Source organism: Phoenix dactylifera, chromosome 11, assembly GCF_009389715.1.
Source record: "Phoenix dactylifera cultivar Barhee BC4 chromosome 11, palm_55x_up_171113_PBpolish2nd_filt_p, whole genome shotgun sequence".
NCBI classification, from domain to species: Eukaryota; Viridiplantae; Streptophyta; class Magnoliopsida; order Arecales; family Arecaceae; genus Phoenix; species Phoenix dactylifera.
Genome location: NC_052402.1, coordinates 7,812,228 through 7,934,419, shown reverse-complemented (window position 1 = coordinate 7,934,419; position 122,192 = coordinate 7,812,228). Strand labels below are relative to the sequence as shown.

The window sequence follows — 122,192 nt, the reverse complement described above, 5'->3', positions numbered from 1 at the left end:
AAGGAAGATCGGTATTCATCTATAGATTTTTTCAGCTGAATTGATTCTTTTGTGGGCTTAAAAGCAATAGATCAAGATTGCAGAGCGGTTAAACTAAGCAACCTATCGTGCCCGATCGCAAGCAATCAAACTCAATTGGAGGATCGATCGCTGTGTCCTTCATCTAGTCCATCACCTAGCAAAAGATTGCCTTACTTAACTTTGAATTGTACATCAACTGCATCATTTGTGGTTCTCGAAGTTATTGCACTTGGATGATACATTTCTTCTATAGTCACATTTACTATATGAATTATTACTTCTCTGTGATAATTGGTTATCTTGGGCTACAACTTCTTAGAAATTGCACTTCTTACGGTTGGAGGCCATAGATATTAACTAAACTGTGCTTGTATCATGTTTATGCCAAGGTATGATAATGCTAGGTCAACTGATTATAGGCCAATCAGTCTACCCGATAGTACATTTTTATAGTTGTTCCTGAGATTCTAGAGAATAGTCTATCTCCTGTCCTTCTCTTCTCAGTGATAAATGTGAATCTGCTTTTGATGAAGAGAAGAGTACATCTTCAATAGATGCCCTCTTTTCAAGTCAAACATAAAGGAGTGGGAGGTATTCAATGCAGCCTAGGTTTTGAAAAGAACCATCTAATTGAGCTATAAATTACTAATTGTGTTTCAGTTCAAGCAGGGTTTTACCAGAGGATGGATAGATTGGATTCAGTTTTTAATCGCCTATAAAATATCCGTGGTCCGTCATAGCAGGATCCAACGAGAATGAATTAATAAAAGATGTCGAAGTAGCGAAAACAATTTTCTCATCTTCTCATCCTTTAATGGACATAATTGAATCCTTGCTCATGTAGCCGAAGGTAACCTGGTTAGAAGTTTGGGATATAATTTTGTGGTGGGAGAAAACTAAGATGTACACGATACAAACAATGTTCATTGCTTCTGCAAAAAAAAAAAAAAAGAAAAAAAGAACCCTATTCAAGTGATAATTAATCTTAAGTTTATCTTATGCAACATCAACTCATATGCTGCCCTCAGGTTCTTAATAAGGTGAACAATACAACGAGCTTTTTGGTTGAGATGCAATTTCTTCATTTATGAATCCCTATGTTTAGCCACCTAGATCGAAGGTTGTGTGCAAGTTCAAGGGGGAAGAAATCTAGCAGAGATGAAACTTAAAGAATTTAAGCAAGCTCAGCTAGTTAAATAGGGTTGATACTCATTATCCAACTTTAACTCCTTGAAATAGAACAAATTATAGGATCTTAAAAAAAAAAATTCATCACCTTAAAGAAACATTTTCAATTTATATGCTCCATAGCTAAAGAAGTAACATTAAAGGCCTTAATCCCGTTTGCTTGGGTACCTGTTTTTCTCTAGGCAATACGAAGGATATCGACTTTTGGAAGGAAAAATGGCTTGATGATATCCCCCCTTTGACAAACTTTGTTCCTAGTTTGTTTTCCTCCAACTCCAACCTAGACCAAGAGTGTGAGGATCCGTGCGGGCGTGTGTTTAGTCCTACATTAGTTTTTCGCTGGGTAGATCTTGGGTATTTATACAGGATCAAGGAACCCAAATAGTAACTTCTGGCTAGACATTTTGGGTGAGATCCTGAGTTGTTACAAATGGTATCAGAGCGGACCTGGCCCATAATCTATGTGGACTAGGGGACACTGCAGCACGGATCCATTGGGGCTAACCATGAGTCGATCGTGGTGTTTGTGATTATATTTGAATGGATTTGAATCCTTAGCCTGACGAAGACGTCAGGGCTTGAACGGGAGGAGTATGTGAGGATCCGTGCGGGCGTGTGTTTAGTCCCACATTAGTTATTCGCTGGGTAGATCTTGGGTATTTATACAGGATCAAGGAACCCAAATAGTAACTTCCGGCTAGCCATTTTGGGTGAGATCCTGAGTTGTTACAAAGAGTTGTTGATATGTTAGACTCCTCCATTAGTTTTGGAATCCAAGTCTCTTAATCAACCTCCCCTAGCACCGGCCTGTGACCATGATGCTTGAGGATCTAATTGCATGAAGTCAGGGTGTGCAGGTAGAAGCAAAAGTATTTTCCCAATAGAGTTGTGGAAGCAATAGTTTAGAGATGCTTATGAGTAAATGACAATCTAGAGTGCATACTGCTAGGATAAACCTGATAGGATTCAAACAAAGACTCTCTCCTATCCCTGGAAGGACACAAGAGTTATCTAGTAAGCAAGAATATAATAAATTATTTTTATATTTATAATATTTTAGATGCAAGGGAAAACAGAATAAACAAGCTAGGATAAGTACAAACCAAGATTTAAATAAGATAACTAGTTGGACTCTCACTAATGGAATCTTTCGATCCGGCCAGAGTTGCACTAATTGTCATTTGGATTTCCTCCAACATCCCAGCTTTGTGTAGGGTTTTCAGAGTTGCACTGGAAAAAAAAAAAAGAAAGAGACCTTGGAGGCATACGTAGTTGCAATAGAATTGCGCTATAATGTAGGTAAAGTCACACCATTAAAGAACATTTACAAGAGTTTCAAAGCTTTAATTTTGTTCACTACTTCATGCACAAAAGGCTATCTAAGTTATTTATAGTGTTCTAAGGTATATAATAAAATAGGACTTGTGGGCATCCTTAGAATTTGACTCCATTAGTACAAACTATAATAAAAACTAGACTTACTCATGAAGTGGGGCAAAAACATGACTTCTGAGACATCTGATAGTAACATAACTGCCGTCCAAATCCATCTGACATTATAGAGATATCGTTAGTCAACTCTTGACCTATACAAACTCAAAAAGGAGAGGTTTTGATATAATGGAAGGGTTTATGATATTAGATTACTATCTAATTGTGTGGATTATATCGTCATTATATATAGACTACCTGACACCACCAGAACAACTTTTCATCTTTCAGCCATAATTTTCGTCTGACCTTTGATTGACAAATTCAAGCTATATTGGAAAGCTTACTCAATAATGGATCTGATGGTAGCTTCATCTCAAATATCTGTCCTATTTTTGATGAATTTGAAATTGAAGATACCTCGATACAACCTGAAAATATTTTTGCCAAGATTCATGCTATTACAATACCAAAGTCTCTTGAGCCCCTAAAGAGCCATAGTTGGTGGCCGAGAATCACCATATGATGGTACTTGGCGCACAAGTGCTCAAAAACTTAAATATTTGAAACATTATGATGAATTAAAGATATCGTTAATTTCAAAAATTACTAAAAATAACATAAAATTTTGTGATGAAACTACTTTCATAACAATGATTAGTCAAATTTTGGGTGAACTCCTAGGTTTCCAATGTAAATGGCATTGCATCAATCAAAGATTAGTCAAATAATTTATAGGTAAAATTGTCACAACCTAGGAGTTCACCCAAAAAAACTAGTGAAAAGATATTATTTGAATTTCTTGATTCTGTATAAATATCCAAGATTTATTCAGTCATAGTCGATATAAGGCTAAACACATGCCTTCATTTTTACATGCTTTTCCTGTTTAAGCTCTGGTATTCTTGCTAAGTTAAGGATCTAAATCTATTTAAATCTAATCACAATCACCATAATCACTACCACCAAAGGACTTCTGACTCCAAGTCTATGTAGAGCTCAGCTGATGGCACCTAGGCTACCCTTAGTTAAATCAACCTAAGTTATTGCCACATGGATTTTTGCATCTTGAAGCACCCTTGTAACGAAAGAATAGTAATAAAAGATATATTGTGGATATTTTCATGTTTGAGTTGAGTACTGCCGGTGGAAGGCCTTGGAACACTATACATACCCTGTATTCTCTCTTCTTTTACATCATAGTAAATTGAATAAAGTTTTTAATGCTCTCTTTTATGGATGTCCATGGCAACATGATTTTGTTTCATTCTAGTGCGACTTCATAGCAACTTTCAAATCACTTTGAAGGTTCTTCTACTAGTGCAATACCCTATACAAAGCAAATGCAATATTGATAGAGATATAGGAAGCTCGAGTTATGGCTGAAGCGACTCTAGTTGAATCAAAGGATTCGGTTGGTAAGACTCCAACTAGTTATCCAAGCTTAAATTACCTTCTTGTTATCTTATTTAAATCTTGCCTCTAGTTATTCTAGTTTAGATAGCTTTCTAGTACTTTGTTTTCTTGCTTTGATGTTAGTTTCTAGATCAAGCTTTCTAGTTTAGATTAGATTTCTACTCTTCTTTTCATCTTTATTTGCTTCCATAGTTATTATAAAATTCAAAAATTATTATTTTATTATTTATTATTTATTACTGTTATATTAGAAAATTCTATTTTCTCTTGGAGTTGGAGAGGTTGCATTGATTTCCCTAGCCGACATAGGACTACCCTAATAAACTCAGCCTCGATTTTGTCTAAACCATATGAAATCTTGGTTAATTTACTTGATTTTATTTATATTATTTATATTATTTTATACAACAATTTCTAGGTTATGTCATGATTAGCATAATCATGACTTTGTTTAGTGTACATCTTTGTTTCTCTCCATGAAGAGAGAAATAACTAAACCAAAAGATATGCCAAAGTTAATTTGGACTCTCACTGGTAATCTAGAGCTTTAGCCCAAAAAAATATGCACCATGACAGCAGAACTCTGACACACTTTATTATTTTAAAGTTCAAGCTGCAAACTTTTGATTGCATTGGACCAGATCTTTCACTATTTACAAAGTCACACCAAATGGAAGACTTGAAATAGCTGACAGGTGGCAATAAGCTTTAGTTGTGAGGGAATCAAAGCATCCATGGGATGTGCCAATATGTTCGCCTAGATTACCTAAATCTAAAGAGAAAACAATCCAGTTGGTCTCCTACATTTGGCTGCCCCTTCCTTCTTTAATGCTCTTTTTTCTTATCATCCAAATTTGTTTGTGTTGTGGCCTGCTACCCTCCAACAAAGGAGCATGCAAAAGATCCATTCGTTTTCTGATCGCCTGCGGTCTAGAGTGTCACATCCTGGTCCCCCAAAGCAAAGAAGCACAAGGCACCAAACCAGTTGGCCTCTGTGACCATTAAAAACAACAACAACAACAACAAAAAAAAAAAAAAAATGCTACTACTTGAAATGGTAAACGTGCCTCCCTTCAAATTAATCTTTGCTTGGCTTACATGTTGCATGAAAGTGTATGTCAAGAATACCTTCTTTTTGAATCTATTTCCTGTTAATTGTTTCAGGCTCTACTTAGGTGTGACACCTTGATCATAGGCAAGCTACAAGTAGGATTACAAGTCTGAAAGCAGTTCAGACTCATTGCTTGTTAAATGGTCTGTTAATGTCCTTCCATCAAAGGATAAACTAAGACATAAATAAGCTGATTTTTTTTTAAAAAAAAGTTTGAGTCATTAAAAACAAGAGAGAGAGAGAGAGAGAGATTAAGTGCAGAATCAACTAGCTAGCCTATGCTTGAATAATCTCATAACATGAGCGAGCCAACCGAAACATCCTACACTTTTATCTTCTTTCATTTGTAGCTTAGTTGTAATGTTTAGCCTCTTTTTATCCTTGGTGTACGTTCTATCAGCTAGGTCACATTGTATGATTGAAGCAAACAAACTCACCTAAGTCCCTCAATTAGCGAGTTTGGTTCGTAGCATTTTAATATCTAAAAATTTAAGCATTGCTGAATGGAATCCACATTCATATGCATTGATTAGCAATTTGAAGCCTAGCAAGACTGAATGGAATCCATGTATAGCAGAATCATGGCATGCCTATCAAATCATATGCACCATTCCACGACACATATTCAACCACCTATACCATTCCACAGTATACATATGACAATAAAGTCTTAGTCAGATCTTAACATCTTGGGCACTCAAGGTCATTGTCCCGATTTTTCCATGGAATGGAATATGCCACTATTCTACCCTATCCCGACATTTAGGACATGGAAAGTCCGACGACATGCCAAATTGATAGCTACGACAATGATGAGACACTCCTGTTCCGACACTAAGGATGGTACCCACGTGATATCCAATCTAGATCTGAAACCATGCTCTTGAATTAATGCGCTCGACAATCCAATACAAGCATTTCAATGCACGTATTCTTCCATTGAGTTTCGAGTTATGCATGGGACATACATAACATTTGGTCTCTCGATCATGGTCCCAAAGTAATTCATAGTAGTTCACAGCCTACAAGTGTGGGGCTTTCAGATCCTGGTGTCCCCTCAGTGAAACATTTTTAAGTGCCAAGAGGCCCAAGGGTGCGGTACGAACTTTGTTTGGAAGCTGGCAAATCGTACTCCCTCGGAACGGTCATTTAAGAACAGCGTCGTAGAGGGTGGTCTCTTTATGCACTCATTTGGTATCGGTGACGGTGGTCTCCACTGAAAGTTGCACGGAAATTTTTTTGACGCGGTAGAACTCACACCAGACAATAATATGAGCCACCATAGTACCAAAAAAAATATATATATATATATACGGGAGTACAAAGATGGTCTGCCTACGTGCCAGAAATTTGGAACATATTTGGCTCGTAAAAAAAAAAAAAAAAACCTTCTGATAAAAATATTTTTTTTAAATACTGATTTTTGAGTAATATAATATTTAAAAAATTATATATTTGATTAATTATGAAAAAATGGCATATTTTATAATGGCTTATATTTAGTTGAGTTTCTACTTTTCTGTAGATATTATATAAAATATGCATTATGCTCTTTATAAAGAAAAAGATCTAATCTTACTATATTTAAAAGCTTAAGAATATATTTTTTTTGAAAAAAAAAATTTAATTTTCAATTGGAGGAATTAGATTTTTTCATACACTGCGAAATGTAGGAATCTTATTTTTATGAGAAAGTTATTTTTCTATCTCTCTTATTTGAAAGCTTTAATTAAATATGAGATATTTTCTTTTTTAGTTGACTATACTTTTTTTCCAATGGTTCAAACTTGCACATTAATGACCAAATCGGCCAAATCTTTGTAGTTAGGAAATTAGGACCACCCGATCAACATTTGGTACTTGCTAAATGTGTGAAACACATTGACATATTTAACACTCATAGGCACTAATTCAACATTCAAGATTCAAAGTTACATTGTCTTTTGCAATTTTACTGAGAGGAAGAATGGGTGATATTTAAATCTCATCTTCTCGAGCCCTCATGCCTCCATAGCGGATAAGGTGTCTGTTGGAATCAACAACATCACCCATGTGGGAAGGGGGGGGGGGGGGGGGGGGGGGGTTGATATGAGCAGAAGGAGATGAGAGCTCCTCCCAATATCTTCCATGTGAGGATCCGTACGGGCGTGTTTTTAGTCCCACATCGGTTATTCGCTAGGTAGATCTTGGATAATTATACAGAATCAAGAAATCCAAATAATACCTTCCGACTAGCTATTTTGGGTGAGGTCCTAGGTTGTGACAAATGATATCTGAGAGGACCCGACCCATAACCTATGTGGATTATGGGACACTACAGCACAGATCCATTGGGGCTAACCACGAGGCGATCATGGTATTTGTGAGTAGATTTGAATGAATTTGAACCCTTAGTCTAACGAGGACATCAGGGTTTGAACGGGGGGAGTATGTGAGGACTCGTACGGGCGTGTGTTTAGTCCCACATCGGTAATTCGCTGGATAGATCTTGGGTACTTTTACAGGATTAAAAAATCCAAATAATACTTTTCGGCTAGCCATTTTGGTTGAGGTCCTGGGTTGTGACACCCCATGCCCCGACCGATGATCCCCCCTAGGCCCTCCTCCCCAACTAGGCTCAGGCGTCCATCGCCCCACGACCTGAGCGCCTAGATGCTCTGTGCTGCCATGCATATACTGCCACTTCCTCTTCTCCCCACTCATGGTCCCCACCTCCTCCCCAGTGATGCTCCAGCTTTTGCTACCCCACCACTGAGTGCTAAGATGCTCCAACCCACCACCCACCTCCACTTCCCCTCCTCCCCAATACCCACCCTCGATATCCACCTCCTTGTCGATCAATTCTCCTTCGCCATATATAAGGTCAAGGGCTTCAGCATCCGGCCGCCAAGCTTTGATTACCGTCACTCCAAATCGTCCACCCTACCACTCACAGTAGCTTCCCTTTCTCTGCAACAAAGCCCTCCTTCCCCACATCTGCCCTTGATCCCTACCTCCTTTTCGGCCAATTATTCTTCGCCATATCTAGGGTCGAAGACCCTAACCTTTCTCTAACCAAGCTTCAATTACCGACAATGACCCACCTCACCCCAATTTAGCTCCAACCTTCCTCGATCCCTACCTCCTCGATCAACTGGACCCGCATTCATCTCAAAATGCTTTGAACTTTATCATCATTTTTCTGCATAGATCTCGAAGCAATCAGTTGGTGCTCCAACAGCGTATCATCTTTTTTTAATATCTTTCTCCTTTTTTTTATTTTTTTATTACCATCTCATTGTTTTTTTCTTTTACTTATCCGCCGATCTCATCCGATTTTATTTCTCACCATGGTGTTTTTTGAAATTATTTGCTTGAGACTATATATATTATTTTCTTAATGTCACGTCTAAATTACAGATGTTTTTACGAATAGAGATGTCACAAAGTATTTTAGTTTTTTTCTCACTTCGTGTCAAGAATTATATACATGGACTGCTTGGGAAAAATTTAAAAGTTTCTGGCCAATAGGGTTTTCCAAACAATTTTGAAAGGTGTCTCTGTAAATTCTTTCTTGTTTCTTGTTTCTTGCTTCTTGTTTCTTTTTTTTTTTGGAGGTTTGCTTGAAAAGGAGTGCAACGCTGCAGCAGATTTGAGTGTTATTATGTACGTCCCTCGTGGGAATCAATCATGGGATACCATTCTGCCAAGAGCAGGCATATCCTTTAACAATGGAGGTCAAACTGCTGGGGCTTGAGAATATAATAGAGAAAAAAAGAGAGCAGTGTGATTTGGTAGGCTGGTTGCAGCCGGGGTCGGCATACCTTACATCTGATCGTTGTTGTTGGGGCAGAATTATGGACAGCCTGAAATGATATCTCATATGCAAGGCACGTTTTCGGTACCGATAGGATGTGCCTTGAGGAAGACTTTTTCATGGTGATTAACTGAGTTCAGAGAATGAACAGGAATGGGGTTGACCATCCACTGCTTTGTGAGATCCGCAGATTAGCATAGGAGTTTACCTCCTTTCAGGTAGCGCATGTGTTTCGGAAGACGAACAGAGCAGCGGACTGGGTCGCCTTATTTGTAGTCCGGCACTTTGGAGAGTTTATTTGGACGGCATTGATAGTTCTACTTTTTTTTTGTATTTTTTATTTTTTTTAATTTGGTAGGATGTATTCACGTTAGAACCGTATGAAATGCTGTTTTTATCCAAAAAAAAAAAAAAAAAAAAATTGTGATCGATGTGGAGAGTGAGAAGAGAGAGAGAGAGAGAGAGATTTCCTGAACTCACGTGAGACATAGATGTCGTCACATGACCTGGCCTGATGGTGTAAGAAGTAATAAATATTAAATAGATCCGTTGTCATGGGAGAAGTGAAATCCATAACAACAAAGTACAACATGGACTCGTAATTAAACCATTGCCATCTTGTGACCAATAAAAATCCAACCCAAGGAACATTTGGGAGAGTGTAATGTTCCGTGGATTCTGCCCATACCTTTGACCCCCTCCCTCCATCAAATGTTGCCAACTTTCCTGCTGGCTCCAAAGAAAACATCCTTACCACTTCCCAAGCCACCCATGAATGTGAGTTCGTTCCCCAAGGATGGTCCTCATGGGAGTCCACCGTAGAAGGAATTATATCCTACATAGTGTGCACACACGAAGGTGCACGTTATCAATCATAACTATTCATTTCTATAGCAGTGCACCGAGCTGAACGCACCTTATAAAAACAAGCAGCTATGATTAATGGTGTGCACAACCATATGGTGCATGCTGTGTAGGATATAATTTCTTCTACTATATAAGGCTCTTAAGATTCAAAATTTGTTATCATTAAGGTTCGCCGTCTGGATACCAAATCTCGTACCAACGCCACGCTAGCACAGTATCGGTACCAACCGATATGGTATGATATGCCCTATATCGACCGGTACAACATACCTTGATTAGCATCATGATCATAGCCCAAGTCTAGGTCTAGCATGACAAGTATATAAGCCAAGTCAGATTCAAGCATAAGATTTTAGTATCAATCCAGCTAGTAGGCTTGATTTAGAATATAATTTGATTGGTATGTATAATTTTTGCAGCTGATGCTCAACATTTGAGACTACTAGTAAGTAACGTCTACCTAATTTATACTCCTAATGCCCAAGTGAATTATAGGGGAAAAAATGTTTTAGTTTTGGACCTAAAAGTAGATTAACAATGCGCCAAACTAGGTCTACTCGAATCACTTGGAACGCCAGGGTTGCTTTGAAAGCTTGCGTCGATTTAGAATATAAATTCCTAAATTCATATGGGATACAGCCATATATTTGCTTGGGTTGGGTGGGTACCACATCACAACTAGTTCTTTGTAAAATTATGTTCTATTATGTCCTTCTACTTAGGAAAATCTTGGAGAGAATTTCTGATACCCAAGATGTTTCTTGGAAGCATCCTATGCTTTAGATAAAGCCATCACTTTTGTGATTTGGAGGACCCTTTTGAGGCTTTCTATTGAACCCTTCTGATACGTAGAAATGGAGGGACTTGTTTTCAGTGTTTCCACTTTCTTTCCCCTAAGTGCACTTTCCCTGTTTCACGTCTCCCAAAACATCAAGGCCTTTTCTTAAGGCCACAAAGATGCTCCATCTTTTCCAGCTCCCAAATAAAACAAGCCTAAAAATGGACCAGGACTAAACATTTAACTTATCACTAGCATTGCAAATGGCCTATGGTTGAAAATGGCTCAGGTTTGGATTAGGTAGGGGATAGCTCAATTCAAATCCAACATTTCAAATTTCCACCCAAAGCAATCGAGCAGCTCAATGGGTCGATGAAACGAGATTTGGAACCCAAAAGGTTGAGCCAACCTAGCATTTGACTTTAATATACGGTCGAGTTAGGTGCATTGGAAGATGCCCTAATCGTTATCGATATCTTGCAGTGTATGTTGATGTCGTTTAGACATGAAATTAGTTAGAAAAGTCTTTTATATTAATAAGTAATTTAATCAAATTTTAGATGTGTTGATGAATTCTAGTCCCTTTGTTCTCAAAAAAATTCTATAACAGTCTCAGTGCGGCTCAAAAGTTCTTCTAGGTAAGTTTGGAAGAAAAGAGCATCTCATTGAATATAGATCGGCACAGATGGAGATATAAGAAGCCTGAGTAAAAATTGGTGCATCTCTAGTTGTATTGAGGAAATCGATTTGTGAGATTCTAGCAAGTTGTCATAGTTTAGAATTTATTTTTCTTGCATCCAAAAAATAATAAAAATATTTTTTTACTTAATTAATTAGAAAACAAAATTCCTCTAGTTCTTAATCTGAAATTTTCTCTTTCACTTTCTAGAGTGAAGGTTGATGTTCCCACTGCCCATTTACTTGGCGGGCCAATTGGCCTATCATGGATGTTAGGTTGGGTTAAATCTAGTGTACATGATTTTGTGCTAGTTGCTTTTAGAAACATGGTTAAAAAGTTTTATTTGAATGGTTGATGCTCTAATCTTATCAAGATAGAAAGGGCCTAAAAGTCTTAAAAAATGATTAGATCCCTTTTTTCTACCATGATAGGGAATTGTTGAATTACTTATAAGACCAGTACTTTTTTTTTTTGGCGCTAAAATGGATGATTTATGCCGTCTTAGTACGGATAAATAAAAAAGTCAAGGAACAGCAAATCACAGAGTGCTCTGGCAACTCCTTCTCCCCCCATCTAGAGGACTTCTTCAGAGTGATCAGCCACATACGAGGCCACCCAATACACGGCTCCGTTAGCATCTCTATAAACATACATGACCTGAAATGCCACGTCGCTACTAACCATAGCCCGGATGAATCGAAGCAAGGAGTGGCACCCATCCACGCCGCTAGTACCTCCTGGATCCAGCCAATCACCATAGCCGATTCACTCTCAAGCATGACTGCTCTAGCCTGCAACATGCACCGAGCATGCCCCCAAACTGTTAAAATAGTGAGCCCTGATGAACTTCTATTAAATTTCATGTTTGCTTGTTTTCTCCAAAAAAAAAAAAAAGCCAAAATTTCTTTGAAAGGGGTATGTATTATTACCAAATCTAGGATTATAAGGAGAGAGAGGTATCCACTGTTTTCCTTGCTTGTAGGCGATCGCTATCATTTTGGCCGTGCCTAAACAAAATGGACACAGTAGCGTCCGTCGCCTCTCTTTACTCTCCTTGTCCAACCTTTGATTGAAAGCAAAAGAATTCAAACGGAGTGCCGTGTCAATGCATCCATCCAACATTCCAAAACCTACAAGGGCAACATTATCATGACATTGCGAGGAATCAGAGATAATTCTAAGTTGCACAGACTTTGCTAATGGATGCAAGTCCTTGGCTTCTAGCATTATCGTACCTTAAAGGTATTTACTATAAGGACATAAGCTTGTGGCTTTAGAACATAATTGGGCATGGCATGATAAGATCTAGTGGATTCGAAATACCGAAAAAAGTGTGCTACATTGTAATGCTCTGAAAATTGAAAGGCAAAGCCAATCGAGACGAGCACAAACGTTCTTAAGGGACCAAATAAAAGGAGGCTACAAATGTTCCATATTCATTCAACTGTTTGTGATGGTGGCCGACCATCGGCCGGCCGATGGCCATGATAGGCCTACCGACATATGTATGGTCCCTTCACTCAATTGGATTTGGTACTAATGGCAATATGGATTAGTTGTTTGAGTAACAATATGGCGTGGAGTGCATTGTCTCCTTTTCAATCAAAATATGGCTTCATGAGCTAACATTTATAATTATACGGACTTGGTCTAGTATAACTAGTTTAATCCAGGAAGGAGGTAGCTGGAATAGTGTTATTCCAGACACGGTCAGGGCTTGTTTTAGATTGTACCAAGCAAGCATGTGCCTGGAAGCTGGGGTAGGCATGGTATCTTACCAAAAGTCCAAACTTAATGTTGAGCCCGGAAGAGCAAGAGAAGGGTATACGAATTTCAGGAAGGTCCGAAGAATGTGAGCACGGAACATCTGGATGATGATAAAGGATGGAGTGATCTTTTAGGCCAAGCATGTATTTAGAGAGGCCAACGGAGCTGCCGACTGAATGACTGCTTATGCGGCTAACTATTCAGAGTATATCTTATGTGAGCTTGTGTTTTATAATTTTATTCGGTATATTCGTATATGCATTATATGATGATTCTGTTAAATATATAAATAAATATGTTGTAAGGGAAATGTTCTCAAAAAATTGTTGTATGAAAAATTGAAAAAAAAAGAGAAAAAAAAAGAAAAAGAGAGGGTGGAGAGGAGTGGATATTAATATGGCAGATGGTGGTCGGCTCACGTGTTCTTTTGGCACCCAGGTCATTTAATGGCGATGACTTGTATCATTCATCCCTTCATTGCGCTTTGTTTCCATTCCCATGACCCATACCTTTCACATGCCCAGGTCCTCTCCGAAAGTAAAATTAAAAGGCCAAGACGAGATACAAGGGCTCGTTTGGTTTGCAAAATAGAAGAAAAAAAAAAAATTGATTAGAATTTTTACAATAAAAAATAATATTTTTATAAAAATAAGATTTATATTTTATGAGATTCTTTTTTTTCTTTCAAAACTATCATTAAACAATCATTTCTTTTTAGATTACAATAAATATTTCACATAATATTTTAAAAAATAGATGTCTAACTATTCTCTAATATATTTAAAATGAGTTCTTAGCGTATGTTTGATCAAATTCTCTGATATGTTTCGTTTGTAAGAAAAATTAAAATCAGAATTAAAAAATCAATTAAATAAACAGTAATTTTACAAAATCAATTAAGCAAGTAGTTATTTTTAGAAAATTAATTTTTTAAGTAAATTCAGTGGAATAGGATTTGAATACTAAGAGAAAAGTCGGATTGAGAAATCACTCATTTTAATTTCCGTGTTTGATATTCCGAACCAAACATAATCTTAGTTAATATGGCAATTGATGATGAAATTTTATATTTTAATGGTGTCCTAAGGAGGCTAGGCATGATGAAATTTTATATTTTAATGATGTCCTAAGGTGGCTAGGCAATTAATGGGAGAGATGTATTGCCTAAAAATTACACGAGGGCTGTGCTCCAACTAAAACCAAAAGCAGGTTACATGGGGAAGAGATTGTCCCATAAATGAGTTCCAGTCCAGCCGTACTTAATTTGGTCTTCCATTGTTATGTCATTGCCTAGTTATTTGGATTTGTTACCAAGCTTTTTTTTTTGTGCATTTCTCCTAGGAGAGTGAGTTGTGTTGTACGACTCTTAGAACAATAAAAGAAAGCTACATTGTAGTTGCATCTCAATGGAACATTATTAGGTAAAGTTTTGTTAATTTAAAGCTAAGAACATTCATGTAATTTGGATAAAACCAATTGTATGGTTAAAGTAACATACCCAATCAACTAACAAAATTATCCTCTTGCTCCCTCCCCATTGATGTCACCATGGGCAATAATTATGAAGATTAAATTTTAATTATGTACATCAATCCTCTATAAATGTATATATATATGTATGTAGGTATATATGCCGGTATTTATGCATCCACTCGTAAGTTGAGAAAAATTATGTTATTTTAATTTTAAGTTAGGGCAACTTTTTTCCTTGAAACTAGTTAAGGAAAATGATTAAATTGCCTTTACTTTTGATTCTAATTTAGAAGGTAACATCTTTAGTTGTATATTTGATCCTCTCAAAATAACACTAGTATTTATTCTATTTAGTTGGATGTTTGAGGACTTACTGGAAAATGATAAATCAAAAATATATTAGAGCAGATGATAATGTGGATTGCGCTTAAATGTCTACTAGTATATGGCATGTGCAATGCATGCGTATTTTTAATTTTTAAATAGTAGGATTTATCTAAATATATAAATGCTAGAGCAAAGATTTTAACCTTCTCCCTCATGCTTAACAACCACATGCTCTTTTTTTTTTTTTTTTTTTTTTGATAAGGCAGACAGATCATATAAGCTTAGTATGAATACATCTAAGAAAATTAGAAAATAAAATATTGTGAAGCATGATCAGGACAACTCCATTCATCTCACAGTAGGTGTCTCTAACTACAAAAGATGTGCACTCCCTCAAGCTCCTCCAAACGAACAACTATATGCTCTAATGAATGCAAGATGAGAATAAGAATGGGATGATAAAGAAATGCAGGGCTAGGAAACATGGATGATTAGACACCCTCATGCAAGGTCACATTTAAAGAACTTGGATTATGTAGTGAAGATGTACTTGAACAGAGTTCAAACTGCCTTTTGACTTGTAAATTAGTTTCTCCCTTTCCAAATGCAAGGCCCACAATTCTCTCCTAGACATCGGACCTCCCACCGCAGAAATCCCATCCAAAAACTCCTCCAAGTCCTTCTCCTCGATCCCCTTGCATTTCATCCTCTGCCCGTCACTCCGGTGCGTCCCCACTTCCACCGCACCGGAGTGACGGGCAGAGGATGAAATGCAAGGGGACCGAGGAGAAGGACTTGGAGGAGTTTTTGGATGGGATTTCTGCGGTGGGAGGTCCGATGTCTAGGAGAGAATTGTGGACCTTGCATGCCTCTGCTCATCAGATAGTGATACTTAATTAGTATCACTAATTAAGTAGTGATAATTAGTTAATCACTTTAAAAGCAAGCACGTGATGGAAAATCTTCCTTCATTAGTTGATACTTCAAGGGGGTAACTAAAAAGGGGTAAAGTGCATAAAGAAGAGATTATAAAAAGAATAATCAAGTCTTTTCGATGTACTTCTGTGTTAGTTGTCAAGGAATTCTGTGATCGAATGCCCTCCATTCACAAAAAATCAGCTGCTCATCTTTACACCCACATTCTATATTCATGTGCATTTACTTGGTGCGAATAAATATTTCCCATGTCATGATAGCCATTAATTGCTTTACCAATGCAACAACACAATCCTAGCTCATATGTCTGACTTAATTTTTGTAATCTTTTAATGTAGCACATTTCTACACTACAATCTAAATATAGGTTCTATAAGTGCAAGCAATTTGTGAGTTTGTAAAATGTTCTAGTATAATCAATCAGTCCTTTAGATCCTTTAGTCGAGGCCGATTTTATTTTCTTCGGAGTTCTGATGGAAATGATACCTTATGAGTTGAATTCAAGATCTCTTTCTAGCATATGCATTGAGAAGAGAGAGATGGCAACTGCCAGATCCAAGTTCCATTAGCTTGACCTAGTGACTTTTACTCATTTAAATTTTCAAATCAAAACCAGCAATATTTCCCAATGCATAAAGAGGAAAGAATTAGAAAGAAGTTAATTGCTCTACAGCCCAAAATTTTTGGTTGCCACTTAAAAATCAAGGTCTATTCAACAAAAATTTACTTCCTGGTCCCCTGTTTTTGTAGCCATTTACCTTTTCGTAGACTATGTAGAAAACAAGGAATAACCATGTAAAAATTAAATACAAGTGAAAAAAAAGTGACGGTGTATGAAATTCACAGAAACATGCATAATTATACATCAGCAATAGAATGTAAACAAAATATGACTTCGAACTAATCATCCAGTGGCATCAAGATTACCAAAAATTGGGAGATCGGTCATCTTGGCAGTAAGACGATGAAATCTTGGTTTATTTTTGTCGAGTCAAAAGATGAGTTATTTTCAGAAAACCAAGATCTTAGTCAGTATTATTGAAATTGAGTTATTAGAATATTGGTAGATTAAGTCAAACCATGGTTGTCTACCATTTTATAGCATTCATTTCAGCATTTAGTTGTTAAAAATATATAAAAATGTGCGAAGAAAAGGTCAGGAAATCTCGACCAATATGATGATATCTTATCAGCTGATATCTATCACGATAAATCCAGATTTCAACTGGAGGGTCTTGATACTGGATATAAATCAAGATTTCAAGTGGAATGAGAACTTAGAATTACAGTCAAAACAAGGACTAGGAAATAATTTTAAAGAGAAAAAGAATCTGTTCTCAAAGAAAGAAGAACCTTTTGTAACATTTTTCTCCCTTTTTTGTTCCCTTGGTGTTTAATGAGGCAACCCTTCTGTCCTGGCAAAAGAAGGCATGGAGAGATGGAAGTTGAGAAGCATTTATGTGGGAAGAGCATTTGTCCAATGACCACTTCATTTAGAACAGGGGAGGAGGAAGATGAGCAAGGAATATCTCATTCTCAATCTCCAACAAACTCCACATCCCTTTAAACCAATTACCAAGTGACATGGGTCACAAGTGACAAGATCTTGCTCCCACCCACTGAGTGACCATCTTGTGAAATTTTTCGACACAAGTTGACAAGATAAACCAAAATAAAAGGAGAAATAACCTACAGTAAAATAACGTAGCCCAAGATAAACCTCATACCAAGACAGGCCTAAGAAGAGGACGGGCATTAAAGGGTGGTCAGATTTCAACAGTATTTTTTTTTTTTGTGCTCCCAAGTGTTATTACTCTTTGTCAGAGAACTGAACCCAAGACACAGAGAACAATAAAAAAAAAAGTAAATATTAATTCTGGGACAGTGAGAGGAAAAGTATGCCTCGAAATGATTTTGTAATCCATTGCTCTATGATTGCGTTCTTGTTGTGTTCTCTTTCCTCTTTGGTTATTTTTTTCTGACACAAAAGAAGTCATGATAGCCTTATGATGGGCAGAACCTCCAATGCCCCCATTTCTTTCGTTCTCCTCTCCCTCTCTCCCCCTCTCCCTCGCTCTCTTTTTTTAAATTTGCTTCCTCTTGGAAGGGATGACCAAGTGGGGCCCATGGACACAGGACTTCTTACTTCCCTGTGCTTTCACATCCCAGAGTACCCTTTTTTTTTTTTTCTTTCTTTTTTTCTTTTGCGTCTCTGTTGGCTCAAGAGTGGTCACCCATAAGGCCATAAATGACCAAGCTCATAGAGCTAATATTCTAGGCCTGGTGTTTTCTATGACTTCTTGTATACTATTGCAGCTGCCCGGGTCCAGAGTACTAACACTCAGGCCAGACCTGGTCAGCCCGGCATTTGCAGTGGAAGGGGGGAATGAGAAGCTTTTTACTGTGACAAATGCTTGCTTTACCAGCTTTTTCTTTTCATTACTGGTTAGAAAGTGAATGCCACACCTAAAAGTTTATGAACAGATTTCAGTTTAAATTAGATCAATTATTATTGTCATTTTTATTGCTATTTGTTGCTAGTAGGAATTCATAACGTACTCCCATTTGTAATAATTCAGTCTCTTAGCCCAGGATTCCAATTTATGATATACATAGGTAGGCAAAGATTGATAATAGCAAAGACAAATTGATTCTATTTTTACTATCATTTGCCTCGTGGCTAAGCTCGATGAAAATTGGGTGAAGTAATATAGAAACCTCGCATAGATGTTTAGCTCGCTCGTTGAGATACTTACTGGCTAACATCTTGCATGAAAGTCTATAAATGTTGCGAGACCATATAACATATTGATAAACAATTTTCTCGAAAAATAGGTTTCTAATGAAACAATCAAATTGGTAAGCAGACATATATCTAAGCTAACAGAAAGATTATTTCTCTTCTTCAGTTCAGGGATGAAAAATAGTTGGTTGATGGGTATGTTTTTTTGTCTTGACACAGAAGAACATAGACATAACCAGCAGCCTTAACCCAACTATTTGGGGTTTGATGTGAAACAATCAAATCAGAAAAAGATGATGGAGATTACACTGAGCAGATTGTATTCATTTTTCGAAATGGATGGTAAAGTAACTCTAGTAGCTTGCACTCTAATGGTTAAGAATGTAGATGAAATGCCTAGGATTCATGCAGACATTATTGTCAGCTTTCATGAAGTTCTTTAATATGGCTGACATTCTTCACATTTTACTTACATTTTATTTTGGGGAAAAAATAGATATATTAGCTTCTCGAATCAAAATTCCAGAAGCTTATTAATGTTGTTTGCAGGCAAGGGGTCAAGGAACAAATTTTATCTACTCAAGATTTAAGGATTGGAAGATACCTAAAGAAATGATGATGAGAAAAAAAGGAAGTCTTGAAGCTAAAGTGTTCATGAAGAGATCTGGTGACATCAGACAGGATAAAAGGAAATGTATATCAAATGATCCATATCATTTCAAGCACAAGATTAGTGTCAGAAGAAACACCACCAGACATGTGGTCATCCCATGGTTAGCAGGTCATCCAAAACACTCGAAACCGCGTTAATATTAAAGGTAAAACCAAAGTAAATGGAACAAATACATGCAGAAGAAACTACTTACAAAACAAAAGATGTACAAGTAAAAGCTTCACTAGACCCAATTTAAAGCAACATTATTGAGCAAGAGCAAGATTTGTATCAGAACAAACAAAATCATGTCGACCGAACAACATCTAATACAAGATAAACTTATTAGAGAAAACATGTAAGGAAAAAGGCTCATCAACCCCATCTAAAGCAGCATTATTGACCACCCCTCAATTTACAAGGTTCACCATCATGATGGACAATAACGTTAAGATGAAGGGTTACTTGGATGCTTTCTCGTGGAACAGCACTGATGAGGTCATTGTCCACTCTGCCGGGTATATAAAAGTTCAGAAGAAAGAAAAGAGAGCTAGCACCATCTCCATGAATGGGATGGCAAACCTCTTCATCTCACCTCCCATGGTAGCAGACTTAGAAGCTCATCATACTCTGCCTCTGCAATCCACATCTGCCACAGATAAGAACTCATCATAAGTTATTCGCACCAAAAAACATGATACAAGAAACCCAAATATATATTAAGCATTCATGTTTCCCAGATCATTCACACAAATATAATGATCAATGAAATGATTTGTGTTATGTCATTGATGTAATAACCCAGGACCTCACCCAAAATAGCTAGCCGAAAGGTATTATTTAGGTTCCTTGATCCTGTATAAGTACCCAAGATCTACCCAGCGAATAACCGATGTAAGACTAAACACACACCTGCACGGGTCCTTACAATTGATATGGCGCATGGGAATTCAAAATGTATATGTTTCGAGTGCGTTGGTACCTGCTGAAAAGTGCTGAGGGATGCCAAGATGGAGCCTCCGGTCCAAACACTCTACTTCCTTTCTGGGGGAGCCACCACTTTAATCTTCATGCTGCTTGTGCTAGTGCAGTGATCTCCTTGCTCATCCTGTCAGCAATGCCTGGGAACATGGTGGATCCACCACTCAAAAACAATGTTGCCATACAAATCCTTCCTTATATCCACGTAGCACTTCATGATGGAATTGTAGGTAATCTCAAGTAACAAATAGTAATTCTCTGTTATCACATGAACAAAATCGAACTAATTACATTCAAAATTCAGAAAAATTCAAGCTATTAGTCATTATAGCTGTTTCATAAGACAATCGAAACTCATCTACTGCAAAAGTATATATATATATATATATATATATATATATATATATATATATATATATATATATATATATATATATATATATATATATATATATATATATAATCATCGAGAACACGATCTATTTATTTTACAGAAAACAGGGTCAGTGTGTGAGACAGTTAAAAAGGTTTAAGGTGAACGAACCCCTTACATCAAAGAAGAAAAAAGAAATGACAGATACACATTTTACATAAAGTAAAGAGGAAAAAAAAAAAAAAAAGATAATCATGAAATGGCTCCAATGAAGCAATTACTGGTGTCAAAAGTATGCTAAATTGCCACTATCTGAAATTATCAATAATGCCAATCCATGTCATAATTCACCTAGATCCTCCCAATTTGCTTATTGGACTTATTCATAGTCTGGAGTCAACATGGAGTACATACAATCTAGTATTTCATCTGCTGTTTCTGTCATACAAATGAAAACATTGTGCAGTAAGTCAAGAAAGTGAACCATCAGAGAGACTGATACAGACAGGTAGTGGACTTGCTCACCTGCTGTGCGACCTCCAGCATAAAGAGACAGAATAGCCTGGTTGGCTACCATACATAGCTGGAGTGTTGAAGGTCCAAACATGATTTGGTTTGGGTCACCTTCTCATGATTGGCCTTGGGGTTAAGAGGTGCCTGTTCTTCTGGGGCCACACGAAGCTCATTGTAGAAAGTATGATGCCAGATCTTCTCCATGCCATCCCAATTACTGACAATGCCATGCTCAGTAGGGTATTTCAGAGTTAAAAATACCACGCTTGGATTGGGCTTCATCCCCAACGTATGCATCTTTCTGGCCCATGCCAACCATCACACCGGTGCGACGTGGACGGCCCACAATGCTAGGGAAAACAACCCTTGGAACATCATCTCCAGCAAATCCAGCCTTGAAAGTAATCAAAAAATAAGTTGGAATTCTTTAATACCTTTATGCACCCAAACTACATATTGGAAAGAGAAAAAAAGAAAGTGCCATGGAGTCCTAACATTACAATGTGTAAAACATCAAGCTTCAATGTTAGTATTAAATATTTGGTAGTTCGCATTAGAAAAAGTTCTACATCATGAAGGATTCATCAAGTCCTGCATGGATTTAGGAAAATAGATACATACATGGGAATAGTTGAGGAAGAATAATATAAAAAAAATCCAGAATGTGTACCTTAACCATTCCAGTGCCATTGTCACATACAAGAGGCTGAAAATCCTCGGCATCTGCCACCTTTTATCTCTGAGGAAAGAAAGGTACCAGTTTAAGATCCAGAGAATTCAGCAAATGAAAGAAGGAAAATGCAATAAATTGATTTGATCCAAACAGATAATGCTTGTTGAGTCAATCCTTTTGCAAGGTCATGGTTTCTTAAAATATTGGTCTATTAAAGTCAGAAGAAGGAAAAAAGTTTCCAAACAAGATATCATACTTTTTAACAGCAGATTCAATAGTGGATGTAGGAGAATAGGCGTTGCGCCTTTATATCAATTCAGGAATAACTTATCTCTAGCAATCTATGAATGCTAATTTACACTGCATGCCCATTTATATTACTAGACTTTCCAGTTTACTCCAATAGACCCAAGTCAACACGATGACTCGACATGACATGCATGACATCTGCTTGGTTCCAATAGGAGATATTTAAAGGGACTAGAAAGACCAAAAACACCAGCACAAACACTCTTACAGAAGTCCTTGTAATATAGATTACCATTTAGATTTCCTCATATCCTTTTACCTTCCAGTATTTCATATTTTAAAGATTTAATTTAGTCCAAACTTCCCCAGTTATAGCATTCAGTTCAACATGAGAATATGGACTACCTATTTTATCATCTCTTCCCCAAACACTAATTAATTCATAATCATACTATGAGTCACATTCTGTTTTGCAAATTTTACATTTTTAATTATCCACTATTTACGTACCATGCTTCTATCATTGTCTTCCCCACATAATAAAGCCACAGACAATGGTGACATCCTTAGCTGGCTCCTTTTTCCATTTGATATCTTGCTTGCTCCTAACAAAAGCATCTATCTTGTCATTATATCTGGCATCTTGCTGCTTCAGCTATCAAACAGAACATTTTATGAAACATTTTTTTTCCTCGGTGAAAAAATAACCTTTGTCAACTTTGTTCCATCAGGTATCCAAACCATTGCTCTTAGAAAATCTTCTGACTACTGATCAACCTGGTGTTTAACTAACCTCCAATGAAACTTATCGACATGCTAAATTTAAACTAATATCAGTAAGATATGCCTACCGATATGGGTGTCTGCATGGTCGGACAAATACATGGAGATATAAAACAAAAATGAGCATTATCATGTGAAATATATTCCATTCATGAAGCCCTACATCTCTGCATCTCCACAGCAACATGCACTGCACATGCCATATTCTAGTCAGCATTATAAAATTAAGCAGAGCATCGTTAAACAGAAACCATAAGTAGCATATTCTCATTAAAAAATAACAATAATAATTTTACAAGTAAAATTCAAAATAAGTTTCAGGCCCTTATGCCCCTCATTTGAAGTGCTTCTCTTTCCCTCTTCCTCTTCTAAATAAATGCAAAATGAGAGAAGGGAGATTATAGTTAAGATCAAAACAAATATAGTTAACATATTCCCAAACTCAGAGATCACAGTTACCACAAAACAGCAAATCAACTATAAGTCGATATAGTTCAAACTTCAAACTTCACTGTAAATTTGAATTTGATTATTTTTACTCGTATTGCAGCAACTGTACATTATTTCGCCTAGGAAATCTGGACTGAGATGCTACAATGCAACAAGCAATTAGAAAACACATTTGTGCTGTACTTAAGGATCACGGCTTCCAAGTGACAAGCAATCTGAGATCACCTAAAGTGAGTGAGTTTGGATATATACATGGATGTGAGCCAAAATTATCGAAACAATCGCACACTCCACAGCATAATCTGCCTTCTTTGAACTTTGACGTCTCCCAGCTTTTTATGCTGATATAATTTCTCTTATCTATAAATGGCCAGAACAACATTGAAATCAAGCTCCACATATCATCTTGGCATTAAACAGGAAAGAAATGATGGTGAAGCCCTACAGCTATGAAACCATAGGAAACACTTTGGATTGATGCGGGGAGAGGCGAGGTGAAGAAGATGATGTCCCTGTTCCACTGTTGGCTTGAATCACCCAAACAAAGAAGAACAGGGGTTTGGGCTCTTAACAGAGCTTTGCAAAGTTTCTGTTTTTTTTTTTTTTAATTCATGGGAAAACAATGAAGAAGAAGGAGGATGGCGGCTCCTTTCCCCTCTTTTATATGACTCACGACACACCCTAAATCCCTAATCAAGTCCTAATCAAAATAGACTCAAAGAAAACTAAACCCAAACCAACAAGACTCCTAATCCCAACTTGAACCAAACCCAAGACAAACTTAATTAAGCAATACACAAAGACTCCACACTTGATTCAACCAAATCATAATTCTAAAACAAAAAGAACTCCTAATCATGGCTCCACGGCTGGGTTTCATTATGGTCCTGCATCAGTCCCCTCCACTTGAACACAACTCGTCCTCGAGTTCTCATCTGGATATAACCGCTCTTCCGGGTTATGGTATTCATAGATATCAGCGACATTAAAAGTCTTTGAAATTTCCATGTCATCTGGCAGGTCCACAACGTAAGCATTGTTATTGATCTTTTTCAAGATTCTGTATGGGCCATACTTTCTTGGCTTCCATTTGCTGTAAGTTCCCACGGGAAACCTTTCTTTGCGCAGGAAAACCATCACCATGTCGCCTTCTCGAAATTCTTTGTGCCTTCGATGCTTATCTGTCGTTGATTTGTATTTAGCATTTGTGTCCTCGAGGCGCTTCTTCACCTCCAACTGTATAGCTTGAACCTCCTCTGCCAAATGTTCTGCAGCCACGCTCTTTCCCAAAATTTTCGGTAGGCGCGCCAGATCCAATGCGTGCTTTGGTGCCTTTGAATAGACAATGGAGAAAGGCGACCTTCCGGTTCCACTATGGATAGCATTGTTGTAGGCAAACTCTGCTTGGGCCAAGGCATAATCCCAATGTTTCGGGGTACTCCCACAAATACAACGGATCAAATTACCCAGTGTCCTGTTAACCACTTCTGTCTGTCCATCAGTCTGAGGATGCGCAGTGCTACTGAAATTTAATGAAGTGTCAAACATCCTCCAAAGAGTAAGCCAGAAGTGACTCAAAAATTTGGAATCCCGATCTGATGTTATAGATTGTGGTACTCCATGCAATCGAACAATCTCTCGAAAGAACAACCTTGCAATGTGGGATGCATCTGATGTCTTCTTGCAAGGGATGAAATGCGCCATCTTGGAGAACCTGTCCACCACCACGAAGACTGAATCTACACCCCTTTGTGTTCGGGGAAGTCCCAACACAAAATCCATCGACAGATCCTCCCAAATAGCATTTGGCACAGGTAGAGGCATATATAATCCAGTGTTTTGCGACTGTCCCTTCGCTGTCTGGCAAGTATAGCACCTTTGAATAAATTTTCCAACATCTCTTCTCAGCTGCGGCCAATGATACCTTTCCGTGAGACTGGCAATGGTCTTGTCCCGACCCATATGCCCACTAAGACCGCCACCATGAAGGTCTCTAATCAGCTTCTCTCGCAATGAGGATCTGGGAATACATAAGGAATTGCCGCGAAATAGATAGCCATCCTGAATGTTGAAGTCTCCAGTTGCTTGATGACTTGTACACTTTGCCCATACATCTTTGAAATCCTCATCTTCTGCATACAACTCTTTCAAATATTCAAACCCCACGACCTCTGCCTGCATGGTAGTCAATAAAGCATTGCGTCGACTCAAAGCATCTGCCACCCGATTCTGCTGCCCGGACCGATGCTTCAACACAAAGGAAAATTTCTGCAAGAAGCTTACCCAACGAACATGCATTCGGTTCAAATTGTTCTGATTATTGATGTACTTCAAGGCTTGATGGTCGCTGTACAGAACAAATTCTTTTTGAATAAGGTAATGCTCCCAATGCTTCAACGCCCGGATGATGGCATAGAACTCTAGCTCGTAGGTTGTCCATTTTTGCCGTGCTTCACTAAGTTTTTCACTGAAGTACTCCACGGGCCGTCCTTCTTGGGTCAAAACAGCCCCTATGCCGACCACAGAAGCATCACACTCCACTTCAAATAGCTTCTCAAAACTCGGTAATGCTAGTACTGGTGCAGAGGTTAGCTTTTCTTTTATCAGTTCAAAACTTGCTTGTTGCTGCTCCTTCCATTGAAATTGGCCCTTCTTCATGCATTCGGTGATGGGAGCGACGATGGTACTGAAGTTCCGAATGAAACGCCGATAGAATGTCGCTAACCCATGAAAGCTGCGGACTTGGCTAACATTTGTAGGAATCGGCCACTCCCGTATTGCCTTTACCTTCTCTTCATCAACCTGTATGCCATCAGCCCCAACAACAAATCCCAGGAACACCAAGCGTTTTGTAACAAAATGACACTTCTTAAGATTAACAAACAACTGATTCTCCCGTAAAGCAAGCAAAACTGCTCTCAAGTGCTCCTTATGCTCAATTTCATTGCGACTATAGATCAAAATATCATCAAAGTAGACGACGACGAACTTTCCAATAAATGATTTTAGTACCTGATTCATTATTCTCATGAAGGTGCTCGGTGCATTGGATAGGCCAAAAGGCATGACCATCCACTCATATAACCCATCCTTCGTCTTGAACGCCGTCTTCCACTCATCACCAGGGCGAATCCGGATTTGATGGTAGCCGCTTCGTAAGTCAATTTTGGAGAAGACCTTGGCTCCTTCTAACATGTCGAGCATATCATTCAAACGGGGTATGGGAAACCGGTATTTTACTGTTATCCTGTTGATCGCACGGCTATCCACACACATACGCCAACTCCCATCCTTCTTCGGCGTCAAAAGTGCAGGCACCGCGCACGGACTCATGCTCTCCCGGATCAGCCCCTTCTTGATCAAATCTTCAACTTGTTGCTGCAGAATTTTGCTCTCCTTGGGACTCATGCGGTAATGAGGCAGATTGGGAAGACTTGCACCAGGCACCAAATCAATATGGTGCTGAATATCTCGCATGGGAGGCAGTCCATTTGGTAACTCTGCAGGAGTGATGTCTTTGAACTCTGTCAACAATTCTTTGAACTCCTCGGGCACCTGCTGCAGGATAGGCATCTCCGTCCCCTTAACAATCAACACCATAACCTCTTCAGCCCCCTTGAGTTCCGCCATGAACTGCGCACCAGAAACTGCAAGGAAAGACTTCCCCTCCACTTGAGAAGTTTTGGGGGTAGGCTTCTCTTTCATGGGCACCAACAGAATTTTCCTACCCTGCCATCGGAACAAGTATGTGTTGTCTCGGCCCCTGAATGTAACATCTGTGTCATGCTGCCATGGACGCCCGAGTAGAACATGACATGCATCCATATCCACCACATCGCATACCACTTCATCCTTGTAGTACCTCCCGATGGACAAGGGCACCCTGCATACATTTTCTACCCTCGTTTCAGCTCCTTTCTTAATCCATCCAATCTTATAAGGAGACGGGTGCTTTTCTGTCTTCAATCCCATCGCACGGACCAACGCGGAGGAAACAATGTTTTCGCTACTGCCGCTGTCAATAATCACGTTGCACACAGTTTTGTTGATAATGCAGCAAGTTTTGAAGATGCTGTGGCGTTGCGATTCTTCTTCATTCTTCGGGGCAAATAAAATTCGCTGAACTACAAAGGAAGCCAGAACTCCCTGATCTGGCGCCGTCACCTCGACGTCTTCATCGTCGGTCTGCCCCTCTTCATGATCCTCCTCCTCCTGCGGCACTTCTTCTTCATCCTCAGCTTCGACTACGTGGACTGGCCGTCGCTTCGGACACTCGTTAGACCGATGCCCAACCTCCTGACATCTGTAACATTTTATAGGCATGGGTTTCTCGTAGGGGTTGCCACTACCTTTTGGGGCCGCCTGCTGCCTGCTGAAATTTTCGGCTCCTCTCGATGTGGATATCGGTGGTGGTTGACTCGAGGTGGCCGCCCCTTCAACAGTCTTCTGCTTTGCCATGGTGGAGCGCGAGGATAATGCTCTAGTCATGGGCTGAAATTGGTGTGCCTTTCGTGTCGCCTGCGCCTCTAGTTTTAAGGCCAAACTTGTAGCTTCCGTCAGACTCCACACCGGATATAAATCCACCTGATCTCGGATGGCTGGCTTCAACCCACCAATGTACCTTGCCACTTGCTGATTTTCTGTTTCTGACAAGTTGTTGCGGGCATTGAGGCGGTTGAATTCATCAGTGTATTCGGTCACCGTCCGGGGGCCCTGTCGGCAGTTCTGGTACTGATGGTAGAGCGCCTGCTCGTAGTCAGGCGGGAGAAAACGGCCACGCAAATGTTGCTTCATCTTGCGCCAGGTGGTGATCTGCATCTTCCTTTGCCGTAGGCGGTTATGTTGCAGTTGATCCCACCATGCAGATGCTCCACCCTTTAATTTATACGCGACCAACTTCACTTTCTTCTGATCTGGGATCTCCATATAATCAAAAAATTTTTCTACTTCGGCCAACCAGTCCAAAAATCCCTCAATGTGGAGATTGCCGTTGAATGCAGGGAGGTCTACTTTCAATCTGAAATCAGGGGAGCCCCTGTCACGAGCGCCACAAGGGAACCTATTTCTCATGGGTTCCATATGTCTTCCTCCTGCATAGGCCCTGTTCATCCGTGGATATGGCTCCTGCACTTCGTCAGCGATTGCATCTTCATCAGGGGGCCAAGCGTCAAAAGCCAAATCTCCACGGTTAAGTCCTCGGTCGAATCCATCACGCCTGCGGCCCATATGACCTTGATTTCCCCAGGGTCGTTGTCCACGGAACTCATTAGCTTCGCTGAAGACGCCGTCCCCAACCTGGATTCGCCGGTGGTCGAACGCCTCCGGCCGATTCCTCCTTGGACGCTGCCCCCCGCCGCCGTCGTTAGCCGCTCCTCCGTCGGGAAAGCATCGCTCGAAGGGTCCTCCGGCCCGTTCGCCCCCAACAGAGCCGAAGTCACCTGGATGCAGTCGCGGTCCACCAAACGCCCCGTGGACCGCTTCCTCTTCTTCCTCGTCGGACGTCTCCGGAAGAACCCGTTGCCGACGTCGGTGGGGTGGATCCCGTGCCGGCATCGGTGGACCGTGAGGGAGATCCTCACGGGCTTGCAGTCGCTCCCGGTTGATGTCGACGCGCATGCTTTGAAGGGCTTGTTGGATGTCACGGACGGCTCCTTCCAAGCCGCGGATGGCCGCCCACAACGCCGGCATCCCACGATCATCATCACCGGGAGGAGCACTCGCCGCACCGCCATCTGCCATCGAACCAGGGAAATCCTCGCTCTGATACCAAATGATGCGGGGAGAGGCGAGGTGAAGAAGATGATGTCCCTGTTCCACTGTTGGCTTGAATCACCCAAACAAAGAAGAACAGGGGTTTGGGCTCTTAACAGAGCTTTGCAAAGTTTCTGTTTTTTTTTTTTTTAATTCATGGGAAAACAATGAAGAAGAAGGAGGATGGCGGCTCCTTTCCCCTCTTTTATATGACTCACGACACACCCTAAATCCCTAATCAAGTCCTAATCAAAATAGACTCAAAGAAAACTAAACCCAAACCAACAAGACTCCTAATCCCAACTTGAACCAAACCCAAGACAAACTTAATTAAGCAATACACAAAGACTCCACACTTGATTCAACCAAATCATAATTCTAAAACAAAAAGAACTCCTAATCATGGCTCCACGGCTGGGTTTCATTATGGTCCTGCATCATGGATGCTGATCGATCACATTGTGATTGCATAACGCATTACCACCTGCCCCCCCAAGAAACTTGTTTCCCTTATTTACTTAGATTACGCAAGAGTGACACACATATAGAACTATCAAATGATGTAAAAGAATTTATTTATCAATGCAATCATATGAGTGCATAAGTTGTTAACCCATCATGGCAGGCATTGCTAGTAAACCTTCAGATACCAAAATTAGTCAATATAATAATTTTTTTTCTGTGACAGGTGTGGGGGCCGGTCATTTGGCTTTCCATGACAGTTTCACTATCTTGGGGATCATCCTACAACTTTCACATATAACAATCTCTGTTTCTTTCTCTCTTTTTTTTTGGAAGTCATGTATTTAAGTAAAAAAAATGCAAATATTTGATGAAAAAAAAGGACAAGGATCAGGATCCCATTGCTAGCCAAAATAAAGATTCTACACTAAATCAAATAGAAATCAGCGTTTGCTCTGAGATACAATCAGAAAACAATCAGTTCATATCAATCAATTATGAGAAAAAAAATTCCAACAATAAACTGAAAAGATCCAGGAACAGAAAAAAAATCGCGGTCTGAATCACGATATGCGAAAGGAAAAACGCAATGCAAGGGGATCCGAGTTTACCCAAAGGCCGGTGGCAAGAGGAAGATGGAGAGGAGGAGGAGGAGGAGGAGGAGAGGGCGATCGATCTGGGAGGGAGCGAAACACTAGATCTCTCTTTGAGTTTTCTTGTCTCCGGATTATCTTTAACGTTTCGAGGTGGTGATACGATGAAAGCGTTTAAACAGGGAAAAGGTGGCGTGGGACCTTTCTCGGCGCCCCGCCGAGATTAGGAGTAGGCGCCCGCGAGACCTGTCCGGTCCATTTATAACCCACCGGTTCGGCCGGCTCAGCTGGTGCTGGGACCAGGCCTGGATATTGGCCTCGTACTCAAATTGTGGAACCACATATGTAAGGATATGTGCGGACATGTATTTAGTTTCATATCGATTATTCATTTAGAAGATTTTGGATACTTATATAGGAATAAGGAACCTAAAAAAAATCTTCCGGCTGGCATTTTTGGGTAAGATCCTAGGTTGTTACAAATGGTATCAAAGCAAACCCAGCACATAATGTATGCGGACTAGAAGACTGCAGCACATATTCATTTAGGGCTGACCACAGGCCGACTGTGGTGCTTGTAATTAGATTTGAATAGATTTGAACTTTTAGTCCAACGAGGATGTCGAGGCTTAAACGGAAGGAATATGTAATCACCCATGCGAGCGTATGTTTAGTTTTACATCGGTTATTTGCTGGATAAATCTTGAGTACTTATATAGGAGTAAGGAACTCAAATAATACCTTTCAACTAGCCATTTTGGGCGAGGTCAAAATAAACAGTATGCATACCGGAAGTCTATATCATATTTTCTTTTACCAACATTTTATCAAAAAACAGTTTTACACTTCTCTTAATTCATATTGATGTAGTAAAACATTATTGGAAGTTGTTTTCATAAATTTTTTTTTTTTTTTGTCCAATCACAATAGGTGACATATAAATACATGGGCAAGGTATTATTTATTTTATTCGGTTAAGAAGTACGTTAGAAAAAACTCTAAAGAAAAAATCATAAGAGAGACTTCAACGGCTGCCATCAAGTGAAGGAAAAAAAAAAATACAAGTGATTCGTGTCGATATAGTTGCTTTTTAAGAAAATATCCTAGTATATGTTTCAGGTCAAAGGTGCAAGTATATTGTCTTTTCTTTGAGTAGCAGCATATCCATAAATAGTTTCATATATTCTTTTTAGCAACAATTTTTATAACTAGGATAATAAATGATACCTGACAGTTTGACAAATTAATCTAACTTAATATCCGGGAACCTGATCGAATAATTTCTGATAGTTTGTTGGGCTGGTATTGGATGTGAGATATTCAAACCGGTAATCTGATTGGTAGTCTCATGATAATTACATGCATAAATATGAAAAAAAAATGCCACGTGTGTCATTATATGCACTTCAAACTGGCATTGATCATTGGTTGCTATTAGGTGAAATTACTTGAAATAAAAATAAATGATATTGCAATTGTGAACATGTTAGTTACTGAAAATATAGAACCATAGGTATAAAGTTGTTTAGGAAAATATCTCAAAGATGTCAAAAAATATTGACATAATGTAAAATTATTATTTGTTATAGAGTTATTGGACGTTCATTAAGCATTTCGATCCAAACCAAATCCAATAAAGAAAAACCGAAACAAATATGCTTCAAAAAGTAAATCCAGAACCAAATCCAAATTCAATTGTTTTTAGTGAGTTTGGATTTGGATTTTGCTTGATCTCAAGCCCATTTATGCCTCTAATTATATTGGCCTTTATAATTGTTATAACTTTTGTTATAAAACTTTGCATTAGTTAGGCCGAGGCTAATCACGCAAGACCTAGCTATAACCTCGCGTGGCCAATTATGTTGCAGGCATCGAGCAAATTGCTATTGATAGCTTGAATTGCCACCGACTTTCTACTTGATGAATTATTCCAGGCACCATTTTGATTTACTATCTCATACAGCTTATTTAAGAAAATTCAGTATCATCTTATATTGGTTGGTTGGTCTTTTTGTGAGTCAAAAAGTGATACATTTGGCTTTCCTGAATTTTGGCTGTCCCTCCCATAGTTATTCATAGAAGGAATTGATTAAAAAAAAAAAATGGCTGCAAAATCTGCTTGTATATTTACTAAGCAGCAGACTGAAAATATTCTGCATCAACTTTTAAATATTTTAAAACTAATTTTTATATACTCTTAATTTAACCAAGGAATTTGATACAATCCTTGGGATAATGTATTTACACTGAGAGAGAGATGCTGTAAGTTTAGAGAAAAATCAAAAATGAGATAGCCGACCATACCTGGATTGCCCAGATTTAAATTTCCATTTTAGACATCTTACCTGCATAGCAACTAAAGCCTAAGAGGCATCCTCTAAAATTTTCATATACTATATGATTAAACTTTGCTGCTCCTTTCATATTAGCAGGTTTTGCATTTTAGCCTGAGTGCCAAACATAGCTTGATCATAGAATCCGACCAACGAAGCTCATAGCAATCTTGTGGTGGTGGCAGAATGCTGATTTTTCTAGTAGCATCATTGATCCGAGAGGAAAACAAAAATCATCTCATAGAGTGCCACTGATATTACCATATACATCTCCATCACCGATGCTGTCAAACTGGGAAGCTGGAAAATTAACAAGTAAACTTCGAAAAATATGTATCAAACCTGTTTTTTTGCTGAGTGAAGTTCCTGAAAAATATGCAGAGTAAGTTTGACAGCAATCACAGCAAAAATGAAATGGGAAAAAAAAAAATCATTCCTGATATTTCAGTCAACTGAGATGCCACAAAAATTAAAAAGAACCCGTACTAATTATAGAAGTGAACAAAGGTGAATTACTAGTTCAGCAACTTGTTTGCCGCTCTTTGCATTTGCCCCAAACTCATGCAGTTCCTCAGATTATCCCTTCATGCTAGTACTTAGAGAACAGAATTTGGCACTCCATCCTTTTCCTACCTTCTTAGCACTAACAGCCTGATGTTCTTCCTTACTTCCACCAACACCAGCACCAACAGTCAAGCTGCCATTGCACTCCATTCTTGGTCCTACTCCATCTGTTATTTTCTTAGGAGAAGCACTGCTATTACAGTTCGGTTTCTCCACCTCATTCTCATTCTCAGGTGCCAAACAAGCGAGCAGAGGAGTGCTAGTTTCTGTGTGAATTGGCACTACTGAGAGCTGGTGTGATGATGGGGGAGGCTGGTCTGAGCCAGGTGGGGGGAGAAAGACTCCGGTACCAGGAATAGGGAATCGAGGAGAAGTGTGCATTTGAGGTGCAGCCACTGTCCATCCAGCAGATGCAGGAGGCAGTGGCGCAGGGTAGGGGACAGCTGCAGGGGGCACTGGAGCAGGCGCGATAAACAGCTGCTGTATTCCATTGGAAGGCAAGTGTTGGTGACAGATGGCAGGGGCCGGTAGGACACCACTAGTGGGGTTCACTCCGTAATGCTTAGGGGGCCTACCTGATGATGTGACCCAATGTGAGGGTGGAGGTGCACCGGAGGAAGGGAAGTGCATACCTTCAGATGGAAAGGTCTTCTTTGGCTGCGATTTTCCAAAGGTTAGAAGGACACGCTGCTTGCAGAGGGAGGGAATGGCATGCTTGGCTAGATCTGCGCTTTTGCCTTGCATCACCAGGAGGGATCTATAGTTGGAGAGAGAGAGAGAGAGAGCAGATGAGTTTAAAAAATCGTGGAAGGATTATTATTTTACACCTAGAAGCGAGATCACAAGCATGATGGGACAAAATTGAAAGTGTTGTATGTCTATTCCAGTTGCTGCACAGAAACGGATTCCTTTTTCCTTTTTATAATCTACAGTGTATAATAAACCAACATTTAATTCAAGATTCATTCTACTCATGAAGATGTAATACATGATAATGCTTTACCTCGAAACTTGTATTTTTCGACAAATGAATAATTTAACAAGACTGTTGCATAATTTAGGTTTCGAATTTATATGCAAATTAAGATTCACAGGACTCTCCTAGTACATGCTTATAATTGCTATCCATGATTGTTCGCAAACTAGGCATAGCCACCGACAAATATTTCGATCGGAAAGCTATGGATTACAAATTACTAGATGATTAGCACTGGATAGATTGAGAGATGAAGATAAACCTTTAACACACTAAAAGTTCATAGAAAATTAACCAGCTTGGATATGGGTTCATAGTTTCTGTCTGGCCTAAATACCCTAAGACTTGCATTTAGGATAATAAAAGGCCAAGTTTTGTTAACATCCTAAGAATATCATCAAGGACTCATCAGCTTACATTAGTTTTCAAATTTATCTTTTTTAAGAGAACAATGACATAATCAGCACCATTTCATTGAGAAAATGAAATCATATGTTTTCAAGTTTATCCTTAGAATCTAAGTATATTGCAGCAAGCATGTGAGTTAGCACAGCAATGCCATCTTGAGTATCTTCCCTTCCTGTGAGTAACTGAGAGCGAAACCAAGCCAAATTAAGGTTACAAGTTACACAATAATCATCAAACTTTACTTTATGTGTTCTCTCTCATATCAAATTTTGTACATTAAAATGTTCTCAACTTGGCACTAATTCACTACAAAATTAGTGATGAATTCCGAAGTTAACTTCAGACAACAGGGTCTTGCCATTAAAGATCATAAACTACCTGGTTGATAGGGAGGCTGACCAAATTGGTTGCACAGCTTATGCTCATGTAATCGAGGAGCAACCATTCAAGATTCCTCTACAAAAGAAAGAGTCTAAACATATATAAAAAGGCAAGGTTTAATAAGGGGAGCTGCATTTATCCATCTGGGACAAATCATAAGCTGAAGCAAATCAGAGCACAACCCCCAATCAAGCAGAAAAACCAATTTAATTTGATATTTTCTGGTTGTACCCATTGCAAACTCTGCTCCACAGAAAATGCAGAAACTGGGATTACAAATTTAGGCATATGGTGATTGGTTAGAAGCAACCTAACCATGGACTCCTATGGGCCAAGGCTTCAACGGGTCTTCCAGTGGCAGTGTTGCCAATTCTTTGACAAGCGAGCCAAAGTCTATATAAATGCATGAGACAATTCTGATTTTTGTAAACTGAAAAATGATCTCCCATCATGTCCTTCTCAATTTCTAAACAATTTGAATGTTACAGAGACCCATTTTATGCGAGCACTTGTTAAGTCTTTGGGACTGGTAATATGACAAAAGCAGCAGTATTTAGGCATCAAAATCAAATTAGCAGCATATCCATACATCATGCACTTCAAATTCCTAAGGTGATCCAAACTACTATAATTCCGATGTTCATTGAAGATGTCTACTCCAAACAGATCAAAAGAAAATTATGGAAAAATATGCAAATATTGGAACCAGAGTAAGAAATATACCCTGCTGAGAGAGAAAGCTTAAGAGAACCTCTGTAATCCCCACGGTCTCCTCCAACTACTTGTCCAAAGACAATGTCACATTCTGTCAAGAATAAACTACAAACAGGCCTGCCATACCAAGGTGGCCACATGTGAGGGTGTGAATGATCGCCCTGTGAAAAAGTGCACAACTCAGGCTAGTTCACTACATTACAAGCCACATCTATAGTGCTTCAGTCACCTCATTAAAGAAATCGATAATGCAATAATCAGGCTTGACGGTCAAAACTTTCAGTACAATGCAATCAAGAATATCTTGCAGCAAGCTAGGAACTGCTTCCACCTTCCAGTCTGTAAGTACAGGTCCACCAATCTTTATGATCAAACCACGGAAAAAATATGTAATAAAAGATTCAGCAGTTAAAGTTTTGCTGTTCTAGGAGGAACTTGCCTCTAGAAGTCCCAGCAGAATTTTCATCCTCTAGAGATCCTTCAATAATGGGTAAGCCCAGTTGAATCATTTCCCTTCCATGCCCTTTCACAGGTCTCTTCGAAACCACAAATGTCTGCCCTGCTTTCATCAGTTCCAAGAATATTATAAATTGACAGCATCAAGGGATAATTTTATTTGAAGTCACTATAACCATCATTTGCCATAACAAAACCAGAACCGATACTTAAAATTGAATAAATATAACCTATGAAGCCAAATATTTTTTACTATGAACAAAAAGCAACAGCAATTCATTTGCATAGAGTAAAAGAAAGAATAATCGAAGAGTTATCGTCCATGTGAAAGATCACAAGACTGCTCAAAGCACAAGTAATCGAACTATTTAGATATTTCGCTGGCCATCATGATATTGCTATTGATCTCTTGCCAGCACATTTGCTTAACTGCTACCTATATATTCAATTTTCTGCAAGTGTGACTCACTTATTATATAGTATCTCTTTTTTCTTTTCCTGGTGATGTCTTTATGTCATCTCTAATCACCATTCTACTTAATATACTCTCTCTAAACATCTGATACACTTAATTCACAAAATCTGATATATTTTCTATGATTCATTTATCCGGCCTCCGCTTCCCAAGTGACACAGGATCTAGCAAAGGATCTAACAAAGGATTGTTCACCTTTGCATCATGCAATGTTGCATAGGCTCAGAAGGCTTACAAACATAGTTAAGGATCACAGATACTCCCTTATGCCAACTAAACCAAGATTACCCAAATGCTACCACCGAAGTTGATCATAACAGTGCATTTGGATTGTAGGCTTTACCACCCATCACCAGCACTACAAACAATAATCTCATTGTAATTTTCTAGGAAGCTCATCACAGAATACCAAGACCATGAAAAAATATATATAGAGTCAATGCTTCAGAATCTGAGTGGGAAACCTCAATTGTTGACCATTGCATATGAGCATAGTGCAACAAAGGTTAAATACCACGTACAATGTTACATGGTTAACAATTGTAATTTAAATCAATTCGATTTCAGGTATAACTCCAAACCAACCCAATCCAACCCGTGCACACCCCTACATCAAATTGATATTAATAATTGCATTGTCTGACTGAAAAGAATAGAGTAGACTTAAAATTTTCTCAACAAGTATCAAGTTGATTAATTCTGCATTGGGCTTGCGTAATTTAGCATAATTCTAATTTGTATTAATTTATGAGTTAGATTCTGTGATATGGGAATATTAAGTGTTTAAAATTTACATGAAATGTCACATTTTGTTGGAGTGCAAAGAGCATATCTACTTTTCTAGGGAAAGAAATTACATGCAGTCCATGTCAAAGCTATTGGTAAAGTTTCCATGCCAATGCATGTCGACAATCAGTACAATATGACGAAGTATATTTATCTTGTTGGCCTATACTAAGGCAGTCAAGAAATCGCATAACGCACATGCAGAACGCAAGCCATACATGAAGTTGGTATATGTTAAAATTGAAAATAATATATTATTATATAAAATAAAAAATAGTAGTATATTAATGTACATGTATCTGGCCTGCCCAAAACCCACAACCAGCTTAATATTTAACCTAAATGCATCCTTCTTGCATTAGCCACATATGTGGTCACACAATACGAAGACGGTCATATATGCAGCAATAAAATGCTAGAAGCCCACATATACAGTCAGTCTCAAGTGGGCCATACATCTGGCAGCATGGTACCAAGCAAACTACCCTTTCAATGCATATGCAACCCAACTGCACACGGTCGTTGCATATAGGAAATGCGGTGCAATCAGGGGATCGTTTCTGCATATTTGGTGCATATGTGGCCGCATGCACCACATTTTAAAACAAAGCCCCTGATTATTTATTCTTTCCCCCATCAACAGATTAATAAGTGGGTATGCATAGAATTAATACATGCCCTTCCAAAAACTAAGTTCATACTCAAGGTTAGATGTCATGTATCACGAAGACTAACATAATCATTTTTACATTCATGCTTACAGCCAAAAGAGTAATGTTTGTTTCACTCAAGCAAAAGTAAGTTGACATTGTTCAACTTGCCTTGAAACTCTCCCCGATGACCAGCAGCTCTCAAGTCATTTGCCAATGAACCAAGTTTTGTAATATCCATGTGGTCAAATAACTCTTCATAAAGCTTGAGTCCTTCAACAACATTGACCTATGAAAGTAAGACAATGGTCTTAAATAGCAGGGAAAGAATAACATTGATGATAACTTGAGAAGCTAATCAACATATTTCCTCCTATTAGCTTACCATTTTTCCATCGTACATTTCATTACTAACAAAAACTTTGGGGTTGGCAATAGGTTGCTGTTTCTCATCTTGATTTGGCATTGTACCTTCACCACTCCAGAGAAGCATGCTGTTGCAATTCTCTGGTGAAAAAAAGGGTACTGCTAAACAATTTCTTCATCGAATTCTAATGCTACAAGTTGACAGTGGAATAGTTCATGACATTTCAGGTCCAAAAAAACTTCCAGTGGCAAACAGGAAGAAATGAGTAAGGGGCACAAGCTGTTGCTTCACGTGCAACTATAAGAATAGAAGGAAACATTTACATCACAGCCTAATCTGTATACATGTATATTTTTGCTATATAAACAACAGCCAAGCGTCTGCTCATGTTGAGGTTTATGATCAAACATGGGATATGCATGGGTTAATGAACATGCAGAACTGTGTGATATAGAGTAATACAGTTGCTGGAATAGACCATGGGAGCAGTTTGGAAGGAAGTTTCTAGAAAAACTGATTAGATATGAAAGGATACTTCAAAGAAAGGCTCTATCTCTCTCTGATCACCTATAACAGCTAAGGAGCAACTGAAGCTGAACATCTTCTTGGACAGGTCCAAGCATTATAGGAGTAGGAGATTGTTCTGAGTGCAGAGGTTAAAGATGCGACCTGCCTGGAATATGGCAGATGTACTGGTGTACCCACTCATTTTTTCTCCAGTGTAATCAAATAACTTGGTATTCCTTTGGATATTAATCAGTGTTTATTGGTGCTGTGTTTTCTTTGTTTCTTACTTTCTTATACTATTTTTTCCTTTGCTTTCAGTACAAATTTAAGTCTTCAAGTCACAAGGCAGCAGCCTCTATCGCCTGATCTACCAGGACAACTAGATAAACTCAATTTAAAATATAAACTATCAACTAGTCATTTATGTTTCCCAGGAAAAAATCCATGTCCTTGGATGCAATTATTATGAAGTTGCCAAAACTAAGAGACAGTGCTGGAGCAGGTATTGGGTGTAAGGGTGGGCAAGCAGACATTTTAAAACTCTTGAAATAAGGAAATGCTTAGGAAGCATGCACAGTTTCAAGTTTTCAGAGAGTTTCCAGACTGGATGCATTGCCCTAACTAGAAGTCTCCTGCAACTAAGTTGTGAACTGCATCACTCATACCTTTAGTCTGCAAAGTCTGGCAATCATTAGGGACTGCAGGCGCCAACTTAACACACTCATCTCCAAGCGACTTTTCTCCATCTTTCTTTTGGCAATCTGTCATGGAACTACAATTCTTTTCCAACCCTGCATGCAATGTAATAGCAAGTAAACAAGTAAATTCCAATACTTCCAGTCTCTTAGGTATTTTGCTCCATTTATATCAAATGAAAATAACTGGAAAGCTCAGAAAAACATAAAAAATAGAAAGAACTCGATTGTCACAAACAACCAATATTATCAAAACAATATTTCCACGTAATTGAGTTAATTCCCAGCTGCTTTATTTTCAAACACTTGAAGTCATTTAACATTACCAAGGATGTAATGGATATTGCTACATAATTGATGAACTGAAAAATCCCCGTGTGCTCTTGATTTATTTAGTGACAAATACACACTACAAACTTTAAGTCACATATACATGTATCGATACAGTGTCTCTGCTTTCATATTTTCCTTCAATAGTATGATGTCAATGAAACAAACATAATCACTACTGATGCGAACAGTTTTTTACAGCATTTGCTTTCATACCTGAATTAATGTTGAAATAACTGAAAATATATACTAAAATCTAAGACTCAACCAGATAACACTAAAAATATAACATTTTGTTAATGCATAACCGATACCAGAATAGCTACTCTTACGATCTTACCCTCCTCCGCTGCAACTACAGAGCAATTGCCGTCTGGAAGTTGGGCTTCGCCCTTTCGCCTGTCATCTTCTTCTTTTCCTAACTTATCCTCCCCCTCTTTTCCTAACTTATCCTCCCCCTTCCCCTCTGCGTCCAAACCAGCAGATGAAGCTGAGCTGCTGCGATTCTCCCTCGCGCTCTCAAACTTGTGTCTGTAACCAAACGCAGGCTTCCTGAATTCTTTCCCCGCCACCTTCGGCTGGGCAAAGCGCCTCTGCTGCTTCCTCCAGGCGACCTGCTGCAGACTGTACGCGACCTCGGCGACCGAGAAGTACTGCTGAAGGTGGAGGACTGGGTTCCAGCTGCAGCGCCGCTGCTGGATGAACCCAACCACGGCATCGTACTCCCCAGGTTCGCCGATGACCCGAAGGTGATGTATCAGCGAGTCGATAATGGCGTTGGACGCCGCGAACTCCGCCCGTATCCACGAGATGAATCCATCCCGCTCATCCGGGAACCACAGCCGCTGGTGCGGCTGCAGGTCGCTGCCGCCACCGCCGCCGCCGACCGGAAACTGCATCTTCTCGGAAATCATAGCATTGCCCGATTGCCCTGCCATAACAACTCCCACTACCCCGATCCCATTCCCAGATTGGATAAAAATAGAATGAGCTTAGAATCCGGCAAACAAGAAAACGTGAAATTCTTAAGCAATGATCGAACGACCGTCATAAATCGGAATTCGTGATCGAAAAGATATCAGCTAGTGGCAATGCAGGTAAAATTTTGGCCTCTAAAATCGATCCAACCATCCTTTAAAATAAACAAGAGAAGAAACGCAGAATCAGACCTTGAGAACTGGCAATGAGTCTTGGAGATCGGATTGAAACGATTGAACGCGAGATTTTTTGACAAAAAGAAGTAGAAATCCTTGGAAAGGAGGGAGAAATCTACGTATAGAGAATGGAATTTGATCGATACGGAGGAGAATTCGGCAGATCTGGATCGATTGAAGAAGAGATCGTCGTCGGAGGAGGAGGAGGAATCGAAGGGAGAGAGGTGAGGGAGATCGGAATGGCGGAGAAGGGGAAGGAGACGGGATCTAGGGTTTGGGTAGGAGGGACTGTGAGGGGGGAGGAGGGAGATGGCTTGGGGAGCACGCGTCCCCCTCGCTGCCGCAGCTCCTGCTTCCGCTGCTGCTTTAATGAGAGAGAAGGTTGGGGTGGTGGAATCGGAATCGTTTCCCGGACTACGGTCTAAAGTAACGGCTGTCATAACGGGATGGGAAGTCACCGTCATATTCTTTCTAAATGCATGGCACGTAAAAGCCACCGTCATATATATATATATATATATATATATATATATATATATATATATATATATTATATATATATATATATATATATATATATATATATATATATATATATATATATATATATGGATTTTTTATATATATTCTTTTTAAAAATTTAAATTTACGTGAATACTTTTTTAAAATTTATATTTATTTTTTTTCCTCATAAAATGCTGTTTTTGCACGAATGCCCCAAATAAAACGGTTCTTCTAACATTATTAATAAAAGCTATATTTATTTTAATTAAAAACAAAATAAATTTTTGAAATTACTTTTTTGTCCTCCATCATGATCGTCTTATAAATGTTTCTTTTTACACACTTGCCGATTAAGAGTATTTTAGTTATTTTAATTTAAAACCATTAATTTTTTTAATAACATTGGATGGCGTGGGTATATGTGCAAAAACAAAGATAAAAAAAAGATAAAACAGCAAAACAAGTGTTTTAAAGGGTACGTGCAAATATAAATTTTAGAAGAATATTACAAAGTTTGATATTTAGGAGAATATTCATGTAAAAAATCCCATATATATATATATATATATATATATATATATATATATATATATATATATATATATATATATATATATATATATCCATACATCACACTTTATTTTTTTTTACGAATTTCTCCCACTTTTATCCTTGAATATATTAAAATTACACTGTGGTATTTGTATAGCCTGTTCTACTCGTATTCTTTTGAGTCCATCCAACGATTGGATCATGTGATGGGAGGCCATGCATGATATGTGGTCTTCTTCTTATTATCAGGCATGATTCTAATTATACAAAAAAAAATTGTAACATGCGATATAAAGAAGACTAAATCACGTGGATATTAATATTCATGTGCAAATATAATGTTCACTTCAATAGATCGAAATAAGAATATCAATAAAAATCATAATGAAAAAAAAAATTGACTGTTAGATCTCGCATTAACCTATATTATAGATATATTAGGAACTAAGAATTAGGATTAGCGGAAATTTTTGGATCGAAAATAGCAGTTTCGGTCAATAAGAACTTTCTGTTATACCACACGAGGATGAAGAATTAATTTCCTCTATATATATCACTTGTAGTTTAATAATATAAAAGTCATTGTATGGATGGAAAAATAATTTTATCTAAATTTATTATATGTACTTGATAATAAAATATATAGATATTGATAAGAAATAAAATAATTTACTCTAGGAATCTTTATCACTAGATTTCAAAAGAAACATTTTTTGATAAAAACTATTAATTTTGTTATAATTACAAAAAAAATATCCTTCATTTTGATCCCTTGGAAGGATGATATCAAATAAAATCTAATTCCAATCAAAACTCATTTAAAGACGAGATTGGGGATATAATGGCTCTTGCTTCCGTTATAACAACCAATAAATACAATCATGTAGTTATAATGAGAGGAGTATTAATGCTTGTGAACGAAGATTAGCAAGAGATCCAATACTTACTTTCATGCGGAATTCTATATCTTAATTTTTGGACAAAAGTTGTACGAGTTTGTATGATCCGTCGTACATTTTCGAAACGGACGGTGGATCCTGAGCTTGCATATATATTCTTATTTGCGCAGTTGCTTCGGGTTTTCAAGCGACAGGCTGCGGCCCAACGGTCAGCGCTTTCGCACGTGGACGCGAACACTTGGTGAGATTCACAAGGGTTTCCCACGTGAGAAATGGAGAGTTGATACATGGAAAGACTTTGTGGTGACACTGGCCGTTAGTTTCTTGTAGTTAGAATCTGACCGTTAGATCGGGCCAGCCTACGAGTCCAAAATGTTTTGAATGTTGCTGTGAGGCGGAAAGGATTAGCACTTGGACGGGTAGATGGTAGTGCGTATACTTTGTAGTTTGTGCCATATTTTTAAATAATCTCTGCTTGACTCCAATTATTGTTCATGGACAATTTTTTTGTGGAGTTCATGGAGTTCTCCTCCTCTGGTGGTTTTACTTACAATCTGATTGAGTTCGCCTCTTGTTGTGGTTTAACTCACGACACATATTTGGTTCAAAGACATTTTGTTTATTCTCATGTTTTTAGATGCCAAGTCTTGTTGCAATTTTTGATATGTTGGAGATTTATAAGTTTTTAGATGAATTTCTGATGATTTGAGTTACTTTGGAGCTAGGGCGGAACGTGAGCCGGCGGCAGAAAATATCAAATTTTAAAAAATTTCGATCTGAAACTCGATTAGAAATAAATATAGTTTAGGCTCAAAGCTCGATCCTTAGTAAGCTCTATTTGGAACAAATAGGAGCATGAGAAAAAAACAAATTTGGAGAGAGTCATTCTTTAGGCTGCTGAGATTATCATGGCCACTACGGCGACTTCATCTGAGACCCCCACTTTACTGATATAGTGTCCAGGACAGTCCTTGCCTCTCGAGAGCTCACATCCCTCGACCATCTTAAGGTAAACTTCGATGGTTATGTTACTGGCGATGGAAACAGAGCAGGTGGGGATTTTGTGATCAAGAGTCACGACTCACGAATGATTGCTGCGGAAGGGCAAAGCATCGATGGGCTGATAGTTATAGGGGTGGAGCTCAAGACAGCATGAAAAGGCATCACCTACGTGAGACGGAGGCTGAGTACGGAGCGCATCATCTTTGAAGGGGACTCGTACGAGAGGAGGGGTGGGGGGGAGGATGGGAGCCCTTTACTCTGCGACATTCGTCGGATGATGGGAAACTGCAGTGCCTTTCATGCAATGCATGTGCATCAGGAGATGAACAGAGCCGCAGACTAAGTCGTCTCCTATACTGCACAGCACTCCAGAGAGATCCTCCAAACACACCATAGGGTCTCTCCTTTACTGTTTTGTCAGGTTCTCGCTCTTGATTCTGCTGGCTACACCTATACTATAGTAGGGTGAGCAGTCGTACCAAAAAAGAAAAAGAAATTTGTTTTGCTCCCAATATGGGGTAGATATAGTAATTATTATTTGTTAATTATATTTATAAAAGGATTTTATTGGAATTGGTACTACATACTTTTATATGAATACAATTAAAGCTGAGTGCTAGACATGCATCTTTTTTTTTCTTTAAGCTTGTAGAAAAAGGATCCTTTTGTCATTTGATGATGATATCATGTTCATATTAAAGAGACAGACACACATAAGGTTTGAACTAAGTAGAAGAGTTATAAAATAATGTTATATGGATTTTTTTTTCCATTAGTTTTCTAATAATGTTGGAATTGAATGGCAAAATCAACGGAACACCATATTCACTCTTCTAGTAAACAAAATAGACCATGGAACAGAAAGTATCTACTACCACATCTCCCATCTTAGAAACCACATGCATGATGGGCTTAATCCTTTAGCAAAATTCAATAGTAAGGGATGGAACCATTATAGATTTTATAGTGTGAAATAGTTATAGACAACACATTACATACGTGTGTGATGTGATACTCACACAAAGCAATGTATTATTGCAATATAGAACACAATATATGTGCTAGCTTGGTAGGAAGAGCATGGGAAGGGTATGTGATCTAAGAATGTCTACATAAGAGGTAGCTAAGATGTAATTTTAAGAGGTTTGACGAGGTAAACTTAAAATACATGTGTTCATTGATGAAAGGAGATAATGAAAGGGATCATTGCTGCAATGTTCGAGTATATGCAAAAAATGGGGTTGTGCTAGTGAGAACATAGGTCATTATGTCTATGGTAATTTTTGTTATATTAAAAGAAGGATCTTGAGAAATTTGAGGATTATTTCGAGATTTGCCTACAGCTTTTATTCGATATTGCTGCAATTTATATGTATTTCACATCTACATTATTGTGAAAGTTTTTGCATTCTTCATTTCAATCTTTACTTTCAATGTCATGCATAAATTGATAGCACATTGTTTCAAAGTTTGTAGATTTTATGCTTGCTGATGTACTTAACCTGCTTCCGGTAACCATAAAACCAAAAGAAATTCGTGCATCTAATTTTTTTTTTTTTTTTTTTTGCTATAACGGATGATTCATACTGCTCTAGATAGTAGCAGTACTCGATGCAATTAAAATATTATTTTCTTTTATTGGTTCGTGCCTACCTTTGGTGTTAAATAAACTGCCCTATTTGTCTGGTCTTCTCCATGTGGAGTCATCAAAGCTTCTTCTTACCCAACCTAAGGCTATCCACGCACTTGCTGCACTCTATAATGTGCACTTAAGAACATGTGGAGGCAACTAGAACTAATTTGATATATATTTGAGAAGGTAGTGCTAATTGTTAATAGAAAGGAGTGATCTTGAAGGCAAATATATATATATATATATATATATACTGTAGGTGTGATACATGCCATCCCTCTCTTTATAGAGTATGAAACATTAAAGCAGCCTATGTAGTCCTTTCTAATTGAGCTACCAAAAATATATCTATCTTCTTCACACGGAGAAAATGAAGTGCATATTAATTGCTTGTATAAAAGCTTTCAGGAATAAAATTAAGAAAAGAAATAATGCCTAGGCCCAATGCATTGTCAATCCTGTACTTATTATAAAAGCAGACAACAAATTAAGAATCCTATCAGACTATAAAGCTGGAAATTGGAAAAATAGAAAAAGAATAAAGCAATTGGCTAATTTTATATGGGAATCTGTAATTAGTTCGGTTTCCTTCACACAAAAGAATGATAGATCTTTTTTTTTGTGACATTAGCTATTGAATCATATCTCGCATAGATCTCAAAGCACTCCAAAATTATATAGCAGCTATTGCACGATCCAACGGCACATATCACAAAAAATGGTGAATCATTGTTTCATGCAAAAGATACGACCCGAAGCTAGTCCTTTTGCTCGTCTTTAATGGGTGTAGCTTGCCATCGATTGCGAGCGCAACCTAGGCACGATAGTGATATCGTGCACAACGCACATGATGCACACCTCTCGGGTCTGTTTCAAATTGTATCTTTTATGGGAAAGAATGACTCTTCTTTCTCACCTATTGAATCGTGCTCTGCATAGATTTCGAAAGCATTCCAAATTTTTCGTACATTTGTCTGCATAGATCTTGAAGCAATCACTACACAATTCAATAACAGGAGATCCGCCCAAAAGAAAGTGAATCCTTCTAACCTTGTCTCCTACATGTCTACATGCATGGAGATGAGGACGATGTGCAGTGTAGGAACTTGGCATCACCATGCTCGTCATTAGTGGCTACACACTTCCAGTATTAAAATACCGAAGAATTTTATTTTGTTATATAACGGTCCCACCAATATCATTATTGATAATTATGAGGGTCAAAACAATGGTTGTTAATTTACACTAGCTAACCTCATTTCTTGAACCCTCCAAGATTTCTCTCTCTAGTTATAATCCATAAACATAGATCCTCTGCAGTGCGCGAACCATATAGTGGAGACTGTGATGACCACCTTTAGAATGCGGGCGGCCATCAAATAAGACAGTCTACGATCACATATTGTATCATACATATCGTCTGTTTGTTCGATAGCCATCCATCTTCTGATGACAGCTATTAAAAGCTGCACAGCAATCTGTGGTGCGCCACAAATAATTCTAGTTGTATAAACTTATGGGCACTGCATCCTCAACCCTTATGGATGTGCCTCACTATGCAGTAGATATCCACTCCTCTCAAAGATAGTTCATCTTATATAAATATAATTGTATTTGAATCTGTGTCCTCTCTTTTCTTTTCTTTTTTTTTCTCGCTTTGCTCCTACTTCACTCTTCCTTTGTTATCTTCCTCTTTCTCTTTCTGCTTTTCTTTCTTCATTCTCTCTAATAAATTTGGGTGCGCTGAGGCCTTCCTCCTTTATCAGAAACTAATAGTTGACCCAGTTTGAAATTAATTTCATACACATTGTATTAGTTCAAGCTTAATTGATTTAGCTTTGAATAAAGCTTGATTCGAGCTTTTCGCAAGCCGATCTCAAGCTACTCAATCCGGACGGTCCAAATTTGGATATGCCGTAAAATTTTGATATTTTATATTTTTTAAAATTATCAATAATGATTTTATAATATGGGGTGTTATCTGTACCGTAAAATCTTGAAAAATACCTTTTGATCATGAAATTGAATATTATTGTTTAAGTAAGTTTTTTCAATTCATGTTCTTATCCCCTTATCTTCAACTTTTTCGTTTTTAAACTTTCTATTTTGGACTAGCAAATATCTTCTAAGAAAATGACAATTTTAAAATATAAATTTCCAATTCAAGAAAAAACAAAATCATGATATTTTAAAATAAAATCTATAAATGCAATCTAAAATACACAAAAAAATACCAAGAATATTTTCTTGCCAATACAATCCAAAAGGTAAACTAGAAAATTTATGCAAATATACATCGATTTTCTATTCTTTTTAAAGTTTCCCAATAATTTAATTTTTATAAAGGTCTTCAAATAAAACAAAATCAAATGAGTAATGCTACAAGGAGATGATCATGTGCATCTAAAAGTTTATCTTTCCATTTGGTGCAGAGGGATTGATATCATAAGCCGGAGTTGGTGTGAATCGTTAGGGGGTTGTTTGCAAGTCAAGTATCAATCCTCAAAAAAAGATCTTTTGCCATGTGGAAATTGGAATGGAGATTTTAGGAGTTAAAAAATAAAAATGGAAACTAATAGGGATATTTATGAAAATAAAACTGTTTCCACGTTTAGAACGAAACCCTCCGCAGTCGCCGGTCCAAATTCCAGGAAAGTCTCAAATAATATCTCCCATTTGACACCCGCAGACCCACGGCACCCATTGGTCGCCAACCGGGTCCCACCGTAATTCCGCCATGACATCGCTTCCCTTCACCGCCACCCAGCGTGGGGTGCAAAACTGGGTCAATCGTTTTCATGTTTTCTCAATCAAGGCGGGCCCCACCAGTTCTCTCTCGTTAAGCCTCGATAGTTTCCCTTCCTTCGACTAAATCCTCTCGCCTCTTTCCTGCGATGGAGAAGAAGGCCCGTTTTCCCTGCCACCGGCACCTCCTCGTTCTCGTCGTCACCGCCGTCCTCTTCTCCGCCGCGGACCTGGCGGCGGCCCAGCTTGCCGCCGGCGACGCGGCCGCAATGAGGACCCTCGCTAAGTCCCTCGATCCAGCCAGCAAGCTTGGCTGGTTGGACTCCTCCGACCCCTGCGATCACTGGGTCGGCGTCCGTTGCTCCGGAGACCGCGTCGTCGCCATCCAAGTCGGCAACCGAGGCCTCTCCGGCGTCCTCCCGCCGGACATCCGCAACCTCACCGCCCTCACCCGCCTCGAGCTCATGAGCAACCGCCTCTCCGGTCCCATCCCCTCCCTCACCGGCCTCGCGACCCTCGAGACCCTCTTCCTCGCCAACAACAACTTCTCCTCCATCCCCGGAGACTTCTTCTCCGGCCTCTACTCCCTTACCAACGTCTACCTCGACAACAACCCTTTCGCCGGCTGGAGCATCCCACCGTCCCTCCGCGACGCCTCCGGCCTCCTCAACTTCTCCGCCAACATTGCCAACCTCACCGGCACCATCCCGGACTTCCTCGCCGACGGCTTCCCCAGTTTCTACCACCTCGCCCTCGCCTACAATTACCTCGAAGGCCCGCTCCCCTCCGCCTTCTCCGGCTTCTCGCTGAGCTCCCTCTGGCTCAACAACCAGAAGGGAAGCCGCCGTCTCTCCGGCAGCATCGACGTCATCCGGAACATGACCAACCTCAAGCGGCTCCAGCTGCAATCCAATTCCTTCTCCGGCCCGATACCCGACCTCTCCCGCCTCGAAAACCTTCATGACTTGAATCTTCGCGATAACAAGCTAACCGGCCCCGTGCCGAGCTCGCTGACTTCGCTCAAGTCTCTTGAGAACGTTATATTGACCAATAATCTCCTGCAGGGGCCGGTGCCCGTGTTCCCGAAGACAATGAAGAAGGTGGACCTCGACCCACGTACAGAGAGATTCTGCGTTGACGAAGTCGGCGTCGACTGCGATCCCCGGGTGAATGTGCTGCTCTCCATTGCCGAGTCCTTTGGCTATCCTATTTACCTTGCCGACAATTGGAGAGGGAATGATCCCTGCCAAGGTTTCACGGGGATTACGTGCGATCCCAGTGGCAACATCACCCTCGTCGTCTTGCAGAACTTGGGCCTCAACGGTACCATCTCGCAGGGCTTCCAGTTGCTGCCTAAGCTGCAGAAGCTGCTTCTCTCTGGTAATAATCTCACTGGCACTATCCCATCAGAGCTTACTAATCTGAAGTATCTCCAGGTATTGGATGTGTCTCGCAATGCACTCTGGGGGAATGTTCCAAGGTTTGGTGGGAATGTTTCGGTGAACACGGATGGGAATCCGGATATTGGAAGAGATGGTCCTCCACCTCCAAATTCTGGCTATGCTGATGACGGTGGAAGGAAGAAGTCCACAGCAGTCATGGTGGGCTCTATCGTTGCTGTGCTCTATGGTGTTCTCCTGGCTGGCATTTTGCTGGGTTTCTGCTATTGCAAGAGAAGGAAGCAGAGTAAACTTCAGAGGGCTAACAATATAGTGATACACCATCAGCATTCTGGTTCTGATATGAAGCTGTTGAAGGCTACAATTGCAAGCAATGAGAGCAGTGCAAACAGGCTCAAGAGCATTGAACCCGATATAGCTGAGCCAGGGAGCATGGCTGTTTCGATGCAATTACTTCGGGAGGTGACGAATAACTTCAGCGAGGATAATATCTTGGGCTGTGGGGGGTTTGGGACAGTTTATAAGGGGGAGCTCCATGATGGCTCCATGATTGCAGTGAAGCGAATGGAGACCAGGGCGACGGGTTCGAAGGGTTTGCATCAGTTTAAGTCAGAGATTTCGGTCCTCACCAACGTCCGGCATCGGCATCTGGTGTCCCTCCTTGGCTACTGCTTGGAAGAAAATGAGAGGATTCTGATTTATGAGTACATGTCTCAGGGTGAACTCAGTCGCCATCTTTTTGATTGGATGAAAGCAGGATTGAAGCCACTGGAATGGAAAAGGAGACTGACCATTGCATTGGATGTAGCCCGTGGTGTAGAGTATCTACACAATCTGGCTAATCGATGTTTCATACACAGGGATCTGAAGCCCTCTAATATTCTGCTTGGAGATAATATGAGAGCTAAGGTTGCTGATTTTGGATTAGTTCGGCTTGTGCAAGAAGGGAACCAGTCTATTGAAACTAGGCTTGCTGGAACCTTTGGGTACCTTGATCCAGAGTATGCAGGTAAGTTTTTCATTGTATTACTTGTTTGTGTCTTATTTTGTTTATGGAGTTCTTTTAAAGAATAGACAGTTTCATGCTCAGTGGTTGAATATAAAGTATCTTAATTCTCTGTTAAAGAAAATTGGATTGTTCTAAGTATGGAGACTTTTAAAGAATAGATAGTTTCGTGCTCAGAGATTGAATATAAAGTATCTTAATTCTCTGTTAAAGAAAATTGGATTGTTCTAGGTATGTAGACATTCAATTCAGCTTTTAGAAGAAGATTTACTAGTTGCTTAGTACCCCATATATGCATGCTAGAGAGGAATATTCATATGTGATAGATGATTTTTGCTTCAATGAAATGCTTATTAAAGTTGAAAGTTTTGCTCAATTGATCCATGATATTTACAATATATCATCAATCCAAAATATAGTTGTAGGATCATCTCTAGTGCATCAACTACTGACGGCATGTAGTTTTAAATTCAGTTTAAACGAAAGAGTCGTATTCAGGATTGTTCATTTGGGTGGAAATACAGGTTTGCGCACTTTTAAGGAAAGATGTTATTGCCGTGATAACATCTTTAATGTGCAGAAAATATTATGTTATGGTGACAAAAATCTCCACTTGATGAATACTTTGCAAAATTAAACAAAAACCTAGGAAAAGTTCAGGAATTTGATAATTTATTGCAAATATGAATCTACTTCATTTAGTTTTGAGTCTTTTGACAGTAGAAGCCATATCTTTTTTCTTTGTGCAGTTCTATCAGATTATAAAACATACTGGCTCTCAGAGTAAATCTTGGATTCAGCATATGCATGGACTGAGATTGCTTTTCAGCACCATATCCATTTGTCTGTGGCACTAAGTTCTTCCTAGAATAATGATTGACTATTAAAAACAGTATAAACCACCATGCCATGGTAGGATAAAAGTAACTTGAAATTTTGAAATCATGTAACTTTTACATGATCTTCAATCTCAATTTAGAGGCTTACGTACTGTTGCCTTTGAGTTTTACCTGATAATTATCCTAAACCATTGATCAATTTAACAATTTTGAAGTTATGGTCTGTATTGTTAGTTTCTAGGTTTCATACACGAATGAATTATTTGGCTAGACCAAAATTGAAGAAGTTTCCTAACCATCCATGCCTCTATCCGATTGTTATTCGGATATGAATATATGTTTGATGCGAGTCACAATGCTAATTCTCTTCTTCTGAGCAGTGATGGGGCGTCTGACCACCAAAGCCGATGTCTTTAGCTTCGGAGTGATACTCATGGAGCTGATCACTGGTAGGAAAGCAATCGACAGAGACCTGCCGGAGGAGAGCATGCACTTGGTGACTTGGTTTCGGAGGATGCACCTCGATGAGGAGACCTTCGAGAAGACCGTTGACCCCAATATCATTTTTGATGAGGAGACCTTCAAGAGCATAAAGACAGTTGCTGATTTGTCTTGCTATTGCACTGTAAGGGATCCCTACCGGAGGCCAGACATGGGGTATGCTGTCAATGTCCTGTCATCACTTGCTGGAATTTGGAAGCCAACTGATGTTGAATTGGAGGATGGTTATGGTATTGGCCTTGAAGTTCGATCACCGCAGGTGTTTAGGAAGTGGCTGGAATCCACGGACGGTAGCCAAATGGATGGCACTGCATCGTCATCGTATATTCCTAGCACGGACACCTACCAGGGCAGCATTCATACAAGATCCCCAGACTTTACTGAATCTTTCACCTCAGTAGATTCAAGATAGATCAGAAATAGAGGATCTAGTAGAAAAGCTCTTAGTGTAGCATGTTAATTCCCTATTTCCTAGCACCTAGCTAGCCTCTCATATACTTCTGAGTTTGGAAGTCTCTTTTCCTATCTTCCTTTACATGGTTTCTGATTTATATTTTTTACATTTTAATTGTTGCTCCATGATAAGCTTGATTCCTTTTTCTTTTCTTCTTTAAGTTCAGTTAATGGTAAGAAAAGATACTTAAACAAGCTTGGTACTTTGCTTCATGATTAGGTTTTGTCCAAATCAAAAATTCAAAATGATGGGTTGTGTTTCAGTGATTCACAGTGCATAAACTGATGTCAATTATGGGTGACATCACCTTCTTTAGTCATGATTCCACCATTGCATGGTATGGAGGATATCGTTTCCTGCATGTGTTCACTCATCTGTTTGTAGTTTGATAAATAATGTTTTTTTTTTCTTTTTCGGTCATATGGTTTGATCTATGCCTTGGTGGCTGCTCAAAGTTCAATTGTAAGGAAACATCACTATTATTTTCATCATCCATGTGATTGAAACATACAATAAAATAGCCTAACATGTATCTGTATTTGCCTTAGATGATTGTTTTTAGAGCCACCATTAACAGGTGGGACTAATAGTATATGGGGGATGGTTGAGGAATTTGCCCGGCATTGCATCGACAAGTTCCATGAGGGGTGGAGCTGCTCTTGCGACTTCCAGTTTGCATCATTTCAGCTGGTCAAGTGCAGACACCCGGCACTTGGATTTTGATGATATTAGTTTAGCTGTCGAGACATTCATTCCCTTTTCCCCTTAAGTTATTGCACTTGATATATCAAAACATTCTTTTGTTGGTTTGTCATTCTTAACATCCCCTCTTACCTGTGGAAATGTCTGAATTTCAGGGAATGAAACAGTGAGAGAAGGAAAGAGATATCATGATAGAGCTAGAAGGAGATGGATCGAGGGAATTTAGACTTTTGAGGAGGAGGAGAGGCAAAGGAGTATTTATATGGACTTTGGAGAAGAATGGGAACTGGAGCTGTCTAAAATGGCGTTTTGTAAACGTACAAGAGTTCAGAGGAGGGAGCCGGGACGTTTGTTTTTGAATGTTGACCGTTGAACGTTTGATGTTGTGAGCCGGGAAGTAGCGAAGGAGGAGGGGAGGAATTGAAAACTGGGGCATGAGCTGGAAAGTCGACCGGGCTTGACCCAACCTGAGTCAACGATCCAACGGTTCCTAAATCTTCTTAATTTCCTACATGGAAACATCTGAATTTTGAAGATGACCAGTAAAGCCAGTCATCTAGTGGGCGAAAAATACAATTGTATGTATTTTTGTGCATGAATATACATAGTTGCACTAATAAATCCATAAATACGGTAAAGATCTAGTTAGATGACGATGCTTACATAATATATATGGCCAACCCTAGGGTAACCTGGCTTAAAAATTTTAAAGTGGGAATTTTAGAGCCTGCTTGGCATTGCTTTTATTGGCGAGTTAGTTAAGTGGCGAGTTAGTTAAGTGGGTTCTTATTTTTTGTTGTTGATAAAACTAGATTATTATACTAATCAAGTAAAAATACATCTATGTGAATCAAAAAAAAAAAAAAAAATCAGAAAGAATATCCAACGCAGCAGTTTATAAAGTAGTTTCCATATAATTAGCCACATAAGTCGTTATCCAATCAGCAGCACTATTAACTTCTTTACAAACATGTAACACCTCAAAAGAGTATAGAGTGAAAGCTATTCTTCGGCAATCCTAAATCAATAGATAGAAACTGATTTCAGTAATTAGTGGATTTAATAGCTACCTAACTACTGTCAACGAGTCCCCTTCTAGAATAATATCGTCACCCTCAGATGCTTCATTGCATACATCAATTCTTTCCAAGTGGGACGCAACTTAGTCAGTTGAAACATTACCTCGAAAAGTCTAATTCCACCTGCTGCCACTAGTGCACTGCTTATACTTCTAACAACAAATCTAGCTCCGCCAAAATGATCGTTATTTAGAACACTACCACCAAAATTAATCTTGAAAAAATGAAGGTTTAGTAGGTTCTGCTCACATTTCGTTAAAAAAATATTCACAAATTGAATAGGACCTCACTGTATGCTGCCAAAACCTATAGATCAAGTTAATTCAAGTTAATATGTCATCGGAGTCGACCAACTACTGCACGTAATGTTGCATGCTAGAGATTAGATGATAAAGAGATTAATAGCATAAATTATATTCGAAAAGAGTGTTTAGAGACTTTGCTTTCTGAAAAATGAAAGAATGAGGCACACTAGAAGATTTGCATCATCCTTTGTCCATGTGGTTGCTGTTCTCCCATCGTAATTCAACATGCACGGGTGGAACCAGGAAAAAGAGGTCAATATTGACTTAGATCTTCTGCTAGAACATGCAAGTTATGAGTAGGCTTCACATGATGCAACTTGAGCAGGTTTGGTCAGGTTTAAGAATCCATCCGTGTCTAAACATCCAAATAAAAGAATCCAACCGAACCCGAACCCACCTGACAATTAACAAGATAGCTCGAAAAAGTTACAACCAGAACACAGAAAGGTTTGGAGTCAAGCTAGATCAGGTTAGGAGCTCCATGGTAAAAGTATGGATTTGGGTTGGTCGGCTGGGAGCTCTGCAAATGGACTTGGCTTGGATAAAGTACGCAGTAATAAGAATTATAATTGGGTTTATCATCCAAAATCCAAGCCTAGTAACTACACATTGGACCAACTTGACCAGAAACTACAGTTCTCAAGTGTTTGTGAAGCTCTGGTTCTGGTGTTCCACACACATTCATGTACCATGCATCATTTTAATGTCTTCCATGCTCCATGGCAGCAAGCAGTATTCATCAGGTTGGCTACATTGAGAAGCAAAGATGGATCTCTGATTCCTCATAAGTTGTTTGCAGAAAAGATTGCGTTTATGGACAAAGCTTATGATGTTGGTGATGCTCAGTGACAAATTGCACCTAGCACAGCCACCCATAGAACTAAACTTGGCCAGCCTCAATTCCTGTGCATTTTAGGGCCTTGCATCCATGGTGAGCATAAACGAGGAATTCCACAGCAAGAACAGAATGGAAATCGTCAGAAAAAATAAGAATGCTACCTTATAGAAAAATCCGTAGAATGGCAAAGTGAATCACTACTCTCACATTTGAATTGAATGTCCAATATTTGACAGGGCCAACATCAGCAAAACAAATTTACAAGATTAATTGTAATCCTCTGCTAGATATAGTTATAGAGTCCCAGAGTCCTCCAGTATAAACAGGCCTCAGTAGGAGAACAGGGAAGTATACTTCTACTGTAAATATGACTCATTAGACTTAGCAAGCCTCTGTGAAATCTTGGCTACAATCAGTATTCTAGTAATCGCCATGAATCATGTAACGCTCCCACTTCTTTGTTTGATCATATGTGTGGTGAACAACAAACAAGATCACAGTTTTAATGGTGCTGGTAGAAAAATTATAAGAGAGTTAAAAATTCCCCAGAAAGCCATAACTACCATTGATTGACCTAAAACAGTGACAAGCACAAATCATGAGAAGAGCTAGGCAAAGATGTACGCTCCGGGCTCGGGGCGTGACAAAAACTATGATGATGTGGGGCACAATGAGCATTCTCAAAAAGGTGACAAGTACAAACAGATGAGTACATTTGATGGAAGCACATTAAAGAAATCAAGACTAATACACGCACTCATTCATCAATTACCAACTCATCGTCCTATTTTTTTTTTTTGTCCAATAAATTCCAATCTTTTTCCTTCGTATTACACGAAATTCACCAACAATCTTATAGATGGCTTACAATTTTCGTCAAATTTAGTGATTATTTATCAACAAATCAATAACCCATATAAAACAAAATCATAACACAGCTGAGTTCCAGAAAAAGGAGAAGATTTTTCTTGTCCCTCCTTGTCAAGGAAGAAATTAAGTCCAAAAGCAAAACCCAGAAGTTAGGAATTTCTTTGTCGAAGGACAGAGGGCTTCTTTCTCTATCGTAGAAGAAATCAAAGACCAAGATAAGTACGGAATGGTAGAGAGAGAGAGAGAGAGATGGAATCAATACCTCGGAGCTGTCTCTTGTTCTTGAGCTCCTGGATCTTGCGACGCTCCTCATCACGTCCTGGGCCATGCACGCGTACCCATCCTCCATTCCCGACATCCTTCGCTTTCTTCCTCACCTCCTCGCGCCCCTTGCGTCCCGTTCGAGAGACGAGCGGGTGGCTACTTACAGACGAGGCTGGTCGGGTTTTGGATTCGGGTTCGGATGTAGAGTTAGTGTAGTGCTAATAGTCAGAACCCGACCCGCCAACAGATCATATATGTGGATTATGGAGAAACTACTCCGACTCAGGTACCGACCAATAATTAGCAACCATGCCAACGAGCCTGTTTGATTTAACGTAAGTGGGTCTAGTGGGAGGCCGTGCTTGGGCTTCCCCTGGGTTAGGGCTTGTATTTTTCACACGAAACAAGAAGATCCACCATTGGATCGTGCAATATTTGCTTCAAGATCTGTGTAGATAGATACATATAGTAGTTCAGAGTCCTTAAAAATCTATGCAGAGCATAATCCTGATGATCAACGTCATGAAAAAAAATCAACCAATTCTTTCGCACAAAAGTTACAACCCAAACGCCCAAAGTCAACTCCTTCGGCCAAACTAAGTTTGGATGACGGGCAACCAACTAGGTATTAAGTGGTGAGTGCAAAAATCTCCTCCAAACTTATTTACAACTTGTTTCACCATGTACCGCAAGCTCTCTAGCAAGAAATCAAGTCTTAATACCCGAATTCTATCCTACCCAACTTTTTTTTGGGTCCAACCTTGGTACATGCGTGGAGTTTTAATTAGGTTTGGATTTATATCTAACAAATATATTTTAGCTTTGAGTATGGACATAGCCCAACCCGACAACCCTACTCATGGGTCTGGAAGTATAAGAATTTTACAGCTTTTTGTGGTAAATAGATCCTCTGCTACATCAGATTCCTAAGCTCAAGAGTAATATGATGCCAATAGACATGAAATAGGATAACAGAGAACACAATATCAGTATAGCATGATCTAAACAATAAAGGGAATTCAAATATGAATGATGCTAGTATTCGACAAAATATCTCTACTCCGTTTTTAGATAAGCAATTCAAACTGTAGCACAAATACACCTACCAACAGTTTGAATTATCTGGGAACCTTCTTTAAAGGACCATAAAAGGGAAAACCGGGTTAGCAATTATCAGATTTAGTATGACCGAGTGTTGATAAATATTATACGGAGGAATAATTTCAGACAAGAGTGGTCATGCATTGAAAATAGAATTATGAAGGCATCAATATGAAGCAGGGTAATTTACCCAACAAACTCTGAAAGGACAAAGACTAGAGAGGTGCAATAAATTGAAGAGGTTAATGAATTTATAGATTGGAGCACGTTGTGCAATTTTAGCAATTTATGCATATAAGTTAACAGCATCTAACTCCTCCATTTGACCATGAGTACTGGTGGACGCAGTATTTCAGACAAATACTCCCAGAGGAGCTGTCTCGTTATAGCATTCAAATAAGGCAATGGCAAATTCTATCAGGTGTCATTCCTGCTTAGTTCCGGAGGTAGAAACCTCGGTGCTGCAGACTGGACATACCTGCACCAAACCAAAAAATTGTAATATGTCAATTCCAGCTGAAACTTCAGGGCAAAGAAATCAGAGTAAAAGATTAATCCGGAACTGTTACTGTTAATAGTAAATACAGCAATGTATCAGATATAAAACTGGTATATTTTCCAGATGGTTTTTCCTACCCACTTCTAATCATCTCAGCATGTATAGTCACAATTTTGAAGATGTATCCTGCAAGCATCTTCTCATGATCTAATTATAGGCAGAAGCAGAAACTTTGGTCATCTGTTACTAGTAAGCTCATGATATGTTTGAGCTCACAAGGTAAGCTCGAGCTTTGAGGAAACTGTTCACAGAACAAAATTCCTTCGATTCCCTGGGTCAAATCTTGGGTAAAAAAATTTAGGGACTTACAATTGATTGCTGACTTGAGGGGCAGTAACTGAGACAGAATGCTACAGAAGACCTTAAAAGTGGAGGTTAATGTCAAAATGGTGGTTGTGAGATAATGGAAATCATTTTTGGTTATATTTTCGGGTGAGAGGGTGGAAGGAGACAGCAAGTTGGAAGAGGAAGGGCACATGTGGTGCCTGAAAACCCAATTGTCAGATTTTGACAAAAGTGTTCCTAATATAAATCATAGTGTGGGTGAAATAGCAACTGCAAAAGATCCAAAAAAGTTTATTTCTTAAAAGGTCTCCAGTGCAGCAAATCTGCATTCAGATGATATTCCCCAAGCTTTTCAACAAAAGAAAAAAAGGGAAAAAAAAATTGCACCTTTTGATTAACTCTCAGTCACCTTAGCCATCAACATACTAAAACTAATTTATTATTTCAAATTCCTTTTTAAAAAATTCCCACAAACTAGACTCATGCAGATTGGTGACCATGAAGTTTAAAACAGGCATAAAAAATATCAAAACAACGTTACAAGTGTCCATATCTCCTAAAAAATCCTATACTCTAAACATTAGAAACTCACATGGGAACACTTCTGCACAATGAAAAATTTCAAAATAATTTTTTTTAATAGAACAAAATTTGCTAACAGACAAAGCTTTTTGTCTGGTTAGTGGTTTGATTACAGCAAATAGGAGTGGGATAGTATTTGGGTTGGGTGCTGCAAAAGTTAGATCTCTCTAGGAGTGAAAAGACAAAAAAGAATAAATAAATAAAGCAGAAGTACTTGGGAACCAAGAGCAAGAGCAAGTTTCCAACGAGAATTCAATGTAGATGCAAAACACTACGTAGAAATTTCCATCCTTAGTTGCTAGAATCAGGGGCAGGCGTAGAAGTGGATATTGTGAAAAGTAAAAACACTTCAAAAAGGCACTTACGAAGCGGATATGGGTTCAAGTTTGCAGGGAGTTTCTGAAAACAGTATATTACCCTAGACAATAGTTTCCTGCTACCAAATTTCCATCCGCAAAGGTTGATGGTACTTCTTGTTGGAAAACATGGAGTTCAAGCCATATAACAGAAAAAAAAAAGAGAATGTTATAACGTAATACTAGAACTTCCAAGCACATTCACACAACACTGTTTAGCACTTGAAATGGTCAAGAGTTCGTGTCATGACGAGAAAATCCAAGAAGCCATGCAAAAGTGCTGATGCATATCTAGCCTAACTAAATAGCACATAATTTTTGGATTCCAAGGACTTCTGCGCCATGCTTAAATGTCCCAAAGGTGTTGGCATGTGGAAATCTTATAAATTAAAATTTCCAAGTTATATTGCAAGAAAAGACAAAGCAATGAATAAGTGGTAGTCAAGCTCAGACAATAATACTAAAGATTCTGACATCCTAGCAATGAGCAAAAAATGTGACTAGGGGGGTATCATGTGGTCAGTGCAAGCAAAGACTAAAACAAAAAAAAAATGGTACATAAGCTTAAACTTTTGTGGGTCTAGATTCAAGAAAGGCCAGCGATGAAGCAAAGTAGCAATTTTGAGCATTTTGCGCTAAAAAAGAGCAAAGAAAAGCAGGAGACAACACATACAATTGGACTTCCTGGAATTTTAAACATCTGCTTTGACCATAGTTTCAATTGTCACCAAAAATACAGAAACCAAAATCAAAAAATTTGTCTCAGTTGTAGCTTCTCAGAAATTAAGGCTTGGCTTTCAGCCAAAGCTAACTTACAGGGACAAATGAGGCACATGTTAATTTTTCTTTATTTATTCACTCATTGATTGTCAGGAAGTAAGGAATCCTCTAAACGTTAAACTTAATTTTACAAGCTTCAAGAAGAAATCAGAAGAATTGCAACCCAGAAAGCATAAATTTGTTTATCTAAAACTCAATTCTTAAGGCATTATGCTAGATTGGCAACAAACACAAAAATGATATAGTACACTGTAAACATAAATTCTTCGCAATATAAAAGATATAAATTATTGGACACCAAAAAGTCCCAAACAATTTCATTTTGAAATAATGTTTAATTTGATCTTCTAATTTTTTTAATTTTTAGTTTTTTGATATTTCCCTAGTGTTGCTGTATTTCACAAAATTTGAACCACTTTCTAAAGGGTTAATATCAGGATGATAACTAATCATACAAGCATGCTCACTAGATCCCCATTGTCACAAGCAATGAAGCTGGCTACCCTCCAACCCCTCAATACCCAAAGCCATTCTAAAGAAGACCTGGAAAAGAAAAGAAAACCAAAAGGAAAAGAAAGGAAGAAGAGGCAAGAAGAAGGAAACAACTTTTCCCCAAGCACTAGGTTAGAGAGATTAAAGGTGCAAGGTAGAGAGCATTTGGGGCTTTAGTAGGGAGCTACAGTGGCTGGCTTTCGGCTTTTTGCAGCAACAGGACTGGTATCCCTTTTGCTTCTAGAACATGGACAAAAAGAGAAGAAAAATAAGAGTAATATGAGAGGACAACATCAGATTAGGCTCGTAGGTCTTTACTCGGTTAAAGCCTGGGATTTTCTATTTCGCCCCTTACAATCAAGTAGGTCAGATGGACAATCTACTCAAACAGTTGGAAAGGTCAAACTGTCCGGGTCAACAACTAAAATCCAATTCATGTGGTTTTCACAAAAAATGGTTTATCACCTGACTCAACCCCAAAAAACTAATCGAAGATGGGCCAGGAGAGTCTTAAAACCCTGATTATCTATTCATGCTTATTTACGTTCCCAATTCGCACCTAGAGATGATAATAATGTTAAAACTATGTCAGCTAACAATAGTTTTTAGTTAGTAAAAATCATTGTGCTTAATAATTAACTACTACTAACTTCTAGTCCAAATAAAGTAGTTTGATTATTACTAAAATTATATTATTTTCACAATCACATTATCATCTGAGAGTTCGTCAAAATACTAATTTCAAAGAATAATCATAAAAAAATTAATATGCATAGAAACTTGATTCAATTTCTCCAAAAATCATGAGTACAGAACATTTTTGATTGTCTAACTGCGTCAGTAATCGTGGATTTGACAACAGAAAGGTGACTGGTTTTAATCGAACAAATAAAAATACAGAAAATCATGAAAAGCTAAAAGTATAATTATAGCTCTGTCTTGTATTAACAATAACATACCTTGTTTATTAGAAGCCACTTGTTTATACACTCAGAATGATATGTGTGCTTGCATGAAAGCATAACTAGAGATTCACCATCCTCATACTCCAGCCGACAAATAACACATCTAAAAAATATAAATAATCATCAAATTTAGCATATTATCAATCCTCTCGATAAAGGATGCTAGAAGTCTATAAGAGTCTGCACATACTGATCAGTGTTGCCATCTTGCGCACTTCCTGCCTTGTAGTTGACTGAAGGCAGAGAGGCTATTGTGTCAGCAGAGAGGCCTCTGTTCTCAGTTCCAACTACCTCACCCAATGCAACTAGTTCCTGAATTAACAAAAGCATTCTCAAACACCAATTCATATCGAAGATTGGAAGTTTAACTGTGAAACATCTTGAAAACTTAGCTTACCTCATAAGAATAGTCATCTGGATCAACCTCTTCCCAAGCATCCTGAGATAGATAGAATATAAAAGGTTAAGGACCGCAAATTTACAAGTCTCGAGCCCTGGCTAGCCAAATAGGTAGGATTTCGATCACAAGGTATTAGCATAGTTTGTGTTGATTACACTAAACTCCCCGAAATGCATAAGTAATTGTTTGCAAAAGGAATCTTATATAGCTAATTTCATATCTGTTATTACATACAGATGACAGGATCCCATGAAATTAATTAAATTTATTTTCTTATAGATAACAAATAGAGCATCTCAGAAATGTAATTTCCTCCACCAAGGAAGCAAAACATCCCAAGGTATAGGATTGACGCAACTTCTACTTTGTTACAATTAAAAACACCCCAGAAATCATAATTCAGTTTTTTACATCACAGATTATTATTTCTTAAAGATAGCATTTGAAGTATCTGGAAAAAATGCAATCACATGCACCAAGTAAGTCATCCTAAAAAAGGACATATTGGCAGCACTAAAGACAATTGTCGCTGTCAAAACAATTTCATGAACATTTTTATATATTAAACTATCCAATACAAGATTAAATTAATCATGTAATATGATAAATGTAATGTAATGTAGCAGGAGGTTGTTTTTCAAGTAATGTAAGTTCTATACAATAGGTGAGAATTCCGTTATGTTGATGTGATTACAACAGAATTAGACTTGTCTGAGTTTAAATTTGTCCAGGCTGTATGCAGGCTGGGGGAATACATAATTTGGATGATGCACGAAGAATTATATTTAACAAAACATTTGTGCTTCTCCCAACGAAAAGGATAAGATTTTACAGACAATCTCTCCTTCTAACTTCTCCTTATGGTTCAACTCAGTTTGATTTCTGTATATTCGTGTTGAAGATCTAAAATATACCTCATCTCCATATGCTAAGTAGCTATTATAAACCCTCTTAGAACCTTAGAATTAACCAAAAGCAATCCAAACTTTAAAATTAATTTCATGCCAAATAATACATAAGAAGAAACATAGATGTTCTTATCAACTTGGACAAGCATGATGAAATGGATGGACTTTTGAAGAATCATGTTGTGTCACGATCACATAATTAAAGAGTAAGTTTGAAATAATAATGGATGGCAAATAGGTAAGCTTGAAAAGTGCATCTCAGGATTGGTTATGAGTCTCTGATATTAAGAGAATAACTCATTAATTTCCATGCAAAGCATATAAGTCTAAGAACTCAAATAACAGATATTAAAATTAAATGAATGAAAACAACGGATAGAAAGCAGATATATTAGTTAATCCTTCTTTTGTTCATTCATCCATTTAACATCTTTTACTACTACACAAGGGGAATGAAATTTAAATGTAAATCAGTGATCACTTGATTCCCTTCTTTCAGATTCTTTGTTGCACCACTTGTATGAAACTTTATTTAAAACTAAACTGTTTCAAGTGATAGTCATCAACATTCTTAGCCATAAAGATTTGCAAACTAACCTTCAAAAGTGTAGAAACATATGCATCATAACCTCTCAGACATCATAATACACTTGCAGCTAACACCCTCTGAAAGACATTGTCAATTTGCCATTGATAAAGATCTGAATTGAGACAACTATTAACATGAATGTCTCAACCTCAAACAATCCAAAAGGTTATCAAACCTAATTATACATGTGCATAAAAACGCCATTAAGGTGGAGCTTGCAATACAATTTACTATAAATTTGTAACCCCATTGTAAGCAAGATATTGTTCCGGGCAATATCCTTCTAAGCCCCAATGCTAAAAGCCAAATTTATTTATGCAGCTCTAGCATTTACTTAAATTTCTTATACCTTCCAATAAAATTCCTAAAGCCCAACTTAATTCTACATAATACAAACCATTTAAGTGCAGCATTACCCCATCAAGAAGAGAAAAGGAAATGCATACTTCAGCCCTTCGTTGCTCATGTTTCTCTCAGCCCATCACCGTCAAGTTTCTCCTGCAGCAGCTCTTTTCTTCCACCCACTTCACTTCTTAACAAATTACTCAATCTTATTGTCTTACATCACATAAATTATTGTATCGGCCCCAAACCTTTATAGTTTCCAAGAGATAGCTCTCTATACAGTTCAAAAATTGCAGATGCTCTGAAATTCAAGAACACCTACAGAGTTATGGAGAACCTACCTACTGAACTTTTCCAAATATCTTTCACTTTATATACCCCAGTTTTAGATCCTTAAAAGAATCCCATTCATAATAAATGCTGCTACAAACTGCCACACACACACACACACACAAAAACCTCCCTTAATTTTTTTTTCAGCCACCCTCCCTACATAACTAAGATAGCTTTATCCACACTACATTTATTTGGCTTCGACTAGAGGCCTGAGGATAGAGTATTTCCATCTTTCCTTAATACCTCATTTAGTGTAAGCATAGTTAGCAGAAATGTATACCCCTATTCAACCATTTCAACCCAGTATTCCTTTAAGAGTCACATAAAAGTTACTTAATCAGACCTTAAAAGATACTTTGCTAACTGCCTTTTTCCTACCAACCTTTCCTTTTACAACAAAACAAGTACTAATTATACGCTTGGGTTCTACATAAACAAAGGCAATCTGAAACCCCAGCATGATGAGGTGTTCCTTCCTGTTTTAACCTAGAAGCTAAGCAAACAGAGGTTCCAATAAAGGATGTGAATCTAATGATACCCATAAGATATGACAAAACATGCAGCATACAACTCAAAATGCTTCAATGCATCATACTAATGATTTGTAATGCTTATCTCTTTGGGGTTCCATACTACTCATGGTGATACTACACAACGACTAGTCTTCTAAATTCTTATAGATAAATACATCTCCACATACCTGATAAGTATTTCAAACATACTAAGAACAAAACGAGTAACAAAGATTGTTCATCCATAACTATGAAAATACGCTAAAATTTGTAAAAAAATAGATCAAAAAACTCCAAGCCCCATTTTTCATGATGACTGATAAAACAAATCTAACTTTCGTAGTTCTGGTCTAATAACAACTTTGTTGTTCTTGGAGTTCAGTAAGTACAATGGTCATCAATAACAGAAGCAATCACATAACAAAAATTTACCGATCTCTCACCTGAGAGTGACTGTCATGGTCCTCGTGGTCCTCTACAGCCCCTAAAGATAACAAAATTCAGATCAATTCAAGATCTAATGAAACCAACAGATGACAGCAAGCCATAAAATTTAACAAAGACTCCCTCACAATCATTCAATCCGGAAAGGGCCATCAACCGGACGGCCACCTCTGCTTCCTCGGCATTCTGCAGCGCCCTCGCAAAGGCCTCGTCGCTCTCAAATTCGGCAGGATCGACAGACCGATCGTTGGCATCGAACGCATCCTCGCCGTAATCGCTCCCCTCGGCGCTCCCCCCCTCGTCGATCGGGTGTTCCGGTTCGTCTCCGTCCTCATACTCGTAGCTCCCAGCGTCGGAACTCTCGAAATCGCTTCCATGGCCACCGTTCATCCGCAGCATCATGTACGCCCGCTCCTGGACCAAAAATTCCCCGAACCCGAGAACCTCAGAAACCCTAGCGCGAACCCGAAGACAAAGATCCGGCGACAGGAAGAGAGGATCGAGGAGGCTCACCTGCTCTTGGAGGGCGCGGGCGAGGGCGAGGTCGGCGTCCACCTGGCTGAGGCTGGTGAACGGCATCCGGGAGGGCGGCATCGCGGGAGGCGGCGCCACCCCCACGGCAGGCCCGGCCTCCCCCTCCGCCGGCAGCGGAGGGTTGGGGCTAGGGCTTTCCTCGGCAATCTTATCTCCAGCGCCGCTCTCCTTCGAGTCCTCCATCGGGAGAGAAAGAGAGAATGGAGAAGCGAAACAAATTTAAACCGTACTTTAATACTACGAAAGGGAATAAGGAATGATCGCAAGGAATGACCGGAACTTGGAATTGCGGAAGGGAAATGCTACGAGACCCAAACAATGTACCAAACAAAATCACGATAAAATGGTACTATTTGATTGGATCAATTTACAGAGTTCGTGCGAAACTGCGGTACAAGAACAATAATCTCGAGCCACGTAGCAGTGAATATTTTGGATTGATATCGGACACCAGAGCAATTTTATACCCGACCGAATCCGAGTTCCAGTTTTAATCTCTACGGAGGAGCAGGATAGATTTAGCGGTTTGATGGAAGAGGGAGGAGGGGGAGGTTTAACGTTATTACTTTTTTTGGCAGACCGATCTGGAGCAGTTTAAGATAGGAGTTCGAGGGGAACATCGGATTCGTGTCGCGTCTGATGAAGGTGAATGGGACGGGACATGACGTACGCCGTCGGGATCCTAAACTTGGACGGCGGGCCAATGGGTGTGATCTGACAAGGATGAATCTTAAAGCATATCGGGAGATATCTGGACCATGTATCTCGGGCTCTGGCTGCTGGTTTAATATTCATGCAGGCAAGGATCGCTCGGTTTGAGACGGTTAGTGCTGGTAGAGCGGAATGTGAACGGGGTGCAAATGTATCGGATTAGATCAGATCACAAGTGATTCCAATCTAATTTATTGTTTTATTTAGGTTTTACTTTTATATCTAGATCGATCGGATCGAGTCAGATACACTGCTATAATTTTTGACCCAACAGATCATTCAGATTGGGTCGGGTCTATGTATAATCCAATTTCAAACAAAAAAATTTGGATATGGCTCAAATCCTAGTTGGATCCAAAGTCCAGACCCATTCACTGCTAGGGCCCCTCCGATGCTGGCCCCCTCCTCCCCCCACTGCCCACCTCTTTCTCGATCCTTCCACCCTCGCTTGCTTCTGACTACCCCTCTCCCCCCACCGGCCTCCTCTGCTTCCTCTTCGATGACCCCGGCACCAAGTCCCTCCTCCTCCTCAACCCCCCCCCCCCCCCCCCAACCCACCCACCCCCACGCCGCATTGAGAGTAATGGAAATGGACCTGAATGCTAAGCCGCCGGAGGCACTCATCGGTGGCATTAGCAGCCTAGAGGAGACCCCCAAGCAGAAACACTGAATCGGAAGGTAGGGAGCATCTCGGCCTCAATTAGAGAGGCCCTCATCTTGGTGTTGCCCTTGATGATGAAGACGCCATAGAGCTTGACGCGCGCCGGTCATACTCCTCCTCATCGTCGTCTTCATCTTCGCTATTGTCGTCATCACCGGTAAGGCCCACATCACGTCGTTGGGGGTGGCATCGCCGCTCATGAATAGGTTCGCGTAAGAGGGAGAAGGAAGGGATGTCAGAGACAGTGATGAACAGAAGTAGTCACGGTCGCGATGGCCAACCACCGATGGAAGAGAGCGCTCTAACATGAGAAAGAGAGAGAGAGAGAGAGAGAGATGGTCGATAGCGATTGGGAATGAATGGGGGATTTCAGTCTTTCCTTTCGTATTTGTGATTTGGGAGAGCCTGAGAGCGAGCAAGTCATGGTTCACAGGGAGACGGGTCGCACGGATGGGTCACGACCCACGGGTTGCGCTTACGGGCCTAATGGATTTTTTGAATTCGGGTTAGGCTAGGTTATAGGGTAAGAAATCCTCCAAAAATTAAACGGGCCGAGTCGGATCAGATCAGGTCGGGTCAAAATTTAGCAAACCTAGATCCAATCCGAAAAATAGAATAGGTCCAACTTTAGAACCCGATTTGGCTCTATGGGTCCTTTAAATCGAGTCAGATTGGATCTAAGCGGATTGGGCTGGGTCAGATCATAGGTCAACTGGCTTATTTACAGCCTTAAATATAAAACATGTCACGTGCACTGCGCGGACGGTGATGCATAAATTTAGTGGTGCTTATCTTTTTTAAATTAGAAAAGTTTTTAACTGCTGATAGAATTGTATGTATGCGAGCTTGGGATGGAAGTAAAACAAAAAAGAATAAGAAACTTGAGCAGTGACAGATTCTTTTCAAAAAAATCGATAGGGAGAGAGGGATATGCGTCGAGGCAGTATAGCTGTAAACGTGGTTGATAAATAAAAGAATATTTTAAAATAATAAATACCTAATTTAATACTAAATCTTTATAAATACCTAATTTCTCCATTCCTCTTGAAGGGCAATGACAACAAGATGCACTCGGAATTCTAAATTTTTAGTTGAGGTGAGAAAATTTTTTTTAAGTGGGTTGTTTTCAGTCTAGTCCTCTCACTTGCACCTTACTCATAATGAATGGATTCATGTCTATTACCAAGTAATACAGTAGCCTAAGAATTTAGGGCTGGAACACCATTTGATTAATGGTCTTATATAAGTCCAACAAATAAACTCAAAAAACTCAATTTTAAATGGAAACTTGAAAAGTATTTGCATCTCCAAGCCTAAGAATTTAGGGCTGGAACACCATTTGATTAATGGTCTTATATAAGTCCAACAAATAAACTCAAAAAACTCAATTTTAAATGGAAACTTGAAAAGTATTTGCATCTCCAATGGTTTGGCGATGATCCTAGGCAAAATCCATGAGCAGGTATCTGCTTTCAGAGCGAATTTATGAGCAATATTAAGCTACTTATTTTGTTGATTTTCTCTGTATAAGGACTTGGATGACCGAAAATGGTTAGCCTAATTCTGAAGAAAGCTCAAAAGCGAATTCAAAGGCTTGTATGATGATAGCTGATATGTCAACACATCACATTAATATTATACTGCTCCATATTGTATCACATTGGATAAAGGATGGAGCTTTTCTGTTTAAGATTGTAGCCTATAATGGGACTCAAGGATAGCTTTCGGATTGAAGGCCAAGAATACAAGGGTTGTCTTCAACAAAATGAAGATCCAACCACCTATTTAACTTCAACATAGGTCTTTAACAAGAATATTTTGACGGATAGGTGGACACTCCCTCCTCTGTGATATTTGGCGAATGGCAGAGGACTGTAGATACTTTAGAGCTATGCATGTATATTGGGAGGCCAACTCAGCTGCTGACTGGATGGCATCGTACGCGGCATAACACACCGGAGATTTTATCTGGAGGAACCAGACGGATGTTCCTTAACCGCTTTTTTTTTTGTTTGTTTTTTTTGGCTGTACCTATCTTCGTTTAGTGTGAGATGCCGATGTACCAAAAAAAAAACAAAAATATTTCAAGCTCTCAGCTTCATCAATACATATCTTCAACACAACTTCTAACCCAAGGGGAAAAAGAATCAATGTATTTTAAATATATATGTAATGATGAATCACATCCTCTTATTTCAAGTGAGAAAAAAAAAAAAAAAACAACCACAGCAACAAACCATATCTCGATGGCTTCAGCATATCAACAGAAGTTCTGAGTTTGGTAACATGGCATGCACGTACGCCATGCACGTAAGCAATCAAATGGCATATTATCATGCGAATCACAAGCTCTGCACGCCACGACCGTGTGATCGAAGACCCTTCAACGCATCATGCCGCCTTGCATGACCGGTGGTACAGCCATTCCCTGTGCTCGTCTTTCCATGTTGGCGTGCCACCCTATCACAAAAATTCCAACCCATAAGAATTCCTTACTTTTTTATAAAAAAAAAAAAATAACACTGGATATCTGAAATAGAAAACAAATGCTTTAGAGTAAAATAAAGAGGTAGGAAATTCGTTTGTTGCACAGCATCCCTTTGAGCAAACGTTTATAACTTTATATATATATACACACACACACACATGTTTGATTGTAACATGGGTTATTATATAATTTTTATTATGTATATGTTTGGTGTATATAAATATACACAGAGTTTTAAAGCGTCATTAGTTAAAGACACAAATAAGCATTGCTGATATAAGATGCTTCATCGTCGATGCTTTTTAAAAGCATAAGTGATTAGCAACGCTTTCAAAAGGCACCGACGCTTTTGTGGTGCTTTAGAAAGCATCGGGAATAAAATTACGGATGCTTTTTCATATCGGTATATACATTAAAAAGCATCAGCAATGCCTGTAGTGATATATTTTTCCTAAAAGATATTTTGTCGAAAAAATATATACATATATAGGTACATGGAAATTAGCAAAGGTGAAATACCTATGGCCATGTCGAAGCCACGGTATTGGAGCTCTCGGTATTCCTGGCAAAGAGCACAAGCTTCACAGCAGCAGTGGACAAGGCAGTCGTTGCATGGCCTCTCGGCAAGGTTGAGCTCTGTCCTCATCTTGGACCGGTAGATGCACGAATATATCCAATGACAGCATGTGAAGTACTCAAGCAATGCGTACAGTGCCCCGCTCGTTCCACATGCTGCACCCATGACACCAAGACAATTAGCCCCATCACAAGAAACTAAACCAAATTCTAACACTAAATTTTATCTCAGTTTGTTCTTGAATCTATACAAAGGAAAATTATGAAAAAAAAATCCTCTCTCAACCTACTACGTATGATCGATGAGGAGGTTTGTATATTGTTAAATAGCATTTTTGTATATATAATTGCTTACGGAGTTACGGTAATAATAGATACAAGGATGAAAATATACAACAATAGATTTCAAGAATATTTTTTTGATAATCTCTTGAATATGCTTTTGTAATACCTGATATTTGGCTGCATGATTTTGAAGATTTATATGGTCAACAGAATCCATCATAGGTTAATGTCTTGGCCGACAAGGTTTGCACATTGCTCAATTATTGAACTGTCCAAATCTTATCAAGTACTTGTATGTATTATTCTTGGAGAAATGTAGAAAAAAACATGATTTTGAAGATTTATATGGTCAGCAGAATCTGTCATAGGTTAATGTCCTGGCCGACAAGGTTTACACATTACTCATTCAAATTATTGAACTGTCCAAATCTTATCGAGTACTTGTATGTATTATCCTTTGATGAATGCAGAAAAGACAAAAGGCTTTTCAAAGGATAAATAGACAAGGACAAATAGAAGTTTCCGACACTTTAATTGCCCTTTCATTCAAATTTAGAGAATAAAATGGAAAAAAAATTATGATTTCTTTCCTTGATCAGATTCAATTGATCTTTTTTTTTTCGCCATAAATATGGTGGACTTGAGATCTTTGATACAAATAAGTTGGTTAGCTTCTGCACTAGATCTCAGCAATTAATTGCCCAGGTTTATCAATATTCTTGGATTTAATACCTGTAATGAACCTTATTAAAGCTTTGCTTGTGCTGGGCCTAGCAATCCATTATATAATATTTGAGCTGCTAACTTAAATACTGTACACCTGTTGTCTCACAAAATAATTGGCTCGTATGTGTCCTGATCTTAGCTACCATAGCAGAATAAAACTAAATGGTAGCTAAAGTTTCAGAATCCATTATTTAACAAGCATGCATGTCTCAAAAATAGCACACATATGCCATGAACAAGAGGACTTACAAGTTGCTCCTTGGTCCACAATCTCTGCAATCCGGCCAAACGTGACGCACGGGCAGAAGCAAGTCATGCAGCCTTCAAGAGAACAGATAAAATTTACAGAGAATTCATCAGTCCTTGATACTGAAACCAGAAGTTGTATGTCCATAGAGATAATTAGATAAAAAGATTACAGAAAACCTACAGTTGCCGCAGTTATCGGTGCAATCGCAGAGTCCGGTAGACCATGGCTGAGGCCCCTGAGTCACTGCAAATGCATTCGGAGCCGACGGGTAGTACTGGTTTGCAGCAGCAGCCATCGGCGGAGGCGGCATGGCTGCCCCCGGCTGCGGCGATGAGTAGTAATCTGGCTTTGGTGGATACATGGAGGAAGTGAATTAGAGATGGATCAAAGAGAAAGAAAGCCTTCCTGTTGATGGCGAAATGTGAACAAGAAGCAAAGCAATAGAGAACTTTCTTGAGATTGGTTTGAGTAGTAGGAATGCCTACCTATTTATAAGATGTAAAGAATGCTTTTTTTTTTCATTTTTTCCTTCTCCTTTACCTAATAACGTGTTGAAAACTATAAGGCTTGCAAAACTTATGTAGACTCCTTTCTTTTTGGGCTGCTAATATGCATAGTAGATTGGACTACATCAACAGGTTCCAGCTGAGAAGAGTACAAATGGTTGGGATATTGACAGGGTGCAATTTTTTGAACTTTGAACATTTCAATTGCCAAACTTTGTTTTCTAATATGACATGTAACTAACCACTCATTTTCTTATTTGAGTGTAAGATAATACTCTATACTATATTAAAAAAAAATTAAAAGGCTATTATGCAGTTATGGAAAAGGTCTAATCTTTAGTATTTTTTTTGGCACAAAATTGCTACCCCAGGATGAAAGCTGCAACTAAGAATCGGAGGGACTTGGCTTAATTTTGTATCCATCCCCATGGTTGCTTGGATGACTGGAGAAACTAGGTTGGAATTTTCAATGGCTTACAGCAGCAGCAAATGTTTTCCATACAGAAGTCAATGTTGACATCAGGTTATCTACAATGTCAGCATCATTTTATACTTATTAACTATGGGTACATACTGTGTACCAGTACCAGAAAAGGATTAAGAAAACCAAGAGAAAATCTATAGATACATAATTGGGAATAATGTTGTAGATTATAAGTTGAAAGATTCAAACCATAGATTTCAATGAGGTACACAGACTACTAATTTGGATGTTTCCAGATTATAGATCAAATCAAAGCACCATATTGTACTGTCAAAATACATCAACAAAGACCTTAAAATTATGTATTGCTTTTGTTTATATGATTCCAGGATAGAAGTTCCTATGTTGGTGTTCCACCTGCCCCCTGTGATCCTCATGGAATGTCTCCATTTACCTGTAGTGATGTATGTACATGATGATGCCTAGCTATTTCTTTTCTGGAAAAAATATGGCAGACAGGAGGGGTTTTATAAAGTTTCTGAGATGATTTGGACTTGAGTTTTCCTTTTTTTATATTCTTTATAGGAGGGCCTTGGGATGCAGATAATACACCATTGGACCAAGGTAGGAATGAGAACAGCATCTATAAAAACAGCATCAGATCCACATCCAGAATCTATAAAAACAGCATTAAGGTGGTTCGGCCCTCAAGAGGTAACTTGGCCACTAAATTAGCATCTCCCTACTCAAATTGCAAAGAGCAAGAGCCTGCTCCAAAAATTGGTGGCATCATTGTGTATATAGGTCAGCAAAGCCAGTGGAGTCCACACCGCAGCAAACGTGTTATTTACTTTCCGTACGCAGCTCCTTCTGTCCATGCAAAATGATAGAAAAAATTTAAGCAGCAAATGAAAATAAGCAGCAGAAGAATGCAAGAGCATCTAGAACAGTTTCATGGCTGATAACACTTTAAACAGCTATTTGAGTGTTAATTGGCTCGAATAGTTACCAACATAATTACAGCATAAGCATGCCTACTCCTTTGGACGACGAATTGGATAGTTAGAATTAGTGACAGTGTATATGATACATAGTGCCAAAATAATTTTTAGAAATATACATATATTAATATAAAACCTTTTCCCTCTACTCTCCCTCTGATAAAATGTCGATGCCCTAAACCATCCAGACAACTGGTGACAACATTTTTTGTTAAAGATCGAATCCAACTTTTCTCAAGATAGCTTCATCATCCGTTGTTTGATCAAATATAACATGGGCCATCTAACAAGTATCTTCAACGGCAATGCACCTCAAACACCCTAACACAGTGATCTGCACCACAAGAAGCTAGCTGCAACGCCCTTGAATCACTATCGTCGAAGTTCCTCCATGCTAAGCGGCGCACCGTTGAAATGTGGCACAAGAAAGGATCAAACCGAACTGCAAGGACAGCGCTAAATGGTAAGAGCTCCGAGCCACAAGCAGTAGCAGGTCTACCACCAGAGAGACTCCAGAGTTCTATAAGCCCATTGTCCATCCCCACAGCAAGAAGCCCAGCATTGCAGGCAGGGTCACGGCCAACCCAAGATAAGGCTGTAACGCTGTCTCGGAACTGAGGCAAGGTCATAAGCTGCTTGACAGAAGACCCATTCTCAATAGCCCAAATCTTGACGGTCTTGTCCCTTGACCCTGTTGCAAATTCATGGCCAAAGGGGTTCCATGAGCATGCCCATATGATTCTCTTGTGTGCCTCATGCTTGGCGATCAGTTGATGGCTTGCTCCTTCCCCTGAAGTCATAAACAAGGTCAGAACCTTTTCTCTTCTTTCTTCTGTTTTTTCCTTTTTTATTTCTTTTGTGTGAGTGTTTGCACTGTGAACACAGATGCAATAAATCCAATAGAGAGCGAATGGCAGAGGACATTTGAAGAAGTAAAACTGCAACTAATCACTTTCCAATAAATTAAACCTTTCCCAGATGTATAGACGAGCCATATGATATTGCAAGAAGATCATCTCAAGTGAGGAAATGACATGATTGGTATATTTACAGGCTTAATCATATTTGTTTGGTATGGAAAGTTGGTATAGAGACAATGAGAAAAATGATCTCATAAAATGAGTTTGATCATGTTACATTGACAGCTAGAATCCTCTCCTCATATTATAACAAAGGATGGTAACGAAACCATACAAATAATATGTATGTATAAACTGAAATGTCAAACAATGAATCATGAATCATATAAGTGAATAAATAGATGTCATGAAAAACATCTATCATGTACTCATTTCAATCAGATTAGACTGGAAAATGAAATTATAGAGACCATAAGCAATTCACTAATAAACTAGCCTGCGGTGGGTTTTCAACTGGTTTCTTTAGAATTGCTATAAAAAAACACAAGATTTTCCCCCTGGATTCCCTTGGTTCCTGGTCAAGATTTCATGTTGGAAACTGCATCAGAACTGATTCTTCAACACATTTGATGGGAACAATTTTGTGGAAAACATGTTTCCTGATCACTAAGCCTTAATTGTATGATGAAACAATGCAACAAGGATAACTGCTATTCTACAACTGCCAAGACCCCATCAGATGAACAGCACAAGCAATAAAAGGGCAAAATTCTTATCAACAGACTTGTCAATAAAAACGATGATTTTCTACTCATGTAATACATGGCTATGTCATGAATGGATCCAATTAAAACACAGCTTAAATGGTCCAACCTGTACAGATTGCTTTCAATATTTTCTAACTTCTGAAAAGCTGCAGGTAGCAGACAGGTGACTATGAGATGCTTAGTTAGGCACTAGACAAGTGCCTAGGCTGGCAGCGTAAAGGTCAGGGTCGCCTAAAAATGATAAATCCAACAAATAATAATCATAAGGAGAAATCTAAAAAGAAAACGTTAAAATCCGAAAATGAAACATCACTAATCTGATAAGATGAACAAGTTAAAGGGAAATACCAACATACCAACATTCATCGTTAATACATAAATTGATCTCATCCTTCACAGATATATATGATGGAAAACATCAAAGTGAGTACTTAGGCAGGTTCCTAGGAGGCCAGGACAGCCATTTTTTATTATTAAAAAAATGATTGCTTTAGGTGGAAAAGTGCTAACCTGCAGAGGTGATAAGATCAGAGAACCAAATACTACACAGTATTATCAAGAGCATTTGTCATGCATTAAGGACGAATATTCACATTACCTACAGAAATTGATGATTATGCCTGAAGAAAGCCAAAATTTAAAAGCAAAATAATCTAAAAGGTTTCCAAGGATCACTTTTCTTCCTATACGTTTATTTGGTTGCGAATATTACTTGATTATTTTGCCTATTATGTTCTCCATCATCATTGAGGTATTTAAATGTAATTATAAGATAGTCATGCATCATTAACAACTAAAAATTTTACTTGCTGGTCTATGAACAAATCTACACACCAGATTTCTTGATCGAGAAGACTGAGAACTGTCGATCCCTTGAAACAGACAGGAGAAAAGAGTCATCATGAGAAAACTCCATCTGTGTGACTGTTAGGCTGTGAGATTGCAAGCGACCAACTGCCTTCCATGATCCGACCAGCCATAGCCATATTTCTGCAACTGTTGCTGACTGTGACTGCAAGATGGATCAACAAAAATATAGTAAATCTGGATAGAAATGTTAGGACAACTCAAAATGCAGACATATTCCTGATACTTGATTGAATGTTGCTGTCATTTATACAACAATCCTAAGTATTCATTAGTCACTTGTTATCAGGAAATATAAGATGCTATCAAGTTTGAGTAGAAAATCACATGAAAACTCGAGAGTCAGATCTTAACAGAGGTGCTGAAGCTTCATGTCTGCCCCAAAGCAATAAGAGATGCCATGCAATAGCAAACTGGATAAAAATGCTTTCTATCCAGCCAATCTCTGGGAACACTATAATGGCCTAACACAAATTTTCATATCTTGAAGTATAATGAAAAGTATACATGGAAGAATAACAAGACTGTAGCCCCATCACATGTATACATGGAAGAATAACAAGATTGTAGCACCATCACTGCACATAGTTGTTGGACAAAATATGTTGACTTCCAGCTTGAGACTTGGTTATTGGTAGTGTAACTCTCAAGCCAGATATAAAGTTTAATTTGACCAAGTCAGCTATTAGGATGAATGAACAATCCATCAAAGGCTGAGAATGTTTTATGATTGAATTTCAACCTGACACCTATGAAGTTTGGACAAGAAGACAACCTTCCTCAAAACCTAGAAAGAAATTTGTGAGAAGACAAGTGGGGAGATAGTTATAGGAGATATAATTTCTTGTCTGACTAGTTTGAGCTTATATAATTTCAGAACAACAAACCAAGGTTACCACAGACCTAGGTTGAGTCTAGATGAAGAGGAGAAGCCGGCAAAAGTAAGATTAATAAAATAGAACCACATTTAAACACAAATAAGCCAAAGAGTAAAGTTAAACACAAAGGAATAATTGAAGCAAGTTAATACAAGTTGAATTGACCATTTAGGCTTTGTCAGTCTTGTCAAGAATGACAGTCTAATCAACAAGTAGAGGTGATTCAGCATTTTTACCTGTTGAAACAATGTTATATTACAAAAAGTGAAAAAGGTCTCTAAGTCTATCAAATATGCTCCTATGTGGAAAAGTAAACTCTCACTATTCTGATCAAGGATGGCTAGGATGGACCGAAATGGGCAAATGATGCAATGTAGGTTCTCCTACCATGCAACATGACCAAAGGAGAAGCTAAAATGTGCTGATGAAAAAATTAACTATACAAAGATAATTTTAGCTCTCAATGCACCTCCATCTTTGTCAAACATAATGGCACAATAAGTTCGATTTTAACATAAACAAAATATTGTTATGAACTATCTAATTATATTGCCTAATTATTATCAAATCCCTATCATTTAGGAAGGGTGGAGCATAAAATTTACAACAGTACAATAAGACAGGAGAGCAGAGGACATCAATTTTATCACCAGCACCACAGAGAAAATGTAAGTAATCATGAAACTGAAATTATATCATAAAACTAGTCGATATCAGAACAAGTGATATTTTAGCAGCCAAATCACAATGCATCTATCTTGGATTTCCTCATCAAGGTAAACAATATTTAATTTTGTTTACCAAGTTAATTGTTTAAATTCCTAAAGGCCCATGCCCTAGCGACCACTAACATTATTCATCTCATCGATATCTTGTTCCAATTGTTTAGGTTGTCCCTAGAAGTTCTGATATTTCTCTCCTTTCAGATTTTCCATTAAAAAGCATCAGGAATTATTTTTCCCACTCCCACCAATGAAATGCCCAGTTCCCCCTTATATGATATCCATGATAGAACTTTGAATAGCAATCATTTAAAGAGATATCAAGACTTAACCATTAAAAAAAAAAAAAATCTGAACTTAGGATTGGCTGTACCAGCGTATGCCGAACCGGCCCGTACCGGTACAGGCCGGTTCCTTGCCGGAGACGAAGAAGACGAGGAGAAAAAGAGGGAGCGCGGGGAAGAGAGGGAGGGAGCCCACCTTCGGCCGCCATCGGAGAGCCGCGGAGGGGCGTCGGAGGCCGGTGGGGGGCGGCGGAGGCCGGCGGGGGACGGGGGAGCCCGCGGGGGCGCTGCGGAGGCCGCGGCCGCGGCCGACTTCACTTAAAAATTTGGGAATTTTTAAGTGAAGTCGGCAACCGATTTGCCGACTTCACTTAAAATCCCCATATTAAAAAACGCGGCCGCGTCCCCTGTTTCTTTCGAAACAGTGACACGGCCGCGGGCTCCGCCGCCCCCCGCCGGCCTCCGCCGCCCCCCACCGGCCTCCGACGCCCCTCCGCGGCTCTCCGATGGCGGCCGAAGGTGGGCTCTCTCCCTCTCTTCCCCGCGCTCTCTCTGGTTCTCTTCTTCTTCCCCGGTTCTGGCGGGGAAGAGCTTCCCGGTTCGTACCGCCCGGAGCACGGTATGAACCGGCCCGTACCGGTCCGGTAGGCAACCGGTACGCCTACCGGACCCGGTACGGTGGACCTTGGGCTGTACTATTTTCAACTAGCCAACCGCATGATGCTTCTGCTGTCCAATTTTATACATTTCTCTTTTTAGATAACCAGCGCCAAAATATCACAAATTTTACAGCAGTATTGGTCAGGTATGCTTACTTTAATCACTAATCACTTATCAGCGAACCCTAAATAACAACATAAAAAATTTTAAACACCTAATAATAGCTACCGATTAGCAAATTACTTAATGATCCCCCTAGAAATGTAGGTGCTAACAAAGTGAAGATAGCAGTGAAAAATGACAGTGTTGAAAGACTTTTTGACATAATGATTGGGAAGCATATCAATTCCCAGTTATACCTTGCATGACGAAGCGACAAGCTTCCCCTCATGGTCACAACATAGAGATAATAGCTCATTCCCATGGCCATAAAGCTTATGGGATTCAGGCCACAATGTATGCCATGCTAGTTTTTCCTCGACAGGAGGCTCAGTCAAAACAGTAGGCACTGCATCAGGAATTGTCTCCAGAGAGTCTGGCATATCATTATGGAGCCTGCTGGGGGCTTCACTGTCAGCTGCACGTATTAAAATAACGAGAAAGATGTCAAATGTAGTAAACATGCAATAACATCCAACAAAAAAAAAAAAGGTCCAAACTAGCTAGGAGGAAAAAAACCTTAGCATATTACACCTAAAATCCTTGCTGAAAACTTTATAAGCATTGACGAGTGAGTGCAGAAAAGGTTTCAAGTATATATCTGTTAGATCCTTTGCTGATAAGAAGTTGGACACCAAGTTGGCGCATTAGTAATTAATTTTAGTAATTAATTACTTAATTACTTGAGTTGTTAATTACTTGACCTTTTTTTTTCCTTTTTGTCTTATAGTATTTTATATTATAGGGCTCAACTCTAATACCATTTGGGTTACTTAATGGTTTAATATGGAGCCAATGTTACACAGTCTGGATACATCACTTGCACAGCCTGAGTCGCAAACCTCGCGAATGTAGCTAGTATAAGGTATCAAGATATATAAAATTAATAAATTAAACCTCATTAGTTATTCATTAGAGTAGTAGCATTTCAACCTTCTTAGAAATTCATTGTATTCCATGCTCATGTCTATGAAGGTATCCAAGTCCCCAATGGCCATGTTATATGATAGAATCCCAAAGAGATTAACTAGAATGTTCTTCAAGCAAGCAGTTTGAACAACGCACAATTTGACACATTTTAAGCTCTTGTTCATTCTTGCAAATAATGAAAATCTCTTACTAAGAGATGAGCAGCAATCTGCAAATGAATAGTCAAGTGAAGATCTATGCACTTCAGGTCTGACATTATTAATCAGCTCTAAAATTTCATCATAAGCTAGACCATGGTATGTTGAACCAGCCCGTACCGGCTGGTTCAGCACATACCGTACTACCGGTCCGACTTCTGACCGGTACATTATGGCGGTGGAAAATGGTTCCGGTCCTAGAAGGACCAGAACCGACAAGTACGGAGGCGTACCGGTTGGAACTGGACCGGTTCGTACCGGTACGCACGGTACGCATGCCTACTAGAAACTGCGCGCCCGCCCTGGAAACCGCAAGGCACCGCGCCCACACGTGCTGTGGGCAGCGCAGACCAGTTTAGCACCCGTCCGAACCAGTACCAAACTGGTCCAGTAGGCCACCGGCATGCCTATTGGTACCGGTTCAGCAGACCATAAGCTAGACCCATTTAACAACTGAGTTAGATTTTAAAATTATATAACAGAATTAGTTCAGGCCAATTCTTGTGTCAATATGCCTGACCATTTTCTCAAATGGATCTCAATTTAGACCAGAATGAACCAAGGAACGCGGGATTGGGCACGGATTGGATAATTCCATGAGCTGGTCCAGTTCTACTTCCAAAGCATTTTCATTGCATCTATGAACTGAGGCGAAGAGAGAAACCTTACCATGGGCATAAATAGGCTTTTGTGATAGTCCAAGAGCAGACATGTTTGCACCCAAGATCTGTACACCTTCCGGAAAATCATTGATGCAGCTAGACTTTTGGAAATTTGCATGGTTAAGGGTTTGCAAAAATGATAAAGGAGCTTCAAATACTCTAGCAACTTTTTCATCAGCACCACAAACAAATCGGTGGTTTCCAGTCCCTTGTATAATGGCCACACAGTTAATATCGTGTCCATGAACTTGTGGACGGGCAATTTCATGCCAAGAAGCCTTATTCCCAAGCCATATTTCATTTCTCCATGGTGCAAAAATACGAGTAGTCTGCAAATTTATCATATTCCTAAAAATCAAGACAAGGATTTTAAATTTAAAATTTTAAAAATACATTTTTTGAAAAATGGACCGCGGACAGAATTACCTTAACATGGCATTCATATCGTCAAGAGAGTAGATGCCAAAAATGGTCATAGAAGAAGAAGAAGAAGGATAAGTAAGAAAGCTAAAAGACTAGAAATGAAAATCTTACCTGGTCATAGCTAACAGACAGTAGATATTCACCAGATCTGGCCCATGCAACATCAGACACAGAAGCAAAATGGCCAGAGGGAACTTTCTGTGGTTGCCAATTTTCAGCATCCATGCCAATATTTCTCCACATGTGAAAAGATCCACCATAACCATGAGCAAGAATTGATTCACCATCAGGGGCCCAATGGCCACCATAAAAACCCAAGGCAGAGTGACTTAATTCACCAACAGTCACCGCATTTATCCAGATACCAGTGGTTCGTTCAGGTCTCCATATCATCATTGTTTTGTCCATAGATGCAGATAAAATGCTCATGGGCTGACGATACTCACTCCCATTTAGCATCAAAGGAGGTTGCCATTCAACTGAATACACCCAATCTTCATGACCAATAAGCAGAGACTCAAGGGAAACCTGATAGCAGGTAGAACCAATAACAAATATAGGACCTTCAATATATGATGTCAAGCCGATATCTTCTCTCTTGGATGGCAGCTCAGAATTAGCAGAAGAAACATGAGACACCATCTTCCATATGCGTATGCTTCTGTCCTGAGATGAACTTACAAGGAAAAGGTTTTTATTTTCACTCCCTAAACAAACAGGTGATGAAAAGTCCAAACTTCTGATCCAGTCTGTGTGTCCTTTCAGTTCACAAGCACGAACAAACTGGATGTGTAAAACTCTTATTAGTTATCACATTAAGAAGTTATGAAGACAGGGGAATGCAAAAAGAAAAACCAAGTTCACAACTTTCCAAACCTTCCCAGTCTGATCACTGCAGTAAAGATGAACCTTCTGGTCTAACCCTCCCATTGCCAAAACCAAATCCTCTGTGGTCCCAGTATTTCCTGGTAGTTCTGCTAACGACAATGCAACCATAGGTTTTGAACCCACAGAAAGAGACTCCAGGCAAGAAACTTTACAGTCAACTGTCACAAACAAAATAAATATAGTGCTCAATAAGACTCCAGGATATGGTGTATTCACATACACACTATATTACTTCCAGTATTTTACAGCAAGACAGAAAATTTGGAAGAGTACATTATGTGAATCATCATCTTAGCAAACACTTAAAGAGTGGATAGCAAATCACAAGTCAGGCAGCATTGATGGCAGCTAGCCAAATAATCTAGGCAATTATTTTCGCTGTCAAATGTAAGTAATAGACCTTCACACACATCTAAGCAGTACTTACAAGTGATAGCACTTATCATGTTTAATTACTATAGTTAAGCATACAAGTTTATTGTGGAAATTATAAACTAGGGTTGTTGATGCGTCAGGCTAGGTTGGGTTCAGGTTGGGCTTTCCCCAAAGGTTAACACAATGTACTTAGGCCCGGGGCTGACCTGGCCCAGCCTTCGAGCCTACTGTCCAATCCCAAGCCCAGCCCTTACTTGGGCTCTGGGCTCCAAGCCGGGCATCGCGCTTCCTAACCATTTTTACCAACTTCTAAAAAATTGCTTCAAAACCTTTAAAATGTTTTAACAAATGGTAAATATGAATAGTTAAATATTGCCAACAGCAATTTCTATACTCAATAACTAAAATAAGGTACTCTAAAATTCTAGATCTTTTCCCATAAAGTTTATATCAACAAAATCGACAGTTAGAAAATTTTGAGCTAGGCCAGGCTTTAAACCCCAAGCCCAAGTCCGGCCCGTTTAACAAACAAGCGTAATTTTTCAGGCCCAAGCCCGCCCAAAAGACTTGAGATTTGAGCAAGCCGGGCAGGCCACTCAGCCCGTAAACAGGATTATTATAAACCATACAAAAAATTTAAATTCATTTTGTAAATCAACTTACCCCCTGCAGTAGACGGAAGAACCATTTTCCACACAAGAACAATACCATCCGAAGAGGTGGAAGCAAATATAGCAACAGTATGAGAAATCATCATGCCAGTAAGACATGTAACACCCTTCTTATGCATTTCTGGAACTTGCAAAACACGTCTCCACTGTTAAATATGCCATAACCATTGCAACAAAATGTTAACCATGATGTGTGTATTTACATATAATGATAAAGTTGAGCATGATGGCATCTAAATGAAAATCTGAGAAGCTGGAAAAGTCTGATGAAGTTATCATTTTAATCAGTATATATTGATTAAAAATTGAATATTAAAAATATGATCTGATAGCAAGTTATTGAAATGAATGTCTAAAAAGAGCAGAACTAATAGAATATCTAGTATATACTGTGGAAAAATAATGGCCTGGGTCAAGAAGTTTAAACTGTCACCCAGCTAGTAGTAAAAGAAAACTAAAGTGAGAGGTATATGCCTTTCACAGAGAAGCTGATGTGGAGGGCAGATGATGTTCCTTCCATAGTGTGTTCTACCAGGCTCTCACACATTGCTCAATATGGTCACAGAATACAGAAGGAAAAATGAAAAAGAAAGGAAATATTGGAGAAACAAAATAAGAGCATATTTCAAAAGAACCATGAATCCAGACAATTCAAGATAAGCTATTTACTGTGCAGGTCCCATGAGCTAACAAATGAGAGAGCATTGAAGTTTTTATGAGATAGTAAATCTGGAATAAACAATGGTCAAAAACATTATGAGTTTAAGAACCCTCGTAGTGCTATAAACAAAAGAACCATGAATCCAGACAATTCAAGATAAGCTATTTACTGTGCAGGTCCCATGAGCTAACAATTGAAAGAGCATTTAAGTTTATATGAGATAATAAATCTGGAATAAACAATGATCAAAAACATTATGAGTTTAAGAACCCTAGTAGTGCTATAGAAATTTCTAAGTTAATGCAAAACTTTGAAGGGAAAAAGTGCTCCTTCAGCTGCAAGGAGAAAAAGATACGGCATTAGCTTGCATGGTAGTACATTGACTGAAGAAGAAAACAGCCCCTTTTATAAGCATATCTCCTACTATAAGAAAGTTCTTCCACCAGTTTTTTCTACTAGCTGATGCGATCAAATTTGTGGAGTCCATACCATTTCTAATCAAGAAATCTGAATAAAAGAGAAGGAAAATTTGCATAATTGTGTTTCTTAAAACAAAATGAACAGATCAGTTGTTTCCCTTTCAGTGTTTCAACAATATTGTACCCCAAAAAAAAAAGAACAGAAGAGAAGAAGAAGAAAATCATGCACATGAATTCGAGAAGCCTCTTTACTGTTTTTTAATTATTTATAGTTTACATTAGATATTTTACTTTTATTTTAACACTTCGTAAAGCTTTTTCACAGCCCAAAAAAAAAAACAAGAGTGTGTGTTTGTAGGGCTTTTCAAGCTAAGATCCATATGGGGCTTGTGGCCATATAGGCATATAGCAACTAGTAAGGTTGTTGGGACCTATAAGAGAGGCATCCATAAGCACCTCCACAGTCCACAACCACATCCTCTCTCCTTGCCAGCCACTAAAAGAGATATATTTGTTCTCTTTGAATCAGATTTTGTTACAGTGTGCTATCAAAAAGGGAATTTTTGCTATTCTGAGCATGAAGTTAAGAATAAAACTTAAGCTTCTCTTCTTTTTCAAACCATAGGTACCCACTTCTTCCCCTCTAAATTTCGACTCTCCATCCTTGTCCTCTTTCCTCCATCTTCTATTACGATAACCCTCTCTCTTTAGAATTTAGATAGAACATAACTGCAACTTGCAGCTGAAATTAATTCATATTGAATATGAAATTTTAATAAAGAAGAAGAAATTTTGATATGAGCCCTATCATCAATTAGGGTTGCAGCAGATGGCATTATATAGAGCTTCATATCCTAAGAAGGAATCTTCAACATCAAACAATGTGGGGACTTGCACAAAGCGCCCCAGGAGGCTTCACCTTGAGCCTGTTGATCATTCAATCAGCGACCTCCAACAGATGTTGGTGACATATTGGTGATGTAAAATGCTTGTTATGACTTAGGAGCAACTACTTTGCATGTGAATAACCTAAGTAACCATTTGATGAAATTATGGAAATCCTGAAGCTACTAGAACAAGGTAAATCAGATATCCCTTCTCCATATTCATGGGATGACGGCTAGTCTAATTTTCATGATGTACAAGGAAAGCAACCAGAAAAAATGCAGAAAAATGAATTGCCGCTGTACACAATATCAGAGAGGGGAACCAACCAGCAGATTGGCTGGCTGGATGTGGAACCAATCTTTTGGCAATGAGAGTGAAATAACAAATCAATAGTTTGCCAAAAGATAGAACCAAGGTCTGCACCAAATTAGTCAAGAAATTGAATATGAGGATGACATGCAAGGGTTAACCATTCTAGAAGGCATGGTATAATGACTACATGTGATGAATGATCAAATTTCAATCTATGGTTCAGTTTTCAATGAGGATACCTAATGGGGTTAAGCAGTACACATTTCAGCTGCACACATGCCATTGCAGTAGCCATGATTACAAAATAAAACTCTTTGGCATGATGCCAGCCAGCATGTAAAACTTGTTTTCACAAGCAAATCTTAACAGTTCATCCCACCAATGATTTCTTCCACCAACAAGAAGCTGCCGCAGCAGCTTCTTCTTTTTAACTACCAAAAAAAAAGGGAGAAAAAGAGAGAGGAAATTGACATGCTTATCTAGAAAGGCTGCACTTTATCATGGAGAGGGAATTTTGGGTCAGTGTGTAGGTTGGAACAAGTTCAACAGGATGCACAAGAAAAGCAGATGACACAAACAATTTCAGAGAGCCCACAAGCCATTATTTTGTTTTCATTTAAATCATTGTGTTTCTTCTTCTTTTTTTGTGTCATGGTGAAGATTAGACGATCTAAGATGCATGTGCAGGTTTAGATGCGTGCTTATGTAGCCATAGCTTAAGTTATGTGCCACAAACAACTTTTTAACCCCTCAATACCCAAGTCCTTCAATCTCCTATTCCCCTCAAAAAAGCCACTCAGATGGGTATTTTGTTCTCCATATGAAAAGTTTGTGAGGGCCTGTCATTAAAGAGGAAATCATAAGTTTACTACATGCATGAGGGTTGAGGATTAAGAATAGACAATAAAGCTTTTCTTCTTCTTCTTCTTTTAACAACAGGTGCCCTTTTTATTCACCTTTAAATCTTTGTCTCTCCATCTTCTTCCTCTTTCTCCTCTCTTCTACTGCAATATTCCTGTATCTTTTGGCAGACTATTGAAGTGATCTACAACTAAAAATAATTCAGATCTGATCTAAAATATCCCTCAAAAGAAACCTCAACAACAGCCTATCATCACTTAGGGATGTATGAATAAAATTTACTAGAGAAAGAAAGAGGAGAGTTCTTTTTTGCCCTATGAGAGTGAAATAACAGATCTTTCATTTATTTTTCTTGATGATCCTGTCTAAGGATTCTAAATCTCATGCAGAAATATCTATTCTTAAAACTTTTACATTTTTTTTAATGATTCTAGATACATAGTTATACTGAATCTCAGAAAGCTCATTTTGATAGATTTCTTTCAAGATTACATTGCAAATGCAATCAGTTCTTCATTCACCAACGTTCGATAACCGAGCCCATACACAACATTAATATACTTTAACCAGCTATTATCGCATAAATTTGCAGAGCTTTTTCTATTTACTTTTTTGCAACAATAAAATCCATGAGATTTTTATCTTACATCATCAGACTACTGCTTTATCACATTAAGAACCCAAACAACACACACTAGTTGCCAAATTTTATGCATTGATACACATACTGAGTATTAGATGTTACGAACAGTTAAAAGTCTACAATGTTCGTCTCCACCTCTCAGAAAAAACAGAATTTGGAAATGTAGCTTATTGTTTTTCTTTGCTCATGTTAATGTGATCTAATTTCCAGATTTTTCTTCACAGAGAATTTCACATGTCTTGCAACTAGAATTATTATTACCTTTGAAGGACTCAAGCAAAATGATGGCTTCCATATTGACAGATGAAGAGTTCAATTACGCAAATATGGTCAATAAATAGGCCTCTTATTTCTTGATTTAAAGGAAACAATCAAAAACAAAAATGGAAAAAACAAAAGAACATACAACATATCATATTCATCAAGAATGACAAAAAAATACCTTCCAGAAATTAGAATTATTGTCCAATTGTAACAAAAAAAAACTCAAATTTGTACCTCTCTTTGCTTGAGGTGTACCTCCCACACCATGATAGCACCATCAGCACTTCCTGAGAGCAGATAATGCATCTCTAAATCTTTAACTGTTATATACATATAAGAGATAAGTTAGTATGCCTGGGTCATGAGAACGACACCAATGATGACTATTGTACAATTTTCTCCATATATTTACTCTTTTTTCAAGGTGGGATGATTCATTAAAACCGAAGGAATCTATACAAATAGGCATTTACCAGATCAATCAGGACTTCAAAATAGCATACATCACATACACAATTTTAATACAACAAATGAGCAGTTAAAACTTGTGTTGAAGAAGAATTTTCTCAGTTAAATCATTACACCAGATTGAATACTAACTAAGCATGACATTTAGACAAATACAGATAAATTATTAACTGATATGTATAGACTTCACAGATAAATTAGTAACACTACTCGTGATGATAATTTATCCTTCTTCTGGAAAAAAATATCATGTCATTTTTACTAACATTTTATCAGTGATACAGCTCTGTGGTACAAATTTATTGTACCCCATAATCAGTCAGCTGAATCATCTTCAATTGTGAAAATATTGCAACAGGACACACTAATGAAGATAAAGGCTTACAATGGGTTAGGTCCCAATTGGGATGATAAAGTCATGCATGATGCAGACCAGGGGCCCCAAAAGGAGGAGGGAAGTGGGAACAGGAATTTATGTGAAAAGGTTGGAAAGATGAAAAGCATGGAAGTGAGTTGTAAGAAAAATTAGAAAGGACCTGCTTCAACCGAGCATTTCTACTCGTACTTACAGAATAAAGTCTGCAGAAAATTAGACTTTGTCGGCACATAATCAAATGATGGCACACCTCTAAACTCTATAGACGAGATACGTAACACATGATATAATACACTGCCAGCAACTAATACCAACAATATCAGAGATGTGACGCCTTCCTAATGTCATCAATAAGGACTGACTCATGAAGAACAAAGGCTGATGCAACTAGTGAAAGGAGTAAGTTGTCAAAGAAGGTTGCAGTCGCTTGCGAAAGCATGTGGAGCAAGAAAGAGACCATTAGCTCATTGTTCCATCCTATATATGGTCCAAATGAGCAACCAGAAAACCATGGCAGGACGCTGGTTCATATCCAGGCTATGGAGGCCTAATGGTGCACATTAGGATCAAATATGGCACAAATCACTCATTGTGTTTGAAGATTTCTGCCAATGCCATTTAGAAAAATCTTAAATGTACTTCAGGAATATTTTTGGAAAGATTGCATCGCTTTCTTTTCTTTATTTAGTATCTTCTTCCAAAAGTTCAGCATGTCCCATAGGGACCAGGTTGGGCAACCAAAGATGTGGGCAAGGTTTGCTGTACCGGTCGGTACCGGTCGGTACCGAGCGTACCGTACCCGTATCGATGGGTACCGGTATCGGTACACCAATGTCGGTACGCTTGGCGTACCGCATACTGTACCGTACCGACACTCGGTACATCTATACTAGTGCGGCACCGGTACGGGGTTCGGTACCGGTACGGCGAACCTTGGATGTGGGGTTATTCCTATCATCATGGACTTCAAAAGGGACTCAAGTGGGAAACAAAGGGGCTGGTTTTCAAGATATAAATGGCAGATCTAACCAGTTGGTTAGATGGCTCTTTGATTATTTTGGAAGAAGAGACTAAATAAATCTGAGAACAGAGGGGTTTAAAAAAAAAAAAAGAAGCCAAGGTCTAGACATTCTTCCTCCTCTGATTTTTTTGTCTGTGATCTACTCTATTTAACCCTCTTTCCAGTCTATTAGTGTCTGCCCTGCTGTTTGTTTCCATTAATCTGGAAATTGCATAAATCTGAGTACTGAATAGTGATGCTTAACGAGTTAGACTAGGTAAATGACCCTGTTGGAGATATCCTATTCAGTAGGAGTTGCCAAGTAATGATACTTAAGTAGAGTTATAGAAAGTAGAGGAGTCTTCGAATTTATTAATCTTGAAACAGTGTTGTTCAAGGCAAGCCTAAGGCTCAAGGCACGCCTAGGCACAAACCCAATATTTCATCTACCCAAAGGCAAGGCAACTCCATCAACGCACTTAAAAAGTGCACAATAGACAAAAAAAACGTGACTGTGTGTTGCATGATAATGTGACCATGGGTGGCTACAAGTTTGTTGTGTATTTTGGGAATTCTAATGTGTGTTTGTATAATTTTCTTTGGACGTAGCTGAAATTATTTAGGTGCTTGAACGTATTTGTATGTGTGTCATTGTGCTGTGTTTGTTTATGTTCATTTTATTCTCAAAAATGTTCGCACATCTTGAATTCATTAAAGAAACTCCCTTCAAAAAAAAAAAGATAACAAATCATGGTCTGCCGCACCGGTCCGTACCGGCCGGTACCGGATCAGCGTGGAATCCGGTACCAGTAGTTTATTGTTGAAGAACCGGTACGGGACCGGTTCGGACCGGTACGGGACCGATACGGACCGGTACGGGACCGGTACGCCACCGGTACGGACCGGTATGGGACCGGTTTTGTACCGGTCCGGGCCGCCACCGGTACACCGACCGGTACTGGTACGGCGGACCTTGTGACAAATCATTAAAGATATAAACATGTATTTTACATATATACATATTTATATGTGTGTACATACATACACATGTATAACGCACATGTACTTATAGGTAAATAAATACATGCACACATACACGTTACACACACATGAACGCATATATGTTACATACATGTATGTATAGATATATAACATATATGACATGCATGAAAATCTAGATACATATATATACACTATACCAAAAAAGACACACATATACATACATGTAGATATATACAAACATTTATACAAATACGTAAGGCATTGGTATGGAAATACATAGATATTTATATATTGGGTCTTGCACAAGCGCCACCCTCCAAGAAAGCTTGGTGCCTTGAGCCCCTAATTACTTAGTTCTCGAATCTGTAAATAAGGTGAAGCATTAAAATGGTGGCTCAAATCCCTAAAATTTCAGAATTGTGGAATTCATTGACCTTGCACCTACCTTCAATCTTGCCACCATGCCACCTCATTTTTTCAGCCGTCTGCAGCTCTGCAGATAATACCCAACGGGCAAGGTGTTGAACTTCCAAAAAGGGCCTAAATGTTGTTCCAAAGCTCATGAATGTAACATACATATATTCAACAAATACAATGGGCTGGATTTCATAAATCTCGATTTCTTATCAGCTTTTGGATACAATTTTAGTGAGTGGTTTCTCATTTCTGAATGACATAAAGGCCTTTAAAGGTGTTGAGGGTTTCAGCCCCTCAATGAGTGAGTTCTAAACCTTCTTCTTCAAATTATGACAGCTCCCTCAAACTTAAGATAATATATAGAAACTAACGGAAAACTTCTGCTGACCATGTGTCCTCAAATCTCCACAAACTCCCTTAGTCTTTCCATCCTAGCAAAAGTTCCGAAGAGGCTATTAAAATTCAAAACCTATTAATTTAGCCTCCTTTTCCCTTCTATGCGGTAGTCAATCACCAAAGCATTAGAGCATTAGGTTCAAAAAGCAAAAAGTTGTTTCCCTTACACATTCTACTGAGATCCATCAAAGAATAAGACCAAAAAGTCAATACCAAAAAAATCCAATCTATCAGGTTGCGAGCAAAAAGCTGACACCTTTACTAATTCTCTCAAACTCAACAAAGAAAAAATCAAAAGCAATTAAACCTGATAATACTAATGGCACGGTTAAGGGGGAAAATACAATACTTTTATCAGTCCTCCTTGCTAAAAATCAGGCATAATACTTCAAATTCTTACCTAATTAACATGAGCGTCGCCGCAGTGTTATGTTTCGAATGCTACAGCGACTACAACCATATACTGATCTTATATACCGAAAAAATAAACCCAAAATTATGAGACGAAGAAAGGCGGCACCTTTGGATGCATCTTTACTGCTTGGAAGCCACTGCGTGCAATTGACCACGGCCTTGTGCCCGGGAAGCGTAGTCAAAATCTGAGCACTCTGCACCAGAACACAACAAAAAACCACGCTCAGGATTCGGAAAAGTACTAGAAATCTATACTAAGTGAGAAAATGAGAGCGCTTAAAGAAGACAAGAAAGAAAACCTTGGGGCAGAAGATGGCGACTGCGTTCTGAGCGCCGAAGGCGGCCATGCCCGAAGGGCCCCAAGAAACGTTGTTCACGATTCTATTGCAACCTGCGCCGATGAAAACCCGCTCCACCTCCACGTATCCGTCTCCCGCGGAAGGAGCCATGGCGAGAGAGAGAGAGAGAGAGAGGACCCGAACGGCGACTGGAGGAGGCGGAGGTGAGGAGGGGCGGCGGCGGCGGCGGCGGAGAGGAGGAGTAAATAGGAGTGGGGACGGGGGGAATCGGGGTAGAAGCAGAGAAGAGAACGGGTTAAGGCCGTACGGGTGGATTTTTGTAACCCGAACCCGCTAACCAAGCCGAACTACGCAGCTCAAACGGGTTTGAGACTTTTGAGCGAAGGTCTTATGTTTTAATCGGGCAGGGTTTGGATTAACAAAGGGATTTATGTAACCAGGCGGGGTTTGGATTTTAATCAGAGAGACCCGGAGGAAGAACAATTCTATTATGAATTATTCTGATCCCGTACATATTTATCATAAGGCAAACACAGTCACGGATTGGGTGGTCTTCTATGTAGCGCATCACTCTGGAGCTTCCTTTAGAGGAACTAGGCGAACGTTTCCTGCTCGTTTAGCCAGTTTCTTTTTTCTAATTTTATTGGTTCTACTCATATTCGTATGATGTAAGCGCCGCTGTACCAAAAAAAAATAATAATAATAATCACATGCTTTTTGCAGATAGCCCGGCCTCGGAAAATTTGAAAAAAAAAAATCAATGGTGGTATCTAAAAAAACAAAAAATCTGCCACTGCCGGCCCCCTTGGGCCGAGCTCCTCGGCCACCTCTTCATCGTCGGCTGGTACCAGGTTGAGTCGAAAATGGTGCTTCAGGAGCTCCTCCTTGATCCAGCGACGAGATTGACTCATTAAGATTTTAGGCTCTTTTTCTATAAATTGTGGAATTTTTTTAGTATATAACCGGCCATGCCATAGGCAAAAATAAGACCACCATTTTATTAAAAGATAATTTATCTCTGTTTGCATAATTTTATCTTTCTTTATTTATTGAAAATTAGATTTGTATGTTAATGGTTGGCATTTGTTGTTGTATCCTTGTGAAGTTGTGTGGTTGATGATCGCATTTATTAAGAAAAATTGTAGGGAAAGTTGAGGTGCCTTGCAAGTTCTTCTTCCTACCATATAGATTAGAATTATAGTTTTTACTTTTTGTACTAATTTGATTTTTGTTTTTTTTTTGGAAGGAGTTAAATGGATTCCATAGTTTCAAAATGAAAGTTTAGACCTACCATATTCATCCACTCAGTCATGCTCACTTAGTCTATTCATTTGGTGAAAACATCGAATATTATTAATGCTTTGCTCTATAATTTCTACTCCTAAGCATTGTAGTGATCTAATATTACTACTTGATGACCTGCTATCATGCCATTTACAATTGTATGATAGGCTTCGATTTAATAGATCGAGCAAGTGGCTTTCAAATAATTTTAAAGGAACAAATTAAACAGCAAGCAAATTTGTGGTGGAGGATGGCAGAGATCAGCAAGCAAATTAAGGGTTTCTTGGCTGGCAACAACTTTCCTGTAAAACTTGCTATTGCTTCCTTGGAGAACAATAAAATGAAAATAGTATTTTATGAGTTGGGCTTTCGTAATGATCAATTGTCACACCTCCGATCTAAGATCGTGATCCGAAATCGTGGCAACCACCGCATATCCATAGAAAACTCTTCCTACAAGCATGCAAGGCAACTCATCACAATATCATAAAGCAAACAACAAAATAAGTTTAAATAATCAATGTTCCAACTTAAATTTAAATATCTATAATCAAATTTTAATATCTCAAGAAAGCAACAATATTTAAAAGCTCTTACATCAAATTCTAGTCAAATCCTGATCTAAATTAAAGATGTCAAAATCTACCTCTAGTCACTCTCTTGATTATAACTCCATGCCATTTTAGTTCTCAGAATCTGTAAATAGTAAGATATGGAATAAAGAGCTAGATAACCCAATAAGCAATGAACATTTTAACTAGATTAATCAAGCGATAAATTAAATAATTATTTATAAAAAACAAGTAAATAGAATTCATTAATCCAAAATCGAATCCAGATACGTGGCATTATTAAAGTATTGTGCATGCCAAATTAAATCTTCCTCAAAATCATTTTTTATTCATAAATCCAAATTCTTTCAAAACATCAAGTTCATCTCATCAACTATGAGCTATAACCATATTTTTCCTATGGTAAGATCATGATGCCGCATATTTTCTTACGGTGTGCCGCACATCATATTGCGGAAAAGTATTTTAGAACCACATATCTGTTTGCGAGATGCCGCACATCTTTCTGTGATATAAATCTTTTAGGACTAATCAAGTGCCAATATATTAACTCTCCATTGGCAGGTCCTTAACATAATCATGTTAAGAGTTCAAAACAATTATACAGTTTTATATTTTACTTTGATAAAAATATAAGAACCATGCGATATCGAAATCGTTCAAGCATAATCCATAAGAAGATCAATACTTTCAATCATGCATCATCATAATATTCCAAAATAAAAGCATTTTTTTTGGATAAGTCGGACATAAAAGCATATTCAATAATAAAGCACCGGACATCAAAATCATACATAAAATAACATTCCATAATAAAATATATTCAATAAATAAACACTATGCTTCAATTTCATAAATTATAAATAATATAACTCAAAATTCAATGACATAAATATTATATAATTTACCGATAAATCTAGAAAAAATGTTACATTGCTTGTTGGGCTGTCGAACTCATGCACTTAATGATATAATAACTACAAAAAATACTGATGAACTATCAAAGGAAAATGGTTCTTACCTTGAACCCTAACAAAAAAAATGCCAAGCTAAGCATTGATCCGGGTGCATCCCTAAATTTTTTGATGCCCTAATTTTAGACCTAAATTCGATCCAAATTACCTTGACCTTGGCCCATAGCCTGACGTAAAGTCGGCCCGACCTGATGGGCCTTGGCCGCCCCGAGCCCACCTCCAGCCCTAGCTGAGCGTTCCCTTGGTAAATTCGACTAAGGGCTCGTTTGGTTCGCGGGAAAGGGAGGGGAGAAAGTGTGGTCAACGGGAAAGTAATGAAATGCCTCTTGTTTGGTTGGAGTTTTCAAAGGAGAGAGATGGGAAAGTTGTATTCCCATGGGAATATGATTCCCACATTTCATGGGAAAGTCTTTCCCATGAGAAACATGGGAAAGTTACTTTCCCATGAGGTGGGAATCACTCATTTTTTATTTTTTCCCAAAAAGACCCTTCAGCATTAAAGAAGCATTAAAGAGGCATTAAAGACCTAATTTTTATTAAGGGCATAATAGGAATTATACATAACTTTCCTAGGAAAGTGAATGGTCAACCAAACATAAGCACTTTGGAAATTTGTCACTTTTCCATGGTTAACCAAACATGCCAAAAGTACTTTCCTAGGTATCCTCTTCCTAGGAATCTGATTCCCAAGAATCATATTCCTAGAAGGGAAAATACTTCCCGCGAACCAAACGAGCCCTAAAGTTATGGCAAAATTAGATATCAGGACAGGCTTAAGGACACTTTGCACGGTGATTTCCAAAGTATAGGCTTCTCTACGCCCCAGAAAGTCACCAAAACCGGGCAAAGTAGAGGTGGGGGGAGAGAGAGGACCGTCGTCGAACGCCGAGTGCCGCCTGCAACCACTCAGGCCTTCTCCTCCTCCTCCTCCTGCGCTGGTTCTGCCCCTCCGCCATGGCCCCCAGGCTTCTCCTCGCCGCCGTCGCGCTTCTTCTCGCTTCTCCTCTCCTCCCGCCCGCCGGTGAGCCCTCCCTGCTCCTTCCGCGAAATCTTTTTGATCTTCTCTTCGTAGACTTTCTCATCGATTATCCGATTCCATCAGGACCAAAACCTATTTCTTCATCCTTGTCTGTCCGGCTCGAAAGGCTTTCAGAGATGGAGACCTCTTTGTATAATCGGATGATCTAAACTTTTATATGAATGTTAGGGAAATTATAAACAATTGGGTGGGAAATCAGTACGTGCATTAGAGGTGAAACCTTTTTTAGTTTTGGATCGAAGCATGTATCGGTTAAGTTCGTGGTAATGAACATGGGGATAAGTAATTCATCACAAAGCGTTCTTCTGGAAAATCTGACTCGTGTTCTTAAAAAAAGGCTCCTATTCTGGTTCAAATTAATCACTAAGATCATCAGTTATGTACTAGATTAGCAAGGTATCAATTGAAGGCAGTTGAATGCATCAAATGCTGTGGAAGTGGTGATTTGGGTCATGTTTCGTGTTTAGTTGAATTTCATAGATTGGAGAACTTTTGGTATCCGTGGAAAGATCTTAGCTGACGGTTTGTGCAAAAGAAGGTTTTTTGAAATTTCTGAATGTGTTTTCTTATTAGGACTCAATGGCCCAGTGAGCTGCAGGGAAAGCTTTCAGCAACAATTGAAACTTCTTAAACTGAAGAATTGTGCATTTGCTAATCTCTAGGTAGTAAGACAGGAAACAAGCCCTATATATTGGTGTTTTATGCTGATCCAAATTCCTTCTTTCCAAGCAATCATCTGTTAACTATTTGTGCCTTTTCGTTTATGCATATTGAATCTAATTATTAGCATGGTATTTCTTAACTTTGTTATGCCATTGTTAAGTAGGCAAAGAATTGTGGTTAGTCATCTTCAACCTAGTTATTGAAATTCAAGGCAAAGTAACTAAAAAATACAAGAGAAAAAATGATTTTCTTCTCTATCATGCTAAAAGTTGGCAATGAGAATGAAGAACTTTGACATGAGAAGGATTTTCATCGAGATCTGGAGGATGGGCTGATTTTGGATATTTTAGATTTTCATGAACCACTTTAGGCTTGAAGAATTTCTCAGCTGGATTGCTCTTGTAGTCCATGGAGATTCGGATGCTCGAGCTGAGGTCCTTAAATTTTGAGGCAGTGTTTTTGCTTAGTGAGATCAATTGCACATTTAAGAAATTAAAGCAAAATATATGTATGGTGTATCAACTTTGAGTTAGGATAATGTAACATGAAAATATTTTGTGGATGGACAGTATATTTGACCTTGGACTGGCTTGTTCGAGACACAAATTTGATAGTTTCAAGGACCTTTTCACCAATTAAAATATTGCAGACATATTGCTAAATCTTAAGATATGTCAGAAAGCCAATGTTTCTCACTTAGGGCACATTTATTCGTCTGCAAAGCAAAATTTTTCGGAAACTGAAATCATTTTGACTTTTTAGTACCCTAAACCATATCTAAAAAGGCATGTTGATTGCTGATAAAATTTTTCCACAATATGTTTTCTGCAGTATTTAAGAGACTTTAAAATGTAATCTAGAATTGACAAGTGATATATTACATAAAATGTGTTTGCGAAGAAAAGAAGATCAATGTTCTAAGAAAACCTATATTAAGCCACGTAGTTACCTGGGCATACTAAGATGATGCAAACTGAGGGAGTGTATGAATGGTATAATTGATAAATGAACAATTGCCAAGCGAGTTGACTACATGAGGTCATGGGTGAGTTTGCATTTTTTTTCTTTTCCTGGATTATAAGAAACTTTGGGGTTTCTTGAAACCCATTTATCCCTCGAAATATGTTGATTCTTGCTTGATTTCATGCATAAGGACATGATATCGCAAAAGGTTCTATCCAAGGTTCGCCATAGTGGTGTGTGCTGTCTTGTATGAAGTGTATCATATCTGTATCGAACCGATACTTGTTTTGCCTTATTCTTTTCGCAGTTTTTTAGATTCTTTGGAAAAGTTCGCTGAATTTTATTGGAATGTATCAGGAGCCATTGACATACTGGAGTCAGTACCAGATCTTGAGAGGGCAATGTACCTGAATGTTGAAAATTATCCTTGTGTGCGGCTTTTGAATCTGTCTGGTGAAATTGGTTGTTCTAGTAAGTCTGCATAATGTCATTTCGCTGCTTATTTAAAAATGTTAACTGTTGTCAGGTGTTATAAAGCTTTGGATAAAGAAGCATATACATAAATATACATTTTTATGATTTGCGCAGACAATCCATTCCTATTATATCATCATATAGCATAGACATCTGTCTGTCTTTTCTATACCTCAAAAAATTTTATGATGGTAGATAATTTATTAATTTATCAATCTTACTATATGTCATCAGATCCTGGTCGTGAAAAGGTAGTTGCACCCATTACGAAATTCAAGAACACTGATGATCAGCTGACTCACTTATCTGCAATTTTGCTTCCTTTGGAAGATATGCAAAATTTCTTTCTCAGGCATGATACTTATTCTACTCAATTCTTTTTTATTTTTAACCTTTTGGGGCCGGTCAACTCTATTTATAGTTTTCTCCATATATGATATATCCTCTTCATTATTTACATAAATTTCTTTATTATTTTTTGGATGACTTATCCCCTTTTTTACAGCACTGGTCGAATGATATAAGCTATGATTTGAAGTTTCAAATACTTACCACACTAATTCTACAAAATATAGCTTCATTAGTTTCATGCTGAATTTCTAAGGCGACCATGTTACTATATATTTGACCTAGCATCATCATCATTCTGTCTGCTAATTATTGATAGTACATTAGAATGCATAGTTGAACCATTTGTCTAATACAAATACTATGTATAAAATGGTGTTGAGTCACACCATTTGTCTTATACAGTCACAATGTATAGAAAGTTGTTGACAAGGAGCTAACTAACGACTGTTGTGTTATGGGCTCAACTCAACAGTTTCATTTGGAGTTGTATAGGGGGTCATTTATTTATGTCTTAACCTAGCATCACTTACATTAAACTCTTCTAGTAGTTTATTGGCTATACATTACAAAACATGGTCACTCTAATACTATTGTTACAAAACGCCACATTGCCCAATTCCAAATTTTTATTCGACCATTCCCTGATATTAAAAGCTAGCTACAATGTGTGAGTGGCAAGGGGACCATGCAGTGCTTAAGCAAAAGGGGTAGGAGCTTAGTGGGTTGCTAGGTTGATTGCATTCTGAAAAGCTAATAAAAACTAAGAAATCTAAAGTAAATCATCATAATTAAAAAGAACAAAAGCAAAATAAATTAAGGAAACACTTTGCATTCTAGGACCTATATTGATGTAAACTATTACGAAAAAAGTAGGTTTTTACATCAATTATTGTTTTGGACTTTTTTATTTCTGTAACTATGTAGTTCATTCTAGTTTTCCTATTAATGCCAATTTTGTACTTCCATACAAATTTATATTTGTGATCTATCTAATCCCCCCACCCTTATCTAGTGGTTTCCAAGCAGCTAAATACTAATTCTCTATGCAGTTATTTTGTTGTGTTCAGAAATGACAAATATTACTACTTATGCAGAATATAACCATAAGTTAAAGCCAGTAAATATCAGTGTGAAGCAAGGTACGCGGAACCGACCGAACCGACGTACCGGTGAAGACTGGTATCGGTTGGAACCGGTACCGAACCGATTCCGCTTAAAAAAAAATGCGTTCGGCCACTCTGTGGCATTAAAAGCCCCTCGCGTGGGTTTGCTGCCCCGCGCGGAGAGCCTATGCGGGCGCGATTCCCTGCACGTGGACGTGCGGTTTGCACCGCGTGGAACGCGCGCATGCGCGAGTTGGGGCGCGTTTCCCCACTCGTGCCTGCGCCCATGTGCGCGGGCGCACTGCCCCCGCGCGCAGCCCGCTCTCCTCTTTTTTCCCCCTTCTCCTGTTCTTCTTTCCGAATTGTCTCCTCCTCTCCTTTCCGAACTGTCTCCTCCTCTCCTTTCTTCTCTTCTCTTCTCCTCTCTTTCCCCCTTCTCTTGCGAGCAAAGAAGGGACCGGAACCGCACCGGAGAACGAGTGATCCTCATCGGCCCGAGGGAGGAGGTAGGCTTCTTCTTCTCCTCTCTCTTCTTCTTCCTCTTCTTCTTCCTCTTCTTTCCTCCTCTTTCTTCCTCTTCTTTCCTCTTCTTCCTCTTCTTCTTCTCCAGTGCCGGTACCGGGCTTGTACCGGTGCGAACCAGTGGGAACCGTACCGGTTCGCACTAGTACCGGTAAGAAGCCGTTCGGTTCCGGCACCGGTACGGTCCAGGTTGAACCGGTCGGTTCCGACGGTTCAGCAGACCATGGTGTGAAAGTTTTTCTTTTTATTGACATATTGCTGAACTTTCTTCTCTTTGTTGTCAGTAAAGGTGTAAATACAAATTCACAGAACCACGTATTCTATTCTTATTTTTATGTAAAATAATCAGCTTTAGTTGCAGCTCCAATTCCTTCATATTTAGGTAGAACCGACCGGTTCAACAGACCATGGTGTGAAGGTTTTTCTTTTTATTGACATATTGCTGAACTTTCTTCTCTTTGCTGTCAGTAAAGGTGTATATACAAATTCACAGAACCACGTATCCTATTCTTATTTTTCTGTAAAATAATCGGCTTTAGTTGCAGCTCCAATTCCTTCATATTTGGGTCGTAGAATGGTCATACGCCTTAAGTTATGACTTGCGTTACCATCGAGTTTGATACCAAGACACATCTTTTTGCACGTTGATGTTCTTCAATCTGACTTTTGGAACTAAATGTGGAATAGGCATGAACTAGCAATTTTGTTTGTGCGGAACTGTATAATGGCATGTTACTGCTTTTATTATTATCATGAAAATGTAACAAAAGCACTTGCAATGGCATATTCAAAAATAGAACATGTGATTCATAAAAGAGAAATATCCATAGTTGCAATTTCTGATTGAATAATCAGATCCACTTCCATAAGAACCCGGAAGATTTTTTCCCTCAGAGCTTTAATAAGGTACCACTTGATGATAAAATTGGGATTCAGATATGGACAAAGAAGTCAGAGGGTCTAATGAGATTTGAACCTTAAAAATCAGTTACTTAAGGGTTTTGGCAAGTGCATCATTTCTAATAAGTATATTTGTGCATTTACCTTCTCTATTTGAAATCGAGAAAATAATAGTCATTTTATGCATGCTTGCTAGTGAGGGAACCCTATGTGCATGCCATGATGTCAGATTAATAAAGGTATCAGAATCTATAAAATGACACAACAGAGAATGATCCATGATCCCTTCTGATGCTCCATTTCTTTTCGCAAATTTTCCATATCATATGTGAAATTGCCTAATATATGCCAGAAATATGCAATTTTCTGCATCTTCTTTTTCAGGGTTTCCAGCAATCCAGATTTTGCCCAAAACGTAGCTGGTGTTTTGGTTGATTCAAGTGGATACAAAAGCAAGTCTTTAGGTCCTTTGCATCTCCGTTTATCTTGTTTTTGAATGTATTGGAGCTGGGACTTGATTTAAGTTTCTCATATTTAAAGTAAATGGGCTTTTCTGCCTTACAGGTTTCTCACCAGTTGAAAAATTTCCTCAAGCTGAGTTTGCGCCATACACAAACTTAAATTATCAATGGAATCCTGCTGTAAGTTACTGAACAGGAGGTGCATTTCCAGATGTGACCATCCTTCTTGAGGAATGATTTTTTTCCCCTTTTTATTGTTTTGTAGAGAAAGCTCTAATCATGACTTCTCATTGTGCAGGGTTCTGGTATTATGTGGAATCACTACAACTTTCCTGTATTTTTGCTCTCTGGGGAGAGCACATTAGTTGTTCAAGAGGTAATTATTGCTTTGAGGGGAAAAAACTGCAGTTTATCATGTTCATATAGTTTGAACAGGGATCATTATATTATTTGCTCACTGTTATACCTAAAGAGTATCATTGTTTAGTGGTTAATCCCTAGTTGGATAGGTAATGGTGTTTGCACATATTAAGGCTCGATATACATTGTTGACCAGCATTTGGGGTCTAGGGGTAGGTTAGCATGGTTATCACAGCCAAAGGCCAACAGTTGAAATCCCAATTCAGGCCAGTTATTCTATATATCACATGTTTGTTATCTTGAGTCTTTCTTTTTTTGACTCGTCTGCAGTTATTATTTGAGTCATTCTTGACTCATTATCTTGAGTCATTCTTGACTTGTTATGCCTTCACATGCATGGTCTGCGCCACATTTTTTTTTTTGGGGTGGGGGTGGGGGGGTGGGGGGGGTTTGCGGGCTGTTAATGTCTGGTATACATTGTTGAACCCTTCCTTAATAACTTAAGCCTCTGAGGTCTGTGTTCAGTTGACAACACTGTGAAGAATATTGCCCTTTTTTCCTTGAATAAATCAAACCATACATTTCATGGATGGTTCTGTTGCCCTTTATGTATGACCATGTTTCCCTTTTCTAAATTGTTTGCTGTGGTCAATGCAGCTTGCCAATAAGAATATAAGGAGCACTGATGCTTATCCAGTAAATGTTGCTGAATTTGACCTGGTCATGCAGGTTTGATGTTCTTTGATTATCTTGATATGTATAATCTGGCTAAGGCTTTTGATAAAGTCCAAAATTGCTTAGACTGAAATAACAGGTATCTTGTTTAACAATCCTTTATGCCAGACAACAACATTCGGTACCCATGATTCAGAATCTTGTCTCAGAGAGACGTCTTGTCTACCCTTAGGTGGATACAGGTGAATTTTCTTCTATGTGCATGTTTTAGAGATGCTTATTATGTTTTGGTAAATTCATATATATTTGATTATCTGAGATGACACGTGCTGCATGGTTTGTTAAAGGACAAAATATTTATTTGTAATTGACATCATTTGGCCTTTTGATTGATACCTATTCTAAGTTTTTCATTTTTTGTTTTGCTGAAGAGATGTTACTGACCATTCAGCATATTGCATGATTATAGGTTACACATTTGAATATATAAGTAATCTCAGGTTGTTAGTGAACTTAGGATATTGACTTTATATTGAAGATTCTTGTTTTCAGCCCCCCTCCCCTCATTCATAAATAGTGAGTATCAAATGCCTTTTCATGGGTGTGAAACTAACTTGGGTTACACATGCAACAGAAAACTGATTTACTTAGAACAACAGAAAACTGATGTCCTTTCTGTCCTTGTGTACCACTACCAATTGTACAGAAAAGCCTAACCCCAATATTTGGGGTCTTTTTAGCTGTTAGTAATTTATCTTGCACATTCTAAGCCTAGAATGTCTCATAGTTACCATTTCATAAAATTTCTCATAGTGATGAATGGAGAGTTTTTCTTTCTAAAGGCATCACTCATATCAGGGCCACACAGTTAAATCTCTACTACCAGCAAGCATACTCATGGTTGCTAATCACCATTTACTAGGTCAACCAAACATTACATCTTGTCTATACTGTATGGTATCGATCGGTTGTTGATATCATGTAGAGATTTAGTAGTGGTGTATATGTTATGATAAATTTGTATCAGCTAAGGTACGTCGTACCGGCCTGAATCGGATGGTACGGGGCGTACCGTACTGGTTCAGTATCGGTATCCGGTACAGGTGGTATATTGACATTCGGTATGTTAAAAAAATTCTGTACCGTACCGATACTGTGCTAATATAGCACCGGTACGGGGTCTGGTACCGAGACGGTGAACCTTGGTAGCAGCCCATATAATAGGATTTCCAAACTTTGCTGCTATATAGATGGATTTGTCCATGAACCCATGCATAAAATAAAGTTGAACTTACCAAGTGATTGTTTTATTTGGATGCTTTTATGTATTAGATTGCCTCTTTGAAACCTCTCATCTTATCCCAAGTTTATTGTCCTTTCGTTGTTTGGTCTTACCTGATGCTAGTTAATATACAATTATTAATCAAACTACTTTATAACTTGTGATAGATATGTTAAGAACTAATTTTAGCAATCACCATATGCTTTCAGTATGCCTTAAAATGTCGGATTTGTTTATTCAGGTAGGAAATCATGTTTGAAAAAAATATATAGATGCAAAGAATTACATTTTTATACGATATTATAGTGCACCACCTGTGTGTCTATTAGCAGTATCGTGCATGATACCATGCCAATGCTACGTATCATCCTAGTGTCTTACAAAGCACTATCATGTTGGTCACTAACTGGAACAGGCAAGGTGCTCCAGTACTGTATTCCCTTGCTATCAGTAGACATTTGAACTTTAAGTTTATTGAACAGTGATATACAGAACATCTTGATGTTAAGAGATTCGTATGTTACTTGTCGCCAAATGGTTTTCCAGAAAAGGAACTGTGAAAGATTTAGTGTGCTATGGTCATGATGCATTCCGCTTCAAGGATTTCCACAGTCATGCTCTTGGTTTACCATGGTTGCATATTCTTCAAAATTTTCTAGCGAATCACCATTTTATACAATATAAAGTTCCTCTAGATTTTACTCCTGGATTGCCTGAAGTATCAATGCAGACATTGTGACAAACGGTGACCCGAATTTTCATGGAGTACCACCAATTCTTGGTCATAGTAGGGGTAGTATCTATAGAGGGCCCTTCTTGAAAATGGAAATGCGATAAGGATTTTTTTTAAAAAATCAATTGAGTAGTTTTAGTTATAGTGCATGATTGAATATTTGCAATATTTATTTCATGGGACTTGATGATGCAAGAAGCTTGCTGAATGTCATATGCTAGCATTGGCTGTCCTAGAGGACCAGGGATTGCTTGGGTACATAACCTTTTGGTCTTGTTGTCTATAACAGAATCAGGACAGATTTCAGTCTTGAGGAGAAAAGAAGTATTTGTAGGGATTTTCTAGGATCTGCATTGATTAGGATTTGTCACAAGGTTTCTGTAAGGGTTAGGATTTAGGATGCAGAGGTAATGACGGAGATGTAAGGGATTTCATGGTTTCCTAGATCTATGCACAGTTTTAGAGATTTTGCTTAAATTTCTGAGAATTTTAATGCCAAAAGTGCTTAAGAAAAAGGTTTTAGGATTTATTAATTGCAAGGTTGCTAAATTGCCTAGGCAGTGGTGTCCTTGAATGCATACATGGAATGCTTAGGCAGCTAGGTAGGCACTTGGAATTGAAATTACCTAATAATTATTAGTTTCATATTATTTAATGCTTCAACTTATATATTCTCATACAGGACTTATATGGTATGAAAATATTTTTACTTTGTAGAGAGCTTGTGTTAAAACTTAAGACACCAAGATATTAATACAATGTTTGGCCACTTTAGCTACTTATGTGCCCCATTATATGGAGACTCTTGTTTAACCATTCATAGAGCATTCATAGACCAAAACAATGAACAATGCCTTCTTTTGTAGCTCCTTGGGCTCTCGCAAGTGATTACAACATTCTTTGATGATATCTTGTCTCTCCTTTTTTAATGTTGTGTTCACATTTATCCATTATGATCCCATCCTTCATTGGTAATGCATAACCAAGTAGAGGGATGATGCCAGAAAGTGGTTTCCATTGATATGTAGAAGGCACAAGCCAAAAGCCTAGACATATATATGATGAAAAAGTCAAAGCTTACGACTATTGTTGGTACATCCATGCAATATTTCCTTCCACTTAACATCAAGCCCACTATGTATCCTCCGGAGAAAAAGATGGCTGGTTTTTGGAAGTCAGTGAGCTCTACAGGTTCATCTAGCAACTTCACAAAAATCCACGGTTTTCTTCAGAAGATCTTCTCAGATAATCCTTTTAGATTTTGTATATCGATGCAGGAGGGAGCTATGAGGCATCATGTTTTCATCAGGCACCATTTGTGGGGAACTTGATTTCTAAGAATTGATTCCAGACATCTTACTTGCTGGAAATTAACCTTTTTTTTTTTTCTGTTTCCTCTTCATTTTGATTCCTAACAGAGTCTGTATAATGTATCATTGAGATTAGACGATATAAGGGGTCATTAAATGGTAAGATGAAGTGGCAAAATGGTAAAACTCAAGTTGCTCTATCATCCCATTTTTAAGCAAAGCAGTCCACTAGGGTTTTTTCTTTTGCTTGGGGGGAGGAGTCAAATGGGAGTGGAATCTATAAGATGCCTTAAATTAACTAAGTTTCACTGTCTCAGTATTGGGCCCTGTACTATACCATACTATTACAATGTTGGTACGCGGTATGGTATAGTAAGGTTCATCGTATTGAGTGTCGGCACGGTACAATGCCACGTACCTATTCGGTGCCAATAGGGTATGGTATGCAATAAAATAAATGTTGCTAGTTTTGAATTCCGTCGGAATGACAGCTCTCACCTTACTCAAGTTTTCTAGCTTGATGATACTCCTCTATGTTTTTGGTTCCAAAAATGTTAGATTGTTGTAACAATTGTAGTATTCATGCAAATTATGTTGAAGAGTCGATTGCTTTTGATCTTTAACCATCAGTTGCATGATTCTGACATCTGAAGGGCAGTGTCTGGTCTTCACTACCGCCTATCAATGTGTCATCAACCAAACCAACCAAACCTATCTTAATGGCAGTGGCCTCTCAGGATTCTGCATCATTTTTCCGCGACCAAAGTCTTGGTGCTGATTCTCCCATATCTGTAAGTTATTTGTCCAGAGGTGCACATTCAACTGTTAGTTTGTAGTTTTTTTTCTTTATTTGGTTGATATATTTGTTACTTTTGACACATCATTTGGATAATCGAAGGATTAATTCTCGAACAATGCTCAGGGGCTGATTGCATTGCTGACTGCAGTTGATGCTCTTTCTCATGTTGATGGTTTAGACAAGCTTAAGAAACAGGTATCTTATCACCTTCCCTCCCTCCAAAAGAGAAAAAAGAAAAGAAAAGAAAAGAAAAATACATACATATTCACAAACATAAAAATAAATAAAATAATAAAAGGACAAACACAAAGGAAAAAAATCATACTTTCTCTGTCTCACTCTGTGTGTTTGTGTGTGTGTGTGTGGGGGGGGGGGGGTGCAATACCTCAGTCGCTCCTTTATTATCTCTTTGTTTTCATGAGGTATTCATCCAGTTACATGAATTAATGTGTTGAAAGTGTTGTCATATGATTACATGTTTGACATATTGCATCACTGACATGCGAAAATTGAAAACTCAAAATTTTGTAGGCTGTTCTTCTCCATAATCATATGATGTCATTGACTATCAAAATATATTGAAATTTTTTTAGGGAAATTTTCCTCAAATTATTCATCATTTCTATAAGTATTTGAAATATTTAAATCCTTGTCCATTGGATACTCTTTGCAGCTACAACAGGTTGTTGTCAAAGGGCTCATCTGTAAAATTTAACACAAAATTCACTTGTTAAGTTGCTTTAGTAGTTCAATTGGATCTATCAACAAACATAGGAGAGGCAATGTATAAGTTGTCCAAATTGATAGCATTCTGGTGTAATTACTAATTGAGGACCTAGCCACATGCAGGAAACAATTATGTTCTCTGTTTTTGCAGTTTGGCTTGAACCTACACTTTTCAACCACTTAAACCACAGTCAATCTTTTGTTTAAGGGTAATTATCGATTTTACTATTAGATTTCTGCAAATTTGGGGCTATAGTATATTTCTTGTGTTTCCTCACATGGTGAAACTGAGTGTGCCATGTGCTTTGATGCTTTAGTATGAGTAGCCTTTGGCTCACTTCAGCCAATTTGAGATTGTAGCTGACGTTCTGATTTTTCAAAGTATAAGTTTTCCTGGTAGTATTTTAGGGTTCTAAAACATTTAGACTAATATATGCGCCATGGAGATAAATTCAGCTCCATACATCAAACTTTTTCATCTTCCATCATCATCATCATCTAAACTTTTTTTCAGTTCCTGATTAAATTTGTAGGTTTGCTTACTTTTATCTATACTTATCCTCTTTTCTTCTGATCCCTTCTTCTCTTTTTTCTACTTTTACTCTCCTTGTCACCTTTTTGTTTCACTGTCATAAAAGAAGAATATTCAGATCTACCCAGGTGTAAAATCTATTTCAGCACATATCAGCTTTATTTGCTGTCCTACTTCTGACAGGATTCACCATTTTGATATTAGAGCATCCAAAGATCGTTCATGCAACAGTTTCTTTGAAAAAATGCTGTGGACATGGAAATAAATGCTGATCATGATAAAGGGCTTCAATGACATCATGAGGAGCACCTTGAGAAGCTTTATTGTGAGACCAATGAAATCCAATGGCTTATCAGTAGTATTCAAATTAAATTAGGAGCAACTGAAAATAGCATGAAGCAGACTGATGTCCTAAAAAGGAGTATAGAAGAATCATTTCCCAATGCAACAACAAGATGGAATGCTTAAGGCACCTAGAGAAAGATTTGAAGATTCAGAGTTTCAGACAAAGGCAAAGACCAAAAGTTGATGATCAAACTTCAAGAAATCTTCTGTTTGAAGATCCACTAGCTCGGAAAGTTGGTTGTCCATGACCAGTTTAGCATACACTAAAATTAGTTGTTGCCAAGGTATCCTTTGAACAACTAGGAATTCGATTGTTTAAAATAAGCTTGATGCTTCTTTGATGATTCACATTGAGGTCATGCGCCCATGTTATTTGATATATATATGTAGTCTGATTAGAAGCCCTGGGCCCACTGATCCAGATGCACCAGAGCAATCTTGTGATGGATCAATCTCAAGAAAAGCTTTTGTGGGAATCATCATCGCATTATGGAGTTCCAATGATGCATTGGGTATCTAAACATCATAAAAAGATCGTGGGGATGAGATCCATGCAACAGAAGCTTCTGATGTAGTTTAGGTCTAAATTAGGTTCTCTTCCTATTTGGGACTGCTGTTGGTTTTTGTTTTTTGCTTCCTTTCCCTACAAATTAGTGAAATACCGTATGGAGATGATGTTGGGGACAGCATTTATGTGGAACTTATGCCATTCCTTGCTTTTATTTCACTTTGTTTTAAAAACAATAAATCTTGCCGCATTCACACCTGTAGTGTGTGAGCTGCCGTTGCACCAAAAAAAAAAAAAAATAAATCTTTGCTATCAAAAGCTCTAAAGGTTTTGCAAACAATATAAAAAACAAAATGATTTCTCTATACATATTTGTTGAGCCTTGTTCAATTTTCTTCTTGATTTTGAAAATAAAAACAGAAAACAACGGCAATACCGAATAGGCCCTTAGTTATTTTATTTTTGTCTTTATTTTCAGTTAATTTACTCTCGAGCTTTAGTAGTCTTGTTTAAGTCTTTAGTAAGCAGGTTGCAAGTTTCTTTTTTTCTTGCAGTTTTTGTATAAATTTTCAGAGCTATTTCTTAAGTGGTTTTGAAGTACGGTTATGAGGATATTTATAATCTGAAGGTCCTACTTGGGTGCAGGTTGGATTGGAAAAAATTTGAGTTCATTAGATGGAAATATGTTGACGGCCTTGTATGTTGGATAATATGGAGTTTCTAATTAGGAAAGTAAATAGTTTTTTATGGTTGAGTTTTATGTTGATTAGAAGCCCTGTTTTTAAGTCAAACTGTTCTAGGTCAGAGTTCTAGATCATTATAGGCAAGTTGGTGGTCCTTGTATGATTAGAAAACATTGTTTTAGGATTATTTAAGTGTCTATAAATATGTCCGATGGAGAGTGGCGAATTTTATGTGACTTGTGGATTTTATTGAATGAAGTAACGCCTTTGTGGAGATTTTGCCCTCTGTTATTGCCTTTATTCTTTCTATACTTATATTCTAACCCTTCTTCTCTTTTCTCAATTTTACTTTCTTGCCTTTTCTTTTCTCCTCTTTTACTGTCAAAAGAAATTCAGAACTACCCAGATCTGAAATTTATTTCAGCAGATATCCGCCTTATGCAGCCCTAATGCTGAGACCACTATCCTTCTTAGTTATGCTACATGTCCATGTCAACATTCTCAATTGTGTTTAATTTAATATTTTTTTGGATCCTGTTTATAGCTTAACATTTGAAGCCATACGACATTGTGGACATTATTGCTGTTTTATATTTTAATTTTCCCTTGAGGAACCAAGTTATGCATCAGTCAAACGACAGACTAGAAATATTGCAGTGGGAAGTAACAAGCCAAGGTGAAAAAGGTGGAGGGCTAACATTAGGTTGATGGCCAGTCATAAAAAGCATTTTAAATTATGATACGAATCAGATAAGTTCAATAATTGAGTAAATATTAGGCTGAAAAAATTGTGAATTATGATTATCCCAATTCCATTTCTAAAGTCTCATGTTATGGCTTCTATATACTAATGTAAACTTCGGTCCTTTAATGTTAAGGTGTAACAATTGGTGCAAACTTATATATATACATACATACATATATATACGCATACACATACACACACACATAACCAAGATCCGCCGTACTGACCGTACTGACGTACCGGTGGACGTTGGTACCGGTACGGACCAGTACCGAACCGGTATCACTGGTTTGGCTTGGTTCATGCATCCAAAAGCTCTAAAAAAATTTGGAACCGGTATGGGCCGGTACGATTGGCCAGTACGGGCTGGTGCCGACCGGTACAGGCTGGTACCGATTTTTAACACCGAATCGGACCGGTCAGAGCCGGTACTGGTTTGGTATGGGCTGAACCGGCCGGTACGGGCCGGTTCAGCATACATACATATGTATATATGCTATTTCTTGACCTGAAATGATGCATGGATTCACTATTTTGCTTTCTTCATACTTGAGTTATATTGACTATATTCAAAACCATGAAAAAGGAGATTGGCATAGTTCTGTTTCCAGTTCTTATAAGATCTGTTTTGTTGTTTATTCTTCTATGGTTATTTCTGAATCATGTTCTTTTTTCCACTGAAACTACCATATTAGTTGCACATGGTCTGCCTGTCTATGTTGGGTTTTACCTTTTATGTTTCTGATATCTGTTTTATACATCATGCAGCTTGTTTTTGTAGTTTTCACAGGAGAAGCATGGGGATACCTTGGTAGTAGGAAATTTCTATTAGAATTAGATGTTGGTGCTGATGCTGTGAAGGGACTGAACAGCACAATGATTGAACAGGTTGACCCCTTTGAATCAGCACTCCTGGAAATGATGTTTTTGTTCTAATTTTTGTTCTTGTTTGACAATAATTTGTTTTGTTTAAGCATGGATTTGCCATCTTTATGGAACATAGAAACTTGTGAAATGAGTAGAATAAAATGTGGGAGCGACAGCTATGCTCTTAGAAATTTCAAGAAATCTAGTGGAGACATACTGCTTAATAGGAATGATGAAAATGAATGAAGAAGAGATGTGACATTTGCAATTAGACATCGAAAAAAAATATCCAGCAGAAATTTACTTTATAATTCTATGTTGTCATGCTAGATTCGCAACATATATCAAAGTGTTAAAGCAGAGCCTTTATAGGGCTAAAAATAAGATGAAGGATTTTGATTTTCATTAGCATGTTGAGATTTTTGATATGTCTGGCATTCATCATCACTCTTGATGCATTCTCCTGTCAACTTGTAGCATCTTAATGATTTGGCGCTATAATCCTGGTATGTGGCCATCATTTCTTTATAGGTTTTAGTTCTTTTAATTCTCCAAGATTATATATAACTTAATAAGTATAATATAACTGAGTGCACAGAAGTAACTAATCTAAATTCTTTTAGAAGGACAAATAGTTGGTGTCCTCCAATTTTATATACAAAATTAAGGTGGCAAGAACCGGGCGGTGACATCAAGCCATACATTTAAAACCCCCTTCAAGGAATCCTGCAGGATTGAGAGAGGCAGAGAGCATAAAAGGAAAATCACTATGATATTAAAAAAAGAAACGGCAAATATAACATCATTCATGACAATTTTCTCTTTATCCCTTCTGCAATTAAAGCAAGGTAGTGATGCCTTCCAGAGCCTTAACTTTTATATGCACTAGCAAAGTGTGCAGAATGATACGTCTATTATTTATCCTTTTTGTCTCCATCTCCTCTCCTAAAAAAAGTCTGTCAAAAGATGTGGGAACGGATCCTGTCAGATCAGAACACTCTCTCTTCTAAATAAGCATGCAGAAAAGCGCAGGAGATAATGTTATTTAGCAATTTCACTGTCTCATCCACAATTTCTCAAATTCAGCTCTTCTTGTTTAACACCTACCACTCAGATTAAGTTTATGATTTCAAAATTACCCGTATTCTTTTGTTAACCGGAAGCCTTACATCGTATGGCTTACAGAGTTCCTAAACCTTGCAGTCATATTTCTTGTCTATCCTCCTCCTCACACTAAAAATAATTTCATGATTGGAGTTGTCTTCTGATTCATTGGCCACTTCATGATTTGCACCTTTGGAGTGTAACAGAATTCTAAATTCTTGTGCTGTCATACTCCTCATTGTTCGAAGAAGTTTTTATAGAATAATGGTCCTTGAAACTCTAGCATTCAGTTTCTCTGCAGTCTGCATCTTAGTGGATGAAGTCCAATATTCCCTAAAAGACTTCTGCCATCTAAAAATCGAAACGTCCCTGGGAAAAAAAGTTTCCTCGTAACTTTGATATATGATTTTTTTCCATATCTCAATGGATTGAGCTTAGAATAGCCAGGAACTTATGCAGTTTTTCGCTCAGCTATTCAGATTCCTGAAGAATTTGGTACACTGACATTGCCAAGATCCCTATCCTTTAAAAACTTTTAGGAACCAGATTTGCAGCTATCTTTAAACAATTTTTAAAAAAATTGTCTTCAAGCATCATGCATCAAAGTCTTCCTGGCTGACTAGGATTGAAATAGAAAAGCTAAAACCCTATAAGGCTTTTTCATTATTTGAATTCCACTTCAGATATTAACGACATTTATGTAATTCAGTTCTCGTACAGCTTTAGGTTACTTGTGCCTCAAAACCTAAATTTTTTGATATTATTGACCAATTTCTGACCTCAAATATTTTAAAATCCATGGAGTGGAGACCTTAATCTCGAATCTTTGACACCTCGACCTCCACAGGGTTATATCCTAGTTAGGTTTATGTGAATAATATTGTTCACTCTCTCCTTGTTCCTCCTCCTAAACCACTTCCTAAGCAAGCTTTCCTGCTTTCTTATTGGGCATAGTGCCCCAAAATCATCTATATTATCACAGATGATAAGATGAAAACATTTACTATCTGGTTTATGCAATATGTCTAAAAAAGTTCTGCATACTCTAAATTCTATATGCAAATAGGATCGGTTGTTAGTTTGACAAAAAATAAATTGGAATGATTGAAGAGAGCAAACTTTCTAGTGTCTGGTATCACTAAGTTTATAATCATATGGCTTTATATGCTTTCCTAGCCAAAAGTGATGCAATCATTTTGGCAGAAACCTCCCTTTTTTCTTTAGAGTAAACCATTGATTCATTAGATGCACTCTTAGCATTACTAGGAGAAATGCAATTAGTATGGATACTTTTGTCAAAATATTTCCTCCAGTCATCAAAAGGCGACATTATTTCTTTTCTTTTGCCTCAGAGCCCTAGCTTTCTACATTTCAAACAAACTTTTTAATTGATTAGTATTCATTGCTATCCCAGTCCCCCATCCCTTTTTGTTTTTTATGACCAGGAGAAGCATTTCCACTAACTAGATGTATATTCTGAATTTCATGTAGAAAGTATTTCTCATACTTGTGGAGTTGTTTTCGATATCTAAAGTCTTTTGGACAATCTCTCAGCTTCAGAACCTTTGTATAGCTATACAAGGAGCCTTTGTATAGCCAAGAAAGAGCCAAACAGGTGTCAAGGCACTAATTAGATTCTGAAGCTAGTGTGGTCGCTTATGCTAGATTCCAGCTATCTGGTACGAATGCATCAATGCTTGATGAGAACTGTGGGGTGAGTTTTAGTTCATAGAGTAATGAAGTTTCTTGTAAGCAAGGTGCCACATTGATATTAATGATATCAACTAATTTAGATGTAGTTGTGCAACAACCATAAGAAAACTTAAAATTATCGGTGCTAATTATTTTGGTAATGAGTTTAGATGCAACCAATGTGTTTCTGCTCATGCTTTTCGACTTTTTTCCTTACAATTTTCTGATAGTTTTATCATGAGTTTTAATTATTTTGACAATAAAAGAAAAGGGCATTTTATGAACAATGAAACTTCACTCCTGATATGAATTTTCTCCAGCAAAATTATGGCAGAGAACTGTCCCGTTTCTAATTAATTGATAAAAAAATAACATTTAAGATTCAAAAGGTTGACAATTATTTTTTTATTAGCCTCTTAAGTGTTAATACCTTTGCCATAATTGAGTGCTAGATACTTTTCTAGTCTTGAAAAATATAGTGGTTATTGAGCTGTGGTGATCGCTACAAGTAACTACTACTAGTAGTACACTTTATAGTTTAGTATAGTCTTGATGAATATAGTGGTTATGGAGATGTGGTGTGCACTACAAATTACTACTAGTACACCTCATAGTTTGGTCTTGTGATTATTCAATATTGTTTTGATTTTTACGACTGCATATTTTCTTATGTTCATCGACTCAGTTGTTTTTCTCTGTCTTATCTTTAGGTATTGGAGATTGGATCTGTGGGGAAAGGCTTAGGTCAAGGTTCCACAACCTTCTTTGCACATGCAGATGGGGTGAGATTGACCTGTAGTTTGCAAATAACTAATAATTTTTCTTCTTCAGGGGGTTCTGCCTGTTCTCGACAATTTCTCATCTGTACTGTCTATTTTGCAACTTATTTGATATTTAATTATGGAGTTACTGAGATTAAGGCTGCAGCTTATGCCAAATTTTTTTTACCTTAAATGAATTCTGATAGTAATGTAAAGCCATAGTAATTTAAGGCTTTACAGAAGCCTTTTGTGGCCTCCGATGGATTTGCAAGAGGAGGTGTTAGTTCAGTAAATTACATGAATGACATTTTGGTAAATTCATTGTTTCAGAATATGATTACATACATGCACAAGGTGTTAGTTCAGTAAATTACATGAATGAAATATGTATATACATAAATTACATACATACATACATATACCCATTTTATCATAGATCTATTTAACACACTATGTGTGGGCGGTACTTTTTTTTTTTTTTTGTAACTAGAAGGTTTTGAACTCTTGATTCCTTCCAAAGAATATTGCTTCTGCATCTTCGAGCAACTGTTTCCTCTGAACGATAAAGTTCCTGCTAATTTATTTCATGTAGGGTGGCAAAGAAACATGCCTATTGTAAATTGATAAATTATGCCTTCAATCCCTTCAACGGTATATTCTTTATTTGGTTATTAACAAATATTACACATTCATACCATTATGTCAGGTGCTTGGGTTAGGTTAAAATTCAATTATTTCATACTAAACTATGGATTGAAAAGTTAAAAGAAAAAAGATTGTCCAATGATAAAGTTTGTTCGAGGACACAAGTTTAACCGTTGCGTACGCATTCCAAGTGCTTTTTGCCATAACACCAGCTAAGCTGCTATTTAATTTCTGTTACTAAAATCACCAATACACGACGTAATCAAAACTTTGCAAATTTTGTGACCAACACATCCTTACATTTTTCTTGTAGTTCTTCTCTTTCTCATTATATTGTATAATTAACAACTCCAGATGTACATTATATTTAGTTTTATTCATGAATGCCTGTCTTCTCATTTCTTCATTAGTCTTCACTTTCACTTTTCAGTCATGAGTGGGATATTTTCCGAACTTATTGTTGTTTGTTGCTTTACAATTGTTTTGTTGAGCCATGGAATTGTGATAAAAGATCAAAAAAGATGAGATGACCTGCTCATATGTACAAGTATGCTTTAAGATTTTATTTTAGTTCTAAGCATTGGTTTGAGCATATCTTAGAGTTTTGTGAATATTAGACTCTTATAGCCATCTTCTGAGGTTATGTTAGAGTTGGCAATTATTTGCAATTATTCCCTGAGGCCTTGTATACCTATATGTAATTGTAGTTCAATGGCCTTATTTTGAATCTTTATTTGGTGTGAGGCAATTAAATTGCATCTCATTAGAAGTTGTAAACATTACTATATCAACAGGGACTTGAAGTTTTCTTTTCAGCAGAAAAGTATAAAATTATTTAATTTAGTGTCCTTGTTTATGATGATGCTCAGTCTTAGTGTTAGGAGAGATGAGCATGGTAATTTCTATTATGAAACGAAGACCAGATTACTAAATATTTTGAATGGAAGACCAAGGTTTGAAAAACAGGTCGATTTGGTATTTACTGCCCGATATGTACTGCATCGACCCTCAAATGGTACGGAAGGTCTCAGTTCAGTAAAATACCACCCAAACAACTCAAAGCAATCCTGATTCTAGCAGTCAAGGCAGATCGAGGTCAGTTCACCCTGTGTCGAGGCCGAATCAGTGCCCAAACCGAGCATTACTACTTAGTAATCCTTGGGAATGGCCAATAGTGAGGGAAAAAAGCTTGTTCTTCACAATTTGTAGGTGGAACAAGCACATGATGATCCTAGGAGCATCCTATGCCAATCTTCACATGATTCAAACATGGATTTTCAAATTCTGGGGACAGAACAAGCATGTTTTTGTTTGAATTAGAGTCCAAGGAAAGTAAAAATATCTAGTTGTAAAGCACGTAAATTTAAGAAATTTCTTTCAGAATTAGGTAGAAATCAGCCTTTTGTTGGATGTCGAACTCAATACAAAAGCGGAATCATGCTAATCTAGAGATTTTCACCAATTGCTTATCCAAGAAGAGGAGAAAATTGAAATCTTTAGGATATTTCTACATAATGTTATCGTATAAAATGATTCTCTTTTAAAAATCTTGATGGTATTCCTAATAGCTCATTATGTTTTAAATATGCATGTTATAAATTTTCATCACATACATGTTATAAATGAAATTTTGATTCCAAGTTATTTGACTTTATGTGATAATATGCATGTCATTGACGTTAGCACACATGGAAGACTATGCCTAAGGCGCTTAAATGGATGCTCATGCCTTATTTCTTGCAAAAGATACAATTAAGATGAAAGTATGATATAAAGGCCAAAACCAGAAGTTGTACCATTGGCATGTGGGTTTTATCTATACATGCCATTCAATACCTGTTGTTGGTATGATCCTTGACAAGGCACGTGCTGCAGCCACTCTTGGTTGATATGTGTTTCATCCTCGATATTTCAAACCTGTGGAATACTTGACCCTAGTCTTGAAATTTTTGACATAATAAGCTATAGATAAAAGATATAAGAGTGTGGCTCACTGCAAAGGCTCCTGCCACTGTGTGGTTTTGGGAAGGTCACATATGTAGTATTTCGTCCAACACTATTTCCGTGCTTCGAACTTGTGACACCCAGGTCACAGGGGAGCAACCTCACCTTGCGCTAAGGCTCACCCTCATTTAGTTAAAAGATATGTGAACACAAATGACAGATAATCGGTTACTTTGACAAAGTGTACGAAAATGATGACGTAAACAAAATGATGACCTATCGAGAAAAAGAACAAATATTAAAGGCACTAGAACTTTTATGGATAAAAAGATGGTAGGAAAAGGAATAAACAAGAATATATGCTATGGAAAAGAATCAAGCAACAAATCTTTTTTCTTCTTAAAGTTTAGCTAAATATAATTGATTTAGCCTGTTATTATTTCTTTTGATTTACCTTTATATTTGCATGAAATGCAATAATGAAAACAGTAACATCCTCCATTCTATAAATTTTCTCTCTTGTTTGAATGCAACAATGTAGGCTTACCTGAATGGTAGCCTATATAATATGCCTCCACTCCTCATTATATATGGCGTAGCAAACAATGAGACATTTCGCGAAGTTCCTATTGTGGATAGTTCAAGATTAATATGGCAGAAGATTGTGGTCGTTTCATTTCTTTGCTACTTAGTCTCTTCTCATTTTGGTCAGCTTGTAATCTGGACAGTCATTTGATGCACTACTCTATCCCTGTGAACTTCATACAGGATGGAGACTATACTAGATGAAATACTGGAAGTGTGGATCATTATTTCTTGCTAAAAATTATAGTTGCTGTTCACTGCAGGCTTCATCTGTAACAAAAGAAATGTTGAATGCCTTCCAAGCTGCCAGTGATTCGCTTGGTTCAGACAATGTTAAGGTCAAAACAGCAAATGCATCGAACCCTGGCATTCCACCATCTTCATTGATGGCATTTTTAAGAAAGGTCGGTATAATTGAAAGCTGAATTTCCTAATTTGTATTTGCCAGTAGCTTAGTTTCCTGACAGGGTTTTCTGCAACTCTGAAGTCATGAATGCAAACCCAGCTTGCCCATAAGGACCTCCTGTCCTAGGGATCTTGATGCTTATGTAATGGGACTGGAATAGATTCTGTTTTTTCTTCAATGGAATTTTGTTCTGTGATCAATTAGACTGTCAAAATCTCTCATTTTTATTTGTTACTTAATCTGGTCTTAAGATTGTTGTTATTGCATCTATTGGCTGATCTACTAAAAGATATGTGTTGTTGCCTAATATTTTGATGCGATGAAACTTCTGCACAGCTAGTCATTTCTTTGACCATTTTAGCATCCCTACCATGGTATGCTATCCCGGTCGGTACTGGGCATACCGTATCCGTACCGATGGGTACCGGTATCGGTACGCCAATGTCGGTACGTCTGACGTACCGCATACTGTACCATACCGACACTCGGTACGTCTATACTAGTGCGGCATCGGTACGGGGTTCGATACCGATACGGCGAACCTTGATCCCTACCATCTTCTATACCTAATTCTGGCATGTCTTCACATCTGAGGGTGCCAGTAGAGCTTCTTACGATTCGATGAAGCAAGAACCAATCCATTTCGGCTGAAAAGGATCACTTTCACTCAAGATTGAATGAAAACTGATCCCTAGTTTCAAGTTTTGGTCAGTATCAGTATTTTGGGTCAGTTTTGGCTGAAAGTTTTCTGGGTCAGTCTTGTTCCAGTGGTTTCCACCAATTTTTATCCAAAAAGATTGAATTAGCCATGTATGCTTTTTAAAAGTTTTACTTCTAATGTTTGCTATCATGTTGGTGCTTTTTTTTTTTTTTGGGTACTTGATAGGCCAAGGCCTTTGAAAAGTCCCTAATTACCACACTCTATAAAGACTAATTTAAAGGACTGAATATAAGGCACCATCATTCATAGTAATGACATTTGTTTTTATATTAAAACAAATATAACACTATATAACTGCATGTGTTAATTAAGTAGTTACTTAATCTTAAACAAAGGTGAAAGAGATGCCAAATTCAGTATTTTTATGAACTCTACTGAAAAAAATGTTGATGAAAAAATTTTGATGCAGCAAACATTGAAAAGCTTCAAAATTGCTAATATATTGAATTGCGAACAATTGAATTTCAAGAAATGAATAATAATGTGTTATACTAGCATACTTTATAAATTTTTACTTAATTGTGGTTCTAACTTCAGCCTAAACCTTTTAAAACTACACAAATAAAAAAATTTAAATATGACAAAATAATTATTGTATAATAACTTTTGCTGGTTCATTTGTTTTTGATTTTTTTTACAATTGAAAATTTGGAACTCTACAAGCCCAAGTAAAACCAAAACTAGAACCAAATTTCAAGCCTTGGAAGCAACTGATAATCCATGTCCTTCGATCAGAATCTGCACATGTTAAACTAGATCACATCACTAGCATCATTGTCTGTTTTTTGGCCTTAACTATTTATTTTTAGTTATGAACCCTCAGCTTATTGGTGAAAACCTCCAAATTATTTTAATTTTGTTTTTTAGGTATCAAAAAAATTGCAGACTATAACCAGTTGTCTGGGTTGTTCCAATCTCAAATGTTTTCTTCTTGGGCACTCATACCCAAGTTTCATGCACCACCCTTGCCCCCCTCCTCCCAATAAAAAAAATCAAATTGTTGAGCACTGGTATGCAGGATAAATTGAAAATTCTAGGTAACATATAATTCAGATATTGCATTGTGTAATTTTCACTAATAGGTTCAGGCTCCAGTAATACTGGTAGGACTCTATTTCCTCCTATCCGTCCACTTGTGCTTCCCTCCTTTTTTATCTTTACACACACGTCCGACTCATAAGACTACTTGCAGTTTTGCAACTAAAACATCACCTACCATTTTAATTCTTCCAGCCAATGTTACGTGTAGTAGAACTCATCATTTCTGATATTATAGGTCTTCTCTTTTTGCAGAATGCTTCAACTTCTGGGGTTGTTTTGGAGGATTTTGATTCTTCTTTCACCAACCAATTTTATCATAGTCATCTGGATAATTCTTGTAAGTTTAACAAGCATGCATGTGGTCAATGTATCGCCTTGGAATATTATCAATAATGTAGTCTTATAATTTGTTTACAGCAAATGTCAATTCTTCGTCAATAGCAGCAGCTGCTGCTCTGGTTGCTCGGGCTTTATATATACTTGCAAGTGGTGACTTAACATTAGATCTCATGGCATTGAACTCAATAAAGGTTAATGTGTCCCTTGTTGAAGAATTAGTGCAATGCCTTCTGACTTGTGAACCTGGTCTTTCTTGTGGCATTGTGAGAAGTTTCATTTCTCCAAACAATAACTGCCCAAGTCACTATGTTGGTGTCTTCCTTGATCAACCTTCTGATACACAGTACCCTGGATATGCCGATGATACTTCTCGGTTTGTTTGGAACTTTTTGGCAGATCGAACATCTACTCCAAAGGGCAATGCAATTTCCTGCACTGGTAGGTGCAGTAATTTAGGTGAAATTTGCATTGGAGCAGAAATAGAGGGCAAGGGCAGATGCATGATATCTACAACCAGGTGGTTCTCTCTCTCTCTCTCTCTCTCAGTCGGTATGACTTTTTGTAACTGAAATTTACACGTGAATATTTTCTGTGAGTAACATAAAGCCGTTATACAGAAAGAATTGACAGAAATTCTTAGGTTAGGATCATGGAGGATAAATAATTGTCCCGAGTGGCTAGTTTTTGTCTGAAGTAGTGATATAATAATATCTGCCACCCATCACTGTGCATGGTTAAACCTTAGTAAATTCTATAGAACGCATGATGCAACCAACCCATGCTGATATTTGTTTATATGTTAACAAGGTAATTGCTTGGTTTACTGATTTGCATAAATGTTGTACATGATGGCCAATTAGCTGGTAATTTGTGTTTCCTGATTCTTGGTGATCTATTTGAGCCTTTCTCCCACTTAGTTTTCTGTTGGAGTTTATATTGGTGATATTTCAACCATTTCAGGTATGTTCCTGCTTACTCCACCCGGCTGACATTTAAAGACAACTCATGGCATGTCATGCCTGCCAATGCCTCTGATCCTATGGGATCAGTGGACCCCATATGGACCGAAAGCTTTTGGAATGCTATTGGTCTCCAAGTTTACACAGTGCAGAGCGCAACTTATGACCATCTTATTCTTGTTGCTGGAGTGGGCATTACTGTTGCCTCTTACATTGCAATTGTTGTCAGCAGAGGATGCCTTTCAAAGGCTCTGAAGCATGATTGATTTGCCATCACTTGTCAGGTTCCATGGACTGGCCATGGAATGTTCATTCTGACAAAATTGCCCATGAATTTGCATTGGCCACCGGGATTCTTGTATTGGTGAAAAACATTCTTCCACCTTTGTGGGCAGAAGGGAGCTTGTGGGAGCTCGGTGCCATCTTGATATGCAAGAGAGATGGTGTATCAGTTAGAAACTTTTGCCATAATCTTTTTAACACAAACATTTTCATTAGGAGGGAACGAAATACGTATCCTTCAGCTTTTCAGCCTTTGTCTTAGCAGTGAATCTGTATTCAAATTAGATAACTGAAACTAGTATATGGGATTGATCTGCCCACTTTAGATTCGTAGTGCAAAATTTATGGCCACTTGTGCACATTATAGTAATTAGTTCTGGTGAGAAATAGTTTGGACCCCTATTAGAACTTGATATATGTTTGTGGTGTTCTTCTAACTATAAAGCTGTGATTTCGAATCTGCTTAGCATTTGTTGAAAATCTTTTGCATGGCTGATTAACGGTGACTCCTGACGATCTTTGTTTCTTTGCATTGATACTTTGTAATGTGTTCTTCTAGGGTGCCTAAGATTATGTGTGCTAGTTCTTCGGTCACACATTTGTTTAATGGATGCTGCTGCTCTCATTGACATTTGTTATTTTTAGCGCATATTGCATGTTGGTTCTTTTGGAATGTAGCGGTTTTTTTTTCTTCTATTTTTTGAGAGAAAGGGAGGGAGATCTATCTGTATTATAATTATTCAAGTTTAAATATTTGGAGACGCAGACTTGAACCAAAATCTTTGGTTGCTAGCAACCCTTGGTTTACATAAATGTTTTTTTATTAATTATTTTTTCAATTTTTGTATTTATTCTCTTTTTTTTTTTTTTTGAGGTTCTTGTCTCCCTAAAAAATTAAAAATTATCTTAACATATGACCCAAGAAAACTTTTAAAATTAGCCAATCTGGAACTTTGCTTTTAAGAAGCGCGAGTCTATACTTTCACACAATCTCTCGATAAAAATCGTGCTTTTGCACCACCAACAAAAAAGTTCAATTAGCCCTTCACTGAGAACAAGACTTCGGTCCTTGGTGCCCCTCTCTTCAGAGCCTGTGACCTAGGTATCAAAACTGGTTCATTGTTCTTTGGGCTGCTACTTCTTTACCTAGTTCTGATGTGACACTGGAGATGGACACCTTCATGATACACATGTGCCCATGTATCTTATCAATGTCCTCTTAGCACCCTTAGACAGGTAAAGTGTATCAATGAGGGAGTTGCAATCTATAGCAAAACTTGATTTGTACAAAAGCTTCTTTTGAGTCACCCCAAACATTATGTGCTCAAAATGCACTAGAGCTTATTTGAGCTGATGCTAATAATACAAGCTTGAAACAAGCAGAAAGTTTTGTTTTGATTTGGTGCAAATTCTAGAGTCTTAAAATAAAGTACATCAGCTTTATTTTGAGGCAGAGCAGGCATTAGGCTCAAATAAACCTGTACTTAGTTTTTAGCCCATAAATTTCACAACCTTTGTATTTTCAGCTCATAATATTTGCAATAGATTCGAAATAAGTCTATGAACATTTCATGGACTGCTATTGCTTATTCAGATATCCATTCCAATGTGGCCAGAGGGGATTAGTGTAATGCATGAGCGCAGGAGTGCAACACTACGACATTCACAAAATGCCACGTCAGCATTTTGTTGGCTGTTGGAAGCCATCAAACTTTGTCTTGAGCACATGTAGAATAGAATTCTTTCCTTCTCTTTCAGTTGGAGAGATCAAACTTTTTATGCTAGCAGAAGAATTTAAATATGAGAGAGGAAAAAAAAGCAACTGCAATTTTTGTTGGAAATTATTCTAATATTCATGCCT

The 122,192-nt window shown here is 38.2% G+C and overlaps 6 protein-coding genes and 1 pseudogene across 10 annotated transcripts; 2 read left to right on the top strand and 5 right to left on the bottom strand.

The window, feature by feature from the left end:
- Window positions 1-19,430: 19,430 nt before the first annotated feature.
- On the bottom strand, window positions 19,431-21,785 carry LOC103706793 (annotated as a pseudogene).
- A 10,715-nt stretch (window positions 21,786-32,500) lies between these two features.
- Window positions 32,501-41,188, bottom strand: LOC103706794 (RNA demethylase ALKBH10B-like). 3 transcript variants are annotated; one of them, XR_005513858.1, is made up of 9 exons: window positions 39,996-41,188; window positions 39,296-39,421; window positions 38,142-38,263; window positions 37,928-38,045; window positions 35,829-35,948; window positions 35,619-35,728; window positions 35,399-35,550; window positions 32,863-33,667; window positions 32,501-32,712 (listed from the first exon to the last, which is right to left on the bottom strand). XR_005513858.1 is itself a non-coding variant. In XM_008791028.4 (9 exons), exons 2-9 carry the CDS (start codon window positions 40,591-40,593, stop codon window positions 32,923-32,925), a joined length of 2,091 nt encoding a protein of 696 aa, XP_008789250.2. In that variant the 5' UTR covers window positions 40,594-40,604; window positions 40,825-41,188; the 3' UTR covers window positions 32,710-32,922. The 3 variants fall into 3 exon arrangements, 2 of the variants coding, with proteins under 2 accessions (XP_008789250.2, XP_008789249.2); XM_008791028.4 differs by having other exon boundaries at window positions 32,710-33,667; window positions 39,996-40,604; window positions 40,825-41,188; XM_008791027.4 differs by having other exon boundaries at window positions 32,710-33,667.
- Window positions 41,189-48,293: 7,105 nt separating this feature from the next.
- LOC103706833 (receptor protein kinase TMK1-like) lies at window positions 48,294-53,861 on the top strand. The gene is made up of 2 exons (XM_008791079.3): window positions 48,294-50,553; window positions 51,770-53,861. The coding sequence occupies exons 1-2, from the start codon at window positions 48,294-48,296 to the stop codon at window positions 52,300-52,302; spliced, it is 2,793 nt and encodes a 930-aa protein (XP_008789301.2). The 3' UTR covers window positions 52,303-53,861.
- Window positions 53,862-57,653: 3,792 nt separating this feature from the next.
- Window positions 57,654-65,862, bottom strand: LOC103706795 (E3 ubiquitin ligase BIG BROTHER-related). The gene is made up of 7 exons (XM_008791031.4): window positions 65,570-65,862; window positions 65,185-65,470; window positions 65,056-65,096; window positions 61,920-61,961; window positions 61,713-61,834; window positions 61,517-61,625; window positions 57,654-57,981 (listed from the first exon to the last, which is right to left on the bottom strand). The coding sequence occupies exons 1-7, from the start codon at window positions 65,771-65,773 to the stop codon at window positions 57,928-57,930; spliced, it is 858 nt and encodes a 285-aa protein (XP_008789253.1). The 5' UTR covers window positions 65,774-65,862; the 3' UTR covers window positions 57,654-57,927.
- Window positions 65,863-69,227: 3,365 nt separating this feature from the next.
- On the bottom strand, window positions 69,228-71,742 carry LOC103706797 (cell number regulator 10-like). Its single transcript, XM_008791032.4, has 4 exons — window positions 71,468-71,742; window positions 71,287-71,358; window positions 69,970-70,182; window positions 69,228-69,422 (listed from the first exon to the last, which is right to left on the bottom strand). The coding sequence occupies exons 1-4, from the start codon at window positions 71,646-71,648 to the stop codon at window positions 69,346-69,348; spliced, it is 543 nt and encodes a 180-aa protein (XP_008789254.1). The 5' UTR covers window positions 71,649-71,742; the 3' UTR covers window positions 69,228-69,345.
- A 1,415-nt stretch (window positions 71,743-73,157) lies between these two features.
- On the bottom strand, window positions 73,158-91,229 carry LOC103706798 (elongator complex protein 2). 2 transcript variants are annotated; one of them, XM_039131467.1, is made up of 10 exons: window positions 90,982-91,229; window positions 90,789-90,876; window positions 86,844-86,929; window positions 82,554-82,707; window positions 81,504-81,673; window positions 80,739-81,410; window positions 80,212-80,533; window positions 78,616-78,833; window positions 75,680-75,857; window positions 73,158-74,008 (listed from the first exon to the last, which is right to left on the bottom strand). In XM_039131467.1, exons 1-10 carry the CDS (start codon window positions 91,129-91,131, stop codon window positions 73,515-73,517), a joined length of 2,532 nt encoding a protein of 843 aa, XP_038987395.1. In that variant the 5' UTR covers window positions 91,132-91,229; the 3' UTR covers window positions 73,158-73,514. The 2 variants fall into 2 exon arrangements, with proteins under 2 accessions (XP_038987395.1, XP_038987396.1); XM_039131468.1 differs by lacking the exons at window positions 86,844-86,929; window positions 90,789-90,876; window positions 90,982-91,229 and adding an exon at window positions 83,036-84,534.
- Window positions 91,230-94,621: 3,392 nt separating this feature from the next.
- Window positions 94,622-120,791, top strand: LOC103706799 (nicastrin). 2 transcript variants are annotated; one of them, XM_008791035.4, is made up of 16 exons: window positions 94,622-94,832; window positions 96,834-96,947; window positions 97,185-97,302; window positions 100,211-100,278; window positions 100,391-100,467; window positions 100,586-100,663; window positions 101,305-101,376; window positions 101,491-101,564; window positions 105,306-105,438; window positions 105,570-105,641; window positions 109,754-109,873; window positions 113,359-113,430; window positions 116,847-116,987; window positions 119,004-119,088; window positions 119,169-119,607; window positions 120,051-120,791. In XM_008791035.4, exons 1-16 carry the CDS (start codon window positions 94,766-94,768, stop codon window positions 120,313-120,315), a joined length of 1,995 nt encoding a protein of 664 aa, XP_008789257.2. In that variant the 5' UTR covers window positions 94,622-94,765; the 3' UTR covers window positions 120,316-120,791. The 2 variants fall into 2 exon arrangements, with proteins under 2 accessions (XP_008789257.2, XP_008789256.2); XM_008791034.4 differs by having other exon boundaries at window positions 100,211-100,290.
- The last annotated feature ends 1,401 nt before the right edge of the window (window positions 120,792-122,192 follow it).

Bases quoted from the DNA above. Each gene is read 5' to 3' on its own strand.
- LOC103706797 (XM_008791032.4), bottom strand. From the start codon at position 71,648: ATGTATCCACCAAAGCCAGATTACTACTCATCGCCGCAGCCGGGGGCA. The intron at 71,359-71,467 runs GTAGGTTTTCTG...GTTCTCTTGAAG, and splicing joins CACCGATAACTGCGGCAACT to GCTGCATGACTTGCTTCTGC. The intron at 69,423-69,969 runs GTATTTCACCTT...TTTTTGTGATAG, and splicing joins TGGCTTCGACATGGCCATAG to GGTGGCACGCCAACATGGAA.
- LOC103706794 (XM_008791027.4), bottom strand. From the start codon at position 40,593: ATGGCAGGGCAATCGGGCAATGCTATGATTTCCGAGAAGATGCAGTTT. The intron at 35,729-35,828 runs GCAAGTTCCTCC...CTGTACTTACAG, and splicing joins TTCTGCTGGGACTTCTAGAG to ACTGGAAGGTGGAAGCAGTT. The intron at 33,668-35,398 runs GTATATTTCTTA...CTCCAACTATAG, and splicing joins AAGCTTTCTCTCTCAGCAGG to ATCCCTCCTGGTGATGCAAG.
- LOC103706795 (XM_008791031.4), bottom strand. From the start codon at position 65,773: ATGGAGGACTCGAAGGAGAGCGGCGCTGGAGATAAGATTGCCGAGGAA. The intron at 61,835-61,919 runs GTAAGCTAAGTT...TTGTTAATTCAG, and splicing joins CAGATGACTATTCTTATGAG to GAACTAGTTGCATTGGGTGA. The intron at 57,982-61,516 runs GTATGTTATTGT...GGTTTGGTGCAG, and splicing joins AGTGGCTTCTAATAAACAAG to GTATGTCCAGTCTGCAGCAC.
- LOC103706798 (XM_039131467.1), bottom strand. From the start codon at position 91,131: ATGGCTCCTTCCGCGGGAGACGGATACGTGGAGGTGGAGCGGGTTTTC. The intron at 82,708-86,843 runs GTACAAATTTGA...CATATTTAACAG, and splicing joins TACACCTCAAGCAAAGAGAG to TGGAGACGTGTTTTGCAAGT. The intron at 80,534-80,738 runs GTAAGATTTTCA...ATAAATTTGCAG, and splicing joins TGTCTGTTAGCTATGACCAG to ACTACTCGTATTTTTGCACC.
- LOC103706799 (XM_008791034.4), top strand. From the start codon at position 94,766: ATGGCCCCCAGGCTTCTCCTCGCCGCCGTCGCGCTTCTTCTCGCTTCT. The intron at 96,948-97,184 runs GTAAGTCTGCAT...ATATGTCATCAG, and splicing joins TGGTGAAATTGGTTGTTCTA to ATCCTGGTCGTGAAAAGGTA. The intron at 101,377-101,490 runs GTTTGATGTTCT...CCTTTATGCCAG, and splicing joins AATTTGACCTGGTCATGCAG to ACAACAACATTCGGTACCCA.
- LOC103706833 (XM_008791079.3), top strand. From the start codon at position 48,294: ATGGAGAAGAAGGCCCGTTTTCCCTGCCACCGGCACCTCCTCGTTCTC. The intron at 50,554-51,769 runs GTAAGTTTTTCA...TCTTCTGAGCAG, and splicing joins CCTTGATCCAGAGTATGCAG to TGATGGGGCGTCTGACCACC.